This window comes from Balaenoptera ricei, chromosome 19 (genome assembly GCF_028023285.1).
Source record: "Balaenoptera ricei isolate mBalRic1 chromosome 19, mBalRic1.hap2, whole genome shotgun sequence".
Classification (NCBI taxonomy): Eukaryota; Metazoa; Chordata; class Mammalia; order Artiodactyla; family Balaenopteridae; genus Balaenoptera; species Balaenoptera ricei.
The window spans coordinates 51,185,348-51,307,243 of NC_082657.1; the positions used below are offsets into that span (position 1 = coordinate 51,185,348).

The 121,896-nt window shown below is 42.6% G+C and overlaps 1 protein-coding gene and 1 non-coding gene across 5 annotated transcripts; one reads left to right on the forward strand and one right to left on the reverse strand.

Annotated features, from left to right (window-relative positions):
• Positions 1-32,497: 32,497 nt before the first annotated feature.
• WDR59 (WD repeat domain 59) lies at positions 32,498-121,434 on the reverse strand. Of its 4 annotated transcripts, none has more exons than XM_059904816.1 (26): positions 121,295-121,434; positions 109,867-109,916; positions 104,829-104,964; positions 100,827-100,912; positions 99,624-99,704; positions 97,398-97,435; positions 93,510-93,598; positions 89,918-90,034; positions 85,523-85,600; positions 83,187-83,343; positions 78,805-78,884; positions 77,649-77,781; positions 77,391-77,515; positions 68,334-68,498; positions 65,733-65,828; positions 65,421-65,577; positions 64,848-64,917; positions 60,981-61,134; positions 51,712-51,845; positions 50,396-50,477; positions 47,056-47,168; positions 45,309-45,459; positions 45,142-45,214; positions 43,473-43,599; positions 43,171-43,313; positions 32,498-33,267 (listed from the first exon to the last, which is right to left on the reverse strand). In XM_059904816.1, exons 1-26 carry the CDS (start codon positions 121,346-121,348, stop codon positions 33,032-33,034), a joined length of 2,925 nt encoding a protein of 974 aa, XP_059760799.1. In that variant the 5' UTR covers positions 121,349-121,434; the 3' UTR covers positions 32,498-33,031. The 4 variants fall into 4 exon arrangements, with proteins under 4 accessions (XP_059760799.1, XP_059760801.1, XP_059760802.1 ...); XM_059904819.1 differs by lacking the exon at positions 32,498-33,267 and adding an exon at positions 33,275-33,596; XM_059904818.1 differs by lacking the exons at positions 104,829-104,964; positions 109,867-109,916.
• Positions 47,858-47,930, forward strand: TRNAR-CCU (transfer RNA arginine (anticodon CCU)). The gene has a single exon. It is a non-coding gene; the product is annotated as a tRNA-Arg (tRNA).
• Positions 121,435-121,896: the final 462 nt, after the last annotated feature.

Here is a 121,896-nt window from a genome sequence, read left to right on the forward strand (position 1 = left end):
TTTCTATTTGACATTTCATTTAGCATAATACCTTCTAGGTCCATCCGTGTTGTCACAAATGGCAAGATTTCATTCTTTTTATGACTGAGTAATAGTCCATTGTATATATATACAACATCTTCTTTATCTGTTCATCTATTGATGGGCACTTAGTTTGTTTCTAAACCTTGGCTATTGTAAATAACATAAACAATGCTGCAATGAACATAAGGACGCATATATCTTTTTGAATTAGTGTTCTTGTTTTCTTTGGAAAAATCCCCAGAAGTGGAATTGGTGCATCACATGGTTGTTCTATTTTTAATTTTTTGAGGAACCCCATACTGTTCTCCATAGTGGCTGCACCAATTTACATTCCCACCAACAGTGCACAAAGGTTCCCTTTTCTCCACATCCTTACCAACACTTGTTATTTGTTGTCTTTTTTAATAATAGCCTTTCAAACAGGTGTGAGGGGGGTATCTCGTTGTGGTTTTGATTTGCATCTCCCTGATGGTTTGTGATGTTAAGCATCTTTTCCTGTGCCTGTTGGCCATCTGTATATCTTCTTTGGAAAAATGCTCATTTTAAAATCAGATTGTTTATTTAGTTGATATTGAGTTGTACGAGTTCTTTGTATATTTTGGCTATTTAAATCCTTACCAGATATATTGTTTGCAGATGTCTTTTCCCATTCAGTAGGCGGCCTTTTCATTGTGTTGATAGTTTTCTTTGCTATGCAAAGGCTTTTTAGTTTGATGTGGTCCCGTTTGCTTATTTTTGCTTTTGTTTCCCTTGCCTGAGGAGACAGATCCAAAAAAAACTATTGCTAAGACCCATGTCAAAGAGTGTATTGCCGGGCTTCCCTGGTGGCGCAGTGGTTGGGAGTCTGCCTGCCAGTGCAGGGGACACGGGTTCGAGCCCTGGTCTGGGAGGATCCCACATGCCACAAAGCAACTAAGCCCGTGTGCCACAACTACTGAGCCTGCGCGTCTGGAGCCTGTTCTCCGCAACGAGAGGCCCGTGCACCGCGATGAAGAGTGGCCCCCGCTTGCCGCAACTAGAGAAAGCCCTCGCACAGAAACGAAGACCCAACACAGCCATAATAAATAAATAAATAAATAAAGAGAAAAAGATGGTTCAATTAAAAAAAAAAAAGTGTACTGCCTATGTTTTCTTCTAGGAATTTTATGGTTTCAGGTCTTAAAAGCTTTTTAAGTCAGTAGCCCCTTCTAGATTGCCTTATTTCTGTCCACGATACTACAGCTCACCTAGCCCTGACATGCAAAATCTTAGAATCACCCAAGACCTTTACCGCAGGCTTCTCCTTTAAAATTAATCTTCTGTAACTTGTATTTTCTTTTCATCGTAGAAAGGATAGAATTAAAAGTGACCCAAGAGAAGGAATATGGTTCAATTTCATCATTTGATAGATGAGGAAGATTAGATCTGAGATCACAGAACTAGTGAGGAATACAGCTGGGAGCCAAGTTTAACTTCAAATTTAATGCTAATTTTTCTATTGCCACTAGACGTGAGCAACTCAAGGGCAGGGGCCATTTTGCCTCCATCATTGCTGTTTTGCTCCTCACAGAGCTTCAGACACGTAGTAGGTGCTTAATAAATATGTGTTGAAATTGAACTCCACACTCTAATTCAGATGCTCCCCTGATGCTTAGACTAGTGCAATAGCCTAACAGTCTCTTTTCCTTCAAGTTCTGCTTCTTCCGATTCATCTTCAACACCACTGAAGAAGTGCAAATTAACTAAGTACATGTCATTACCCTGCTCAGAAACTGTCGGACGTTCCCTCTTGCAAAAATGATGCGATCCAGATTCAAGCTGGGATGCGAGCCCTAATCACTTCCTCAGGCTCACCTCACCCTCCTTCAAATGGAAAGATCCTCTATCTCTCTGCCTGGCAGGCCTGACCCCTAGATTCAAGCACCACCTCTCCAAAGGATCTTCTCTGATTCCTTTACTGTCTGTCCCACTCATATTGCCCTTGCCATACAATGTCCTGTACTGTTACCTTCACTCCCTAATTAGACTGGAAGTGCTCAAGGGCAGGGAATGATTCCCATGTTAGTTTGAATCTCCAACACTTAGCACACAGTAGAAAACCAATAAATATTTACTTATAATTATGCCAGTAAGTATAAACACAAATTTGTTACAAGCAAACATGCACACATTTCAAGCACTCTTTTGTTTTAAATTAATTAATTAATTATTTTATTTTGGGCTGCATTGGGTCTTCGTTGCAGTGCGTGGGCTTCTCAGTGCGGTAGCTTCTCTTGTTGTGGAGCACAGGCTCTAGGCACGCAGGCTTCAGTAGTTATGGCACTTGGCCTCGGTAGTTGTGGTTTGTGGGCTCTAGAGCGCAGGCTCAGTAGTTGTGGCGCACAGGCTTAGTTGCTCCGCGGCATGTGGGATCGTCCCAGACCAGGGATCGAACCCATGTCCCCTGCATTGGCAGGCGGATTCTTAAATCACTGTGCCACCAGGGAAGTCCCTCAAGCACTCTTTTGAACACTAAGCATTTTGTTTATACTAGGAAAATCTGAAGGTAATATCTTTTTCTTCCACATGTTATTGACTACGTACCTCATTCATTGCAGGACAAACCCTAGGGTTTTTGTTTATTTATTTTTGGTGGGCTTTTTGTTTATTGGCTGGTTGGCTAGCTGGTTGGTTGGTTTGCTAAAAGACTGCATAGTGTCTGTTGAAGCATTGGGTTTGGGGGGTTAGTTTTTTCCATTTTATTGAGATATAATTGACATACAGCTCTATGTGAGTTTAAGAGGTGTCTGATGATCTCACTTCTATGTGGAATCTAAAACAAAACAAAACAAAAATCAAAGAAAATAGATAATAGATCATATTTGTGGTTACCAGTGGTGAAGCACTGGTTTTTGAGTCTGAAGCCCTGAATCTACTGGAGGTCCTAACATTGACCCTGGTGACTTTAGCCAGCTTCTTATGCTAGTGAACACTGGTTTCTTTTTTCTTTTTTAAAAATTCTCACACAGATGAGAGCCATTCGTCCTGACTGCATAGTCTTGCAACTGCAAGGTGAAACTTCCCCTTCACCTGATAAGGTATCTCTGTCTTAGAGATGATGACAGTCCAGAACAGGAATGGCCAGGCGAGTAATAGCAGGTGCTCCAAAGACTAGCCTGATCCTCGTGCAGCCGCAGGAGACACCATAGGCAGGACTGAGGCTCGCCATGGTTTTTCCCAAAGTGTGACTGTGACAGAACTGTTGGTGTCCCGTCCAGATGCCCTAACTGGGGCATGCACCTGTCCTCCAGCTCCAGGGTGTTGGCTGCTAACTGCTCACCCCTACATCCTCCTCCTGTCCTTGGCTGGCCACCACGGCTTTGTCTGGAGACGCCTGGAAGGTTCTGCACCATCCTTGGAGGGAAGCCTGCGGCCAATGACTAATCTACGTGGGAGTACAACAGCCCTGTTCCCTTGCCTCTGGCTGCGTGTGGAAGGACAACCTCAGTGATATAGGTCACATCCTAGAGCTCCCCTGGGATCAGGCTGAAGCTACACTTAATCCAAACCCATGTCTTTCCTTGGCTCACCCCCTGCCCTATCCTGCTTCCCTCTCCGCCTTACACGTTTCTTTGGAGCCCCTTCTCTCAGTAAATCTCTTGCACAACAACCACCCTTTCAGATCCTGCTTCTGGAAAACCCATCTAATAATAATGCCCTGCCCACACCAGTCTTATAAAAAGATCTGTAAGAAATAAGTTTCATGGCCAAATAAGTGGGAGCAGCTCTGCAAATTCTGTTCCCCTCCTAAAGGACCAAAATGCATATTAAAGGTTCTGAGAGATCTTCCCATAAAGAAACCTGCTGAATCCTGTTAGTACTTGCTTTAGCACATCTAAGCCAGTCAGGTTCAGAATAAGTAGGTTGGGGGTGGGAAAGGGATATCGGGAAGAATCACTGATGGAGAATATTTTAAGACTAAGTCTATTCTGAGGCTGGCTTTGGGGTATGGATTCAGTTTGGTTGGAGATTACAGAGAGGATTTGCTCCGTGTAACTGCGGGGAAGTTCCCAGACCAGTAGTCACCCAAGTCCAAGCTTGGACACAAATGACAAGGCTAGAACCAGCTCAAACCCCAGGGTCTGGGTGCGGAAGCATCATCCCTCTTGCCCTTCTGGCTGGACTGCTGACCCCAAGTCACAGCTCCTCTGTTGCTCGCTCTAAACAAGGACCACGCGGGATGACCACCTCTTTCCCGCTTTCACTGCCAACTGGGAAGAATATTGTTTGACTACAGAAAACGTCTGGCTTTTTTCCTAACTGAAGACGTTCCAAAGTCAAATTCCGTCTAGGAGATCAGTTTGCCATAGTCCATCTTCTCTTTTCTTTCTCCAAGAGGGTGTGAGGAAAATTATTCTCTATTAACAACGTGGGTTGGCAGGTCCACAGTGATGGGGAAAACATATCAACATGACCTTGGCAGAGCTGGAAGATGAGAGTGTGAGAAAAGGAGCAGGGCAGGGGCAAGACGGAACCAGTCTCCTCTCGTTGACTTGCCCTATCCCTGCCTCAGGGCGACGCTGAAACGTGCTGCAGCCAGTGCCCGATCCGTGAGAGTCTTCATAATCCTCGTTCTAGGGGTTTGGTGTCCGCTCCTTTCCTGCCACTTCCATCTGGCTGGAGGAAGTGTGCTGCCTGGAGAGTGTTGGGTCCAACTGGATGAGTGGTGACCCCAAGGCCCTACTTTTGGGGAGCTCAAGGCTTTCCAGAGCATCTGAGCGAGGCAGCTGGCTTTCCCACCCAACCTCTAAGGCCACCTGAAAACTTCTAACCATTGAACCTCCAAACTGCAAATAAGAAGCCAAGGCACACTCAGGACTTCCCTGGCGATCCAGTGGTTAGGACTCCGTGTTCCCAATGCAGGGGGCGCGGGTTCAGTCCCTGATCAGGGAACTAAGATCCCACAGGCAGCGAGGCCAAAAAAAAAAAATTAATTAATTTAAAAAAAAAAAAAAAGCCAAGGCACACTGAAAAGAGGAGTTTGAAATGACCGATTATATGATTATACGATTCCACTTAAGATGATAATATCACATATGAAACCTGCTTGAACAAGCCAGTTTAAACTTAACCAATAGCTGAATTGTCTCCAGACATGAAAAAGCCACAGAAGCCAGTAGTTTAGATGTAGGTCTAGAAAGAAATAAAATAAAAATAAACTTGAGCAGAATACCAGCCTGTGGCGACTGGGGTACTAGCACAATGAACTTGAGTCATCCTGAGTTTTGTAGATATTATGTGATTAATTGACTAAGGCAGTCCTTGCAAAAGCCTGAGACCAAGAAGCTGGGAGCATGGGAGGAAATTTGTGGTGTGTTCGTGGAAGGTTGTGTGCTTCCAAGGGGACTCATGGTGTGGACACTGGTGTATCCAAGATGTGGGTGTGAGCGGAAGCTGGGTGCGCGTGAGCAGCCCTGTGGTGCGGAGGCAAACGGCTGTGTCTGAGAAGGCCTGTGTGGGGGAAAAGGGCTGTGGGTGGGGAGGGGAGCTGTGATGTGGATGGACACACTTGAGAGAGCTTACTGTGTGGACATGAAAGGCTTTGCGTTCTTGAGGGGACTTGTGGTATGGACGTGTGTACCTGCCCAAGGGGATCAGTAGTATGGACACAGAAGGCTGTGTGTTCCTGAGGAAACCTGTGGTGTGTTTCCAGAAGGCTGTATAGACACGAGGAGATGTGTGGTGTGGATATAGATGTGTACCCAGAGAGCTGGTAGTGTGGACACAGAAGGCTTGTGTACCCAGGGGAACAGTGGTGTAGACATTGATGGTGAAAGGACCTGAGGGCCCCTGTGTTGTAGACAGAGATGGCTGTGTGTGCCAGATGTGGCTTGGGTCTGGGCACAGAAAACAGTGTGTGTTCTGAGAGGACTTAGCGTGTGGACAGGGAGGTCTGTGTGTCTCTGAGGGAAGTCTGTGGAGGGGGGGAGAGGAAGGCTGTGTATATGTGATGCAACTTGTGGGGTGGACACAGAAAACGGTGTGTCCCTGAGGGGACCTGTGGTATGGATAGAGGACACAGAAGGCTGCGTAAACCCAAGGGCACAGAGACTCAGTAGTTTAAAAAAAGGCTGTGTGAACTCGAAGGGACGTCTGCTGCGGACCCCTGAGTCTGTGTAGGTGTCAGAGGAAACGTGTGATGTGGATAAAGAAGGCTGTGTGTCCCTGAGAGGATGCATGCTGTGCATACGAGGGTGTGTGTGCTCAAGACAACATGCGGAGTGGAAGCAGAAAGCGTTTGTTCGGGGACTTCCCCGGCGGTCCAGTGGTTAAGACTCCGTGCTTCCACTGCACGGGGCACGGGTTTGATCCCTGGTTGGGGAACTAAGATCCCACATGCTGTGTGATACGGCAAAAGAAAAAGAAAGAAAGCTGTTTGTTCCCAAGATGACATGTGGTGGTGTGGAGGTAGACATGTCGACACGTGCCCCCGTGTGATGTGGGCATAAAAGGCGGTGTGTCCCCGAGGAGACTTTCTGTGTGGATAGAAGGCTGTGAGCACCTCAGGGACCTGTGGTGTGTGTCCCTGAGGAAAATCGTGGTATAGACGAAAAAAGACTGTGTGTACCTGAGGGGACTTGTGATGCGGACATAGGTGGCTCTTTGTACGCCGGGGGACACAGAAGGTGGTTGTACCCAGTTGGAATTGTGGTGTAGATACAGGAGGCTCTGAGTACCTGAGGAGACCTGTGGTGTGGTCACAGAAAACTGTCTGTAACCAGGAGACCTCCAGTTTGGGCAAAGAAGGCTGTGTGTAACCCAGGGGACATGTGATGGAGACACAGAAGACTTGTGTACCTGAGTAGAATTGCGTGAACACAGCTAGCTGTGTGTACCTGAAGCAACTTCTGTGTTGGACAAGAAGGCTCTGTGTTCGGAAGGCGAGTTGTAGCAGGGAGGTAGAGATGCTAGTACCTGCGGTGACCTGCGAGGTCAACGTAGAAGGCTCTGGATACCTGAGACTGTGGTCTCCATGCTGTGGACACAGTAAACTGTGTTAGCCCAGGGGACTTACATGGACGTGGAAGGCCATGTGTGCCCAAAGGGACACGTGGTGAGGAAGCCGAAGCCGTGAGGGGGCTTGTGGTGTCGACATAGAAGGCTGTGTATGGCCAAGGGGACTTGTGGTGTGGATACAGGTCTAATGAAAAAAATACAGATAGGGCTTCCCTGGTGGCACAGTGGCTAAGAATCCACCTGCCAATGCAAGGGACATGAGTTCGATCCCTGGTCCGGGAAGATCCCACCTGCCACGGAGCAACGAAGCCTGTGTGCCACAACTACTGAGCCTGCGCTCTAGAGCCCGCGAGCCACAACTACTGAGCCCACGTGCCACAACTACTGAAGCCTGCGTGCCTAGAGCCTGTGCTCCGCAACAAGAGAAGCCACCGCAATGAGAAGCCCACGCACCGCAATGAAGAGTAGCCTCCCCTCGCTGCAACTAAAGAAAGCCTGTGTGCAACAACGAAGACCCAGTGCAGCCAAATATAAAATAAATAAAATAAATTTATTAAAAAAAAAAAAGACAAAGATGCCTGCTTTTAAAAAAAAATACAGATAATAACAAATGTTGGTGAGAAGGTGGAGAAGTTGGAATTGCTGGTGGGAAAGTAAAATTGTGTATTTGCTTTGGAAAACAGTCTGACAGTCCAGTCCTCCCAACGTTAAACACAGAGTCACTATATGACTCATATACTCAGGAGAAACGAAAACATAGGTCCACAGAAAAACTTCCACATAAATGTTCACAGCAGCAGCATTCATAATAAACAAAAAGCAGAAACAACCCAAATTTCCATCAACTGATGAATGGATGAACAAAATGTGGTGTATCCATAAAATGGAATATTATTCAGCCATAAAAAGAAATGGGATTCCGATACATCTTACAACATGGATAAACCTTGAAAACGTCATGTTAAATGAAAGAAGCCAATCACAAAAGACTACATGACATGTATATGAAATGTCCATAATAGGCTAATCTCTAAAGACAGAAAATAAACTGGTGGTTACCAGAAGCCAGGGGAAGAGGGGGAGGTTGAAGTCTATTCGTTTCCCAGGGCTGCCATAATTATTGCCACAAACCTGGCAGCTTAAAACAACAGAAATGTATTCTCTCCCAGTTCAGGAGGCCAGAAGTCCAAAACCAAGGTGTCGGCAGGGTTGGTTCCCTCTGGAGGCTCTGAGGGAGAATCCCTTCCGTGTCTCTCTCCTGGCTTCTGGTGGTTGCTGGTGACCCACTGATGCTCCTGGCTTGGGCTTTGTAACTCCAACCTCTGCCTGCATCTTCACACTGCCTTCTCTCTGTGTCTCTGCATGTTCTCCTTTTTCTGTCTCTTATAAAGACACTCATCATTGGTTTTAAAAACCCTAATCCAGAACGATCTCATCTCATGATCCTTACTTTAATTACATCTGCAAAGACCCTTGTTCCAAAAAACATCACATTTTGAGATTCCAAATGGACATATCTTTGGGGGCCACAATTCAACCCACTTGGGGGGTGCCGGCAATGGGGTACAGGGTTCCATTTTGGGGATGATAAAAATGTTCTAAAATTGATTGTGGTGATGGTTGCATGACTTTATGGATATACTGTAAGGCACTGAACGGTGTACTTTAAAACAAATTTTTATTTTATTTTTATTTATTTTTGGCTGCACTGGGCCTTCCTTGCTGCATGCGGGCTTTCTCTAGTTGTGTCGAGCGGGGGCTACTCTTTGTTGCGGTGCGCGGGCTTCTCATTGCAGTGGCTTCTCTTGTTGCGGAGCACGGGCGCTAGGTGCGCGGGCTTCAGTAGTTGTGGCTCGTGGGCTCTACAGCGCAGGCTCAGTAGTTGTGGCGCACGGGCTTAGTTGCTCTGCGGCATGTGGGATCTTCCCGGACCAGGGATCAAACCCGTGTCCCCTGCATTGGCAGGCGGATTCTTAAATCACTGTGCCACCAGGGAAGTCCCTCAACCACTCTTTTGAACACTAAGCATTTTGCTTATACTAGGAAAATCTGAAGGTAATATCTTTTTCTTCCACATGTTATTGACTATGTACCTCATTCATTGCAGGACAAACCCTAGGGTTTTTGTTTATTTATTTTTGGTGGGCTTTTTGTTTATTGGCTGGTTGGTTAGCTGGTTGGTTGGTTTGCTAAAAGACTGCATAGTGTCTGTTGAAGCATTGGGTTTGGGGGGTTAGTTTTTTCCATTTTATTGAGATATAATTGACATACAGCTCTATGTGAGTTTAAGAGGTGTCTGATGATCTCACTTCTATGTGGAATCTAAAACAAAACAAAACAAAAATCAAAGAAAATAGATAATAGATCATATTTGTGGTTACCAGTGGTGAAGCACTGGTTTTTGAGTCTGAAGCCCTGAGTCTACTGGAGGTCCTAACATTGACCCTGGTGACTTTAGCCAGCTTCTTATGCTAGTGAACACTGGTTTCTTTTTTAAAAAATTCTCACACAGATGAGAGCCATTCATCCTGACTGCATAGTCTTGCAACTGCAAGATGAAATTTCCCCTTCACCTGATAAGGTATCTCTGTCTTAGAGATGATGACAGTCCAGGACAGGAATGGCCAGGCGAGTAATAGCAGGTGCTCCAAAGACTAGCCTGATCCTCGTGCAGCCGCAGGTGACACCATAGGCAGGACTGAGGCTCGCCATGGTTTTTCCCAAAGTGTGACTGTGACAGAACTGTTGGTGTCCCGTCCAGATGCCCTAACTGGGGCATGCACCTGTCCTCCAGCTCCAGGGTGTTGGCTGCTAACTGCTCACCCCTACACCCTCCTCCTGTCCTTGGCTGGCCACCACGGCTTTGTCTGGAGACGGCTGGAAGGTTCTGCACCATCCTTGGAGGGAAGCCTGTGGCCAATGACTAATCTACGTGGGAGTACAACAGCCTTGCTCCCTTGCCTCTGGCTGCGTGTGGAAGGACAACCTCAGTGATATAGGTCACATCCTAGAGCTCCCCTGGGATCAGGCTGAAGCTACACTTAATCCAAAGAGCAAATTGGCTGGTTAGCAAAGTCATTTCAAAGTCCCCTAGAACTCAAAGATTATCACAGTAGCAGCTGGGGATCACTTTCCAAACCCAACTGAATATTAAATCAGTAGTAAATTTGTAAACAAACAGAAAAAACCAGTATGCTTTACTTGGCACAATATTTTAGAAATCATTATTTAGATGTCCTTGAAAGGCAAACAACTTTTCCAGCAATGTTTGTCTACTGCTCACTTCATGATATAAATACTAAGCACATGAGGCCAGATACTGAGATTAAGGTTCAGATATCAGAATATCCCTTACCTTGATTCGACCCTTTGCTGGAAAGCCAGGACTCGTGTGGCTGTCAGGTTTTCATAGGGTAGAGGTGTATGGTGCTGTCTTCCATGCTTTTAAAATGCCGAAGGGGCAAAGCCCACAACGAGACCACACCCTTGAAACTCTTGCTGATTTCTGAAGAGAGTGAGTACCAGGGCAGACGCCACCTCCTCCTTGAAGGCCTCCCTAATGCCGTGGGCACGGCTCTCCTCCCTGCGTACTCCAGCGGCACTTGACACATTCCTCTCTGCATGGCCTGGTTCAGGGTAGATATTCAATAAGTTGGTTAAGTGTAAACCTAATAAAGTGTGTTTTACGGGAAATTATGTGGAAGCCACCAATGGAAACTGAAATTGCCTAGTAGCCACATTAAAAAGATAAGAAGAACCAGATGAAATTAATTTCAATAATATATTTTATTTAACCCAATATACCCAAAATATTATCAAGACAATATGCCATCACTATAGAAAACTTTAATGAGTTGTTTTGTTTTTTTTTTTTGTCCATGCTGCGAGGCACGCGGGATCTTAATTCCCCCACCAGGGATGGAACCTCCGCCGTCTGCAGTGGAAGCGCAGAGTCTTAACCACTGGACCGCCGGGGATTTAACACAAACAAAGGCAGTAACAGAGGTGTGTTTGAAGAAGAGTTCGCAGACCAGGAGTTTGGGAAAGAGAGCTGTGTAGTGTGAAAAGGTAAAATCGGAGACGCGAGTGAGATCCTAATGGTCATGCAAAGCCTTGGAAGCCATGGCAGGAAGTTTGCAGTCTGTTCAAAGGGCAGAAGTACAGTGGACTTTGGTGACTCTGTCTCTCCCTTTGGCTCTCTCTCTGTCTCTCTCTAATAGATAAAATGAATAGCAGGCAGAATCTTGAGTGTGCCTCCTGTCTCTTGGGGACCCTGGACTGACACAAGTGTAAACAGTGTGTAAAACCAAACTAAGAAAGTCCAGCTAGGTTTAGGCCATCGGATAATTATTCAAGGAAAGAACAACTTCTCTGAATGCATAAGAGTAATGTATAAGTAACCGTTTTGATGTACTCCTATAGAGGTGAACATTTTTCTATACAAAGTTTCAACAGTTTTCCTGCATTCTAGCTTACGCAGCTCATTTATTCAGTTGCATTTCCTGTGAAGTCAATGTCTATTTGGATGCCTTCTGGAGTATCATAGCGCTGATTAATGAGACTTAATTTTATAAAGTACTTCTTGATGACTGCCTGAGCCAAATCCTTTCAAGTCCTTTCCTAATGTCTTGGTGCGACTTGTGAAAGGTGAAGCCACACTAATCCTTGCTCTCCATCAAAGTTGCAGGAAACAGGAACAGGACAATTTCCTGCAAGCATGTCACCATGTGAGCTGAGTAACCGGAGACCTGGAGGAGCTCAGGGTTACTGTGTTTGAAAAGCAGTTGTTGAAGAGACTCACAGTGGAATTTATGGGACGCTTCAGAGGAGGCTGAAGACCCGCACCTCAGATTTAAGCAGAGGGATTTTCTTTTCTAACTGTATTTTTAAGAATTTTTAAAAGAATTTTTAAATTAAAAAATTTTAATTTTCTTAAAAAATTTTTGGAATGACAATTTTTTTTTTAATTTTCAAAAAATTTAATTTTCAAGAATGACAGCTGTCCCACGCCTTGTCTTTGTCAGAGCTTCCACACTACAGCAAGCACATCTGGCAAGTTAAAAGGAGAAGAATTTAAACAGAAAACTATTCCTCCCTACCTCACTTTCTTATAACATACTTATATTCTTATAATACTCATTCTTAGCCTACTTCCCCCTTTTAGTCCACCCTTCTACAAGACATATTGACAGCTTACGAGATTTCATTCATTCACTCAACAAACAGTTACTAAAGCATTACCCTCATCCTTTGGTTATACAAAGCTGACCGTGTTAGTCATGATTCTTGGTTGCAAGCAGCAGAAGCCAACTCTACACACACAAAAAGAATATTCGGAAGAAACAGATGGGAGGGAGGAGAACTGGGTTTGGAAAGTGGATAGGACATAAGGCAGCGGTGGAGGGTCAGCAAGCAGAAAGACAGACACCATTTTTTAGCAGAAACCATTTGGTCGGGATGCTACCACCATCACCGTGAACAAGGCCTAACCGTATCATCCTCTTTGTGTCGCTAGTTCAAGATTCTGTGTCCCAGGTGGGAGAAGTGATCGGCCAAGCCAGGTCCTGTGTCCATACCCTAATGGCCTGCGACAGGGAAAGAGTACTTCTTGTCCTTTGATGCTTTCACAGGGGAGGTAAACTCTACAAAGCCAGTGGTGGGGGTGGGGAGAGCTCAAAAATAGGAATGGCTGTGGCCGCCAAAATCAACTACACACTTGAGTAAGTAAGGCACTGACTTTGTCCTTAAGAAGCTCTCGGTCTTGGGCTTCCCTGGTGGCGCAGTGGTTAAGAATCCGCCTGCCAATGCAGGGTACACGGGTTCAAGCCCTGGTCCGGGAAGATCCCACATGCCGCGGAGCAACAAAGCCTGTGCGCCACAACTACTGAGCCTGCGCTCTAGAGCCCGCGAGCCATAACTACTGAACCCGTGAGCCACAACTACTGAACCTGTGTGCCACAACTACTGAAGCCCGCATGCCTAGAGCCCATGCTCCACAACAGGAGAAGCCACTGCAATGAGAAGCCCGCGCACCACAATGAAGAGCAGCCCCCGCTCGCCACAACTAGAGAAAGCCCGTGCGCAGCAACGAAGACCCAACGCAGCCAAAAATAAATTAATTAATAAATTAAAAAAAAAAAAGAAGCTCTCAGTCTTGAAGGAGAGACACACAATAGATAGATGAAACCCAACACAGAATAATAAACACAATACCAGGGACATGATCAAGAAAAAGTACAGTGCCAGGCTCTGAGCACAAACTCTGCAGGCAGATGGTTAAATCTTGGTTCTGCTAGGTGTAAGCTGCATGACCTTGAAAAGGTGTTTAACCTCTTGTTGCCTCCTCACTTGCAAAGAAAAGTTAATATTACTAATCTCTTCAGAGGACTGCTATTAAATAAAGTATGCAAAGCAATTAGCATAGTGCCTGGTACACAGTAACACTTCAATAAATGTTAGCAATGATTATTACTATAAAGGGCCATAGGAGCTCTACCAGAATTGGCAAAAAGCCCATCGTTCACTCACACAAAACTCCAACCTATGGGCTCTATCTACTCACATCTTCCCAGAAAATAGATTCGTTTTCATTTTGTCTTTGGAAGCAGATAAGTGACTCTGCCTAAAACAGGAACATAAATTACAAACATATCTTCCAATCTTTTCCCCAGTCCCTCATTTAATATACAGAAAAATGGGCTGGGTTGGGTGGAGACAGGGAATAATATTTGCATCAGATTCTCAGAAGGTTTAGCAACTTCAGAGACAAAGTTGGGGCCTCCACCCTAGAAGAAAGCTGTGCAGAAGGAGATTTTAATAATCATTGTGTTGGCAGAGGAATTGGAATTGCGTATACATACCCGAATATGGATGTCCGAGGAGGCTGGCTGAAGTTTCAAAAACATTACCACTCTTCCCTGACCCTCCATCCATCATCCTGCCATTATCTAATACTCTGGGATTGTGTAAGAGAAGACTGTTTCTCTTGATGGTTCCACAGACTTATCTTTGATCTCTGTCAAGTCAGAGAATTTTTTCACATCTTGGTTTCATTCTCCAAAGCAGTGCTGTCCACTAGAGCTTTCTGTAAGGACGGAAATGTTCTATATCTGTCCAATATGTGGCCACTAGTTGGTGATCACTTGAACTATGGCTAGTGTGACTGAGACACTGAATTTTTAATTTTAATTAATTTAAGTGGAAATAGTCACATGTGGCTAATAGTTACCATGTGTGATGGTTAATTCCATGTGTCAACTTGACTTGGCTAAGCGATGCCCAGAGAACTGGTAAAATATTATTTCTGGGTGTGTCTTGTAAGAGTGTTTCTGGAAGAGATTAGCATTCGAAACAGCACATTACTCAATCAAAAGATTAATCAGGGTAATCAAAAGATCACCCTTACCAGTGTGACTAGCAAACAGAACAAAAAGGCAGAGAAAGGGTGAATCACAGCACTGCCTTTAGGGCTTTAGAGCAAGACTCTGCCATCATCCACAGATAACTACTCTCCTTTAGAAAAACAGCTCTTAGCTGCTGCTGGGCCTTAGTAGAGACTGAACACTTGACCGTGGGCCACCAAGTTACCACGTGACCTGAGCTGCCCATCATGAACTGGGTGTTATCTGACCCACCAAGCCATAATGTTGGGTGTGCATCATCAAATGGAAGTGGTATATACATGATCTGGCCCAAGCAGGCCCTGAAGGCACAAGTAAGTTACATGATGCAGTGGCCCAAATGCCTGTGGTCCCCACCCCTGCTACTCTGTCTTGTCTCTCCCAGGCTGTGCTTATGGCTTCATGGGCAGTTCCCTATCATCAACTGACAGAGGAAGTAATGACTCAGATCTGGCTTACAGACAGTTCTGTAGATATGTAGGTACCACCCACAAGTGGACAGCTGCTGTGTAGTTTAAAAGAAGAAAGCATTTTCCTACACAGCAAAGACTCTTTTTTTTAAAAATTTATTCTTTTTGGAAGGATTTCTAGCTAGAACTAGCAGAATCTAACAGGATTGACCCATATTACTCCTTACAGGAGTGTTTTGCTTCCATGTGGAGAAGTAATAGTTCAGGATTTGTCCTTAACTGCATTCAATGATTATCATTTCATTTATTTTATGGCTTCTCATGATAGATTTATTTAAACCTTCTTGCATTTAGGTAAAGTATTGACTTTAAAAGTACTGGAAAGTTAAAAAGAGTTATAAAGACTTAGAGAAAGAATTATGAAGGCTTATTCTATCCAAGAAAGTAAACCTTGAATAACTGTCATCATTTTCCGAAGGTGGCAAGAGTCACTTTCACCGTATCAATACCAACTGCTTATCTGCACAACCAGCGATCTTGGCTACAGTTCTAGCTTTTGAAAGCTTTTCCTTGTTTCACACGTCCTCGGTCATTAATTTCTCCTTCTAAGAGCTGGTCAGGCTACAGTCAAACAGGTCATTCACCTTCTGTGGAGTTCAGGGCTGTTTTGCTCTTTTGTCCCTGCTTCAGTGACCTCACCCTGTATTTTCTGGGTCAGGGGAAAAACTTGCAACAATGCTTGTAATTTTACTTATTTTTTAAAAAATATATTTGCCTTAATGTAATACAAATTAATTATCTTACAGTTCTGGAGGTCAGAAGTCCAAGAATGGGTCTTGGGGGCTAAAAATCAATGTTTAGGCAGAGCCGTATTTATTCTGCAGACTCTAGGGGAGAATCTGTTTCCTTGCCTTCTCCATCTTCTAGATTCTGCCCACGTTTCTTGGCTTGTGGCCCCTTCCTCCATCTGCAAAGCACATCACTTCAGCATCTGATTCCCTCTTCACATCTCTTCTCTGTTCTGACCTCCCTAAGGACTCTTATGATTACATTGGGCTCAACTGGTTAATCCAGGATAATCTCTCTATCTCAAGATCCTTGATTTAATAACATCTGCAAAGTTTCTTTTACCATGTACTGTAGACTGAATGTCCATGTCCCCCCCAAATTCATAGGCTGAAACCTAATCCCCAGTGGGATGGTACTAGGAGGTGGGAGTTTGCAAGGTGATTAGGTGATAAAGGTGGAGCCCTCATGAATGGGATTAGTGCCCTTATAAAAGAGACTCCAGAGAGCTCCCTAACCCCTTCCCGTCTGTGAGGACACAGCAAGAAGACTGTTACCTGTGAATCAGGAAGTGAGTTCTCACCAGACACTGAATCTGCCAGTGAGAAATAAATGTCTGTTGTTTATTGGCTACTCAAGTCTATGGAATTTTGTTATAGTGGCCCAAACAGACTAAGATACCATGTAAGATAACAAATTCACAAGTTCCTGGGATTAGGATGTGTATATCTTTGGGGAGGGGGCCATAATTCAGCCTAACACAGTGAGATTTTATACTGTAAGCTGCCTACAATAATACTTCTACAAACGAATAGAAAACAGAATTTTAGTTCTGGTCTAGATTTTATTAGTTTGCTCTTGTTGCCCAACTTGGCATTCAAGTAGCCAGAGCTAACCAGCCATGGGGACCTCTGAGAGTTTTCAAAATCCCTCCAGTGTTGAGATGCATAACTATCACTTGACAAGGCTAAGAGACATGGGGTGTTTATGACCTCTCCACTCTATGAGCTAGCCAAGACATGGCTGCTTTAATCCTTTGGGATATTTCCAACTATACTCTCAACATCACACAATGCTCCTAGTGACAAAGTCTTAAAAAAAGAACAGAGTCCATGAGGAAAAGGAAGCTATTACAATCAGCAAGATAAACAAAAGCACTGGAGTTCCTTGGTGGCTCAGTGGTTAAGAATCTACCTGCCAATGCAGGGGACATGGGTACAAGCCCTGGTCTGGGAAGATCCCACATGCCGTGGAGGAACTAAGCCCATGCACCACAACTACTGAGCCTGAGCTCTAGAGCCTGCGAGCCACAACTACTGAGCCCGCATACCACAACAACTGAAGCCCGTTCGCCTAGAGCCCATGCTCTGCAACAAGAGAAGCCCACACACCGCAGGGAAAAGTAGCCCCTGCTTGCCGCAACTAGAGAAAGCCCGTGCTCAGCAATGAAGACCCAACGTAGCCAAAAATAAATAAATAAATAAAAATTTTAAAGCCCTTTTTTATAGTCACCCCATGAAAATAATAAATGCCCCAAGCTAGAATGTCATAATGTAGATTCTATCTTCCATTCTGCTTTTAAAGAAGTATATCAAATTTTTTAAGCTAATATAGAATTAGGCAAGTACATAAAAATTTTTTTTACACTTAGGAGTTTCCAGAGTAGATTGTTATTTCAAATGCAATAGAAACTGCAAATGACTCTGTAAAACAAGGACAAACCAACAACAGAAATGGGCTAGGTGAGCTGAGAGACAGTAGTAATCTCCATCTTTAGATTGGAAATTTGTTGCTTAATAGTAAAAGGAATAATACAGTTTACTTTAAACAATATCTTTACCTGAAAGCCTCAAAGCCCACTCCAACAAGTCAGTGGATATCAGCATTTTATATAACTGAGTGAATAATGACTAAAAAGAGATTTTTGTGTTCAAGATATGCAGATGTCACAATCAATTTGTTGCACCATGGTATCTTTGCAAACGAGCTCATTTGTTTTCACTGATCTCTTACCCTTAGATATGAAGAAATGGAAGAATAAAAGGTCAGATGGGAGGTAGATAGGACACCTACCTGAGACAATTAAGACGAACACCCAACAACAGCATCCAGGTCACATAGTGCCTACCTCTGACCTAGTAATGATGGGAAAGTAGTCCTGAATTATAGTCCTGGCTTCTTAGCTGAAAACTTGTCATGAGGAACACCTGCTTAATTTCTCAGTGGCTATTTCTTTACCTGAAAAATATCAATAAGAATAAGAAACTTGACAGGGACAGTTCCACATTTCATCTGGAGTTCTAAGGTTGATTTGTCAACAAACAACTGTGCAATGGGGGCTGATGGGTAGGTACAGAAGCAAAACAGAGAGAGTGCAGAATCCAGTGAGCTCTTAACAGGCAGCAGGAAGATTGGCTACAACTCATGCTGGGAGGACGAGAAGAGGTGCCGAATTTCATCTACCTACATCAGAAAGTAAAGATAGGTAAGGATGAAGTTTGAAAGACAACCAGAATGTATGATGCTCTGAATTGAGAAATTTATAATTAACTCCAGTTCAAAGATGTGGACTCGAGAGCCAGATACGGAAAGGCCTGGGCTTGTCTATATGGGGTTTGGTGGATCCAAGTTCCCACGTTCTGCCTGCCCTTTCTGGCGTGTTGCCTTGAAACACTCTCAGGTGCGGTACGACGCTAGCGATGCTTACTCAGCTCCCCTTAAGTGGATGAGTTTGCAATCCTAAAAAGGCATAAATAATAAACATATAGATGGTGAGGAAATAAAGTTTTGATATATACTGTGTAAAACCAGGTGTGAAAAGCTGTATAATCATTGTGCCTCTTTTTATAGGCTTTATTCAGTTTTCAGTGGTTTGAAACATTTCAGATAATCTGATATACTAGAGAATTTAACATCTAATTTTAATTGTAATCCTTAGGAAGATTTAACTAATTCAGTGTGCTGTCAACATTTCAATGCTGAAGAATTCTGATTTTCGAAATGTATATGTTTGATTTTTAACATATAGAAATGTTTTAGAAATTTAACCTTACTTTACTGAATGTATATTTTGATTTGCTGGATTTGTAAGCGTTATCTAAATCCTTAGCAAGATTTCACTGTTAGATTTGTAAGGCTCTCTCTTAGGTGCTTGCAAAATTCTGACTTAAGGAAAGAGCTTAACTTTCCTATCAATACATAAACTGTACAGAAGAGTAAGTTCTTTATAGAAGAATACTAGCTAATGAACGCAGAAGGAATGATAGACCTGGAATAGCATCATTCTGCAAGCCCTAATAAAGTAATGATTCTGGGCAATGATCATCACCTGCCAAAGTCATCAGGTAAGAAGCTGAAGGGTTGTATTAACAATGGATGCATCCAGCTGACAAAACGTGAACCCTTGCATCATTTTTCACATCACAAAAAGAGAAACAACCAGACCATATGTGTCTCCTGATAGAAGTACACGACACTAAATTGAATGTATTCTTGCCCAAAACCCAAGCCTGAATGTGATAACTCTCTAGATTACGGTTGTCAAATTTAGCAAATAAAAATACAAGATGACCAAATATTGCACTACTGAGCACTCTTACACTAAAAAATATTCATTGTTAGTTAAAATTCAAATTTAATTGGGTGTCCTGTATTTTATCTGGAAACCCTACTCTAAATCTAACTACCAGTTCACAGGAAATAGAATGAATACAATCAACAAAATCTAGAATGTAGAAAACTCTCCAGGACACATGTCCTTCTACAAATAATTTGCAAAGAAACAATAGTTTATTTGCTAACTGGAAGAAAAAAACAGTTTATTCTTTGACAGAAAAATTGCAAGGATGAAAAAGGGAGGAAACCTACAGATCCTTTGGATTAAAAGAGACTTGATAGACATGGCAATAAATTTAAAGTGTGGACTTTGGATCCTGATTGGAATAAACATTTGTGACACAATTTAGGAAATATGAAAACTAACTGAATATTTAGGAATCAGTGTTAAAAGTTTTAAGTAGCATGGTTGGATTTCACAAGAGAATTTTTATCTTTTAAAGATACATATTGAAGTGTTATTGATGAAATGATATGATGTCTGAGACTGGCTACAAAACAATCCCGTGGCAAGTTGGGAGGGGGTAGGGTGTCAGGAATAGAGATAAAAATGGGATAGGCAGGTATTGACAATTGTGAAAGCTGGTGAGACGTATGTGAGAGTTCATTATACTATTTTACCTTTGTAAATATTTGAAAATTTTTTAAAGTTTTTTTAAAAAATTAATTTACTTATTAATTAATTTATTTTTGGCTGCATTGTGTCTTCATTGCTGTGCATGGGCTTTCTCTAGTTGTGGTGCACGGGCTTCTCACTGAGGTGGCTTCTCTTTGTTGTGGAGCACAGGCTCCAGGCACGCGGGCTTCAGTAGTTGTGCCTCGTGGGCTCTAGAGCTCAGGCTCAGTAGTTGTGGCACATGGGCTTAGTTGCTCTGCGGCATGTGGGATCTTCCTGGACCAGGGCTTGAACCCGTGTCCCCTGCATTGGCAGGCGGACTCCCAACCACTGCACCATCAGGGAAGTCCCTAAAAACTTTTTTTAAAGGGAGGTGTTTAAGAAAAACTGAGGGGTAAACATGTAACTTAAATAGAACATTAATTATGACCCAAAACAAATTTGCATGCCTTCATAATAATTGAAAGGAATGATAAATTTAAGTTATGTTTTAGTAAAAATAAATATGCTATTTTTTTTCCCCTTGGGGGCTCCCAGGAATGGAACTGAAATGTACACAGAAAGGACCAGTTTAAAGATGGGGAACTACATAAAAAGGAACGAAATTGGGTCATTTGTAGAGATGTGGATGGACCTAGAGACTGTCATACAGAGTGAAGTAAGTCAGAAAAAGAAAACAAATATCGTATATTAACGCATGTATGCGGAATCTAGAAAAATGGTACAGATGAACTGGCTTGCAAGGCAGAAATAGAGACACAGATGCAGAGAACAAACGTATGGACACCAAGGGGGAAAAATGGGGTTGGGGGTGGTGGGATGAATTGGGAGATTGGGATTGACATATATACACTAATATGTATAAAATAGATAACTAATAAGAAGCTGCTATTTAAAAAAATAAAATAAAATTCAAAAAAATATATGAACTGGAAAAAAAATAAAGATGGGGAACTAAGTGGAAGAAGCATTATGGAAACAGAAAAATGTATGTCCCACATTCTTTCATTTCACAATGGCTAGAAAATACGACTGAAGTCAGAAGCCTCCACATAAAATTAGAACTTAGTGAGAAACCTTGAAAATAATAAGAGCACTATTGGTGCAGCATCGTACCTGGTTAAAGACCATTAAAAAAAAAGACCAATTTAGCAAATATTTACAAACCATTTCCCACAATATTTAAGTTATGACACCGTAACTTATGTATGATACCATAATAACAGATACCAGTTATTACACATTTGTCCAAACCCACAGAATGTACAGCACCAAGAGTGAACCCTAAGGTAAACCATGGACTTTGGGTGATGATGATGTGTCAGTGTAGGTTCATCATTTGTAATAAATGTATCACTCTGCAGGGGGGGGGATGTTGGTAACATAGGAGACTACATATGTGTGGGGAAGGGGGTAGATGGGAACTTTCTGTACTTCCCACTCAACTTTGCTGTGAACCTAAAACTAAAATAACAGTCTCTTTTTTAAAAACGTTAGGTTCCCTTTGATCATCACTGCCAATCTTGGTCTCCCTGCTGCTCCAAGGTAACCATAGCTATCGGTTTAATGTGTATTCTTCCAGAATGCTCTCCATGAATTTATAGGTATATACATGTACCATAGAAAATGCATAGCTTCATAGTGTGTTTTTGTTTGTGTTGAGTTCCTTTCTTGCTGTCATCTGACTGATAAAAGACCCTTGATTAAAGGTTAAGGGATCATTAAGATACTGACGGATAACACTTTGACCTGTGGCCCTTTTATACACCATTTGTTAAAAAAAAAAAAGACTCGAGAATAAGAAAAGCTACCAAGTTGCTAAGGATTTGGTTGAGTAGATAAAACTTGGTTTGTTACTTTGAAAGTGGTATTAGTCTGACAAAATTTATTGTAATTGTGGGTGCGCCAGAGGAAAGCTGTTCCTTACGGCCAAAGGTTGGTCTGAATCCCTGAGAGAGGTCTTGCTGTTCTCCTGGTGAACAATGTCATATCAACATTGGACAGGGCCACTCTGAGACCATGTGAAGCAAGACGAGAACAAGACCACCTGGGAATCGTGTCTAAACACAAATAAAAGCTGAACACTATCCAAGCCCTAAAATACCAGCCATCCCCCTCTCCCAGCCAATATGAGTGATGGCTGCTTCTTTACCAAATACAGCTGTAGCCTCACTCTGGTCTCCCCTCTCTCTCATTACATTTTATTAATGTATCTAATCATAGAATTATCCTTGCTTCCGACAGGAACATAACATCCAACCCAGAGCAAACCTCTACTTCCATGAACTCACATCAAAATCACCTAACACAAGTGCAAACCCTGTAAGAAGGTCCTTAGAGCAGCCTCTCACCAAGATGCCCCAGGTTCCAGGGCGAGTGGTCTCCCTCTCTGCAACAGGCAAAATCTCACCTTGTTCACCTACAAGTGTGATTCTGATGATCTTCAGCTGGATGGTATTGACAGAGGTTTGCTTTAAAACTTTAAACCAGTTATAAGGACTTCCCTGGTGATCCAGTGGGTACGACTCCGTGCTCCCAATGCAGGGGGCCCAGGCTCCATCCCTGGTCAGGGAACCAGATCCACATGCATACCACAACTAAGAAGTCCACATGCCATAACTAAAGATCCCATGTGCTACAACTAAGACCTGGCACAGCCTAAATAAATAAATATTTAAAAAAATATTATTAAAAAATAAAATAAAACCAGTTATAAGATAAATAAGTACCAGGGATGTAATATACAATGATAAATATAATTAACACTGCTGTATGTTATATATGAAAGTTAAGAAAGTAAATCCTAAGAGTTCTCATCACAAGAAAAAATATTTTTTCCATCTTTGATTTTTGTATCCAAATGAGATGATCTTCACTAAACTTACTGTGATAATAACTTCATGATGTATGTAAGTCAAATCCTTATGCTGAACACCTTAAACATATACAGTGCTATATGTCAATCATATCTCAATAAAACTAGAAAAAAAACCTTTAAAAACAATGGATCCTGCCCCCAAATTCGTACTCATAGGTCAACCCTCCTTAATGATTGCTTCCCACAGTGAGTGGATTTAGTGGTCGCCTTTCCAACCTCTATTTCCCATTGCTCTCGGTAACCACCGCTAATCTCATTTTTTCAGGTAACTGCCCCCACTCGGCTTACCTGTTCAACTCCTTGGCTTCCGGGGGCCCCAGGGACGCAGGTCCTCTCTATGAGGCCAGTGTAGACCTCCCTCCTCTCACGGGGTCCAGGGAGTCTCCAGGGCCACCCGCAGGGTGCTCCGAGTTTACTGCCAAGCACTTTCCCCAAGGCTGGGGGCGCTCAAGTCCTCACTACACCGGGAAGCCCAGAGGCAGAAGGACTGGAAATGGAAATTTGATTATTATTCCACAATTTTAAATGTGCATACGTGCATTTTTTGATTTGTTTTACACAATTAGAATACTAACATAAATATAAGTTCTTTATCATGTCTTTTTCACTTAATATATTACCATTATTGGCTCCACATTGCTCCAAACATTTTTTTTAATTTTTAAAAAAATTTTATTTATTTATTTTTTGGCTGTGTTGGATCTTTGTTGCTGCACGCGGGCTTTCTCTAGTTGTGGCGAGCGGGGGCTACTCTTTGTTTCGGTGCGCGGGCTTCTCATTGCGGTGGCTTCTCTTGTTGCGGAGCACGGGCTCTAGGAGCGCAGGCTTCAGTAGTTGTGCCTCGCCGGCTCAATAGTTGTGGCCCACAGGCTTAGTTGCTCCGCAGCATGTGGGATCTTCCCGGACCAGGGATCAAACCCATGTCCCCTGCGTTGGGAGGCGGATTCTTAACCACTGCGCCACCAGGGAAGCCCCACTCTAAACTTTCTGAATTCAAATTTCTTGGAACAGACTTCAGCTAGCCTGTTTGAGATAGAATCCCTCTTTCCTTTTACTCTTTATAATTGTCTTTTGAGACTATTTTGGAAGAAGAGTCAACTTTTCTTGGGCAGCATAATCATTCCAAGGATTGTAATATACATCATGCCAAAACTCTTTAGGGAAGGACTTTTAAAATCTGATTTTAGTTGTCATCACCTATTAACTAAGCTATCAATATTAACCTTCAAGTTTATTACTTCAGGCCAATACCTCAGACCAAACTGGTATCACATCTGAAATGTGAAACACACCCATAAAATTTACCTAGTAATAAATCTGCTCAACAGAAGTCTCACAATATAAGCACCTATTCTTTGGGCGTGTGCCTTTCTGACCCATGTAAACATTTTGCCCCAGATACAGCTATCCAGTTTAAAACAGAATTGAGGAACTGGAGTGGTTTGCTCCCAGCTGTCTCGAATACACAAAATTCTTCTCAGTCAAGCACTGAGCTGCCTATAAAACTTTTTTATATTTAAAAAAGTTGCTCGTTTGTTTTTGACACGGAAACCTTAAAATACTTAACTCGTTTTTTGTTACATTAAAAAGTCAAAGTAACATATTAAAAAAACAAATAATACAAAAAAATTAAAAATAAAAAGTAAAATTATTTTCCATCCCAAACCCCTCCAGGCCTATTCTCCGGAGAACATTCCTTTTAATAGTGTATCTTTTGAGAAATTTTCTCTGTCTTTATAAATGTATATGTATATATCACTTAAAAAAACAGAAACAGGACCATACTGGATACAGTTTGTATGTTCTTTCACTTAACAATATATACAGCAGCACAAACACCCTGCATCCATGTTTTTCCAATGGTGGCATAATATTCCATTGTATGAACACATCACAATTTATTTAATCAGTCCCCGATTGACGAGCATTTAGGTTGTCTCATTTTTTCCCACTATAACAAACAATGTGAAAATAAACATGCTCATACAAGCGTTTTCGTGCATTTGTGTAACTGCCTCTGTGGAATAAATTCCTAAAAAGGAAATTGAGTCTAAGGGTTGGGTAGTGAACAGTTTGAGAGCTATTGACAAATTGTTTTCTAAGAAGGCTGCACCAATTACCACTCTCACCTGCAGTATATAATGCTGCATGCTTCCCCACACACTAGCCAACATTTGTGCTTCTTCAACTTTTTTATCTTCGCCAGTCTGATAGGTGGAAAAATGACATTTCCTGTGTGTGCTTTTGTGTGTGTGCCAGTCCGCCATGAGTGCAAGGTTACTGCCATTTCTGAACATGGTGACTCAATTTAATAAATCAAGGTAGTAACAGGGATGGTTGGTATTTCAAAAGTTTATCCTTATGTCTAAGAGTGATTAATCGGCTTTGCAGCCTAAACTGGAAAGATTAATTATATACTGAGCAGTGCTTGGGAGTCACTTTCTGATTACTCTTTTTTTCAAAATCTGTCTATTTTTTATTTTATTTTTTGGCCACACCACATGGTTTGCAGGACCTTAGTTCCCCGATCAGGGACTGAACTCACGCCCTCAGCAGTGAAAGCACAGAGTCCTAACCACTGGACAGCCAGGGAATTCCCTTCTGATTACTCTTTGATCTTAAAATGTCAAGCTAAGAATTGAGGGAACTAACAAGATGACATAAGGAATGATTACAATTTTGATTCAGTTATTTATAAATATCAGCACATGTCATTTGAAATCATGATAATAATGACAATGAATATTGTATGTGCATGTGAAACAGGCAGTCCTAAGAATAGCCTAAGAGAAAAGGGAGTACAGTACATCTTCAAACTTTGCCTTACCTCTTATAAATAGCTTTGGAAGAAAGTTATTACTGTCACTAAGAGAAATATAAAATTCCTTACTGAAATTCATTTAAAGTACCTTTTTATTTTAGAAGAGATTTAGACTTACAGAAAAATTGCAAAGATATTACAGACAGTTCCCAGACACCCCACACCCAGTTTCCCTATTTATTAACTCCGTATATTAATATGGTACATTTGTCACAATGAATAAACCAATACTGATTGGTACATTATTATTAACTAAAGTTCATACTTTACTCAGATCTCCTTAGTTTTTCCCTAATATCCTTTTTCTGTTCCAGGGTCCCATCCAGAATGCCACGTTACATTTAGTTGTCACGTCTCCTTTGGCTCCTCTGGGCTGTGACAGTTTTTCAGTTTTTCAGTTTCCTTGTGTTTGATGACCTTGACAGTTTTGAGGAGTCCTGGCCAGGTATTTTGTAGAATGTCCCTCAGTTGGGATTTGTCTGATGTTTTTCTCATGATTAGACTGAGCTTATGGATTTGGGAGAGGATGACCATAGAGGTAAAATGCCCTGTTTGTCACATTATCGTATCACACTGTCAACATGACTAATCACTGTCACTGTTGACCTTGATCATCTGGTCGAGTGACATACATTTATTAACTTTCTCTGTTGACATAAGCAAGGTTACAGGACATGACGAGTTGAGTCCTGAGGGTTTCCAAAGTAAATTGTGGTGGCGAGGCTGATTATTAGGCAGTTAGGAGACCACTCATTCTCTAGGAGACCCTGCCAAGGGAGGAGAAAGAACTCTATGCCAGAGCATAATGAACTTGGAAGCAATCTTGGAAATTCAGAAATATATTGTTCAAAATGACCCCACTGGGGTAAGTACTGTTACTCATACTTTACAGAAGAGGAAAGTGAGGCACAGTGCCAAGGATACAGGCAAGCTGAGATGCAATCCATGCATTCTGGCCACAGGGTCCAGGCTCTTACCACTGTGTGTACTGCCTCACCAATGCTATCTTTTGTCTTAACTTGCATTTCCCAGATTACCAGTGAGATGGGGCATCTTTCCTTTGGTGTATTGTCTATTGGACTTCTTTTCAAGACCTAATTTTGGACAGGTGATACAAAGAAGGAACCATGAGGAACAGATTCAGGGTGAGACCCCAGAGTCAGAGCTGGCAGAGACCTGGAGGGGTGGCATCCCATGCCCAGAGTGGGGGCCCTGCTGGAGCCAGCAGCTGGGATCATCTCAGGGTATAATTTAAGCACGACCCTTGGTGAGGATCGCCAGATTTAGCAAATAAAAAAAAGAGATCTGGGACTTCCCCGGTGGCGCAGTGGTTAAGAATCCACCTGCCAATGCAGGGAACATGGGTTCAAGCCCTGGTCCGGGAAGATCCCACATGTCGTGGAGCAACTAAGCCCATGCGCCACATGCGCCCAATACTGACCCTGCGCTCTAGAGCCCGCGAGCCACAACTACTGAGCCCGTGTGCCACAGCTACTGAAGCCTGCGTGCCCAAGAGCCTGTGCTCCGCAACAAGAGAAGCCACTGCAACGAGAAGCTCGCGCACCGCAACGAAGAGTAGCCCCTGCTCGCTGCAACTAGAGAAAGCCCACGCGCAGCAACGAAGACCCAACGCAGCCAAACAACAACAAAAAATACAAGATCTCCATTTAATTTGAACCTCAGATGAACAACTTATATGTTCCAAGTGAAATTCAAATTGACCGGGGCATCCTGTATTTTAACACTCCCCTTGGCTGCATGACCCCCAAGCCTGATTTCCAGCCCTCCTAGATTCTGTGAGCTACTTCTCTTTCACTGATTATTCCCAGCTGTGGTAGAGTCGGCCGTGGCTGAACTAAAACGCTTTACACTGTGACTCTACCAACATGGGAAGACAAATGGAAGATCTAGAAGGCTGAGGGTTTCAAGGAAAAAAATGGGAGAGAAGACAAATTCTTTGTGTAAGAGAAAACAGTCCAATGTGCTTCATATGCAAAACATCTTTCTAGAGAATTCCACTTAAAGTGTCTATATAAAACAAATCATAACATCCACTTGCTTCCTGTATGTCTGGTACATGCCTGATCCCCATAAGCTTTGGAATTTGCAACACCTGAAATAGCTCCGCCCCTTTTCCTAATAGGTGAGAAATTAGAGATTTACAGAAGCCCTGTGCCTGCACTACAGTCACACAGCAAAGCTGGGGTGGGAACACAGGTCTTGAGATTCACAGCCGCTATTCCCACCACTCCAAATTTCTAACCCAGAAGACCCTCGTTATAAGCATAGTGCACACTAAAATGCAAGATCATGAAACAGAAGGAATCACGTCTAATGAACAAGCATGTTTCTACAAAGGGTAGCACACAGTGCCTGAAACTGAACGGATACTTGTTAAGTGGATGCGTGGAAAAGTAGAATCTGTCCTTTAAAAAAAAAATTCGTTATTTAAGTATTAATGTATTGAGATGTATTAAATGTTTGCCGACCCAAAGTTGATCTTTGAATGAAAGGACACAATGAGGTAGGTAGAGGGAAAGCCATGTGTGAGAAGTTTTCATACTAGAGGAGGTGATGGGCAGGACTTCAACTAGCTTTCCTTTTCCAATGGCATATATCTGTTCAATCACCGGATCGATGAATATAGATGAATTGAGCAGATCTTTCCTTTCACGACTGGAGAACCAGGTAGAGACTAGCCTGGTTTAATCTTTATCGGCAACCTCACTTCAGTCTTAGGAATCTATCAGATTCACCAAGTCTAGATCTCTGCTGCCACCTAGTGTTAACAGTTTCTCAGGTTTAAAAAGGTAGAAAGTCAGGAAGCTCTGTGCTCTGAAAAAATTTCACCTGGAGTTCCTTCGACCATTTCTATTTCAGGATTTCCAACTCTATCAAAGCTTTTTGTGGGTAAAACAAGAAACAGTATATCTTCTATTTGTACTGCACAACTATTTTACCTCTGTTGCGTCTGATGTGTCCAAAATGTTTACGAAGGAAAAAAGTTTGATTAAGAAACCAGGTTGGCCCAAGCCTCTTAAAGCCAGCAAGTTTTGCTGGGAAAAGTGGGACATTTTCCTGATAGGAAAGAAAATCCACCTATTTTGGATACCAATGTTGATCTTCTCTCCCTTCCTTCCATTTCTGATCTCCATTAGAAAAAGAAGAAAAAACACAGATGGTTTTGGAGGTGCTCTTCATTGATTCTCTCTAAATCAAGTTATGGCAGAAGACAGTAATGTCTGGCCTGGCCCCAGGCCTTTAAACCAGAGTTACTCCCAGTTTGGACACAGAGGCATCTAGCACGGAGGGCCAGGTTATGGAGGCCAAACTTTCAATCTTCTGAAAGCACAGAGAGTGAGAGAGAGTGCTTTCCTGCGTGGCAATCCAGAGCCGTGACAGCACAGCTGAGCTCAATGAGAAAAGGGACGTCATTTCTATCTAATCGTTCGCACCCTTTATACTGTATCTTGGCTGAACGTAGCCAAATAAAGACAGTACTAAGAGATTGTTATGAGAGTTATGTTACTGTAAGAGAAATATTTTTATGATAGAAGGAGAAGCTGGATACTCCTGTCTGTGCTTTTCTTACCTTTTTTTCTGTTAGTCCAAACTAAACGAAATTATCCATGGGCCTTCCCATACAGGACTTCCCAAACACTAACAGGCATCCCCCTTGGTGGCAAAGCTGGGGATTTCTGCTACTTGGTTCGGGAGGTAATAACCAGTCTCCCAGGATTAGTTGTATATTTTCAAAGTGATGGCCGAGTTCACATCCGTTATCTATTCCTGAAAGTTCTGACTGCTTTTCAATCACAAGTCTTACTGGAAAATAATGATAACGGCCATAAGGGAACAGAGTCAAAGGACTAAAATTGGAGCGAGAAACTAGATTTTGACATGAGCTCAAGCACTGGGGGAACAGGAAAAGATTGTTCTCTGCAAATGGTGTGACTTCATTGAGGAACATGACAGATCCTCAGTACAGTAAGTCCCCTACATACAAACGTTCAAGGTGCAAACTTTCAAAGATGAGAACGTGGCTGTCCAATCACGTAAGTTAGTTCACGTGTCTGGCATACATTGTCATGTACGTGCATCCTCCACAAGTGATTGTGCTTTTGTGTACTTTATTGTACAGTACTGTTGCTGGGCAACACGAGGAGCTTACTAATGAAGACCTGATGGAATTGGAGGCCCAGAGAAAGGACGAAGAGAGACAAGAGGAAGAAGTAACTGAAGATCCGAAGAGATTCACAACGGAGGAAATGGCAGGGGGATTTTCTTTTCTTTTTTTTTTTAATTATTAGCACCTTTAATTATTATTTATTTATTTATTTATTTTTTGGCTGTGTTGGGTCTTCGTTTCTGTGCGAGGGCTTCCTCTAGTTACGGCAAGCGGGGGCCACTCTTCATCGCGGTGCGCAGGCCTCTCACTATCGCGGCCTCTCTTGTTGCGGAGCACAGGCTCCAGACACGCAGGCTCAGTAGTTGTGGCTCACGGGTCTAGTTGCTCCGCAGCATGTGGGATCTTCCCAGACCAGGGCTCGAACCCATGTCCCCTGCATTAGCAGGCAGATTCTCAACCACTGCGCCACCAGGGAAGCCCGGGATTTTCTTTATTTGAGGAGGCACTGTTAGTTTTTGAGGCACAGGACCCGAACATAGAACGGTACAAGAAGGTTGCAGCAGCCATTCAGAATGCAATCCAGTGCTACCATGTCATCTATGACGAGAAAAAAGAGCTACTACCCGTTTTTTCAAGAGGGTAGATAGAATTCATTCCAGCAAGGAACCAGAACCTTTGCCATCAACGTCAGGCATGAGTGAAATTGCAGCTTGCCCTCTGTCTCCTATTGATGACGATCCTTCAGCTCTATCATCTCCCACCTCCTCTCCCTCCTCCAGTCAGTAACTCTTCTTGCCTGTTCCCTTGATGCCAGCCCCTGTATGCCAGCTGTTGTACTGTACTACTGTACTTTTCAAGGTACTGTACTGTAAGATTAAAAATGTTGTCTTTATTTTTTGTTTTTTATGTATTATTTGTGTGAAAAGTATTATAAACCTATTACAGTACAGTACTATATAGCCGATTGTGTTAGTTGGGTACCTAGGCTAACTTTGTCGGACTTACAAATTGGACTTACGAACGCGCTCTCGGAATGGAACTTGTTCGTACATAGGGGACTTACTGTAAAAACTTGTCGACTTATCCCGTGGTGCCATTACAGCAGTGTCAATATAAACAGGTGAACAAGAGAGAGTGAACAAATTCGGATTTCTTTGGCCGCCTCCTTTATCCACCCCCCATGTACCTACTACACCTAGTTATTCAGCCCACTCTGCAAAGACGCTGGCATCTTACCTCGGATCATAGGCCAAGGTTAAACCTCTGCTCTCACTGCACAGGATCCAGGCCTTTCTTATGTCATGGTGTTTTGTGCCCAGTAACACTGGGATGATGTTCATATAAGCATCACCCAAAACAGTGCTTTGAAAACGTTTTGACCACAACCTTCAGGAAGGAAGGAATTTACATAGTGATCTGTTATACACATGTGCAGGTGTGTGCATATACACTGGTAAACAAGTTACAGAAAACAATGTTTACCCTATGTCTGGTAAGTTCTGATATGTCTCTTCTACTCTGTTTCATTTTTTAAAATTCTGGTTTTTATCCACTACATTGATTTCACAATCTATTAATGGGTCCTGACCTGTAGTTTAAAACACAGCGATGCAGACTTCCCCAGTGGCGCAGCAGTTAAGAATCTGCCTGCCAATGCAGGGGACGCAGGTTCGGGCCCTGGTCCGGGAAGATCCCACATGCTGCGGAGCAACTAATTCCGTGCACCACAACTACTGAGCCTGTGCTCTAGAGCCCGTGAACCACAACTACTGAGCCCACATGCCACAACTACTGAAGCCCGCACACCTAGAGCCCGTGCTCCACAAGAGAAGCCACCGCAATGAGAAGCCCGCACACCACAATGAAGAGTAGCCCCCGCTCGCCACAACTAGAGAAAGCCCTTGCGCAGCAACAAAGACCCAATGCAGCCAAAAAATAAATAAATGAATGAATGAAAATTAAAAAACAAAACAAGACAAAAAAACCCACAGTGATGTACAACACTTTCACATTTTGAGACATGGAGTTATATTTCTTAAGCTAATCAATTTGGAATTGTAAAATTCTAAGAAATAAATATAGGGACTTCCCTGGTGGTCCAGTGGTAAAGAATCTGCCTTCTAATGCAAGGAACATGGGTTCGATCCCTGGTCAGGGAGCTGAGATCCCACATGCTGCGGGGCAACTAAGCCTGCACGCCACAACTACTGAGGCCGTGCGCCTCGACTAGAGAGCCCACCCGCCACAACTACAGAGCCCACATGCTCTGGAGCCCGCGCGCCACAACTAGAGACAGAAAGCCCGCATGCCACAACTAGAGAGAAGCCTGCGCTGCAACAAAAGATCCCTTCGTGCCGCAACTAAGACCCGATGCAGCCAAAAAAAAAAAAATTAAAAATAAATAAATAAATATAAATTTCAGTAGCAATATTGAAAAGAAGATGTCTCTTTCCTGGCACATACAAAATGCGAAGCATTGAGAATCATTCTGGAGAATTGGTGGATGCAGATAAACATGGGTCAAAGCCTATGAAGGGGCCCAAGGGAAGAGTGAAGGCATTTACGGGAACCCAGCCAACCTACACAGTGGCAACGGGAGACTCTCACAGCAATGCTGCCATGTAATTTCATTTTCCTTTGTTAAAAGAAATGATTAAAAAAAAACTCTTGTGGTTGGGAAGAACCTTAAATGTCAAATTCTATTTTCTCCTGTTGGATGACAAAAGCAAATCAGCATTTCCTTTGAAAATATGAGCACTGACTTTGGTCCTATCCCAAAGAGTTAATTTCAATTAGAAGTAGAATAAAAAAAGATTCACTAAAATATTGTTCAACTTCATCTCTTTGTTTTTCAAACGATTACTAGAATTTTATTAGCCAAGGGAGAATAGCTGGAAGAGAAATAACAAACAAAAAAATACATCTTAAGGATCCTTAAGTACATTACGTATTTACAATTTAAGTATATTTTAAAAGGCCACAGTCCATCAGTTCATAAATGCATCAACTTATGTCACAGGCCCATTTGTCCACTGTCCTTTGGCTCAGGAGACTGTCCTTTGCAACCAACCTTGATCTCTCTGATGGCATCAGAAAGGATGCTGTCATCTTAAAGGTAAACACGGCTCTGGAGGCAGGTGCTTTTCTCCAAGAAAACTTCCACCTGCCCGCGTCCTCCTCCACCGACATCCATGCCACCAACAGCCAACAAAAGAGAAGCAAAGGCCCATGAACAGCTGGTACCGTGTCAGACTTTGAGGAGAACACATCCCTGTCTAGTTAGGGGTGGGTTCTGGAGCCTCTCTCCTGGCAGAGAGCTTGTCAACCGGCATTGATGGGTTCTCTGGGATTTCCCACAACTCCCACGGGCTGTCAGTTCAGAAAGTGCTTTCAAGCAGGCAGTGGCACCCACACCCGGTGGGACACACCTCCTGGGTCCGAAACCACTCCATCATGTGGCTGGTGTGTCCCCCATGCCCGCAGGTCAGGCAGAAGTTGGACGACCCTCGCACGGCCACGTGGCAGATGGCGCACTGGAACGTGAAGCCTTTGCAGATGGCGCACTGCGTGCCCCTGACCTCGCTCCGGCAGTGGCTGCAGTACACGCCGAACTCTGGAGAAGGGTGGAGATGGCCAAAAAGAGACATGGTGAGTTCAGTTCTGCAAAGGGGAACCAGGCATTGTGAGTAAGAGCGAGGTACTCATTTGGGGGATTCTGTAGGATCCTATTAGACCCCTGCTGTTCAATTTCCTTTTTTTGAATGGCAGAACCCCTTCTTCCACAACCTCACTAAGTCTTTTAAAGAGGAGCTGCTGTCATCACCACAGTGGAAGGGTGCGGGCAGGGGGTGCAGCAGGCGCCTGGCTCTCAGAGGCCCTGGGTGGAAACCCCTGTGTCTGCAGCGGTCGAGGCTCCATCTCATTCCTCTTCCACCCCAACAGCTACAGATGCAGAGAAGGCAGTTAACAAATGTTTGTCTGAAAGCACTGAAGGATCAGTCGACACTCAGGCAAGAGCTGATTGGTCTCACAATCTCTTCCCTACCTGCCTGCCAATGACCCAGCAGCCTAAGATGGACGGAGTCAGGCCACCACAGGGCCGCCCCAGCGCGGGGGAGAGCGGTTAGGACCGCCCTGCTCCACTGGTCCCCGCCTGCCCCGAAGTCCCTGTCCCCTTCGGCCACGGCCCTGGGGCCAGGCGGCCCGTGTTAACCGCCCAGCTCCCTTGCTCACCCCTGCTACCTGGAGATCCTTCCTCCTCCCAGACCGCCTTCCACCGCGCTGCATCGAGTGCAGACCTTCCCACGTGCTCTACAGGCTCTTTTGGGAATGGTCCCCTCACCACCTGGCCCTAACCAAACCCCGCTGCGTCTCGGCCTCCTCCGAAGGAAAGGCCGGCTCTGTCTTACATCCTAAGGATGGAGGGGTGGGAGGGGAGGGTGGCGCATGGGTCCTCTCACCTCTAATCCACCACCGTCTTTCATTCTATCCAAAGTCCACTTGCACTTCCATGCGATCAGCCCCTCTCTGGCTGTAGTTTCCCCTCTGACCAGCCTGAGTTACACGGTTCCACTTCATAGTCACTTTTTTGCAACTGGCCCCTCTCTCCCTCACAGTCCCACCCGGCAAAACCTTCACCTGGATGAGCCCCGTCCCTGGCCTCCTCCGCGTCAGCCCGGGAGCGTTCCCACGGGAAGGCGCACGGTCAGGATGCTCGTCTCGCTGACCGCACCTGCAGGTAGACTCCTGGCTGTGTCCAGCGGTCGGGCTCTTCCTCCCCAACTCCCAGGTGCCCACCTCACACCTCTGCCACGTTCTTAAACCCCTCCCACATGCCTCTCTCTCTCACCCGATGGCCTCTTCTCTCCCTTCCCTAAGAAAATAGAAGCCTTCCAATGGGGGACACTTCATCTCAACACCCCCAAATCGTCACATCTCCCTCTTCTTTCACCTCCTACTGTAGAGGAAGGGTCCTGGTTTCTTTCTTCTATCAAAGCCAGCTCCTCTGCTTCACCACAATAGGTAGTCATAAAAACAGACAAATAGAGACTCTAAATACATGGTAACTAAGGAAAAAATTTTATGGTAGTTCCTAGTTAAGGTAAACCCTGAGATAAACTGGTTTGAAAATTTGGGTTAAAAATAGCTATGTCTTGGGACTTCCCTGGCAGCACAGTGGTTAAGACTCCACCTGCCAATGCAGGGGTCACGGATTCAAGCCCTGGTCCGGGAAGATCCCACATGCCGTGGAGCAACTAAGCCCGTGCACCACAACTACTAAAGCCCGCGTGCTGCAACTACTGAAGCCTGTGCACCTAGAGCCTGTGCTCTGCAACAAGAGAAGCCACCACAATGAGAAGCCAGCGCACCGCAATGAAGAGCAGCCCCCGCTCGCTGCAACTAGAGAAAGCCTGCACACAGCAAGGAAGACCCAACGCAGCCCCCCCGCCCCCCCAGAAAAAAGCTGTCTTCTTTCTCTAAGCATAACTTTTTAAAAAAATTTTATTGGAGTATAGTTGATTTACAATGTTGTGTTGGTTTCAAGTGTACAGCAAAGTGATTCAGTTATACATATATATATATTCATTCATTTTCAGATTCTTTTCTCATATAGGTTATCACAGAATATTGAGTAGAGTTCCCTATGCTATATACAGTAGGTCCTTGTTGGTTATCTATCACATATAGTAATGTGTGTATGTTAACCCCAAGTTCCTGATTTATCCTTTCCCCGTCACGTTTCCCCTTTGGTAACCGTAAGTTTGTTTTCAGCATCTGTAAGTCTGTTTCTGTTTTGTAAATAAGTTCGTTTGTATCATTTAAAAAAAATTAGATTCCACATATGAGTGATATCATATGATATTTCTCTTTCTCTTTCTGGCTTACTTCACTTAGTATGATAATCTCTAGGTTCATCCATGATGCTGCAAATAGCATTATTTTGTTATTTTATGGCTGAATAATATTCCATTGTATATATGTATCACATCTTCTTTATCCATTCATCTGTCAGTGGACATTTAAGTTGCTTCCATGTCTTGGCTATTGTGAATAGTGCTGCTATGAACATAGAGGTGAATGTGTCTTTTCAAAGTATGGTTTTCTCTGGATATATGTCCAGGAGTGGGACTGCTGGATCATATAGTAGTTCGATTTTTAGTTTGTTAAGGAACCTCTACAGTGGTTACGCCAATTTACATTCCCACCAACAGTGTAGGAGGGTTCCCTTTTCTCCACACCCCCTCCAGCATTTATTGTTTGTAGACTTTTTGATGATGGCCATTCTGACTGGTGTGAGGTGATACCTCATTGTAGTTTTAATTTGCATTTCTTTGATAATTAGTGATGTTGAGCACCTTTTCATGTGCTTTTTGGCCATCTGTATGTTTTCTTTGGAGAAATGTCTATTTAGGTCTTCTGCCCATTCTTTGATTGGGTTGTTTGGGATTTTTTTTGATACAGAGCTGCATAAGCTGTTTGCATATTTTGGAGATTAAGCCCTTATTGGTCGCTTCATTTGCAAACATTTTCTCCCATTCTGTGGGTTGTCTTTTTGTTTTGTTTATGGTTTCCTTTGCTGTGCAGAAGCTTTTAAGTTTAATTAGGTCCCACTTATTTATTTTTGTTTTTATTTAATTACTCTAGGAGACAGATCAAAAAAGATATTGCTGTGATTTATGTCAAAGAGTGTTCTGCCTATGTTTTCCTCTAAGAGTTTTATAGTGTCTGGCCTTATATTTAGGTCTTTGATCCATTTTGAGTTTATTTTTGAGTATGATGTTAGAGAGTGTTCTAATTTCATTCTTTTACATGTAGTTGTCCAGTTTTCCCAGCACCACTTATTGAAGAGACTGTCTTTTCTCCATTGTATATTCTTGCCTCCTCTGTCACAGATTAATTGACCATAGGTGTATGGGTTTATTTCTGGGTTTTCTATCCTGTTCCATTGATCTATAGTTCTGTATTTGCACCAGTACCACACTGTTTTGATTACTGTAGCTTTGTAGTACAGTCTGAAGTTAGGGAGCCTGATTCCTCCAGCTCCATTTTTCTTTCTCAGGATTGCTTTGGCTATGTGGGGTCTTTTGTGTTTCCATACAAATTAAAAAATTTTTTGTTCTAGTTCTGTAAAGCATAACTGTATATATTATGTAAGACTTTGCTTTGTGTTCTCATTAAAAACTGATTAGTTTATATTTCTTAAGTTTCCTTTACTGGTTTTATTGGTTTGAAAAGATTCAACATTTAAAATTATGAAAATGTAAAAACCATGTGTTCACGTAAACTGAATGATAATAACATGTCTTTTTAAAAGGGTTGTTCTTTGGCACTTGAGATAACTGTATATGTAAACTATTCTCCATTTCTATCTGGGTAAAATGATTAAAATGTCATCTTGTTGAAAAATTCAATACATCATTAGTAATCACGTTTCTTTTTAGTGTGTCACTTAAACATAATTTCTAACATCCTTATCAACTTTAAGACCTTGAACTTATATTTCATTTAACTAACGAATAATCTTTAGGGGTGTGGACAATTTCTAAATGGATTTAAATTCCCAAAGAGAAAAAATACAAAAACTCTAAGTCACTGAGCATAATCTTAATATTCTCTCTTGCCGCTCATTGTTGCACATAATGGCATGACCACTAGTTAACAGTTGGTAAGAGTATGCATCCACTTTGGGTGATGCTGGTAAACATGCTAACTTTTGCCACTTTAGGAGGTACAAAGGGATGTGGAATGTGTTCAAAATCGCTTAGAAATGTACAATCTCCCAAGACTGAACCAGGAAGAAAAAGAAAATATGAACAGACCAATTACCAGTAATGAAATTCAGTCAGTAATTTAAAAACTCCCAACAAACAAGAGTCCAGGACCAGAAGGCTTTACGGGTGAATTCTACCAAACATTTACAGAAGGGTTAACACCTATCCTTCTCAAACTATTCCAAAAAATCACAGAGGAAGGAACACTCGTAATTTACAAGGTCAGCATCACCCTGATACCAGAACCAGACAAAGATACCACAAAAAAAAGAAAATTACAGGCCAATATCACTGATGAACATAGATGCAAAAATTCTCAACAAAATTTTAACAAACTGAATCCAACAGTACACTAAAAGGATCATACACTTTGATCAAGTGGATTCATCCCATGGATGCAAGGATTTTTCAGCAAATCAATCAGTGTGATACACCACATTAACAAATTGAAGAACAAAAACCATATGATCATCTCAATAGATGCAGAAAAAGCTTTTGACAAAATTAAACATCCATTTATGATAAAAACTCTCCATAAAGTGGGCATAGAGGGAACATACCTCAACATAATAAAGGTCTTATATGACAAACCCAAAGCTAACATCATACTCAACAGTGAAAAGCTGAAAGCATTTCCTCTAAGATCAGGAAGAAGACAAGGATGCCCACTCTTGCCACTTTTATTCAACATAATACTGGAAGTCCTAGCCACAGCAAACAGACAAGAAAAATAAATAAATAAAAGAAATCCAAATTGGAAAGGAAGAAGCAAAAATGTCACTGTTTGCAGATGACATGATACCATACACAGAAAATCCTAAAGACACCACCAGAAAACTACTAGAGCTTATCAACGAATTCAGTAAAGTTGCAGGATACAAAATTAATATACAGAAATCTGTTGCATTTCTATACACTAACAATGAACTATCAGGAAGATAAATTAAGGAAACAATCCCATTTACCATCACATCAAAAAGAATAAAATACCTAGGAATAAACCTACCTAAGGAGGTAGAAGACCTTTACTCGGAAAACTATAAGACATTAATGAAAACCACAAAGCTGTCAACTGTCTTTCACTGGAACACTGATAAACTTGGGGGATCTCAGGGAAGAAGGCACAGAATCACAGGCATAGGCTTCGCAGGTGAAACCTGGTAGAGGCGAAATGGATCATTCTTGGTTCCTAACAGACAAACTAATAAGGACAATAAAAATACTGCTGGTACATGGAACGATCAAATTATGATTCCCAAGGCTTTACGGAACCTCCAGGTGGAAGCTAACCCCAAAGGTTTAGTGTCATACAATTCTAGTTTGTTAATCACATAGAAGAGTTATGTGTGTTAATTAACACCACATTACACAAATGTAAGTAAAACCAGCCAAGTAAATAAGACATTAAATTAATAAACTGAAACAGAAAACTGCTGAATAAAATTCAGGTGGGCAGATAGGAACTGGGGGTGGGCTGCACCTTCTCTACCACCATTCTGACCTAGCGCCTCATACCTCAATAGAAAAAACAAAGACAAAAATCACCTTGCATATGGAGGTTTTTTTTTTCCTTTTTTCTTTTCTTTTTTTTAAAGAATACTCTGTCTAGCATTATCCCCTCAAAATAAATGAAGCCTGGAGTCCTTTCTATAAATATCTAATCCCCTAAATTAAAACAACTTCATCCCTCAAATCTTGCTGCTGATACGGAGTGACCCTTGCAGATGTGTTAAGTGTGGGAGGAAACTGCTGGTTTTCCACCAGGAGGAGACCAACTTGGCAACCTTGTCATATTCAATACCTGCTATTTCCTGTATTTGGGTAGTCTGACTCTTCCAAAGGAAAAACTTTAAGGATGAAATACTTAATGTTTTTGTCTGTGACTCTTCCACAATCCACGCTCCCCCCTTCTTTCTGAAATTTTGTAGCATTGTTTGTAATGGTATTAGGACATACTATTCATTCTCGAACATCATTTAAGTCTTCATGAGCTTCTGTTTCATCTCTCTGATTGGATTATAGACTTCTTGAATGACCCCCTCCCCAAACCACACCTTACAGTTCTTTGTCCAGCCCACAGAACCCAGCACGACCTTTATAATAGGAGATGACAATAGTCTAGCTGATTGATGGATTGACACATCAGTTACATATCTCTGTGATTCATTTATTTTCCTAGAAACTAATTTTAAAAGACAAATTGCTCCAGGCCATCATTAATCTCTCCCTGATATACTTTCATGCATGTAGATGCTCTGAAAAATATGTACCCACATAGCATTTTCTGTCTGCGTTTCTTTACGTACATGCACCAAGATAATCCATATTTGGGGCTTCCTAGGTGGCGCAGTGGTTAAGAATCCGCCTGCCAATGCAGGGGACATGGGTTCCAGCCCTGGCCCGGGAAGATCCCACATGCCGCAGAGCAACTAAGCCCGTGCGCCACAACTACTGAGCCTGTGCTCTAGAGCCCGTAAGCCATAACTACTGAGCCCATGTGCCACAACTACTGAAGCCCACGCGCCTAGAGCCCATGCTCTGCAACAAGAGAAGACACGACAATGAGATGCCTGCACACCGCAACGAAGAGTAGCCCCCGCTCGCCAAAACTAGAGAAAGCCTGCGCGCAGCAACGAAGACCCAACACAGCCAAAAATTTAAAGAAACAAATAAATAAACAAATTTAAAAAAAAGATAATCCATATTAAAATAATCCTTGTTCTTCAATGTATGTATTAGTATGTATGTATGTATATATTAGTTTGGTTTTTCTTTTTAATTGAAACTATACTCGCACAACTTAAAGGGTCAAATTATTGTATGTATCGTGTTATGAAAAGCAGCATTCCCTTCCACCTCCACACCCATCACCCCCTAGAGGAAATTCTTAACTATTTCTTCTGTTTCTACCTCCCTATCTCTACACAACATGTTCATAAAGCTATTTCTTAATTGTTGTATTTAAGCACTGTCTCTTGACCTTCCCCAGTGGAAACGCTTTCATTCCCCAATCTCCCCAACCAGACTCATGTACCACCTGTTCCTCATCTTCCCCATGCGGTTCTATTATCAGCTGGTTGGATCAGTACTGTCTTCACATTATTTCTCTAGGTAAATATTACTCAAGCCAAGCCACGTACCATGATGACTTCCTTTCTTTCTTGCACATTTTGTTCCTCCTAGAGTTAGTCTTGTTTTGCCTGTTTGCTTAGTTACATACTTATTGATAATTCATCTCCAAACATCTGAATCTTCTGTAAATACACTGAATACTGAAATACACTATATACACTGAAATACACAGATTTTTTTTTTCTCTTCTTGGAGACAATGCTCTGAAGCTCCAACCTGGACTGGTCTGTCTTCAGGTCTATCACGTACATCTCCCTTCACCATCATCCCAACACCCTGGTTTCCTGGCTTGAATCTATTTCTCCTCCTTGGATAGGCTGAAGGCCTACTTTTATACTTGATGGATAACTTGGGTACAGAATTCTAGGTCAGAATTCTAAGAGATTCTAAGAGGATCATTTTCTTGAGAACAGGGAAGGCACTGCTGCACTGTTGTCATCTAGTTCCAGTATCTAGTTCACTGCTCCCGAGAAGTGTGATGCTATTCATATTCCTATCCTTTGTATGTGACCTGTTTTCTCTCTCTGGAAGCTTCTAGGATCTTCTCTATAACCCTGGGTCTTTCCTCATTCGTATGCTAGCTACGTGGCGGCCCCTTTATTGGGAAATGTGTCCACCTTCTTTGGAGAATGAACTTCCGTTTTCTGCTGGGGGAGAGGAAGGGTGATAACTGCTCTGCAAACTAGGAGTGGGGATCTGGGGACCCTAGAAAGGCCATGACACAATACTCCTGTTTTTGACCTCACCTTCGTGCCACTTGCAGAGGTACGGGGTACCACTAATTCCTGAGCCACCTGGGGGTTCTGCCATGTGTGTTGCTGTTTTTCTGCCTGCCAGTTCAGGGCTCAGCTTTCTCCCTGTGAGATCAGGTATCACTAACCTACCTGCCCCCCAGGTCCCAAATTTTACTGCCAACATTACTTCTCCTTGCATGGTTGTGTCTTTACAGAAAAGCTCTATGTAGACACTTCGGCAGGGTCTAGGGGAGAAAGGAAATCAGTGTGTGTTTAGTCCACTCTTGTATCTGTCTTTCATGTCACTCTTTAGAAAACATCTCTTCTCTTAGCTTCTTTCATAGTACAGTCTTGCTTTTCCTCAAAACTCACTGGTATCTCATTCTAAGTCTCTGTTTCTGGTTCTTCCTCCAAGACTCAATCTCCAAGTACTGGTTTCTCTCAAGGCCCAGAGTAAGTGGGCTCTCTTATTTGCTCCTCCCATCCTCTTCCTCCCCACCCCCAGGTAAAGGCACTCAACTCTCACAGCTTGAACACCACCGACATGGTGCAGATTCCCACATTCCTAGTTTTAGCCCTGAACTGTCCTTTAAGCTCCAGACTTATATCCAACTGCCTGCATGATTTCTACAGTCTGAACCTCACCAACATTTCCAACTGTCCCAAACTGAGTTTTCAATTTTCTTCCAATCTTTTCTATCGTAGAATATGGCACCACCATCTACCCAGTTGCTTGAGCTGGAAACTTGGGAATCATCTAAGCTTTGCCTCTTCTCCTCAAGCCCATACCCAACTTGTTAGTAAGTCATATTGAGTCTACCTCTAAAATACATCTTTACTCCACTCATCTCTCTCCACCTCCACTGATGTCACCCCGAGACTAGGCCGTCCAACTCTCTCTGACTACTCTAAGAATCTTCAAATGGCCTTCCTACCTCTGCTTCTCTCCTCCTCCAACCCTTTCTTCTTATAACAGCCAAAGGGCTCCTCTTACAATGGAAACCAGAGTACATCACTTACTTTTTTGTTTTTTTTTTTTGGCCTCGTCACGCGGCTTGCGGGATCTTAGTTCCCTGACCAGGGATCGAAACCGGGCCCATGGCAGTGAAAGCACAGAGTCCTAAGCACTGGACCGCCAGGGAAGTCATATAACTTACCTATTAATGTCCTGTGAAGCTCACCATTGGACTTAGAATATAATCCAAATTCTTTACTATGACTCTCAAGTCTGACTAGCCTACAGTCTAATTTTACAGCACTCTTCTCACTCATTATGTTCTAGCCACACTGGCCTTCCTTCATTTGTTTAGAATAACAAGTTATTTCCCCCATGGACCCGCTCCCTCTGCATGGGACGCCCTTCGTGCTGCTCTCTCCCTGCATGTGTGGCTCCGCCCCATACTGCAAACCTCAGCTCCTGCGAGAGCCTCCCCGATACAGCTCGACATGTCTTCTAAGATTCTCCCCCCACTGCTTCCCTGCCCCAACACCCCTTTTGTTTGCTCATAAATACTGATCACAATTTGTAATTATATTTTTCTCCCCCACTGGTCTGTGAGTTCCACCACGGGAAGGAGTGAGTGTGCTAGCGCTGTGACTCAGAGGAGTCTGATAAACATTAGTTGAATCACCGAATAAATATCCCTACTTCCAATCAACGTCTGAGGATTGTATAGAAAATTTCTTCCGTTACAGTAAAAATGTAATCACCTCATGAAATGCCAAGGTTTTCGGAAGCTTGAAACAGACCCAAAATGCTTCAGAAATTTCTGCTTATAAAGGAGAAACTGGAACTTCATTCCAAGTATTATGTTATGGGCACATTAAATTATAGGACTTTTCAGAGAGTGATGGGAACAGAAAGAAATTCTTATTCACCGATTCCTTTGTGAGGATCAGGAGGACAGGAAACAAACTTCAGCACTTCAGCTCGTTTCTCCCTCAGACCCCAGCGGTAGAGGATTTCTCCGTAGCATTTCTTAAAGTCATCAAATTGCTGGGTATTGGCGGGGTCCAGAAGCCTGGATCAAATTCAAAATTCCAGTCAGTTCCTTTCAGAGAAACAAGCTCAAGGCCAAACAGCCCTTAATATAACAAATGACACATAATATGCTAAGAGTCCTGATTTTGGAGAATCTAAGCGTCATGAAATTGCAGCTCCCACCTGCAAAGGTCATTACCTTTTATTTTTATCGTGCTGGTCACGCTCTCGCTCACGAGGATCACTGTAGGTCAGACTCCCAAATCGGATTTCTTCTGGTGAGGACTCTCCCCAGGGTGAAGATATGTGCTCTGTCTCTCTTCCCACTGAAAAAAATCAAATGGGAAGAGAAGATGAAAATCAGAGAAGGCATGGGAAATACCTGAAAACTCTCATAATGTACATGTGTCCAATTTACTCCCTGGAAGAAAGATAAGCTAAGTTGAAGATCCTGAGAAATGGAACTAAACAGAACACTCTCCTAGCCTTACCTTTTTGTCTAGGTATTATATACTATTAAGGTAACTTGATAATTAAGTACACACATAATGATTAAGCAAATTATGGTAGAGATGATGTAGAATATTAGGCAGGCATTACTTATAAAAACTCTTTAAATGACATGAGAAAATGCTCATGACAAAATCAAAAATGCAACACAAAAACCACAAATATAGAATGACCCCCACACACACACAAAGATTGGAAGAAAATGTTCTGGAATGTTAACAGATGTTATTTCTAGGTGGGGGAATCGATGATCACTATTTTCTCCACTAATGCTTTTTGTTTTGTTTTTCTTCACTGGGCAAATAGTACTTTTGTAATCAACAAAACTAAGATCATTTTTAAAAAGAAATTTTAAAAATCCAGAAAACACAAATACACTTCCTCGTTAAATAGACCTTTATGGCCAGCTGGAACCAGGCTCAGCTTTATTCCTCTAGCCTGAAGGAGGTACGTGGGGAGAGGGAGGTGACAGGAAGTGGCAGATGATCGGGAAAGGGGCTTGTGCAGGAGAAAGGATAAGGGTTAGCGTTTGGGGGTGGACACTGGGAAGTCCCACTGTCAGTTTCTTAAGGTTACAAGATGGAAAGCAACCCAGCAAGGCAGAGAGACCAGAAACCAGCCTGTTCAAACACGAAAAGCCCAGACCTTGCTGACTACAGTATCCCCATCCTACTCAATTTAAAGGGCAATGAGGGGAGGCTTCCCTGGTGGTGCAGTGGTTAAGAATCTGCCTGCCAAAGCAGGCCACACGGGTTCGAACCCTGGTCCGGGAAGATCCCACATGCCGTGGAGCAACTGAGCCTGCGTGCCACAACTACTGAAGCCCGTGCACCTAGAGCCTGTGCTCTGCAACAAGAGAAGCCACCGCAATGAGAAGCCTGTGCACTGCAACAGAGTAGATCCCGCTCGCCACAACTAGAGAAAGCCTGCATGCAGCAACAAAGACCCAACGCAGCCAGAAATAAATAAATAAATTAATTAATTATTTAAAAAAAGGGGCAAAGAGGGGGACTTCCCTGGCGGTCCAGTGGTTACGACTCCAAGCTTCCACTGCAGCGGGCCCAGGTTCGATCCCTGGTCAGGGAATTAAGATGAACTAAGATCCCGCAAGCTTTGCGGCATTGTGTGTGTGTGTGTGTGTGTGTGTGTGTGTGTGTGTGTGTGTGAAGGAGAAACAAGTAAAAATATGGAGAGTATTCATCAAGTAAAAATTACGTATTAAATCACACACCACATTTAGAGTATAAAAACCCAGCGTGGAAACTAACACACCATTGTAAAGCAATTATACTCCAATAAAGATGTTTTAAAAAAAAAAACAAAAAACCCAGCGTGGGCTAAGGCAGTTCCATACCAACCTATGTTCCAGCCACCAGTGTTGAATCCTGGGTCAGACATACTCGAGCAGGAACCAGAGGATGTAAAGCTGGGCTGCAGAGCAAACAGGAGCAGTATGAGAGTGCCATTCCCGGTGACAGCGACCTCTGGGAAAAGTCAAACTCACACCAGGAAATCCCCAACTTACGTATCGACTGTGGGACACCACAAGGTTAGATGAGCGGCTGGGAAAAGGCCCGAAGGGGTTTGGTATCCCCTGCGGCCGAGACTGGGCTTCAAACACGCTGCAGAGCATAGCCAACGTCTGCACGTCCCGGAGCCGGCAGTAATGAGCCAGCCTGGAGAGAAAGGGGACAGGAGAGAAGAAGGTATGAGAAGGGCAGGGGGAAGGATGACTGTCACGACAGCGGCGGGTTGCCGCCATCAGGGTAGGAAGGCAGAATTTTTTTTTAAATTTATATTATTGAAGTATAGTTGATTTACAATGTTGTGTTAATTTCTACTGTACAGCAAAGTTCTTCAGTTATACATATATATATATATATATACACATTCTTTTTCATACTCTTTTCCATTATCATTTATATAGAATGGATAAACCACAAGGTCTTACTGTATAGCACAGGGAACTATATCCTGTGATAAACCATAAAGGAAGGGAGAATTCTTGATTCTGCCTCAAAAGCCCCCTTCAGGAACGAGGGCTTTCTACAGATCCAGGGGCTTGATCGACTTTGAGTCTGGCTAAATTTGTTTTGGAATAACATGTATCTGAGTATTACACATGACCTAGATATAACCAATCTGAAAGCTCCTAGCTGGCATCCAGGCCTGGGTTCAGACTCGAATGGAGCTTCTTCAAGAATGAAGGAGACTCAACTCACATCTGAGTGAGGCCACACATGCTCTCTCGGCCTCCCCAACTCCAAGGAGGCATCACACCGCTTCCTGGGGGGTTTCTATGTCCTCCATTCATATGACGTAAGGCTACATGGAGGTGCTCAGAGAGCACGGTGCCACCACAGTATGGGGAGCAGGTCACAGACTCGGGAGGTGGCATTATGAGTCTGAGCTATTAAGTAAGAACAACAGGAGATAGTTTTACCTTTTAGGTCCTCACATCCCCTTTGCTCCTTTCAGTACAACTGTGCTAGATAGAATGTGAGGTAGAGATCCCAGGGACTTGGCCTTGGTGATGGAATAATATTGATACTTTCCTACCAAGCAATGTCTGATAGGTTTAAGGTGTTTTCACACTATCTCATGAGCCTCGTATGAAGTGGGTAGAACAAGCACCATGAGCAACCTGAAGCAGGAGCATGTGTCCCAGGTCTGGCCTCAACAAGTAGGTAAAGCAAACCTCCACCTGAAGGAAGGAGAGCTTTTCCATCTCTCTGTCAGGACCTGGGCCTCCCTGTCTTGGAGCCTCAAGTGGTTTTTCCTGGTTGTGAATCATTTTGCACACTGTATTTCCAGTTTGCCATATTTCAGTGCAATAAATCAAACACAAACTCAAGGTTTTCATAAACTGTCTAACAGGGTGAATGCATCGTGGCCTTTGGAAAACACGAAGGCCAACGTGCAATTCTCTAACCTGCTCTCAGGGGCAAGATTCTATAGCACCCAAGAAACTTTCTACCTCAAGAACTCAAACTCCTGTGTTCAGACTGATGTACTTCTGGGCCAAAGCATAACTCTCTCAAGGACACATGAGTCCTAAATCCTTGTTATAAATGACAAATACTGTATAATTCCTTCTGCTCTAAGAAGTAAGTTCTGCACAGAAATTATAGCAGCCCTAAAAGGAAAGGTCTCACTTCCTCTTCTCATGCCTCAGGCCTTTGCACTTTTCTCTTAGACAAAAACACTGAAAGTGTTTATAGACCTAAAATTCACATCACTCATGTTCCTCACTTTTAGCTCTCAAAACCTACAGGGATTCCAGTAGCTGTCGCCCAAATGGATGTCGAGCCCAGGGTGTTTCCAAATCTGGGTCAGACTTCGGACCAAGGCAAAGATCCGTAGCTACTGTAGCCAGCGACCAAACCTGGACAGATCAAAGAGAAATACCCACACTCAGACTGGTGAGCACAGGACCGGGAACCATGAAAGAACCCCACCTCCTCCTCCTCCACACACAGCCTAAAGCCTTGCTACTCTGGGGGCGGCCAAAGCTGGGAGCTTACTGAAATGCAGAGTTTGACACACCACTCCAGACCTACTGAAGCAGAATTTGCATTTTAGCAAGATTCTCGGGGGACTTGTATGCACACTTGAGAAACACTAGCCTTAAAAACTTCTATGAAGCAGACGTCAGAGAAATGACACCACGCAACAACTTCCCTGGATGGTCTATTTAACCACTGACTCATGTGACTTTTTCTGCTGCTTCACTAGTGAACTGGCAGGGAGAAAAAAATGCATTCGGTATCACACTTAAGATTGTCCTTTGCCCAAATAATGAAAAACCTTCCATTACAAAAGTTTCAGTATACTCTCTGAAGTTACAGAAAAATAGGCCAAGAAAAAATAGACTCGGCTTTCTTTTTGTTGACATCAAATCTGAGGAATATCCCCAAACTTGAAACCTCACGGGGCTTGGAGTCCTCAAGCAGAAACTAATGTCCATGAAGTGTCTATTAAATCCAAGATTTAGCACACGCTAAATACAAATACATCACACCATCAACAGAGTCCCCTCCCCTCTATACCTTTAAAAATGGAATACTGGGGACCTCCCTGGTGGTCCAGCGGTTAAGACTCTGCATTCCTAATGCAGGGGGCCCAGGTTCGATCCCTGGTCAGGGAACTAGATTCCACATGCGTACCACAACTAAGAGCCCACATGCTGCAACTAAGAAGCCCGCATGCTGCTACTAAAAGATCCCACACGCCGCAACTAAGACCCGGCACAGCCAAATAAATAAGTAAATAAATAAATAAATAAATAAATGTGTTTTTTTTTAATGGAATACTATTTTTGGGAAATCTTTCTTACTAGCAATACATCACTGTATGCCCACCAACTGGAAAACACTACTAGACTCTGAGAAAAACCCACAAGGAAGAAGCTACAGACTTTGAATCAAGGAGTTTAAAATAGAAGAAAAAAAGAATAAGCAAATAAAAATACTGAAAAACAGGTATAGAAACACATCAGATATGTAAAAAAAAAAATCAATTAAATCGTGTGGCTCCAGTATACTTAAATAATGCCCATGAGTATTGGTTCCAATGAAAAACATTCATTTCTATGATCAATGGACCACCTGGATGGTTGCTGGAAGAAGTTCATAGGTTTCTGGGATAGGAAAGGCTGTTTACTACCCTGGCTGACAAGTTGGGCCCATTATTTCCTCACTTGTAATACACGTTTCCTAAGTGCCTTCAACAGAAATAGTTGACAGGTTTACTCCTGTAACTCTCTGCAAAACAGTAGACACATCATCTTCAGTATGTGCAAAAAGAACAACAACAAAAAATTCTCCAAGCATCTGCACTGATGTCATTTCCAGCCCGTTAAGGAAGACCACACCACAATGATGACTGCAATTGCAAGAACAGCAGCAATAATTTGCCACATACTGGGTATTTACATCTACCAGATACAGGTATGGAAATTGTATGCATATTACCTTATTTAGTTCTCATAAGGACCTTAGAAGTATTGTTCCTATTTTATAGTTGAGGAAACTGAAGTTCAGAATGATTAGGTAGCTGCCTAGGATCACACAACATGAAAGGGACGGAGCCCAGATGTAAACCCAGGTATGTCTGAACCCCAGGGAAGGGTCTTTCCACTTCACTCGGACTAGCCTGACCTTCCAAATCAACCCTGCCATAAAAGTCCTAAAAACTTAAAAGAAAAAGAAAAAAAAACCAAAACACTTTAGGAAGTAATTTTTCCTCAGAGAATGTTTTTTCAGAACGTGAACCAATCTTCTCATCAACTCTATGAGGCAATTATTCTTGTGGGTCTCATTTGACAAATATACAGACGCTGAGAGAGTCGGAAATACTTGGCCCAGTGTTACACCACTAGGGAGCGGAGTCGGGCTGACGCCACCTGTTAGAAATTCCCCACTATTTCCACTACTTTGTTTTGCCTTCTTAGTGTTTGCAGAATTTTAGGTGGCTGGGTCCTTAAAGAAACAGATTAAATCCATGACTCTAAGTTTTACTTAAAAGGGTTTGCAGCAGAGACTTGACGGTGTTTACTAGGAGACAAAAGGAAATCTTAGGGATTTTTCAATCAGATAAAAATCAAGGAGAGGCCTTAGCTCTGGGTCACTTGGAGGGTTACAAGGAAAAAACTGAGCAGATAGGACAGTAGCTCATAGTTTCCATTGCTCAATCTAATCCTCATGCTAAAGAATAAAAGATGCAATAGAGACAGAACATAGGTTAGTGGTTGGCGAGGGCTGGATGGGGGAAGAGGGGCTTGAGCAGTGACAAGTAAGGGGTGTGGGGTGCCTTTACAGGGTAAAGGAAATGTTCCAAAATTGCTTATGGTGATGATAGCAAAATGCTATGACTACACTAAAAGCCACTGAATGGTACATCTTAAATGTGTAAATTGCATGGTCTATGGACTACAATCTCAATAAAACAGTTAAAAAAAAAAAAAACACTGGGAATTCCCTGGTGGTCCAGTGGTTGGGACTCCACGCTTTCACTGCCGAGGGCCCAGGTTCGATCCCTGGTCAGGGAACTACGATCCCGCAAGTCGCGTGGCACAGCCAAACAAATAAAGATAAATAAATAAATAAAAAACAAAAAACCTCATCAATATAGGAGCAACTTGCCTAAGCACTGATGTGTTTCTGCAAAGACGAAGGAAATTTTAATTCTTGTAATATTACACCTTGTTTTAAAACTGAACATGTCTCTATCTTAAGGAATGCCTTGGTAAACCTTTTATGAAATGAAGCATTTTTAAAAGTAAAAAACAAACAAAACAGAACTGAGGGTGTAAATGGCAAAGATAAAGACATCCAAATTTACGTATTAACAATCACCCTGCCCTAGAATAGAAAAGAGATGTTATAAAAACACTTAGTAAATGCTTTAGGACCTCCTCAACTGAGCACTAATAAGAAAAACATCCAAGGGATTTAAAAAGCTGCTCTAGCCCTACAGTTTGGCAAAGAAAATGGGAAAGAAATTACAAAATAGGAGGTACACCTTGAAATGTCACTAAACCACAACTATAAAGTGAAAAGAACCTGCTCCAAGAGAAAAATCCAGATCTCCAACAAAAGGAATGGAAAATACCTGGACGAGATCCTTCCTTCCAACAAGCAAGGCAGAAGTGGCGTTCTTCTGACATGTTTCTTGAATATCATTCACATTCAATCTGAAATTTAAGAAGAATTAAAAAGTTTATTTCCAGTTGACTTCTAAATCAATTACTCCTGGTTTAACAAATAAACTAAAAACTGCCTCTTTGGTTGTCACTCAAAATGTTTTATTCGTATTGGCCTTAAGCTCCCTTTCTACGTAACATGGAGAAAAAGCTTACCTACAGTTGATGTTACACTGTGAGTTCAGGCCTGGGGAAGGTGAAATTGCTTACCTCTTTGAAGTCAGGAAAGGAGGCCAGATTCAAAGAACAATTTGCCAGCTAGCTTTTCTGGGGAGTTCCCCAGGCTTAAGGGTTGAATAAAAATTGATTTAGATATGTATAATGCTGACTGTAGTTTCTAACAAGGAGTAATGTGCTGTACATAAACAACAAAATAAATATTTTTTATTATGTGTTCAAGTTCAGGAAGAAGGGGAACCACAGGTCAGCAGCTTCTGTGCGCCTGTCACCCACCTCCCAGCTCCCTTCAACCAAAGTAGCTCTGCTTTTAAACTGTTTTACATATTAAGTACAGGAGGCAGAATTCTGAGACTGTGCCCAAGATTGCTGGCCCCTGCTGTACATGCCTTGTATAAACCCTCCCTTTAAATGGGGTTAAGACCAGTGAATATTGATGACATATCACTCCCGTAATCGTCAAAAGGGAGATTCTCCTGGGTGGGCCTGACCTAATCAGATGAGACCTTAGAAAGACAGTGAAGCATCAGTGAGACACTCCTGCTGGTCTTGGAGAAGATGAAATTCCCTGAGTTCTCCGGCTGCAAGGAACTGAATTCTGCTAACAACCTGAATGAGTTTGGAAGAGGACCCTGAGCATTAGTTAAGACCGCCACCCGGCTGACTTCGTAATTTCAGCCTGGGGAGACCAGAGCAAGGACCCAGGTAAGCCATGCCCAGACTCCTGACTCAGAGAAACTTTGAGATAATAAATGTGTGTTGTTTAAACGCTAGGTCTGTGGTAATTCGCTATGCAGCAGAAGAAAGCTAATGCACTGGGCCTCTCCTAAAAAGGATTCCAGTATCTCAAAAAATAAAATTAACAGGGAGTTCCCGGTGGCCTAGTGATTAGGATTCCAGGCTTTCAACTGCCTGGGTTCAATCTCTCGTCAGGGAACTGAGATCCCGCAAGGCACGGCCAAAAAATAAAATAAAATAAGATAAAATAAACAACTTTGATATTCATGTCTAAGTGGGAAGCACGGCGTAGTTGAAATTCTGAACTTACATGTATAGTTCTCCCAATGACTTGTGAACAGGAAGAAGGCAGGCAATATCCTGAATGATCACTTTCCCAGCAGCCTTGATTGGCCGATTCCCAGAGTCCGATCCCTCACGCTTACTTTTCCATCTCCTTGATTTCTGGGGGAAATGACAAGATATAACTAATGGGGACTTTGATGAACGGAAACCTACATTTGCAGAGCACACCATAGTTGGATCACTGGTAATTTGCAGAGACCTTGCATTACATCATGCCCACAATTATTATGAATCAGCATCTGTAGAAAATAAAAGGATGACAAAGGGCATTGAGCTCACGGCCCAGAATCCTAAGAGGAAAATAAGCACCTACTGCAGTGCTATATACATTCTGCAGGTGCTCAAAAACACCTTGAAGCCAGAATTTAAAAAAGAAAGAACAGCAAGTAAATAAGTTAGTAAAGACCACAAAAATGTGGGAGAAGAGCAACTTTTAAGGTTGGGTTCAGCCCTAGGTTCAAAATCCTTGCTTGAAACTAATCAAAGTTGTTTTTTTTTTTCTTTCCTTTTCAGACAATTTAAATTGGATTTGTTGAAATTTAATTCAGACACAGCAGTGTGGGATCTGCAAACTTTCATCTATGGGAGGCAGACACAGAAACTAAGCAGCTCAAGAAAAATTACCCTGTCTTCCCTAGCAGATTTGAATTATTTCTAAAAGTGATCATTTAGAATGTCAAAAATACCTGAGCAGAGGGACCTGGGTAATGGATGTGGAAGATCATAAGCAATTATCCTATTTCCCCAGAGCCTTCCCTACAAATGGCTACAGAGGAGCCTGTATGTGGGAAATGAGAGATGTCCTGGAAAATAAGAATTATGAGAGTGTAGCCCCATCTGGTATCTTCAAAATGACGACCAGCCAAGGGAGCAATATTCTATTTTATTTTATTGCCAGAAGTTAGAAAGAGGGTCACCAAAGTGATTCAACTCAGGAGGGAAGTGACATATTTATTAACAAAGGAGGCAAAAGGAGCCAGTGAAAGGGCCCTGTAATGTGGAGTCAGGAAACCAAGGCTTACTGGTCTTATTAACACATGCCCTGGCTCAATGAGACCCCAGGCACGTTCCTTTTTTGCGGTGAATTCAGGCTTGTGTCACTCTCTCTTTGCTCACTGGTAAGTCTGGGCTCATGATAAGCTCTGTGGTTCCAATCTCACAAGGTTAATCAGGGGACAATGAAAAGGTGAGACTGCAAAGTGTCAACTGAAAAAGTGCAATTTCAAAATCTGTAATTATTATAAATGTCCATAAACTCTCGGGCATGCAGAGTATATTATTATTTAGATGGTTCATAGATAAATTCATTTTCCACCCGTGATTCTGATACAATCACTCTTCCATAAATCAGTCATGGTCTATATCCAGGCATTTCTGACCGGTCACGTCCCATCTAACCCCCAAAGTTGTCCAACGCACGTAACTTCCTATCGGATTAGTAAGCAGCATGGAACCTGCTAAAGCCAGGACACCCGGACTCAGTGCATGGCGGGTAAATGTAGATGTTTAGCGAACGTATTTGAATTGTTCATCATCGTTTGTAAATACATATGCTATCCATTTGGAACCTTAACCTATTTGGTCTTAGAAGCAGTTCAGTTACTACGTATCCATACACAAGTCATTATTCTGCAACACAAGAGGAAACTGCATCTATTCTTGGGGGCTAGTAGCCCTTCAATTCTCTACCGGCCTTGGTTATTTTCTAAAGAACTGTGATGTGGGTGCAAGTAAGGGGCAAGTGTGCTAAGGAGAAAAACGGCCTGTCAGGGTGGGCTGGAACCAGGCAGCGTTTATCGACATTAGACTGTGCTGTCACACGTGCCCTGAGCACTAGGACCGGTTTTACAGAGAGTAACTCAGCATACACCGACCCTGCAGTGATGGGACAGCACAACGTGGTTAACTAGAACACGGAGGGCGTTAAGTCCATAAACTCACTTCACTGTGACTTTCATCCAGACTTCCGGGAGTTTAAAAATCCCGGGAAATGACATACCCACAAGGCCCCACGTAATTCGTCATCTCCAATGAGATTTAGGGTACTGGATTTTTTTTTTTTAAAGGCAGAAAGAAAAGATCTACATTCAAAAGATTCCATCTGGAATCTAAGAGGATCCACCTAATTGGGTCTTCCGGGTTGGTTGAAAGGCTTCTAAAACAGTTCCAGGCACTGACTCTGGCTCCTTATTACAAAGAGAAAATAAGAAGCCCTTAACAATTGAGCAATTCACGACAGATCCGTTTAACTGAATGCTGGAAACCAATGGAGGCCTCGTGAGGGATGGGGTCTACAGCTTTCAGACCACACTGGAAACATCCACAATCGCCTGACTTTTTAAGCAAACCCAATGAAAGCATAATATTAAGGCCCATGTGCCCTAAGTGGTTCATTTGCAAATAGACTAGCTCATGTCAGAACGTTTTTCCTAGCAGACTTGCAATATTTCTAAAAAGGATCATTTTCAGAATGTCAAAAATACTTGAGCAGAGGGACCTGGGTAATGGATGTGGAAGAAGATCACGAGCAATTATCCTATTTCCCCAGAGCCTTCTCTACAATGGCCAGAGAGGAGCCAGTATTTGGGAAATGAGAGACGCCCTGGACTTCACCAGTGAGGATGTGAGCTTACTCAAGGCCACACTCCTAAGAGCTGAGCTTTGAACACAAGTTCTCAGGCTGCTAAGCCCATACTTGTTAACCTGCTTTTAAGAGTATGATTTTAGATTAAAAAGGGGGGGAAATTAAGTCCTGGCTAAGCTACCTGTTAATATGTAAATAGTTTGATCCATATAAAAACAGATCCATTTCTGCATGTATGGAGATCAACATCTGATTCCAGTGAGGGCTGTCCAACACACCACTGTCTACAATTACTCACTTCTAAAGTCACTTCTCTGCCAAGCACTGCTGAGCCAGAGCAACGCGCTGGTGACAGGCAGAGGCAAGCAGCTCCTGCGGCTACAGGGCTTAACACGCCAGGCTCAGGCCAAGGTGCTGTGTTTCAGGCCGGGCTCATGAGCCTGAACCTCGCGCCGTTTAATTTCCTTTTTGGATTTGTTAGGATTCGATACATGCAGAGAAAAGAAAACTCAGGGTCCAAAGAGACGTCTCAGGGCTCTTCTCCCATCTGCAGTCTTGGGTGATGGAGATTGGCAGAAACGGGCCCATGTGAGTCATCAATAAGTCCTTGATGAAAATGTAAAGATAGTGGTCTGGGCAGCTTTCTGCAACTACCCTTCACAGAAATACAGAAATCACTGTCTGTATTTCCTGGGACTTCCTTGTCAGCTTCTTGAGACACCAGGCTTCCAAGTGCTTCTCTGTTTGATCTGTACTGATGTACAGGTGGTGCTTTATGGACCTCCATCAGCTGCCTTTGAGCCTACAATAGAAGGAGATTCCCTAACACAGGATCACCCTAATGACAGCTGCCACCAAGAATCAAAGTGTGAAAGCAATTAAGGGACAGCTGTTTTTGTTCATTTAATCCAGCAAGGAATAACTATAAAACATTATAAAAAATCTTTAAGTGGGGGGGGGGGTCACAAAATATTTTTTTTTCAAACTTGGAGGTTGATGGTTTTTAAATATGAGCTATCTCCCCTTCAGGCTATGGAGGTCACTCAGTAAACCTGTCTCGTGGCTAATTATTCTGGGGATTCAAATCCAACAAGGCTGCCTAAACAAAGATGTGGTAGATCTCAAATCAGGCCTAGGACCCACTTGCTCCCTAAGAAGCATGGAGTGTTTCCTCTAGTGTTTTGGCAACAAAAATGGTTCATACCTCATCCACACCTTCCCAAGATTTCTTTGCCATAGTATGTTGCTGGAGATTTTAGAATAACCTCTCTAGTCTGAGCACCTGTCAGGTGACGACAACAATGATACACCGAGATGAGGTGTGGCTGACCTTTCCGGGTGAGGAAAGGGCACAGGGGCCCCAAAGCCCCCTAAAACCTCCTGCATTGCTCCAGTCCCACTCTGACGGGCTTAAATGTGGATACGTTTCTGTGCAGTAAAATCGGTACCTCTGGGAGGTGAAGGACTCTGCACTTCTCTTAGGTCATCTCAATGCCCCATCGATAGAAAACACCCCTTCCCCACAGATTCCATGAGCAGGGATCGAGGGAGGAGAGACAAAGCAAGACAGACAAGTTATCACACGATGAGACTGGGATGGTCCTCTGAACAGACCGAGAAGGTGTTCATGGAATTACGGGCAACAGGACAGGGAGGATGGGGGTGGGGAGGGAGGGGCGGGGGGAGGGGGGAGGCACTGGTGCAGAGAGCACTGAATGACAACCAATAGCCAGCTTGCGACTGAACCACCAGTGTTACTGCTACAATCGGAGGCAACATCGATGCCAATAAATGGGTTAAATGTAAAAACAGCCCAAGAATAAGCCACCAACTGCTTCGCAGCAACCCCGTCGACAATGCATAATCATCAGCAGAGTGGGCAGTGAGTCAAAACGAGTTCCTATTTAAATAGCAGCAGGAGCAGGGACTTCTGGAAAAATCAGTGGAAACGCAGCAGTTGGGTTGGTAGGACAGGCTTTCTGAGGAAAGATGGCCGTGGAGGCAGCTCCACCTCCAGGTTGTTGGGCAGCAGTGGAATTTGCTAATCAAGGCTCCTGATTTCAACCGGTTTTTATATGAAAAGGCTATAGGACTATGCCCCTAAATTTTTTTTTTTTTTTTTTTTTTTTTTTTTACACCAAATGAAACTTACACAAAAGCCTCAAAGCTGTCTTGCACAGCCTGAGGTCACCGTGGCACGACTGAAACACAAAGGGGGTGGGAGAGGAAGACAGAAGAGGAGAGAGTAAGCAAGAGAAAAGGAAGAGAAGATGTCCATTGCAGAGGTTTTATTGTCAATGCAAAATATTGATGGCAAGGAAAAAAATTTGTTCCAGGAAATTCCCAAAGGATTAAAATCTAGCTTCGGTGTCATGCCAATGAAGCAGGTGGGCACTTCCCTCTTTGAACTCGAGCAAGACGATAAAAACGGAGACAAAATGGTAGAAGCCTCTTATATCTTCCTCTGCTGCCCCGCCATGCCAAAGGTAGGCTTTTGAAAGCTCTATGAAATTATACAAATACTCCAAGTGAAATCAGGTGAGCTAAAGGTTTATCACTGGGGTTCTTTCCAAGAAATCCAGCATTCAGCTTCATTTTCAAAGAAGTCCATTCACAATCCTTAACAATATCAGTATTCACCCATTTGAAACTGATAGAACCAGGAGGCAGTCCTTGGCGCCTGATTCCCAAGAGTGAGAAATTGATTATGCTGGTCCTGAAAACCAGCCAGCCTGTCATTTCAGGTTCCTCAAAGCCAGGCAGGTGGCATTTTATTCTTGGGCCTTTGGGCAGAGACAGGATTAGTTAAGGAGAGCATTTGCACAGCGCACAGTACCGGGAAGTCGTTAATTGCTTGTATGGACCAACGTCGCCGGGCAGAGCGAGGAGACATCTGTGCGTGAAAACGTTACACCCACGAGGAGGGAAGAAAAACACCAAGAAAATTAAAAGGGAAAAAATATAGAATAAAATGAAAGCTTCCCACACATCTGATGGATTCAAAGGTACCATAATATACTGCAAAATTGGGATGGGAATGACTGAAAAATCTGAAACTCAGCACAGCAGTATTTAGATTCCCTCACCCCCCCTCCCAACCCATCACACTCCATACACAGCGTGGACAATGTCGTTGTCCTTTAGTCCGAAACACATTTCAAGGTATCAGGAGGCTGACATCCACACAGCTCTGACAGAGGAACTACGACGGAGATTTGTGGTTCTCTTACAAGAATTAAGATCGTAAGAAACAGGTGGAGGGACTTCCCTGGCGGTCCAGAGGTTAAGACTCCATGCTTCCAATGCAGGGGATGCGGGTTCCATCCCCGGTCGGGAACTAGGATCCCACATGCTGCGCTAAGACCCACACAGGCCAGCGTGGCCAAAAAAAAGGAAACAGGTGGAGAACTCTGCTTCCCCTTCAAAAGCATATGTATGTGCGAGAAGCTTCTCATTCCTAAGAAGGAAGAAGTTCCTCAAGAGATTCAACACCGAATTGTTTTTGGTGTGTGGCTGTAGGGGGCGCCAGGGAAACTGAAGTCTTGACCTTGGGGCTGCAGGACCATCCTCAGAGCGGTGCCACGAGGAAGTGAGAGCCTGAGAGAACTGAAGCGTGATGGTCCCCAGGGCTCTCGCTAACCGCTAACCGCGGGAGCATCAGTGTGAAACTGGGAGCATACAACACTGTTTCGGGAAATCAGAAATTACTCTATTTACTTCAAGACCTCCCCAGTTATTTACATTAAAGCTATTTTAGTGATGTCCACTGAAGTGAATGTGGGAGGCTGCAAAATTTTTTGAATGTTTACAGGGCGATGCCTGATGTTGATCTTAAGTCCTGGGCCTTCTGATTTACCCTAAGAATAAACAATATTTCATCAACTATTAATAGATGGTCCAGTTACCAAATGAATGTTAGCATCTCTCTGTGCTTTCTAACTTCTTATGAAATTTAATGGTTTTATTTGTTTATTTTTACATCTCTCACATTTAAAAAAATTTTAAGAGCAAACATTGGAATTCCATCTGGAGAACCTTTGGTGATATAACAAGATGACCTAAGTAGGGCAGGTTAAAAACACAAAAACAAGAGAAATGAGTATTAGTCCCCAATGGCTCTAGGAAGATATTTCTGCAATCTCCAAAATACTCTATAATTCTTTCATTGTTATACTTTAATGCAGTTATATTCTTTTCCTTTCTTCTTACTCATTTAAAGCTCTCAGGGGTAGAGATCTAAACAAGAATAAAAGTATGCAGGAGATAAAATTTGGGCTGAAAATGAAGACTTAAGCACAGAGAAATTTAGTACACTGGAATCGTTTCCAGGACAAAAGTAATAAAAGTGATATTATTTGACATTTGAAACTAGACACCCAAGAATCAGAAAATACTTCTCGAGGGATAAAACCGTTATCGTCCTCTGTGAGGAAGATAAGATGGCCATATTTCATTCCTGTAATTCCTTTCCCATGCCGTATGTAAATGGGATGGGCATGAACAAGCTTCAAGGAGAGTTTACAAGTTTATTTTAGATTTATCACAAAATAACTGACTGACCAGTTATTAATAACTGATTTTAACTTCTTACTAGGTTGAACCACGTGAAACTTTTTCTTAAGGTCAAAAATGCTCAAATATCAGCAGTTTCATATGATTTAACCTAATAATTACTATGTGTCATACATTAAAATGTGCCTCCCTCCCCCAGGGCTTCTAGGGTTCTTGGAATAGTCTATTTCTTGGAACAGTCTATTTCCTGTGATTGCTAATTGACTGAATTATATACCTATGATTTGTGAACTTTTCTGTACATATGCTATACATCAATACAAAAGTTTCATATGAAAATTATAATAAAACTACCTCCCCCCATTTTATTCGCTCACTGTCTGAAATACAATTCACTTACTATGTCATCCTAGGGGACTATAATGGCCCGTTTTCTGGGGAGAAGCAGCACACTGGGAATCACCCCAAAGTGAAACATCACAATCCTTCCTCCACGCCCCAGCAGATCCTGTCTGATAAGAGCTAATTATCTATGTGCCTTTGTTCCCTCTTCATGATTACAGTGTGTTTGTCGTAAAAGAGAGTCCAGACCATCAAAAATATAAATGTAGGCCTTACAAATGCTTCTGCATTAGGAGAGGCTCCTTCTTGGAACTGGAGTTATTTTGATGAAACACGACCTTTACACACTATCACAGGGTCAAAAGTGCAAGTCCCAGCTATGCTGCCCAATCTGAACCCAAGCACGAGAAGCACGGGGCATGACGCAAAGGGGAATTCAGAACTGCCTCTTTGACTAAAAGGTCTCCTCAACCTGGCCCTGGTGCTAAAGAAAATTCCCACATTTATTCAACCTTGAGTTTGTTTAGCTACTACATCAATAATAAAATGCCTTAGTTCCAACCAGTTTATCAAAGCTTCTCACCAGTTACCCGCTAGCTTGCAGAAAAATAAAAAAAAATTTTTTTTGAATGTAAAGGACTTGGGAATATAAAAGTGTTCTAAGAAGTTCTGTGACAGGTGCAGGACAGGGCGGGGTGGAGGGAGGCGGCGGTGGGATGGAGAACTCCGTCAGAGATGCAAAGAAAGGGACTATGGAGCTGGCCAGAAAGGCAACAAAAAAATCATTTTCCCTAATTGACTGAAGGTTTTGCCCAAGACTGGTCGTGTCTCAAGCATCAGTTCCTGCCACTCATTTGTCACATACAACCCTAAGACTTGACAAAGTCAGTGACAGCCAACATCATGCAAACCAGGAAGGTTAGACACTACATTGCAATCAAAGTGAACACACCTCTAACACTTGCTGGAAATTGGGGTTTTATTTTAAATAATTCAATTTTTAACAAAAAAACAAATTTTAATTATAGTCAATCCATCATTTCTCAATTAGTGGGAGAGAGCAACAAAGAATTCCTAAGGACTGAGTTTGTGAGTAGCTCAGTGGTAACCAGTTAATACATCATGTCAGTTAAAAGACAGTTTAAGCCAGACTCAACCTGATAACACAGAAAGTTCTCAGAATCATTCCCACGCTCTGCCAATATTCTCTACACTGTCGTCACCAAAGGTTTCTGATAGCTTAATAGCTACTGTAGGGATGATGAGTTCCTTAAGAACCCAGGAACAGAAGGACAGTTTCAGGCGATTTTTCTATAAACCGGTCCATTCAAATGGGTACTTCAGTGCAGACTGAGTAAAAGTATAAAACCTCTTAGAGGTCAACTTGAAAACTTCCCACAACTATGAAGTTCCAAATATATCAGGATCCCAAGCCTTCTGAAGCATCCCTTAATTTGCTGACAAACATCAGAATACCCAGGAAGACCTGAAGCTGCGTGATTCTATCTGAGAGGATGGGAATCGACTTCATGTATGGGGATCACAGGACAGGGTTAAAGGGGAGGGAAGAGTACGGATTATAACAACCAACCACCCCTCCCCCTCCTATACAATTTACAGTAGTTAAAAACCAACCGAAAGGAACAAAGCAATGGTCTTTCTCGAACACACTAACTATGAAAGGGAAAGACAACAGGGGGATCACTAAGTTAGCTGCTGTGCATGGCAGGTAGGGAGGCCAAGGACAAGAATCTGGGGAAGGGATAAGAACCAAAGGCCGTGGATCGGCCACTTACCCGCTCCTTGTAGTAGAAGGAGCTGATGGAGACCTGCTCCTTCTCACTGCGCGTGGGGCTCCCGCTGTACAAACGGAGGTTCCCGGGGGCCTCTGTGCGGATCTTCATGGGTGCAATCAAGCCAGTATGATAGGCAGACAAAGCTGACAGAGATCTGTGGTTGAAAAGGCACGATTAACCATACTGGCTTGGATCTTTCCATAGTTCTAAGTGATGCCATTCTTAGCGCTTGATGAAATCAGGAGAAAAAGATGGATAAAACGGGGAAAAAATGGAAACTCCAAAAAGGAATCAAAGAGCACTTTTAGAACTGAAAAATACTTTATCTGCAGAAGCGGAGAATGTTTCTATGACTATATACATAGAAAATTCAAAGGAGTCTATAAACTACTTAAACTAATAAGTGAATTTAGATACAAGGTCAATCTACAATAATCTACTGTATTTCTATATATTAAAAACAAACATTTGGAAAATAATAAAACTGCATTTACGATAGCATCAAAACACATTCAATACCTAGGAACACATTTAAAGAAAAAATGTGCACTGAAAATACAAAATATTGCTGAGAGAAATTAAAGACTCAAAACAATAGAGAAATACACCGTGTTAATAGACTAGAAGATTCCAGATTGTTAAGGTGTCAATTTTCTCCAAGTTGATCTATAGAATCAACACAATTCCAATCAAAATATGAGCAGGCTTTTTTCTGTAGGAACCAGTAAGCTGATTTCTATTTTTACAGAAATGCAAAAGATCTAGAGTAGCCAACACAATCCTGAATGAGAATAATAAAGTTAGAGGACTTAACATTACCAGATTTGAAGACTTACTATATAAACCTACATTAACAGTATAGTGCTGGCATAAGGAGAGACCAATAAACAAAAGAAAAAAATAGAGTCCAGAAATAGATCCAAAACATACGGTCAACTGATTTTCAACAAAGGTATCAATGCAAATTCAACAAGAGCAAAATCTTTTCCATAAATGGTGCTATATATATAACAACTATATATCTCTACTGAAAAAAAAAACTTTGACCCCTACCTCACATCACACACAAAAATTACTTTGAGATTAATTACAGACCTTAGATAAGGAATTTACACCTATAAATTTTTAAGAGAAAACACAGAATATTTTCATGACCTTGGGATAGGCAGAGATTTTTTTTAGACAGGACACAGAAGCACTAACCCTAACACTTAAAAAGTGATAAACTGAACTGCATCAAAATTAATAACTGCTGAAAATTGAAAATCATTAAAGAGGGAGAAAGATAAGCCATAGATTAGGAGCAAATGAATACATACACACAGCAAAGGATTTGCAATAAGAATTGATAAAGAACTACTACAAATAGATAATAAGAAACACAGTCTAAAAAAAACTGGACAAAATACTAGAACAGGCAAATCACAAAAGAAGATATCCAAGTGGTCAATTAGCACACAAAAGCTGTTCAACATCACTAGTCATCACCATGGAAGTACAAATTAAAGCACAATGAGATAATACTACACACCCACCACAATGGCTAAAGCTGAAAAGACTAAAAACACCAAGTTTTGGAGAGGATGTGGAGCAGCCAGAACTCTGAAACATTGCTGGAAGAGTATAACACGGCATAACCACTGGGGACAGACTTTTTGGCAATTCTAATAAAATTAAACATGCACGTATCCTATGACCCAGGGATTCTACTCCTTGGGTAGAGAAATTAATACACATGTCCATAAAGAGACTTGTATGAAATTAAAAAAAAAAAAAAAAGACTTGTATGTGTAGGTCTACATATAATAAAATAAAAACTGGAAATAATCCAAATGTCCATCAACAGGAGTATGAATAAGCAAATTATATTATTTTCATACCATGGAACTACTGATACACGCAACAACGTGGATCAATTTCAAAAACGTTAAGTTGAGCAAAATAAGCCGGACATAAAATAGTACATGCTGGATGATTCTATTTAGATGAAGTTCAAGCACAGGCAAACTAAACTTCAATGATGGAAGCAGAAGAATCATTTCCTCTGGGTAAAGCGACCAGGGAACTTTTGGGAGTGAGGACAAGGCTCTGTATCCTGATCTGGGTGCTGGTCATCAAGGTACAGACTTCACATTTGTGTACCCTAAATTATACCCCAATAAAATACTGTTAGTATGAAAAATGTTCTAATAGGAACATTTTCCCGCTGACCCAAAGTCCAGATACAGATATCTGTTGTTTCCTTTTAAGAGTAGGTGATTGGGGGCTTTCCTGGTGGCACAGTGGTTAAGAATCTGCCTGCCAATGCAGGGGACACAGGTTTGAGCCCTGCTCTGGTAAGATCCCACATGCCGCAGAGCAACTAAACCCGTGTCTTCCAACTACTGAGCCTGCGCTCTAGAGCCCGTGAGCCACAACTACTGAAGCCCACGTGCCTAGAGCCCGTGCTCCACAACAAGAGAAGCCACTGCGATGAAAAGTCTGCACACCACAACAAAGAGTAGCCCCCGCTTGCTGCAACTAGAGAAAGCCTGCATGCAGCAACAAAGACCCAACTCAGCCAAAAACATAAAATAAATTAAAAAAAAAAAAAGAGTAGGTGATTGTTTTCTAGTCCAACCTTTCGAATAAGGAATCTGGTGTAATGTAGGGCGTTCTCTGGCATTTAACTCCCACTTCTTGTAGCGCCAAGTTCTCATCTGCCTGGGTTACTGCAGAAACTGGCAAACTCCCAGGACAGCCGTAGCACCTGCTCATGAACTTGGTGCAATGTCCTTTCTTTCTTGTTAGCTTAGCTATTCATCATTAAGTATGCTAATTATATCATATACAATATAACCAGGTGTTTGTAGCAGGAGGGTTTCCAAGTTATCCTGGTCATCACACTGTAGAACCAGAAGTCTACAGCATAATATTTAAGTTTAAAAAACCACTAATATGGGGAAGGTTGTAAAGGTGTGGGGACAGGGGTATATGTACTCTGCACTCAATTTTGCTATGAACATAAAATTGCTCTAAAAGATAAAGTGTATTAATTAAGAAAAAAAGTTACAATATGATCCAGTCATTCAGTTCCTAGGTATATATCCAAGAAAAATGAAAAAATATATATCCACACAAACTTTGCACAGAATATTCATAGCAGCATTATTCATAATGGCCAAAGAGTGGAAATAGTCCCAATGTCCAATGACTGATGTATGAATAAATAAAACATGGTATATACATGTGATGGAATATTATTTGGCAATAAAAGAAATGAAGTACTGATACATGCTACAACATGTATGATCCTTGAAAATATACTAAGTGAAAGATGTCAGTTACAAAAGAACACACATATAATTCCATTTATACGAACTGTCCAGAATAGACAAATTTATAGACAGAAAGTAGATCAGTGTTTGCCCAGGGCTGGAGGAATGGGGGACTTAGGGACTGGGGTGACCCTTAAGGGATTCAAAGTTTCTTTTTGGGATAATGAAAAGGTTCTAGAATTTACTCCAGTGATGGCTGCACATACACTACATGTGTGTGGTAATGTCAGAAGTGGCCTATTAGTGTTACGGGACTACAGATTATCTCTTGCTATTTTTCTAGTTTTATTTAATGTTCAGATAATACTTTAGCAATAGGGGAAAAGCACATTAAAAAAGAATTTGCCTTGTTTTGACAACAGTTTTTATTAAGCAACTCCTTCTAGTAGTAACTTTACAGTAGAAATCTCAGCTTGGGTGAAATTCAATGAACTATGATCTTTTGGGAGTAAATCTTATAACTAACACAAATTGTCCAAAGACAAATTCCCAGATGTCTGCCTATTTCTGGCCCATGAATGTAGCTTACACCTGCATCTCCCAGACTCACCTCGGAGTAGGCTCAGTCGGAGACACTGCTCGGTGCATCGTCATGGGCCTTGTGAAATACACCAGGTACCCTGTCAAAGGAGACATCACATGTGCACATCAAGGTCAATGAGCTGGTCGTGGGAAATCCTAAGAAAGCACTGGTCAATCTTTTGTCTACCTCAATATACCTGAAGGATAAGACATAGTATCCTAAGCTACACAGGCTCACAATGGCAGCCGTACTTAATAAAAACAAAGATAAGAATCTCCAGGATTCAGGAGAGATGGGATGTATGTGGTTTGGAAAAAGTCTTCACAGGTACTTTATATTTCCTATGTGTATTTTCAATAGGCTGAGTCAAGACTCAAATTCACACTCATCAGAATCAAACAAATTAAGTCTGTAAATCTGGTGAACATTCTTAGGGTATGTCCCCAGATGCCAATTCGGCATCAGATAACACTATGACAGAAATCTTTTGAGTTCTCAGGAAATAAAAACAAAGAAACATTTTCTGATGGAAATTTTTATACAGACATTCTTAGCTTCTCTCTCTCGAAATCTAGAATCAGAGAACAGAAAGAGACCAACCTGCCCCGCAGAATCTGGCCCCCGAGGTCCTGGGAAAGGGAATATTGGCATCCTGGTAGGACCCATAGGCGGTGGTCACCCGGGCAAATGTCGGTAGGGGCGGCGTGACAGAGTTCGGGAGCGCAAAGGGATTGCTGGAAGCGCTGTCTTCTTGGTTCTGAAATTTTAAAATCAAGAGACTAAAACCCACAGTCTGTCTTCAAGCCAAATTACAAAACAGGACACATTATTACAAGATCAGGGAGCCCAGGATTTTAGGGAGGAGGAAAGGAAAGGAAACCCCAAAGCATAGGTTGGTAACAAGGATCCCACCACAAAAGACTCAAGGCAGGAGACAAGCTGGCGCAGGCAGGGCTCCAAACAGCTCTGGTTGCGTTTCACTTTTTGCAGGGAAGTGTCTTTCAGGATCTAGAAAAGGCACAAAACGCAGTCAAGAAGAGCAACATTCTTTCTCCTGATTCTTTTTTATTGTGTGAAGCATCGGAAGCAGCAACAATGCTGGGGTACCAGAGCGTGGCCGTGTCTGAGGCCGCCAACGCAACACACCACCTTCCCCCTCCCCGAGAGGCTCAGGGAGAAGATTCATTTGTGAATCCTCTTCCAGGAGCCCTTTCCTTTGCCACGGCAGGCGCATGCACTGGCTCTGAGAGAACACAATTAGAACCACCATTCTTCCTTTATAGTGAATTCTACTCCTTTGCTCTCTCCCGACCCCACCCTCCTCCATGAGAAATCTCAGCATCACTTAGAGTAATATCCTCCAGTCTGGACTGAAAACTGTTCCATGTGATACATACACGCCAGGGGGAACAGATTTCACTTTAGTGAAAATTAAAATGTACCTTTTTTGGGGGGGTCCTTTAAAAATATAAAGCCTAATATACCTGGACAAAACTATAATTCAAAAAGATACATGTACCCCTATGTTCATAGCAGCACTATTCACAATACCTAAAACATGGAAACAACCTAAATGTCCACTGACAAATAAATTGATAAAGAAGATGTGGTACATACATACAATGGAATACTACTCAGCCATAAAAAGAACAAAATAATGCCATTTGCAGCAACATGGATGCAACTAGAAATTATCATACTAATTGAAGTAAGTCAGAAAGAGAAAGACAAATACCATATGATATCACTTATATGTGGAATCTAAAATATGGTACAAATGAACCTATCTACAAAACAGAAACAGACTCACAGACATAGAGAACAGACTTGGGGTTGCCAAGGGTGAGGGGAAGGGAGACAGATGGCCTGGGAATTTGGGGTTGGTAGATGTAAACTATTACATTTAGAACGGATAAACAACAAGGTCCTACTGTATAGCACAGGGAACTATATCCAATCTCCTGGGATAAACCATAATGGAAAAGAATATTAAAAAAAGAATGTATATATGTGTATAACTGAGTCACTTGGCTGTACAGCAGAGATTGGGGCACAACACTGTAAATCAACTATACTTTAATAACATATATATATTTTATATACATATATATATGGAGCTTAACATTTTAAAGCACATGCTATCGATATAAACTGACATACACATACTGAAGATAGGCATGTAAATTGGACCTGGGCTGTCTAACATGGAAGTCATTACCAGACTATAAAACACATGAAGTGTGGCTAGTCTGGATTGAGATGTGCTGTAAGCATAAAATTCACACCAAAAGTTGAAGACTTAGTACCAAAAAGAAAAAAAAAAAAGAATGTAAGCTATCGCAATAATTTTTATACTGCTTACATGTTGATATGATAATACTTTGGATATACTGGATTAAATTAAAATATTGAAATTAATTTACCTTTTTTTTTTTATTAGCATGGCTACAAGAAAATTGAAAATTACATGTAGTCTGCATCACATTTCTATTGGACAGCACTGAATTAGACCTTTAAAACACTTGCTTACCCTATCATTTTTATACCAATAGAAAAATCTATCTTTTTTGTATGTCCAAACAAGGCAACGAAATGTTCAGACTCCAAGGACAAAATGTCAAGTACCACAAAATCTGAGTAATTAGCATTTCACAGACCCTTACAAAGCTTGAACAATTTCTTGGTTACCTATCATACCCCAAGAAGATAGAACAATCAAGTGTATATAACACAAACTAGGCAAAAAATGAACAGCATTTAGGTCAACTTGGTGCTGTCAGGATATTTCTGCTATTTCACATGTGATGCTGCTCAGACCGAAAAAGACGTATCTCAGGTCATGGGGCTTTTCTATGAGGATTCCACCTGATCAGCTCTGTGTGAACTGACAAATCAAGTTTCTGAACCTGTAAGGGTAAAGACGAGATTCCAGGCTGTACCCCTCCATTCAGGCACCGCTGTCCTATCACACACCTCACGTGTCCAGTCAGCCAGCCTCACTCTAAGTAACAACATCTCCTTTTATGGAGCAGATTTTTTTTAATGACCTTACATACTTTTTTTCTGATTAAAAAGTATCTTTTAGCTTCAGAATACATTTTGCCTATAGTTTCCAAATAAATGAGATTGTATTGTATTAACCTGGGATTAACGCATAGCTTTAAAGAGATCTGTGAGATTATATGCAATTACATAATTGCCTATGATTTATATGCAATATTTCTGAAGTTATATGCAATATCTGTGCAAATTTTTCTGTGGAAGGGTGTGTGGTTTTCATTAGACTTTAGAAGGGGGCGGTCCATGACCCAAAGAGATTAAGAACCAGCGCCCAATGTTTCCTACACAAAAAGAATACAGTTGTTAACCCTGCCAGACGGAAGGACACATGAGGTCCAAATCTTATCGATTGGTTTTTTCACTCAACTTCACTGCTCGACTCAGACACTGATGCACATGAGCAGTGCTCTCCACTTCTGACATCAAGGAGAACTTGTGAACACAGATGCCCACCTTGAGCAGCTTCGCTTTCATAGTGGATGTGATGGTGGTGGGGTTAATGAACTGGAAGGAAGGGGCCGCGTGGTTCGGGTACTGCGCAGGGAACTTCACCAGCATCTTGACGCGGTGGTTGCTGCAGTGCACAGACACTGTGCAGCTCCTGTCTGCTGCGTCCATCTGCAGGGGACAAATCAATAGCTGCTTTGGAGAGGAACTGCAAAGGGTCTTCAGATGCAAACAGGTTTAAATAAGGTAACTGAATGCTCTAGGTTCCTGGTAACAGAGTGAGAGAGAGTCTCCAAAGATGAATTTGGAAGATGTGGACAACTCATTTTCAAAATGGATTTTTAATTTTAGCACCGATTTAATAAGTTCAAAGTGTTTTTACTTAAAAAAGCTTCATCCCAAAGCTGTGAGATAGGCTGAAACTTGTTATATTTATTTTGAGATGGGAAAATAAAGCAGGAAGATGTTAAAAACCTGACTCAAGTTAAAAGTACTCCTGGGACCTAGGAATAAACCTACCTAAGGAGAAAAAAGACCCGTATGCAGAAAACTATAAGACACTGATGAAAGAAATTAAAGATGATACAAACAGATGGAGAGATATACCATGTTCTTGGACTGGAAGAATCAACATTGTGAAAATGACTCTACCACCCAAAGCAATCTACAGATTCAATGCAATCCCTATCAAACCACCAATGGCATTTTTCACAGAACTAGAACAAAAAATTGCACAATTTGTATGGACACATAAAAGACCCCGAATAGCCAAAGCAATCTTCAGAAAGAAAAACAGAGCTGGAGGAATCAGGCTCCCTGACTTCAGACTATACTACAAAGCTACAGTAATCAAGACAGTATGGTACTGACACAAAAACAGAAATATAGATCAATGGAACAGGATAGAAAGCCTAGAGATAAACCCACACACATATGGTTACCTTATCTTTGATAAAGGAGGCAAGAATATACAGTGGAGAAAAGACAGCCTCTTCAATAAATGGTGCTGGGAAAACTGGACAGCTACATGTAAAAGAATGAAATTAGAACACTTCCTAACACCATACACAAAAATAAACTCAAAATGGATTAAAGACCTAAATGTAAGGCCAGACACTATAAAATTCTTAGAGGAAAACATAGGCAGAACACTCTATGACATAAATCACAGCAAGATCCTTTTTGACCCACCTCCTAGAGAAATGGAAATAAAAACAAAAATAAACAAATGGACAGTTACAGAAAGATAGAGAAGATGAAAAGGCAGAGGGCTATGTACCAGATGAAGGAACAAGAAAAAACCCCAGAAAAACAACTAAATGAAGTGGAGATAGGCAACCTTCCAGAAAAAGAATTCAGAATAATGATAGTGAAGATGATCCAGGACCTTGGAATAAGAATGGAGGCAAAGATTGAGAAGATGCAAGAAATGATTAACAAAGACCTAGAAGAATTAAAGAACAAACAAACAGAGATGACCAATACAATAACTGAAATGAAAACTACACTAGAAGGAATCAATAGCAGAATAACTGAGGCAGAAGAACGGATAAGTGACCTGGAAGACAGAATGATGGAATTCACTGCTGCGGAACAGACTAAAGAAAAAAGAATGAAAAGAAATGAAGACAGCCTAAGAGACCTCTGGGACAACATTAAACGCAACAACATTCGCATTATAGGGGTCCCAGAAGGAGAAGAGAGAGAGAAAGGACCAGAGAAAATATTTGAAGAGATTATAGTCGAAAACTTCCCTAACATGGGAAAGGAAATAGCCACCCAAGTCCAGGAAGCGCAGAGAGTCCCATACAGGATAAACCCAAGGAGAAACACACCGAGACACATAGTAATCAAAGTGGCAAAAATTAAAGACAAAGAAAAATTATTGAAAGCAGCAAGGGAAAAACGACAAATAACATACAAGGGAACTCCCATAAGGTTAACAGCTGATTTCTCAGCAGAAACTCTGCAAGCCAGAAGGGAGTGGCATGATATACTTAAAGTGATGAAAGGGAAGAACCTACAACCAAGATTACTCTACCCGGCAAGGATCTCATTTAGATTTGATGGAGAAATCAAAAGCTTTACAGACAAGCAAAAGCTAAGAGAATTCAGCACCACCAAACCAGCTCTACAACAAATGCTAAAGGAACTTCTCTAAGTGGGAAACACAAGAGAAGAAAAGGACCTACAAAAACAAACCCAAAACAATTAACAAAATGGTCATAGGAACATACATATCGATAATTACCTTAAACGTGAATGGATTAAATGCCCCAACCAAAAGACATAGACTGGCTGAATGGATACAAAAACAAGACCCATATATATGCTGTCTACAAGAGACCCACTTTAGACCTAGGGACACATACAGACTGAAAGTGATGGGATGGAAAAAGATATTCCATGCAAATGGAAATCAAAAGAAAGCTGGAGTAGCTATACTCATATCAGATAAAATAGACTTTAAATTAAAGAATGTTACAAGAGACAAGGAAGGACACTACATAATGATCCAGGGATCAATCCAAGAAGAAGATATAACAATTATAAATATATATGCACCCAACATAGGAGCACCTCAATACATAAGGCAACTGCTAACAGCTATAAAAGAGGAAATCGACAGTAACACAATAATAGTGGGGGACTTTAACACCTCACTTACACCAATGGACAGATCATCCAAAATGAAAATAAATAAGGAAACAGAAGCTTTAAATGACACAATAGACCAGATAGATTTAATTGATATATATCGGACATTCCATCCAAAAACAGCAGATTACACGTTCTTCTCAAGTGCGCACGGAACATTCTCCAAGATAGATCACATCTTGGGTCACAAATCAAGCCTCAGTAAATTTAAGAAAATTGAAATCATATCAAGCATCTTTTCTGACCACAACGCTATGAGATTAGAAATGAATTACAGGGAAAAAAACGTAAAAAGGACAAACACATGGAGGCTAAACAATACGTTACTAAATAACCAAGAGATCACTGAAGAAATCAAAGAGGAAATCAAAAAATACCTAGAGACAAATGACAATGAAAACACGACGACCCAAAACCTATGGGATGCAGCAAAAGCAGTTCTAAGAGGGAAGTTTATAGCTATACAAGCCTACCTAAAGAAACAAGAAAAAGCTCAAGTAAACAATCTAACCTTACACTTAAAGAAACTAGAGAAAGAAGAACAAACAAAACCCAAAGTTAGCAGAAGGAAAGAAATCATAAAGATCAGAGCAGAAATAAATGAAATAGAAACAAAGAAAACAATAGCAAAGATCAATAAAACTAAAAGTTGGTTCTTTGAGAAGATAAACAAAATTGATAAGCCATTAGCCAGACTCATCAAGAAAAAGAGGGAGAGGACTCAAATCAATAAAATCAGAAATGAAAAAGGAGAAGTTACAACAGACACTGCAGAAATACAAAGCATCCTAAGAGACTACTACAAGCAACTTTATGCCAATAAAATGGACAACCTGGAAGAAATGGACAAATTCTTAGAAAGGTATAACCTTCCAAGACTGAACCAGGAAGAAATAGAAAATATGAACAGACCAATCACAAGTAATGAAATTGAAACTGTGATTAAAAATCTTCCAACAAACAAAAGTCCAGGACCAGATGGCTTCACAGGTGAATTCTATCAAACATTTAGAGAAGAGCTAACACCCATCCTTCTCAAACTCTTCCAAAAAATTGCAGAGGAAGGAACACTCCCAAACTCATTCTATGAGGCCACCATCACCCTGATACCAAAACCAGACAAAGACACTACAAAAAAAGAAAATTACAGACCAATATCACTGATGAATATAGATGCAAAAATCCTCAACAAAATACTAGCAAACAGAATCCAACAACACATTAAAAGGATCATACACCACGATCAAGTGGGATTTATCCCAGGGATGCAAGGATTCTTCAATATACGCAAATCAATCAATGTGATACACCATATTAACAAATTGAGGAATAAAAACCATATGATCATCTCAATAGATGCAGAAAAAGCTTTTGACAAAATTCAACACCCATTTCTGATAAAAACTCTCCAGAAAGTGGGCATAGAGGGAACCTACCTCAACATAATAAAGGCCATATATGACAAACCCACAGCAAACATCATTCTCAATGGTGAAAAACTGAAAGCATTTCCTCTAAGATCAGGAACGAGACAAGGATGTCCACTCTCACCACTATTATTCAACATAGTTTTGGAAGTCCTAGCCACGGCAATCAGAGAAGAAAAAGAAATAAAAGGAATACAAATTGGAAAAGAAGAAGTAAAACTGTCACTGTTTGCGGATGACATGATACTATACATAGAGAATCCTAAAACTGCCACCAGAAAACTGCTAGAGCTAATTAATGAATATGGTAAAGTTGCAGGATACAAAATTAATGCACAGAAATCTCTTGCATTCCTATACACTAATGATGAAAAATCTGAAAGAGAAATTATGGAAACACTCCCATTTACCATTGCAACAAAAAGAATAAAATACCTAGGAATAAACCTACCTAGGGAGACAAAAGACCTGTATGCAGAAAACTATAAGACACTGATGAAAGAAATTAAAGATGATACCAACAGATGGAGAGATATACCATGTTCTTGGATTGGAAGAATCAACATTGTGAAAATGAGTATACTACCCAAAGCAATCTACAGATTCAATGCAATCCCTATCAAATTACCAATGGCATTTTTTACGGAGCTAGAACAAATCATCTTAAAATTTGTATGGAGACACAAAAGACCCCGAATAGCCAAAGCAGTCTTGAGGCAAAAAAATGGAGCTGGAGGAATCAGACTCCCTGACTTCAGACTATACTACAAAGCTACAGTAATCAAGACAATATGGTACTGGCACAAAAACAGAAACATAGATCAATGGAACAAGATAGAAAGCCCAGAGATTAACCCACGCACCTATGGTCAACTAATCTATGACAAAGGAGGCAAAGATATACAATGGAGAAAAGACAGTCTCTTCAATAAGTGGTGCTGGGAAAACTGGACAGCTACATGTAAAAGAATGAAATTAGAATACTCCCTAACACCATACACAAAAATAAACTCAAAATGGATTAGAGACCTAAATATAAGACTGGACACTATAAAACTCTTAGAGGAAAACATAGGAAGAACACTCTTTGACATAAATCACAGCAAGATCTTTTTTGATCCACCTCCTAGAGTAATGGAAATAAAAACAAAAATAAACAAATGGGACCTAATGAAACTTCAAAGCTTTTGCACAGCAAAGGAAACCATAAACAAGACGAAAAGACAACCCTCAGAATGGGAGAAAATATTTGCAAATGAATCAACGGACAAAGGATTAATCTCCAAAATATATAAACAGCTCATTCAGCTCAATATCAAAGAAACAAACACCCCAATCCAAAAATGGGCAGAAGACCTAAATAGACATTTCTCCAAAGAAGACATACAGATGGCCACGAAGCACATGAAAAGATGCTCAACATCACTAATTATTAGAGAAATGCAAATCAAAACTACAATGAGGTATCACCTCACTCCTGTTAGAATGGGCATCATCAGAAAATCTACAAACAACAAATGCTGGAGAGGGTGTGGTGAAAAGGGAACCCTCTTGCACTGTTGGTGGGAATGTAAATTGATACAGCCACTATGGAGAACAATATGGAGGTTCCTTAAAAAACTAAAAATAGAATTACCATATGACCCAGCAATCCCACTACTGGGCATATACCCAGAGAAAACCGTAATTCAAAAAGACACATGCACCCGAATGTTCATTGCAGCACTATTTACAATAGCCAGGTCATGGAAGCAACCTAAATGCCCATCAACAGACGAATGGATAAAGAAGATGTGGTACATATATACAATGGAATATTACTCAGCCATAAAAAGGAACGAAATTGAGTCATTTGTTGAGACGTGGATGGATCTAGAGACTGTCATACAGAGTGAAGTAAGTCAGAAAGAGAAAAACAAATATCGTCTATTAATGCATGTATGCGGAACCTAGAAAAATGGTACAGATGAGCCAGTTTGCAGGGCAGAAGTTGAGACACAGATGTAGAGAATGGACATATGGACACCAAGGGGGGAAAACTGCGGTGAGGTGGGGATGGTGGTGTGCTGAATTGGGCGATTGGGATTGACATGTATACACTGATGTGTATAAAACTGATGCCTAATAAGAACCTGCAGTATAAAAAAACAAACAACTAATACTAAAAAAAAAAAAAAAAAAAAAAAAAAAAAAAAAAATAAACAAATGGGACCTAATGAAACTTAAAAGCTTTTGCACAGCAAAGGAAACCAATAACAAGACGAAAAGACAAACTGCAGAATGGGAGAAAATATTTGCAAACGAAGCAACGGACAAAGGATTAATCTCTGAAATATACAAGCAACTCATGCAGCTCAATATCAAAAAAACGAACAACCCAATCCAAAAATGGGCAGAAGACCTAAATAGACATTTCTCCAAAGAAGATATACAGACTGCCAACAAACATGTGAAAGGATGCTCAACATCACTAATCATTAGAGAAATGCAAATCAAAACTATAATGAGGCATCACCTCACACCGGTCAGAATGGCCATCATCAAAAAATCTACAAACAATAAATGCTGGCGAGGGTGTGGAGAGAAGGGAACCCTCTTGCACTGTTGGTGGGAATGTAAATTGATACAGCCACTATGGAGAACAGTATGAAGGTTCCTTAAAAAACTAAAAATAGAACTACCATATGACCCAGCAATCTCACTACTGGGCATGTAACCTGAGAAAACCATAATTCAAAAAGTGACATGTACCCCAATGTTCATTGCAGCACTATTTACAATAGCCAGGACATGGAAGCAACCTAAGTGTCCATCGACAGATGAATGGATAAAGAAGATATGGAACATATATACAATGGAATATTACTGAGCCATAAAAAGAAACGAAACTGAGTTATTTGTATTGAGGTGGATGGACCTAGAGTCTGTCATACAGAGTGAAGTAAGTTAGAAAGAGAAATGTATGCTAACATGTGTTAGCTACTGTATGCTAACACATATATACAGAATCTAAAAAAAAAAAAAAAAAATGGTTCTGAAGAACCTAGGGGCAGGACAGGATTAAAGACACAGACATACAGAATGGACTTGAGGACATGGGGAGGGGGAAGGGTAAGCTGGGATGAAGTGAGAGAGTGGCTTGGACATATATACACTACCAAATGTAAAATAGCTAACTAGTGGGAAGCAGCCACATGGCACAGGGAGATCAGCTCGGTGCTTTGTGACCACCTAGAGGGGTGGGATAGGGAGGGTGGGAGGGAGACGCAAGAGGGAGGTGATATGGGGGTATATGTATACGTATAGCTGATTCACTTTGTTATACAGCAGCAACTAACACAACAATGTAAAGCAGTTATACTCCAATAAAGATGTCAAAAAAAAAAAAAGGACTCCTGGGAAAATCCTCCTCTCTAAAGGAGATGAGGGGCTGCCAGGGGCTGGGGATACAGGAAATGGGGAGAGGCTGCTAGGGGATGTAGGGTTTCTTTGGGGATGATGAAAACGCTCTGGAAGTAGCACTGGTGATGGCTGCATGGCTTTGTGAATGTACTAAGAACCACTAAATTGTACACTTTATTTTTTTTTTAAGATTTTTTTTTTTTGATGTGGACCATTTTTAAAGTCTTTATTGAATTTGTTACAATATTGCTTCTGTTTTATGTTTTGGTTTTTTGGTCTCAAGACATGTGGGATCTTAGCTCCCCAATCAAGGATCGAACCCATACCCCCTGCATTGGAAGGTGAAGTCTCAACCACTGGACCACCAGGGAAGTCCCTGTAAACTTTAAAAGGGTGAATTTTGTGGTATGTGAATTATAGCTCAGTAATTTTTATTTTATTTTATTTTATTTTTTTATTTGGCCATGCCATGCAGCATGTGGGATCTTAGTTCTCTGACCAGGGATCGAACCCGCGCCCCCTGCAGTGGAAGTGTGGAGTCTTAACCACTGGATCACCAGGGAAGTCCCTCTCAGTAATTTTTAAAAAGCAGTCCTGGGAAAGGAATCAAGATCTCCTTCTTAGACTAGATCACTAGATATCCAAACTGTTCTCAACTGGGACAAAGGGAATATAAACTGAGTTGATATAGATAACCAATTAATCAAGGAATCCTTTATCTCTTTTGATTTCTTGTGCTGCCAACTAGAGACGGCAGCTGGACGATGGCAAAAAGAGCCACACATATGGGAAATCTGGAGACTCAGATTCAAACAGTTGTTGACCTCGGACAAGTTATTTCATTTCGTAGTGTCTCTGTTTCCTCATCTGTAGAGTGGGGATAAAACCACTTATTGCAGAGCTGTTTTAAAGGCCAAATGAGACAATTATGTAAGTGCACAGATCCAGGCCTACTGTTAATTGAATCTGGGCTAAAGAAAAACTAATCAAGTGTTAAAACTCCTTCACAGAAAGACTCAATTCCCTGAAGCACAGAATTTCAGTACCTGCCCAAAAGGAAAAGAGTAAACCTCTCCGTGTGTTAAATGAACAAAGAGGCTTGGTCACCTTCTTAACATGCATCTAAATCTCTGAGGAAATGATCAGCTTACAAGGCAAGATCGTACAGCAAAGTACTAAGAGCCTTGGAGAGTCAAGAGGCTGGCTTCCAAACTCAGCCCTGCCATTAACTTTGCCAGTAACCCCCGCCAAAACACTAAACTTTCCAGGAGCTGAGCATCTTCACATAGAGTAAAATGAGGCGTTAGAGCATCTAAGGAGATTTTAAGACATTTGAGCATCAGTTTATCCCTTGGTTCATCTTATGAGAAAATAATAGGGTAAGGGAAAATAATCTGCATTTGTAAAATATCTATGTCCTTAGATAACCTAGAAAACAAAAAAGCAAGCACAGAGACTTCCCTGTTAGAGCAGCAAAGCTATGTTACTAGCCTAAATCATGGCTGAAATAGTCCCCTCACCCACCAACCACCAACCGCCAACCGCAAGCGAGAGACAGTTCGCTAAGCCTGAGCACCTCCACGTTCACGTTGCGGATCTGCACGTTGATCAGGGAGAACTCCTGCTGCAGAGTCTGAGGCAGGCCCAGCTGCTCTGATTTCTTCTCTTCCAGGAGGCTGCTTGGGGGGTCTTCCTTTAAGACTAGCAGGAGAGAGAGGGTAACTTGTTGGAAAAGATTTCTGAAATGGATTCAGAGAGCAGTTCTGGGGTATCTGCCTCAACTCGGAGATGCAGAGAGGGGCACCGCACCTAAAACATCAGTGTGACCAATTACCTTCTTCCTCCCCGTGGCTGGAGTTGTGCTGGTGATCCGTCTCCTGAGTGTGAAGGGTCTTCTCTGGTTCCGGCAGAAGAGCAATGCTCTCAATGAACTCATCAACACCATCTAAGATGTCATTTGCACAAAGCTGCAACAGAGGGGAGGAGATCTCGGTCTAGAGAAGTCAGTGGAAAGGACTGTCGTGTTTGGTTGAGTTCTGACTTAAAAATGGGAATCACAAAGGAGAGCGATGTCAGCCCCAAACTGATACAATCAAAATAAGTTTTGCACATCACCAATTCTCCCTGGTTAAATACACAGGGTAACAGACTCTATCAGCCTACCCTGGAAAATGTTTTATCCTGTTCGTAGTTTACGCAAATCTCAGAAAACCTTTTAAACTCCAGCCTTGATGGAGTTATTCAGCCAACGCAAGAGCAAAAATATCATAACCTCAAAGCATTTGGAGCAAATGGTACTTTTTGGAGAAAACAGATTTAAAAGGCAATAAGGTGATGATATTTGACCAAAATTGCTCATGAATGACTTGGTACTAAGCAGTGTAGCAAATCTGACCCAGAATTTTCTATCCACTCTGTACAGAGTGCTGTATGGGATGCAATACAAGTGAGACAGCGATCCCACCTTCAAGGAATTTAGCCACCGGATGAGAAGACAGAACCCCGTGATGGGGCAGAGCAAAGCAAGGGCCACGAAAGCAGTTCACACAGGGACCACTGTGCTTCATATAAGAACAGATACAACTTATGGGGCAAAAACTGGAAAGGGCTTCACTTAACAGGTGTTGTTGATGAACGTGGAGGACTCTGAACACTGCCTAGTGCCAGGGCAGATTTTCTAGCCCATTTATAAGAGAAAGAAATGAAGCCCCCAGGCCACTTGCTCAGTATGCTAACCCACACTACCTTAGACCAGGACAAGAGGAAAAAAAGACATTCAGAGGCTTTGCAGCCTTCAAGTGCTGAATACTGAAGTGGGCTCCTGAACACCTCAAAGCCTCAGTGTAGCATACACAAGCCACTCGGCCAACCAGCAAGTACGTATTAAATGTCCATCACGTATCCTCTAACTTCTTCAACTACCAAATCTTCTATCCTACGTTTCTGGTGTATCCAGTTAACATTCCTCCACAGTATCATTGAATACATACCCTCTGCATCTGGGAATCCACCCGCCACATTCTCAAGGTCTGATCCCGTGACCACGTAACCAGTTGGTAGTCCTTGGACCCTGGAAATCATCAGATAAGAATCGTGCAGGTTTTTCTGGATTCAACATCAAGTTTCTTACAGGTTGCGATGGGGTGAGATTCATTCATCCATTCATCCATTTAACAAATATTTATGGAACATCTCCTATATGCCAGGTACTGTTCTAGGCACTAGGGCTATAACATGAATACAAGAATCTCTGTCTTTACAGATCTCACATTCCAATGGTGGAAATAGACAAACATACAATAACGTGTCCAGTAGTGACAATGTTATGAAAAAAATAACATGGGATAAGAGGATAGAGACTGACAGGGGAACTATTTTTAGATAGGACTTCCCTGAGGAAGTCACCTTTGAGCAGAACCTTATTTTTATTTCTTTTTTTATAAATTTATTTATTTATCTTTGGCTGCGTTGGGTCTTCGTGGCTACGCACGGTCTTCTAATCACAGTGGCTTCTCTTGTTGTGGAGCACGGGCTCCAGGCATGTGGGCTTCAGTAGTTGTGGCACGCGGGCTCAGTAGTTGTGGTGCACGGGCTTAGTTGCTCCACGGCATGTGGGATCTTCCCGGACCAGGACTCGAACCCATGTCCCCTGCACTGGCAGGCGGATTCTTAACCACTGTGCCACCAGGGAAGTCCTGAGCAGAAACTTAAAGGAAGTGAAATAATAGCTCACAAATTAGCAAGTGAAGAGTGATGCCGGGATTTAATGTCTCAGTGAACTTTCACCTCCACAAATGTTCTTCCTTTTATGTGCTCCAGAGGAGCTGGGGATGAATAGGTTGCTTGTAAAATGAATTGTTTTAAATGTATCGTGACATCTTACTGTTTAAAATAATTTTTTGGTAAAGAAATGCATCTCTTTATAAAAGGAATAATCAATCTTTAATGTTCTTAACTGACTGAATTGTATTTTCACACGATAGGTCTGGTCAAAGGGAAATTATCCTATCAATAAAAAGGTCCAAGGTACTTTCTGAAAGAGCTTTATGAAAGATCAGAACATTTCAGGGTAATTCTGCAGTATCTAGAATCTTCTTTATGGCCATCTTCAGAGAGCAAAGAATCTAGAAATAATTTCATTCAATTCCCTCATATTATGGATGGGGAAACTGAAGCAACAGAGAACAGAGCGAGTGAGGGCCAAAGTTCCTTCTCTTTGTCACTGCCTTCAACCAGGCCTTCATTCCTCCATGTTTTAATACATCCCTGTGCACAACTATCAAGACAGCAACTATTCTGAGCTACTACCTGTCATGAGAACCACCATCTAGCCCAAGTTCATAACAACAATTTTCTTTTCTTTTTTTTTTTTGGCATCATTGCATGGCTTGCAGGATCTTAGTTTCCCGACCAGGGATTGAACCCGGGCCCTCGGCAGTGAAAGCGTGGAGTCCTAACCACTGGACCACCAGGGAAGTCCCAGCAACAATTTTCTGACTCCACATCCAGACTCTTTTCATGTCCCTGACTTTGAAGAAAAGTTATGCTTAATTCCTTTCTAAACCCAACTCCTCTACTTGGGTCTTTGGCCCTATTCTCTCCTATTTTCAAAGGGCCTTTGCTTTCACACCTACTCCCTTTCTTGCCTCTTCTCCTTGCCTTCAAACAGAGAGGGCAGCAGCCTCCTCCAAAGAATTTAGTCTACTCCTTGCCTCTGAAGGCAACCTCATTCACAAAACCAGTTCGTGCTGCCTCTGTTTCTGCTGTCTCACAATCAGGCTTCCCTCCTCAATCTGCTTTTGGAACTGGTCTCTCAATGATTGTATGGCTTCCTATTTATACCTATTTATACAATTAAGTGCTTCTTTCTTACTTTGCATGGAGATCCTTCAGCAAAACCCAAAACCAATGACCTCCAATTCCTTCATGAAGCATCCTTTTCCTTGGACCACAACATCCTGATTCTCTTCCTACCTCTGAGAGCTCCTTCACCACAGTGAAAAACCAACATCAAAGCCTGAGGTGGTCCAATAAAAACTGACTAAGAAGACACAGCAGTAAAAAGAAAATGGAACACCATTAGGTTGAGAAAGAAGTAAAATATAAGAATACATGCAGGATGGGGACTTCCCTGGTGGTCCAGTGGATAAGACTTTGGGCTCCCAATGCAGGGGGCCCAGGTTCGATCCCCAGTCGGGGAACTAGGTCCTGCGTGCATGCCGCAACTAAGAGTCTGCATGCCGCAACTAAATAAATAATTTTTATTTAAAGGAATACATGCAGGATGATTACATTTATAAAAGGTTCAAAAACAAACAAACCTAAATTATTTTTAGGGATGCAGAAATGGGTGGTAAACTGTAAAAATAAAAACAGAAATCACTACCGTAAATGTTAGGATAGTGTTTACCTCTAGGAAAGGGAAAGGATTGTGATCAGGAAGCTTCTGGGTTCTAGCAATGTTTTCTTTCTTGACCTTGGTGGTAGTCACACAGATTTTCATGTTATAAACTCTACATGTTTTATGCAATTTTGTAGATGATATATCTCACCATAAAAAGGAATTTTAAAAAAACACCTATAACTTGTACTCAAAATTTCACTACTGGCTAGACAGCCCCAATTTATACAATTCACCCTGCCAGCTTACAGATGACACAGACAACTGAAAACGGGTTGCTAAAAACTTTTTATTTCAGTCCAAAACTACAGGCCAACCTCTCGCTGCCAGACCATGGGGAAACTCTATCATCTCTTTTCAATGGCAAAATGCAGGACAGAGTTGAAAGATGAAGTCAAGCATGGAAATTGATGGGATAGAGACCAAGCAGCCTCGTGTTTCTAGAAGCAAGTGAGATTATGGAAATGAAGATGGGAAAATTAAGAGCATGATCAAAAGATTCCTATCAAAAACAATCCTAGGGACTTCCGTGGTGGTCCAGTGGTAAAGAATTCGCCTTTCAATGCAGGGGACGTGGGTTCAATCCCTGGTCGGGGAACTAAGATCCCACATGCCGCGGGGCAACTAAGCCCGTGCGCTCTAGAGCCCCTGAACCACAGCTAGAGAGAAGACCGTGCGCTGCCATGAAGACCCCATGCGCCACAGTGAAAGATCCTGCATGCCTCAACAAACATCCCATGTGCCGAAACTAAGACCCAATGCAGCCAAATAAATGAATAAATATTTTTAAATAAATAAAAATTAAAACAAAAACAAAAACAAAAAAACAATCCTAGAAGAGGCTTGTGAAGGTCACAAACAAGCTGGGATAAGATGACTGCTCTAATCCCAGGTACACCAGTGACCTCTCCCGGACTCTGGACAAGTCACACCATTCCACTGCCCGGTTTTCCTTTTGTGATATGGAAAGACCATGAAATATACTTCTGGTCTGGAAAACATTTAGAGTGTGGCAATAAGATCTCAAGACAAGGGAGGTTGCAACTAAGTTTGCATGGTGAGTTGGTGGAGAAACTGAGGCCGAGGGCTTCCTGACCCCCATTATACTTATGATGCATGAATGAGGGCTAGCTAGATTAAGCTGCAATAACAAACAGCCCCAAATCTCAGTGGCTTAATGCAAGGCTCTCCTGCTGTCTCTATATCTTCACCTCACCCCCACCCTAGTGGGAGCAGCGCCACATGGAGTTTCTCCAGGTACCTCGGCATTAGCAGGGAGAGTAAATAATTGCACACTGGCTGTTACCACTTCAACCCAAAAGAGACTGCATCACTTTCGTTCATGTTTCAAGATCCAAGCAGGTCACGTGGCCAAACCTATCTTCAAGGGGTTGGGAGGTGAAATACCACTGTGTGTTTGTGAAGAGAACTGGGAATACGTGGTAGGTGGTACTGACGATGACCTTGCATCTCCCTCATCAATAGACGGGGGAGGGAGAATTCCTTGGCAGTCCAGTGGTTAGGACTCCACGCTCTCACTGCCAAGGGCCCGGGTTTGATCCCTGATGGGGGAACTAAAATACCACAAGCCACACGTTGCAGCCAAAACAAAACAAACAAACAAACAAAAACAGGGGGGGGAGGAGCAAGTGCCAGGGATTTCTGAGCGTGTGATGACCCCAGAGTTTTTCAGCTCTAGAAGTGATCCAACAGCAAGGCTACCAACCTCTCCAGATCCCTTCCACACAGGAGAGAGACTGCACAGAACACAAGGGGATGGACTTGGGGGGAAGAAGCACAGCCACACACCCTATCACCCACCTACGATTAAAGGGGGAGGTTCCCTGACTCCCACTCCTAAGCCAGCCCTGTTCCTGGATCCTCCCCTCCGATCACGTGGCCCACCCGGACGGGAGCTGCTGGTGAGCAGGGCTCAGGAGGAAATCAGTTGGCGGTCTCCCTCCCACCCACCTTCCTTTTGTTTCCTCCACTGGAATTCCAGCACCACATCATCATGGCCTACGAAGGTATGGACCGGCGTGTTCAAGTCAAAGACATTCCACAAGAGCAGGCTGTTCTCCCTTCGCAGCTGGGGAACCATCACGGTCACCAATCCATTGCTGAAAGGCTGTGGCAAAAGAGGGAAAAGCAGGCATTGCTCCAGGGAGAATCCGCTGAGTCTTGAGTTACCCACGTTGGAATTCTCGCCTAATTAAAATAAACTGGATGATGGGAGGCCCCAACCCATCTGGGGAACATTTTTCCAAATACCGTCAGTTGACCATCACATCTACTTTTCATTTGCTTTCCTTTTTTTTTTTCTTTGCTGATGGAAGGGACCACAGCAAGTAAAAAATAAAGCTAAGCCAAATACTTGGAGAAGAACGTTTTTTTAATGTAAAATAAGCAAATGGCTCTAGGGGTTGCACACGGGAACACACCGTTTCACACCCCGGCTCCTCTCCACGAGTTCCCTCTGAGAGTTATCGAGTGCATTCCCAGAATGAGCGTGCAAGGCACACTGAGGGTAACCCCAGACAGCAAACAAACCCTGCCATGTGGAAATGCACCAGAAGCACACCATCCACGCGAAGCAGCACCTTCCCACTGCCCCCAAGACCACAGCTTTGCAAAGGAAAACCTTCCAATTTCAGGACTGACACTTTCCACTTATAAACACCCAATCTGCGAAGTAGCTAAGGGGCTCATTTGGTTGATAGGCAGACTCTGTTCTTTAAGGAATTAAGCCAAAGCCACCTAAGAGCACACTTATTTTCTCCTGCCCTCTTGGCAGCACTCCTGAGCTTTCCTGTTTATTTTTTAAAGCAAACATATTAATCCAGAGAAGTATTTCAATTCACAAGAGCAATGCCTGACTTCCTCCCAAGTGCTCCCAGATGCGAAGGCCAAGTGATACCCCAATTCTCTTCCTCACTCCATGATGCAGCAGGTGGCAGCCTAATGCATAAAGATACCTTCATTCATCCCTGTGCTCTCTTTCAAGTTGACACTGAAGGAAATATATTATCTCTGATCAATTATCAATCTGGCAACAAAGTTGGAGGGTCGATAACAGCCTATCCACTATACTTGTAGCATTTTGTGGTTTATACAGCATTTTCATACATATTTTTTTTTCCAAAGGGAAAACATATTGTACAGGTACTAAATGCCACCGAATTGGACACTTAAAAATAGGGAATTTTATCACAATTTTAAAAAAAGAGCAAGGCATATTAAACACTATTATTCATGTTTGACACAGGAGGAAACTATTACTCAAAAAACACATGTGGCTTGTCCAAGGCCACACAAATATTAAATGGCTCATTACAGCATTATTCACAATAGCCAAGATATAGAAACAACCTACATGTCCGTTAATGGGTGAACGAATAAAGAAGATGTGGTACATATACAATGGAATATTATTCAGCGACAAGAAACAAGGAAACCCTGCCATTTGTCACAATATGGATGGACCTTGAGGGCGTTATGGTACGTGAAATAAGTCAGCAAAGACAAATACTGTATGATATCATTTATACGTGGAATCTAAAAAGCTGAACTCTTAGAAACAGAGAGTAGAACGGTGGTTACCAGGGGTTGGGGGTGGGAGAAACAGGGAGATGCTGGTCAGAGGGTACAAACTTCTGGTTATAAGATGAATAAGCTCTGGAGATCTAATGTACAGCATGTGATTATGGTTAATAGCACCATATGATATACTTGAGTGTTAAAAGAGAGTAGATCTTAAATGTTCTCATTGCAGAAAAGAGATGGTAATTATGTGACGATGGAAGTGTTAACAAATGCTACAGTGGTAACTGTTTGGCAATATGTAAGTGTAACATATCAGCATGTTGTATACCTTGAACTTATGCCATGTTATATGTCAATTATAGCTCAGTAAAGCTGGGGAAAAAAATTAAATGGCATTGCCAAGCCCTAAACCAAGGTCTTCTGAATCTAAAGCCAGAGTTCTTTCCACCACGATCCACTGACCTCCAGCCTCTCAACCCTCCAGCTTACCCTCTTCCCCTCCCTTACTGACCACCTTCACACTGCCCAGCTCCCCAGCCCAGCTAGTCTAGCACTTCTAGTATAGAGTCTCACCCAATGACCCAAGGGCAAATTTTTAAATAGATAACAGCTTTTATGCCGTCATTACCACCTTTGTCCCACTTCTAAACCAAGACAGAAGGAGAAAATTGCCTCACAAATAAATAAGAGGAAATGTCCCTGGCCCCTTCTGTCCAAAACACCTAGATAATGTTTCCGAGCAAGAGGTAGGGCATCTCACTCACAGTGTATCTGGCCTTCCAGACAGGCACCTGGCAAGGGAGAATATTGAGGTATTTCCGAGGCTGGCGGTAATCCCAGAACTGGAAGAAAGAAAGCAGGATAATTTGTGAAATAAATGCCATTAAAAAAAAAAAAACAAAAAACTCAACTATCAAAATAAGCATAGCCGGGACTTCCCTGATGGTCCAGTGGTTAAGAATCCTCCTTCCAATGCAGTGGATGTGGGTTCGATCCCTGGTCAGGGAACTAAGATCCCACGTGCCGTGGGGCAACTAAGCCTGTGTGCCACAACTAGAGAGCCCGCGCACCACAACTATTGAGCCCACGTGCCACAACTAGACAGAAGCCCGTGCACCGCAACGAAAGATCCCCCATGCCTCAACAAAGATGCCGCGTGCCACAACTAAGACCCAATGCAGCCAAATAAATAAATAAATATTAAAAAAAAAAACAAAACAGAAAAGAAATAAGCATAGCCTTCAAACTCCATGCTTTCTGTCCTCTAAGTGCATTGGAGTCAGCCCCCATGGCCATGCTCCTGTGACAGACACACAGGAAACGCCCCTTTCACACTTAGAAACATTATAGGAGAAACAAAGACTTCTGTGAACACATGAGGATCACTCCTTGAGGCAGATCACTGCCAGCCTGCCTATTAAACCACCTTCAGAGTTGAAAGGTAGAAGTGACAACTTTTCATCCTGTATCACTTCACACCACATAGAGTAATTTAACTACTAAATTAACTTACCGCTATTGCTAGTAGTTAAAAATGTACTGACCGCTGACTGCATTTCAGACAGATGTTTAGAGCTTTAAGAGTTTCATCCCATCTAATCCTTACAACAATCATACAGTGGGTGTTATGAATCTCTTTTTCAAAGGTGGAAGCTAAATTACTAAACGATGTAACTTGTCAAGGTCACGCAGCAAAAAGGTGACTGTGCGACTATTTGGGGCCCAACCACTCACGTCCACTCTTCCACCCACTCCAACACGGAAGGTGCAGGGAACACACAGGTGAGCCAGACAAAAACTGAGCCTTAGAGATGTCTATGCTTTTAACAGAAAAACAAACACACTTAGAGCTCAAGCATTTGCCATGAAAGCAGGAAATGGCAGAGCACCAAAGGTAGGAGGGCCAAGACTGAAACTGAACTATCAGGTGTTAAGGAACTATTGTCAAAAACAGGTGACAGGAGGGGACTCCCCTGGCGGTCCACTGAAGGGGGCACGGGTTCAATTCCTGGTTGGGGAACTAAGATCCCGCATGCCACGCCACGCAGCACGGACAAAAAAAAAAAAAAAAAAGGTGAGAGGAGCCACTCGAGAACAGTTTGGCAGTTTCTTAAAAAGTTAAACACACACCCACCATGTGACCCAGCAATCCCATTCTTATATGTTGGTCCTAGAAAACTGAAAAGTTCTGTACACAGAAAAAAATCAATACACGAATGTTTACAGCAGCTCTATTCACAATTACCAAAAACTGGAAACAGCCCAAATGTCCTTCCACAGGTCAAGAGATAATAAATTGTAGTATATCCATATAGCGGGTTACTACTCAGCAATAAAAAGTATATGAACTACTGATTCTTAAAACGACTTGGGGGAATCTTAAAGGCATTATGCTGAATGAAAGAAGCCAACCTCAAAAAGTTACGTTCTGCATGATTCCATTTAAATGACATTCTCATAAAGACAAAACTATGGTGATGGAGAACAGATCAGTGGTTGCCAGAAGTTAGGGGCTGGGGAGGGTGGAACTATATAGGTATAGCATGAGGCAATTCTTGTTTCTTCTGACAACTCTTTTTTGCCGAATTCAAGTCCCATATTCAACATAATAAAATTGTTAAGATGTCATTTCCATCTAAACTGCTTTTGGGTTTCCCAGACGGCCACGGGGTAAACTATGACTTGCTCCCTCAACTTATAAAAGAAGGAAAACTAGAAATAATTAGGTATGCTTGGCATTCTCCTTATTTTCAATTAGCCCAACACTTTGTGAATGCTTTCCTGTTACCAGGTCCACCCTGTGTGAAAAACTAGCAAATAAAAGAGAAGTTCAACCTCCCTGGGTTGATTATATACAAGTAAAATATTATTACTCTGAATGCACTTCAGCAATAGTTTACTTTTCAGGTTGGACAAAAGTATATTCACATTCATTTACAAAGACCAGCATGATAACTACTAATAAAATTAATCCTCTAAAAAAAGGATTTTGTTTCTGGATTTAAATATGCTCATCAATTGGTGACAGTTATGTCAGATAATTTATGGGATAAATAGAGGACACTGGAAAAAGTCCTTACTGTTCATAAAAAGCTCTTATTCTCAAGGCCATCAGTGATGGGGTCTTATGAAATGATTACGTTATAGTTGAACAGAGGACTCCGGTCTATTTCAATGTGATAAAGTTGGTTATTACAATAAGTTAACCGGAGCCGTGCTGCCTCCTATCCGTAGGTAACTTCTGCTTTCCTCTCACCGTTGCCAAAGGCCTCTGCGCCAAGCTAGGGATCAAAAAGAAATTTTTCTGAAGAAATGTCACAAGAGCCTCGGTCAAGAACCAGGTTCCTGACTGTTGACATCACAGGGAACAGCCTCTGGGTACAGGTTTCTCAATATGGCTCACCTAATACTATGAACATGTCAGAATGGACAAAGGGACGGGGTCTGGATTTCCAGGACTCAGTCTGGAAGACGGCAATTTTGTAAAATAGCCTGCTTACCCCAAGATAAGGAAAAAAACAATCGGTTATCCAAACTGACATGAACTAATTTCATTATGGTTCATGTTCTATTTTTAATGGCCATAGAAGAAAAATCCTTTTCTTTCTTCTTGATCTAGCTCTAACCCTCAATTCAACAGTTTTACAGTTTACAATCTACAAAGTGAAGTGAAACTCATTCAATGGTATCTTGTTCCAGCAGACCCCTTAGAATCCACAAAAGACAAATAGAATAAAAATTATTGTTATAAATTATAAGCTAATAAATTGTCAGATAAACTAAAGAAAATGATTATGTAGGAAAAAATGGCATGCATTGAGCCTTATCAACCAATTACTAAAAACAATGGTTGACTATTATAAGCGCCTCTAAATTGCGTCACTTTTTACAATTATGTTATTTGTATATGTTCAATAAAAACTGTCTTCCTACCAGGATATAGTGGAATAAATCAAATACCATGGCAAAAATCTCATTTAATTCATAAGCTAAGCCCACTAGTAAGGAATAAGGACTGTGTTTCACATGTGGAAACTGGCCTGTAATCTGCTTTACTACCTATGGAATCCCAGCCTCAAGGGTAGTAAAGTTGTCAGTGAATATTGACAAACTTGGGGACCTCAAAGAAAGAGAAGGAGGTGAATCGGATGATTTCTGGTTCCTGAAGTTGGGAAACAAGCTGATGGGATATGGGGACAAACACTTAAATCCAAAACAAACAAACAAACAGAAAAACCACTGTTGGCACATAAGAATAAATTACAACCCCAGGGGATTTACAAACCTCCAGACAGAAGTTAGATTTTAAGCCTGAGTGTACGATTCTAGCTTTGCTAACCATACCAAAAAGACGTACATGCCTGTGTAAATAAAACAAAGCATTAAATTGCTGAAGCTGAATCCTAAAGTTGCTAAGCAAATTTCTGTGGTCAAATCTCTGTGCTTCCAGGCAGAGACCTGACCATATGCAGGAACTGTGGGGCACGGCTAACTCTGTGCCCTGCATCCTTTTGAACAAGGGTGCATATCACATCCCACAGTCAGAGAGGATAAACAAACAAGAAACACTGAGAGAAACCAAAAATAATAGGGTCACCGACATACATAAATCCTTGAGCATTTCCTGTAAGTTAGAGAATCTCTAATAGAACAACTCCATCTCTACTTGTGAAATGCTGATGATCGAAGACGTCCTAACTTTTGCAGATGTGATAATCACGTGAGAAAATTGCTCTTTTTCCACCCCAGACTAATGATAAACTTGGTAACTTTAATGACCATGTGGGCTTTTCTCCTTTACTTGTTTATCTGTTGTGTTTTTATTTTGATGAGCCAGTCCTGAAATGGGACTTCCTGACAACTTCTTGGCAAGTAAACTTCTTTTCCTTTCTAGATGTTTTTGTCTCTGACTTCCTTTCACAAAGGGAAAGAAGAAAAGCCTCTGAACAAATGCCAGGAGCCATATCAGATACGTGCTAGTACATCACTCCCGCTGGACCACATAACCAGGTGTACTTGCCCAGCTCCCCAAAAAGCACATGCACCCCTGAAACACGTGCCATGCTAACCTACTGCAAATTTCCTTCTGAAGGAAGTGCTCACACACCCCTGATGCCTCCCAAGCACGCTCCCCCAACTGCCCTGGGGGCGCCGCTCACCTTGACAGAGTTGTCTTGACTGGAGGTAGCAAGAACGTGCTCGCTGTCTGGGTGCCAGTCCAGGCCGTGGATCTTGGAGAGGTGGGCTGCGAGATACTCCACTGCTGTGCTGGGTTTCTGCAACAGGATCAGCAACGAGAGCTGTCACTTCAGAAGGAACTCAGAGTGTCCACCATATAACAGTCTGCTGGGTGCCGAGTGGGAATACAAAAGTACTCCCAGAGAAATTCCCTGGCGGTCCAGTGGTTAGGGCTCCGCGCGTCCACTGGAGGGGGGCACAGGTTTGACCCCTGGTCGGGACACTAAGATCCTGCATGCCGCACAGCGCAGCCAAAACAACAACAAAAAAACTCGCAGAGACCGCCTCTATTCTTAAGAAACTCCGCTTTGTTTTGTTTAAAACAAACGACAGAAGACTTCTCCAGCTCTCCTTCACGCGTGCTCTGAATACGGGCCTGTGAGCCTAATCTACTTCCGCTCCGGCTCCAGGTACGGCCTTAATGAAGGACACAAGCTGGTGGATGCTTTTCTCCTTTGGTACCGTGGTCTGCAATTCCTGCTCCCCTTCCTCACAATCACCCACAAAGAGGGGCTGTGACATCTAAACAGACCCAACCTCAATCCTGGGGGTAAAACTACTAATCTTTTTTTTTCTAATTGAAGTATAGCTGATGTACAATATTATATGTTACAGGTGTACAATATAGTGATTCACAATTTTTAAAGGTTATACTCCATTTATAGTTATTATAAAATATTGGCTTTACTTCCCGTGTTGTACAATATAACACAACATTGTTGCTTATTTTGTACATAATAGTTTGTCCCACATAATCCCCTACCCCTATAGTGCCCCTCCCCCTTTCCCTCTCCCACTGGTAACCACTAGTTTGTTCTCTATATCGGAAAACCACCAAGCTTAAAATGATCAAGCCCTAAGACCTCAAAAAGAGAATGAACACACATCACAAAAGAAAACAATACATGATTAATAAGCATATATAAAACAAATTCAGAAGGAAACCTCAAAAATATATTCATACATTAAAACATTAAAAGATTGTTTTAAGGAATGAAGTTAGAAGATACTTGTAAATAATATTCAATGCAGTGAGGCTGCATTTGTCACTGCTGGTGTACATATAAAATAGTATAACCTGTTCCGGAAAAAAACTGGACAATTTTTATCAACAGACTTAAAATTCTTCCTTTCTTAAGAGAATATCCTAAATTCACAAAAAGCTTTAGGTACCAAAGATGTTCATCTTGGTGTTATTTGGAACACCTAGAAAACCAGAAACAACATGAATAATAAGTGGGGAATAATTAAATGTTAGAATCAATTATTGTACAGCTATCTGATACAATATGATGTAACCACTAAAAGTTATACTTAGAAAGAACTTATAACACAGGGGATATGCATTTGTTGTAATGTTAAATGAAAAAAGTATGCATAACTATGCATATGATATGATAAACCATGTTTAAAAAAAAAGAAAACACCAAAATATTAGCATTTGTCTCTGGGGCAGGACTATGAATGATTTTTATTTTCTCTTTTATATTTTCAACAAAGAGCATATATTACTTTCTGTAATCAGCACTGGTCTATGAGGTTAAGAGTGCAATCTCCAGAACCAGCCTCCCTGAATTTAAATCCTGGCAACAAACTGTGCCTCAGTTTACTCAGCTGTAGAATGGGGTAATAATATTACCTACTTTAAAGGTTAGTTATAAAGAGAAATGAATCAACACACATAAAGTTCTTAGAACAATGCCTGTGCATAATAAACACTTAGAAATATTAGTATTACTAGTCATTGACGAATTTGAGTGAAAATCCAACATTACCACTGATACTGCACTTTTTTAAGCCTGTGATGCTTGCTGCCAATAGTCCTGCTTTGATACTAGAAAGTGCCAGAGAAGTGAAATTACAACCAACAAGTTTTACAATCCATATGAACAAAAGTCCTAAGTATTAATAGCCAAGAAAAAGTTAAAGCTCTTTAAACAAAATAGATAAAAGGCTCGCTAAGGGAAGTCAGCGTTATGAGTAGACCAATCAGAAGGCTAGAAAGAAACAGTTCAGCAGTATGTTTCTACAAGATAAGGAACACAGCTACTGTTTTGGAAAACAGGTCCTGACCGAGTTCATGGCTAAATACCCAACTGTTTATTTTGCCTATGGCTCTGAAAACAGTCTAAAGCAAATACACAAGCACTACAAATTAACCAAACATTTTAGTTAAACCATTTACTATATTTAAATGCTATACCAGTGACAAATATGAATAAAACCAATTGCCAATTGAAGAAATAAAGAGGGATGAAGAATGACTATTACCAGACTGGACTAAAGGGACAGAGATAAAACTAACATATAGAAGATGCACCATCCATCCTTTCCTTATAAAATCACCTTGTCACCTAAGAGCCACCTAAAGTGAGGGCTTCAGCCGGCACACCCCTTTCCCAGCAGGTCTTGGCACCCAATCCAGCAGCCTCCCAATCTCTGCTTCACTTCCCTCTCCTCTCCAACTGTATGACTTTATTCCCTGCTGGAAGGGGAAGGGAGCAGGGCAGCCGGAAGCAAGGCTGAGACTTTACAGGCAGCATCCCAGGTGGGACAGTTCCTGAACAAGTTCCAGGAAAACTAACAGTAGGTCCTCCCCACAAAGGCAGGTTTCACAGAGCAGGAAGCAGAATTTACACCCCAGATCTACAGAAGTCGACTACTCTCTGCATTCTTACCCAGTCGTCCGGCAGTTAGTTATGGAAGAGGCCCTTTCCCTGCACCACTGTTCTCACTGATGCCAACATATCAAACTTCCAGACTTGCCATTACAGTAGCAGCCCAGAACCCTGCAACTCTTTCATGCCTCTCAGGTCCATGGGCTAATGCAGGGAGAACGTACGCTCTGCAGGCTCATTTGAGGCTGACGGCACAGCTAGACTTCCAAGGGAAGGTCTGAGCATACCGAGTATCCTGCCTCAGTGACTTAATTCTAGATGGTATATGTCCTAGAACAATCAGTTTTCACTTTGCAATCTGGGGCAGGAATAAGAAGCCTGCTGACCATTCTAGAATAGTGTCTGGTCCCCCAGGCTTGACCCCCTCAGTGACACACTCACTATTATCATCTTTATTCTGAAGAAAAGGAAACTGAGGCTTGGAAGAGTTTGTGGCTCACCTGATGTCATAATCAGGAAGCAGCAAAACGGGATGCTAGCTTAGGTCAGGCCAAGTTCATTTTCTTTTTTTTTTGGCCGCGGCACGCAGCTTGCGGGATCTTAGTTCCCTGACCGGGGTTTAAACCTGTGTCCCCTGTAGTGCAAGCTCAGAGTCCTGACTGCTGGACCGCCAGGGAAGTCCCCAAGTTCATTTTCTTAACCACTGACCATAATGTCTCACTCCCCTATCTTCCATCAACACCAGTTTGATCGGGAAGCAAATGTCATCTGGTACCAGGATCGTAACATGGCAATTAACTATGCTGCACAGGGTACCCCGGTCTCTCAAGACAAGTCCTGCTATTCACAACATCCTCTTCATATCCTCTCAGAGGGGAAAAAGAAGATTACTTACCCGCTTGTCCCATATCCGTACATCCCCGTCATGACTGGTGGCAAGGCAATTAGCGTTTTTTTTATTCCATTTGACCTGTGAGGCACCCGCTGCAAAGAAAAATCAGGGGAGGAAAGCTGTTGCCCTCAACGCCTTCAGTACCAGAGAGGAGCTTATCCAGGGGAGCTGGATAATGAGTTCCGGATGAGTAAGAACAGAACTCTTCAAGCTTCTATGACTGCATCAGCTCCACCATTAAGGAGAAAATGAAGCCAAAGAATAAATGAATTAACACATGGGAACAGGATCAGAGTCACCTAATTGAGGAAATAATCTCACTAAGGAGAAAAAAAAAAAAAAACTTCAGGTTACCTCCGAGCAGAATCAGCAGGGAAATACAGTTTCTTACAGAGCAGCGGTTCAGCCCGGCTCTGCGGGCTGGTAACTGACACATCACACAACCTGGCCCTTCAGCCTCTCCGACACCAAGCTTGCGCTCCCAATCAGAAGAGCCTCAGCTCAAAGCCTGCTCCTTCCCACACTGGTTTTTTTGGTTTCGTTTCTGGGGGAGGGACAGTCTTGGAAAAACACAGCCTCCAGCTGAGGCTGAGCTGAAGAATGAGCCCCAGTGTGGCCCAATTCTGCCCTCAGGAAGTTATGTGCACCCCAGCCCCACTCTCATCTCCCCATCAGCGCCCGGTTAGACGTGGCCCTGCGTGGAGACAGGGAAAGGGAGCAATCCTGGCACCGTGTGGACTCAGTCCTCTGCCAGAACACAGAGGTAACAACAATGGCGACCAAAGAGCTACTTAAGAGAGGAGGCATACTGGAAGATGCCAGAAGGGGCTGAGACAGGTGGAAAATTGGGACATAGCAGCACTTCCAGCTGACTCTTAAAATAATCACGTTGATGATGTTAAACCAGAATCACATGATGACTCTCCTTCCACCTCTTCTTGTTCTCTGCTCAGACAACACATGACATTTCTGCTTTGACACCCTCTCCCTTTGGGTGGGTGTTTATTACTTGGGGACACCGCAGTGGATCCAGGACTTTGGAGAGCAACCTGACCCAAGAATCCGGAGAGTATGAGAAAGAAAGCAAGGACTTAGAACCTAACAGGAAATAGAGTAAGGCCCAGACTTTATCCTTGCTTGGTTTTGGTGAGGGTATTTGTTTACTTATTTGTTTGTTTGTTGTGTTATTTTTTCCTTGAGACACAGGGCACCTTAAGTCACCTAAGAACGAATGATGGAGACCCCTGAAGTTGGAGGACGGCAGTGTATTACTTAGGAGACCCAGTTTCTTTGCAAGAAATGGTATCAGCTAGAGGAGAAAGTGTGTAAGAAAAGACTGCTCCAGGGACTTCCCTGGTGGTGCAGTGGTTAAGAATCCGCCTGCCAATGCAGGGGACACGGGTTCAAGGCCCAGTCCGGGAAGATCCCACGTGCCATGAAGCAACGGGGCCCGTGTGCCACAACTACTGAGCCTGCACTCTAGAGCCCGCGAGCTACGACTACTGAAGCCCGCACGCCTGGAGCCCGTGCTCCGAAACAAAGAAAAGCCACCGCAATGAGAAGCCTGCACACCGCAACGAAGAGTAGCCCCCACTCACCACAACTAGAGAAAGCCTGCGCGCAGCAACAAAGACCCAACGCAGCCAAAAATAAATAAATAAATAAATAAATTCATTAAAAAAAAAAAAAAACTGCTCCATCTCCACGTGACAGTTACCAAAGAATTCAACAACACAGGAAAAAAATTTTTCTGTCTTTAATGTTGTGTCTAAATGAGATGATGGATGTTCACTCAATTTACTGTGGTCATCATCTCACCATGTACGTAAGTCAAATCCTTATGCTGTACACAAACTTGTACAGTGCTGTGTGTCAATTATACCTCAATAAAACTGGAAGAAAAGGAAAAAGAAAAGAAAAACGAGTTCCAAGAAAATATGCCTTTCCCAGTAGGTGGTCCATCAGAACATGAAGCCTCCCAAAGGATTCTGGGAACCCCCTAATTCAACGTGCTTTACTAGGATCGTGACACCAGGGTCACATGGAGACCTCCCAGACCGTAAGAGTTCTCAGAAACAGAGAACGCTCTGGAGCACACGCGGACATGCTCTTACTGACTCCTTACCCCGAGGTATAAACAATGTGCTCACAGAGAGAGGAGGACCACTGGCTCTGGGGAGCCGCAGCGTCTGGGCTGCACCTCTCAGGGAAGGAGAGCTCTGCCACCACTGAGACCTCACTGAGGTGCAAAAAAGAAAGAAGTCCCCTACCTCTGTTTTTTCAGAAAGACTCCCAAAAGAAAGCAATTAGAAGAATCTTTCTTTTTAGAGGTCCTCTATAAGCCATCTAACTTAGAAACCTGCAAGTAGAAATAACAAAGTCAGGGATGGATGACTGAGGCATTCACAGACCATTAGTACTTTCTTTCAGCTCAGGGTCCTCCGCAACCACGTCTGTGGGCCATTCTAATGCCTCAGATCACAAGTGCCTACAAGTGTGTGTGTGCACAGGTTGTGAGGGAGGCACCAGCACAACTGTTAAGCACTCAGCACAAGAGACACAGGTGCCTGAGTTCCACATCCATGGAACAAACACTCCCAGAGCATCTCCACAGGACAGGCGCTTAGGCTGATCCTGGTCTGCAGCCCTGAACAAGGCAGACGTGGTCCCTAACCTCACAGAACAAACCAACCAACTGCTTAATACAGTCGTGATGTTTAATGCCTTCAAATGATGACGTGTCGGGGTACAGGGGGATAAAAAGAAGAATCATGTGATCATTTTGGAGCAAACACCAAATGTGAATTCAAATGACACAAGAAGATACAAAAAAGCAGGATTTAAGAGACAGATAATATGATCTGTTTTGACCAAGGATGCCAGAATAGAATACTGATGATTGGGCTTCATCATGGTGGGCAAGGTATACCGGTTCTATGCCCAAGTTCACCTCTCAGGAAGTGGTGAGAATACTCCGTAACAGCCCCAATGCAGAATTGCAAAAATAGTCAATTCCAACAGAATGATGAAAACAGGTAGCTCAGAAAGTAATTTCAAAGTTTCAGTATGCCCATATTAAATGATACCACTGGGACACAATCAGTATAATCTAGACTGTGAGGAAACCGCAGTTTCTTCAGTAAAGAAACTGCAGGGAAGGAAAAACAAACAAACCAAAAAAGGGGAGGGAGGAGAAACCTACCAACTGAAAGAGATGAGAAATATATCAACCACTTATAAATACGGGCTTTATTTGGATTCTGATTCAAATAATTTGTAGAAAGAGAACAAAAAAGCAAACAACTACTGAGACTACTGGGGAAATCTGAATACTGCTTAAATATTTGACGACATTAAACTACTGTTAATATTTTTAGGTATGCTAATAGTATTGTGGTTATTTTTTTTTAAAAGGATTTTTCTCTTATTAAAAATACTTACTGAAATATTTGTTGATGAAATGATATGACACCTGGGATTTGCTTCAAAATAATCCCAAAGGGGATAGGGGTACGGGTGGGTGGGCTAGTGGGTGAAAGCGGAAGGAAGATTGTCTGTTCGTTGACAACGTTCAAGCTGGATGACGAACACAGGGCAATTCATCCTCTTCTAGTTTTATACACTTTTGAAAGTTTCCACAAGAAAAAGTTTAGAAACAAACCAATGTGGCTCCTGCCCTTGAATTCTGAAATAAGTTCCTGACCACATTCTACAGTCCTGACTCTAACTTCTGAGAGGAGCGGGAGCAGGGCCCTTGTGATGCGGACCTTACAGGTCCACGCGACCGTGGACAGAGCCCGGGGCATGGGGGATGGGGGGGGGGTCAGTGGGAGTGAAGCAGTGGAAGAAAGGGAATGCAGGCCGCCGGGGCGGGGGGGGGCGTCCACTCACCTACAGCAGACAGCGCAACGGTCGGCTTCCGTGTATCTCTGAAACATAAGAGTCAGAAATCAAATGCCCGTTCACCTGCCCCCATCCAGCTGGTGCCTTTCTCCCGCTGCTCGCATTTCTTCACTTTCCTTTCAGTGGGTTCTTGGACTTCAGTGGGAATGTGAGGGCCTTGAAAAGTAGTGTAAAGAGAAGCCTGTCTCCCTCCAGGGAGGTGAACTTTCTCAGCCTCTTCAGCTGAGGCTAAGTCTGAATTTCCAATTATACAGCTGTATCCACAGAGAACAAATTACGCGATCTGGCGTGGCCTGGGTGACTCTGATGCGGGGCTGGAGGGAGCCAAAAGAACCCCTTCCTGGTGTCATTCCTCCTGTGGAACAACGGGACAGTCGTGGAGGCGTAATTCTGCAAGAACCAACAGCACTGCCAAGGTGGAGTGGAAAACTACTCTGGATGTTCCCAACAGCCAAGAGGTAGAAGCAACCCAAGTGTCCACGACTGATGAATGGATAAATACACTATTGTCTCTACATACAATGGATTGTTATCAGACCTTAAAAAGGAAAGCAATACTGTCACGTGCTACAACATGGATGCACCCTGAGGACATTATACTAAGTGACGTAAGTCAGTCACAAAAGGACAAACACTGTATGATTCCCCTTACACGTGGTACCTAGAGTCGTCAAATTCATAGAGACAGAAAGTAGAGTGGTGGCTGCCAGGGACTGAAAGGAGGGGGACACGGGGAGTTGGTTAATGGGTATAGATTTTCAGTTCTGCAGGATGAAAAAGTTCTGGAGCTTTGTCGCACAACAATGTGAGTATACTTAACACTACTGAACCGCACACTTAAAAATGATTAAGATGGTAAATTTTGCTTGGTGGCTTTTACCACAATTTTATTTTTTTTAAAACTACTCCTGGATACAATGGGAGACTCAACCGTTCACCACGAATAGTCAAAATGACAGAACTGGGCAGCCCCCTAGGGCTAGGAGGGCCAGACAAGGCAAATCTGCAGCCCTGGCTTACTGTTCAGAAGACCTGAGAAGACAAGTCAGTTCAAGTGTCTTTCAGTCTTTAAATTATGAAAACAACTGTTTCATGTAAATGAGGGACCCTTGCCCCAGAGCTCCCAGGGGGTTGTTTGCTTGTTAAGAGCCCCTCTCTTCCACTTCCCCTGGATTTTTTGCTCCTCCTCCCTCCTCTGGCGCTGCCCTTAGACCTATCACCTCGGAAGCGCTAACCTGCATGGGATGCAGGTGAAGTCAGCTGTGCGCATCCTTACTCCCTTGGGATCCCTTTCCCTGGTCTGTCTGGTCAGTCAAACCTCAATACCTGGCTTGTCCTCTGCCTGCAGTTTACCTTTCAGTGTAAAGCATCACAAAGTCACTGCCATTTGGGAGCAGAGTGGCCTGGTTGGGGAGAGGGTGTCCTGTCCTGGGGACTCCACAGGCCACAGGCCCTCTAGTTAACGGTTATGGGGAAAGGAATCTGCTTTACAAAGAGAAACAGGAATAGATGTTTATTAAGAACTTAGGACGCGCCAGGCCCTGGGCTGGGCGCTCCTCCACTCTTTGCTCCATGGAGAGTTGCTCTACGAGGTGGCTCTCAGCCCCCTTTCCAGAGGGGAAGTGAAGCGTCACCAAGAGCAAAGCAGCTGTCCTGGAGCACTGCTCGCTGCAGCACGTGTGTGTCTGTACCCATCAGAATGCCCCCACCATCACCTGCCACTTCAGGAAACTCCAGCCTGACTTCCAAATGCCAGAACCTGTGGTTCTCTGACAACGGGATTTCCCTGGCTGCTGAAGCCCGTTTTGCAAACCTCTGTGACAGGCCTGAAGTGCCAGGGAGCTGAGGCCCCCGGGGACAGCCTTCAGCCAGTGACTGACAGTGGATGGCACGCCCGCCGCCTCAGCCCTCGGAGGGGAACACCTCTGAGGAGGGAGTGGTACACCAGCCCCTAGTGTTCCCAGTAAGACCAAGCTCCACCTGTTCATGGTGGTACCCAAGTAGATGATGCGCCCTCTCTGTGTGGCCTTCCCGATCCTGTCTCTCTTCCCCACCCCCACCAGCAGTTCTGTCCCCTCCTAAACAACGTATCTGCAACGTCTCCTCGTCTCAGGGTCTGCATCTAGGGAAAACCAAATTAAGATACCCGATCTCTAAAACAAAGGTCCCAGATCATCCCACAGCCAAGTGGTTATGCCTCTTAACGGTTCTTACTTGATATCCCAAATGTAGATGTAGGTGTCCACAGAGCTGGTGACCAGGAGATCTGGCTCAAACACTGCCCAGTCCAAGTCACTGGAAACACAAGGAATAAACAGGACAACAACGAAGAGAAAAAATTCAGAGTCCATTTCCAAAGCATTCGCAGATTTCATTTCTAGTGGCTTCAGAAAGTCACTGTTAATGGGCCCCTGAACATGGTTTAGGCTGGGAATCTCCGAAGTTCTTTGGGAAAGAAGACTTAACCAAGCTCCAAAGGAAACTTTCAGGTCCTTCCCTGGTTACCACCTGCCCCCCCCAAACCAAAAGAAACGGAGCGTTTCAACTTAAAACACATACACACACAAAAGCGCACATACATGCATCTGCGCAAACTAAGACAAAACAAAGAAAAAAACCCCACATAATTGTTGACATCGTTTTTTAAATCAGACTCAACCACAGATACCTTGAGTAAACCCAACATCTTTAAAGCACTGGCAAACTGCCGTGTTGCCACACAGCTTTCAAGGAGGGCAAGCAGGGCTCTGGTCCTCCCCACCCACGTCCTCAGTCCTTGAAAGGCACTTGCTACACAAACAGTTAACACAGGCCGGTGGGGGGGTTCTGGCCTTTCCCATCACCTCCCACGTCAGCTTCACCACTCCCACACTTCCTGCTGCTACTTCTCACAAGAAGTTTTCCCCACCCAGAAACAGTGACCCAAGGAAAGGATGGATCCAGGAACATTCCAGAAGCCAGCTGGAAGGCCACGAGTGGGAAGCAACTGGGCATCTGGGTAACGGACTATGATGCAGGAGCTCCACGTGATGTCCCACCGCGGCTGGACAGAGAGCAAAGGGCTGGCCCCCAAGGTCTCTGTGCTCCGGGGCACCGCCGACCGTGAGCTGCGGGATTCTGTGGCCGTAAGTTCATCTCCCTCCTGCAGCAAACAGCTCTAACCCTTTATTCTGGACCGGGCTGTACCTAAGTGTCTCCTGGGATCGGGGTGAACAGCTACAGGGACGCTGGCTCCTAAACACCGGCTGTTCCTCGCCGCAAAGACCATCACTTCAGGACTACTAAGGATGCAGCAGCCACCTGGGGCCAATGCAACACAGAGGGTCAAGCCTGGAGGGGGATGGTGTCTTTGTTTCACTTCCCGAGAGACTGTGACAAAGTGAGACAGGCCAGGGAGCAGTGGAGGGCTGTGCCTACCTGATGACACGAGTGTGGCCTTGTAAGGTCGTGCCAACTTCCCCACTGCCGTCTTTCCACTTATAAAGGTCGACCCGTTGGTTGCTCTGAAAAGAGACAAGGGGAAACCCATCTTGAACAGTTACGGCTGAACTAAGGCTACAGACACACTCGTGAGCACGTGACCTATGGGTTATGGAGCCGCCCCCAACCATCAGAGGAACGACCTCCCTGCCCTGAGGGTCACACACCCATCTCCCCAGCTGCTGTCACACTCCATGGTCTCAGCTCACCCTCCCCACCATCAAATGCCCGGAGTCCACCTACCACACTTTGAAAAAACACATGCATGAGAAAGAAAACAGAATCACCACTAAAAGGGTGTCTTAGAAGACAAAATTATAGAAGACTCCTTGAAATATGAACTTCTTTAAGGGTTAAGCAGAAAGACACAGGGAAAATGGGCCAGAAGAAACCACAATTACAATAAGGAAAAGGAAGAAAAACAAAGCTTCAATCAAACTACATTTCTCTTAAAGAAACAACAAGCCAGCAAATGCTCCCTAAATATCATGAGTTCATAAAACACACTGAAAATGGATAAAGATTACTAATAGACTAATTACTATTAGTAGGCTATTTAATAATTTCTGAACTGATATATATATATATATATATATATATATATATATATATATATATATATATATATATATATATATATATATGAGATGGATTTTCATTTTAGCTCAGAGACAGATAGTTGTATACAGCTCTGAGATTTTTATCCAGAAATGCCAGTTTCCAATTCTAAATAGGTAAGGTTCCTGTCAAAAGGTAAGGATTCAAAGTAGCTTCCAATGGGAATAGGAGTGTAAAGAAAAGCCCCCCTCATCTCATAATAACATTCCCAGCCATTTCCAGGGTCTGCTAGTGCCAGTTTATGGATTAGGAACCTTAAGAAATCTGCCCTCTGCTCTTTCCCATCACACTGCACACTGGGTGTCATCACCCACATCATAGGTGAGGCAACTGAGGCTCCAAAAGTTGGATGGGCACTCAAGATAAAACAGTGAGTGTTAAAACTGGGACTTGACCTCAGATGTGCCTAACTCCAAAGCTCTTTCTCCTGAAAATGCTTGCCTTCCAACCAAGAGCAATGAAGGGGAAAAAAAAAAAATCAGTAAACTGAACTTCATCAAAATTAAAACTTTTATGTATCAAAAGACATTATCAAGAAAGTAAAAAGATAACCTACAGAATTGGAGAAAATATTTGCAAATCATGTCCCTGATAAGGGTCTAGTATCAGAAATATATAAAGAACTCATAACTCAACAGCAAAAAGACAAACAACCCAATTCAAAAATTGGCAAAGGACTTGAATAAACATATCTCCAAAAAATGATATACAAATGGCCAGCCAGCACATGAAGAGATGTTCAACATCATTAGTCACTAGGGAAATGCAAATCAAAACCACAGTGAGATACCACTTTATACCCACTAAGATGGCTAGAATTTTTAAATTACAAAAACAAAAACAGGAAATAAATTTTGGTGCGGCTGGATTGTGCATTGCTATGCAATGCTGATGCATTGCTGATGGGACTGCAAAACGGTCTTGTGCATTGTAGAAAACGGTCTGATGGTTCCTCAAAAAGTAAAACACAGACTTACCACATGGCCTTTCAATCACTCCTAGGAATATACCCAAAAGAAGTGAAAATGAGTACCCAAAAAAGTACATGTACATGTACTTCCCTGGTGGCACAGTGGTTAAGAATCCGCGTGCCAATGCAGGGGACACAGGTTCGGGCCCTGGTCTGGGAAGGTCCCACATGCCGCAGAGCAACTAAGCCCGTGTGCCACAACTACTGAGCCTGTGCTCTAGAGCCCGCGAGCCACAACTACTGAAGCCTGCGCGCCTAGAGCCCGTGCTCCGCAACAAGAGAAGCCACCACAATGAGAAGCCTGCACACTGCAACAAAGAGTGGCCCCCGCTCGCTGCAACTAGAGAAAGCCCACGCGCAGCAACAAAGACCCAATGCAGCCAAAATAAATTAAATAAATAAATAAATTTATATATATAAAAAAAGTATACATGCATGTACATGTTCTTAGCAGCACTATTTATAATAGCCAGACCAAATGTCCATCGTTGGATGAACAGACAAAATGTGGTGTATCCCTATGATGGACTATTATTCAGCCATAAAAAGGAGTAAAGTACTGATACATGTTCTGACGTGGATAAAGAAGCCAGCCACAAAAGGTCATGTATGGTTATGACCGCATTTATATGAAATATCCAGAATAGCTAAATCCAGAGATGGAACACAGACTGGAGGTGGCCAGGGGCTGGGGGTGGGGGAATTACTGCTTAATGGTAAGGGGGTTTCCTTTGGAGTGATGGAAATGTTTGGGAACTAGATAGAGGTGGCAGTTACATAACACTGTGAATGTAGTAAATGATACTGAACTGTTCCCTTTAAAAGACTGTCTGAAAAAAATAAATATATAAGGCTCTTTCTTGCCACTCGCAAACACATGCAGTGTTAATCCACTTGGGCCGAGTGCTGAAGGGTCAGCCTAAATCTGTGGTTCCCAATCCGGGGAGATTTTGCTTCCCAGGGGACACCTGACACTGCCTAGAGATGTTTTTGGCTGTCACGATGGGGGTGAGGGAGGAGGCTACTGGCATCTAGTGGGGGAGGGGCCAGGGATGCTGCTAGTTTCCTACAAAGCACAGGACAGCCCCCACCACGAAGAATGATCTGGCCCGACCTGTCAACAGTCCCAGGAATCAGTTCCACTTTAGTCATTGTCCCTGGTTAAAGGCAGACTGTCAGATTCTATTTTGGAAATGACGGGGAAGAGCAGCTTTTTGTTCCTTCTAAAGCTGACAGCACTGCTCTTCTTTCTTTTGTGAGATGCTTTCCTCTCACAGACTGTCATTCCCAATAAGAACAGACCCAGACAGCACTGCGAATGGTCATATTCCCTGGAGGATGAGAAGGGCTCCTTCAAATACTGCCCTCCCGGCCCAGTGCAAAAGGAGCCAGAGGTTTAGGTCTCTAGTTGTCCTAGGAGAACAGAACACTGATAAAGAATCGGGCAAGGGATACCAGAGATGATCTAAGCCCAGATATTTTTTCAGTTGTGAACCCCTTGGAAAACCTAATGAAACATATGCATCTTTTCCCTGGAAGAATTCACATATAAACAGGATTCAATCAAAAAAGAATCCCTTCCTTTGAGTGGAAGGGTGTATGGAATCTTCTGATCCCTCTGAAAGCAATGACAGTCGCCCCCAGACCAGCTCACCAGGTCCTTCCTTAGAGCCTCTTTCAGTCACTGGCTAGTTACATTCATGCAGAAAACGGGTTCTTATCACACACAGACATAAAGGTATCTACCAGTTTCCCTTTCCAAATCTGGATTCAATTCTTACAATTATCGATGGTACCCTCAATTCTTTTCATATACATTTAAATCTGTAATTGCCTCCATCTTCCTTTTAGAACCATGCAACCCCTCTGTGCCGCCTGAGAAATGACGATTATGTTCTCTTCTCTATGTAGAACACAGACCTACCAGCCTAGATCTCACATTTAAAAGAGTTTTCCGGGCTTCCCTGGTGGCGCAGTTGTTAAGAATCCACCTGCTAATGCAGGGGACACAGGTTCGAGCCCTGGTCCGGGAAGATCCCACATGCCACGGAGCAACTAAGCCCGTGCACCACAACTACTGAGCCTGCGCTCTAGAGCTCGTAAGCCACAACTGCTGATCCCATGCACCACAACTACTGAAGCCCACGCGCCTAGAGCCCATGCTCTGCAACAAGAGAAGCCACCGCAATGAGAAGCCCGCGCACCACAACAAAGAGTGGCTCCTGCTCGCCACAACTAGAGAAAGCCCGCACGCAGCAACGGAGACCCAACACAACCATAAGTAAATAAATAAATAAATTTATAAAAATAAAAAATAAAAGCCTTTTCCTGTACTCCTCGAATGAGCTCACCGAGGCTGCAAAATAGTGCGCGAAGCTGTCATGAGGATTCCACTGCACGGCTCCAATGTCCCACTTGCTCTGGCGTGAGATCTTTCGATGACCTTCGAAGGGGGCATCTAGATTGACGATGTATAGGAATCGGCGGCTAGGAAAACATCAGCATTATGAAAACAGAACAGCATTAGCACTAAGATAGAAAAGCACATTTGGAATGACATACGGTTCGCAAGCAGTGCTCAAAAAATCCCCAGATGTACATGACGTTTATCGACTCTGAAAGGCATACAAGTGACAAGAGTAACTCGTGGCTGCTGGGCAAGCGGGAGCCGTACCCCCTGTGAGATCTGTCTCTAGAGATGGTCCTCCCTCCCATATCCATGGAAGTCTGACCTCCTCCACCAGATTCAGCTCCAGCCCAGCCCTCTCCCAGGCTTTTCCAATCCCCCAGTTAGGATCATAGCTGCTTCCACACGACTCCCATGACACAGTCTGCATTTGGACTACAGCACAGCGCTTATCTCTGTAGCAGAACTGCTAACGTAAAGGTTCCTGTCCCAAACCAACTGAGTGTTTGGGGTATGGACCGTGTCTTGAGTATCTTTGTATGTCCCTCATCACTAGGCACAGTGCTTTGCATGCAATAAACGTGTGTAAAATTAAACACCTCGCTTATCACTTAGCCAAATAATTTGAGAAAATCTCAAATTCCCGTGCAAGTTGACTACTTGGTGATGGGAACTAAATTAACACTATCAGAAGGGGAAACAATAACCAAAAAATAATAATAATGAAAATAATAATAAGTGCCAATAATGTTCAAGGTGCCAATCAATATAAAGGATCTGAAAACAGTGATGTTCTCTGTTCACCTATTTTCCTTCTGTTTTAAGAAAAAAATCCTTGGTATGTGTATCAACCTCTTCAGCAGCCATCAGTGATTCTTTGTTGGGGAGCGCTCCAAGCCCCCAGGAGTCGGCAAGGACAGGTGGGCTTGATAATGAAGAAAAAGATTCATTGTCCCTGCTCAGAACAGACAGGAAGTAGAAAGTAAAAATGGCATGTAGAACTCTAGCAGAAACCCTAGGAGGGATGGATTAAGAGAGAAGGGAAGCACAGGTAAGACACAAATTAAGAGAATTTCTGGGGCTTCTGAGAAAGTTGGTATAGTACAAAGACCTAGAAACTCTGACCTCTTCCTAAGGAATCATCTGATCCTATGGCAGGCAGGCCGGCATTTCCCATTAGAATGAAAACAGGGCAAAGGCCAAGCACTATATATATGGCGTGTTTTTCAACAGGGGAAATCAGAGACAGTACAGGGCAAATGCAGAACAGCAGAAGGTGGGCACTTCAGGATAAACATGCCAGATTGGACATACATGTTTGTCTTCATCCCCCACTGAAGACCCACTAGAATAAGAGTGAAAACATAAAAGACAGAAACCCACAAAGAAAATGAGAGAGGAAATGGAAAGCCGACAGAAAAATGGTAACTGATCTAGAGGAAAGACAACCAGCACCCAAGTGCCTGCAGAGCGAGCTGGTTCACACTGTGGAATCCAGGCCCGCAGGAGCTGGAGAGGAAGAGAAACTACCTCAGAGGAGCCCTGGGCCTGGGACAAGAGGCACAGCAGGGGGTGAGCGAGAGCTGCTGTGCTCAAAACAGGGCAGGAAGTGGAGGGTGAGACCCTCAGGCCTCCTCCCCTGCTCAGAACTCACAACACATGGCTTTTAGTCTTCAGGTGGTGACTAATGACAAGCGGATTCTTCTCAGGAGGAAGTGAGCAGCCCGAGAAAGAACGAAAGCGAACAAAACAACAACAACAACAACAAAGCCCTGGAGATGGTGACGTCTGGGCACCCTCCAACAAAAGGGCCTAGTTCCCACCTGATCTCCCTCCAGTGGATCCCACCACTGCACACGTAAACAGAGATGCCACTCACTCTTTAATATTAACAGAGAGCCCATGAGCATCAGTCACAGCAGGAAACTTGAAAGACAGAGACCAACACAGCCAAAAGGAAAAAAAGGAAATGGGCGGCACAGAGGAAAGAAGAAAACCTAGAATTAATATTCTCAGAGACATAGAAGAAGACAATTTAAAGAACAGAGAACAAGAGCTCTTGGAAATTAAAGTTATAGTTGATATTTTAAAACCTGACAGAAGGGTTGGAAGTTAAAGTTGAAGAAAACTCCCAGAATGCAAAACAGAAAGACAAAAAGACCAAAAAGTTCAGAAGAGAATCCATACCGGATATCCAACATGCACTAAGAGGAGCTCCACAAAGAATGAGGAAAATTATCAAAGATATAATGCAGGAAAATTTCTCCAAACTAAAAGACACAGATTTCCAGACTGAAAGCGCCCTCCAAGGTGCTAAAAATTATTCGTTATTTTAATCTGAATGGTGACCATATTTGTAAATTTATTTGAGCTGTTCACTTAAGCATACACCTTACTACACATATTTTAAAGTTCAATATAAGAAAATGAAATGGTGAACTTCAAGATCATGTTGAAAAATAATATGGATGTATGCATGTCTAAGAACACATCAGAACAAGAACACTTGCATGATTTCCAGTTACATAATCCCGTTCTCTCCTAGAATGCTACAAATGACAATATCCACATCAGTCAATACTGAGAAATCTAACGTTTGAGATACAGTTATTCCAGGGCACCTGAAAGTATTTTATGGGTTGTTAATATGGCTACATAATTCCAAGTATATGTTATTTTTCTATTTGTTTAGATAAAACAGGTAATAATGTCAAAAAGGGGAGGAGGGTCCCTCTAAGTGCCCAGCACAATGAATGAAAAAAGACACATACCAAAGCGGTCACAGTGAAAATTTCACACGCACAAGAGGTAAAGATAACACTAGGGATAAAGATAGGATTTCTCCAAAGAGAAAAAACAGGTCACATACAGAGTCCAGAATCAGAATGGCATAGGACCTCTTGACAATAACTCTGAGAAAAAGAACCCCAAATACTGATTCAACCCAACAATTGTTATATGACTACATTGGAAGGAGGGGGAAGGCCAGGTATATATACATAAGGGACTCACAACTGAAGTAAAAGTGCTAAATATTCATCATCTACTGTAAGAAGTCAATTTGAATATCTATGATGGATAAATCAAGTTATAGCAGTGTATGTAGTATACCACTTGGAAAAATAGAGGCAATTCAAAATAAATAGCTAAAAGAGTCTTAACTGGTTGCCTCTGGTGAGTGAGATCAGGGTGCGGAAAAAGGTGAGGTGGGGGGCTTCCCTGGTGGTGCAGTGGTTAAGAATCCACCTGCCAGTGCAGGGGACACGGGTACAATCGCTGGCCCGGTAAGACCCATATGCTCCGGAGCAACTAAGCCCGTGAGCCACAACTACTGAGCCTGCGCACTAGAGCTCATGCCGTGCAACAAGTGAAGTCACGACAATGAGAAGCCCGCGCACCCCAATGAAGAGTAGCCCCTGGTTGCCTCAACTAGGGAAAGCCCATGCACAGCAACGAAGACCCAACACAGCCAAAAATAAAAAAACAAATAATTAATTAAAAAAAAAAAAAGGTGAGGTGGGATTCTGCTGACTGACAATATAAGCCTTGTAATGTTACTTGACTTTTCAAACTATGTACAGGCATTTCCTTGATTTAAAAAAAAAAAAAGAGGTTTAAAAACTGACTAGGAAATTAATAACATATACCAAAAAACCACTGACTTGTACATTTAAATGGGTGAATTGGGGCTTCCCTGGTGGCACAGTGGTTAAGAATCTGCCTGCCAATGCAGGGGACACGGGTTTGAGCCCTGGTCCGGGAAGATCCCACATGCCGCGGAGCAACGAAGCCCATGCGCCACAACTAATAAGCCTGCGCTCTAGAGCCTGTGAGCCACAACTACTGAGCCCACTTGCCGCAACTACTGAAGCCCGCGCGCCTAGAGCCCATGCTCCACAACAAGAGAAGCCACCTCAATGAGAAGCCCGCGCACCGCAACGAAGACTAGCCCCTGCTCGCCGCAACTAGACAAACCCCACGCACAGCAACGAAGACCCAATGCAGCCAAAAATAAATAAAATAAATAAATTTTTTTTTAAAAAGGGTGAATTGCATGGTATGTGAATTATATCTCGATAAAGCTATTTTTTAAAAAAGTGAGGTTGGCAGGGGCAGAAAAGAGACATACCAATTTTTCCTATCTATGCATTCAGGGTGACACAAGAAAATGGTATCAATAACTGTCTCTGGGGAGTGGAGTCAGAGGTAGGCGGGAAACTTACTTTCCATGGTATATCCTTTTGAATTAATGTTTGCTATGGTTTTATCTAAAAGTAATTTAAAACATGATTTCAAAATAAAATAATGAAGTTAATAAAAAACACTTCATTTTATAAATGGGTTCATAAACAACTAAGTTAATGAACATATAGCTAAATCTGAGAGGTAGTAATCTAGAGCAACATGAAAGGAAAGGGACTCTGACCATTAAATGTTATCATACTGGTACAATGTTAGGATGATTAGCAAATGCAGGGACCTTAATTGCCAGAATCTTAATTTTGAACCAGAAGACACTACAGAAATTATGTAGTTCAACTTCTTCATGATGAAATCGAATTGCTTCATGAGAAAACCGAAGTCCAGGGAGGCCAACTGAATAAATGTCCAGGGGCTCATAATCAATGGCACTGCCAAACTGTAACCCAGATCCTCTCAATCCTAGGAACTAACTACCTGTTAGACTGTACCAGACAGCATCCTTCTGAAGAGTCCATGCACTAAACAGAAAATGGCAATTTCAAGACCAAACTACCAGTCACTAACATTTCAAAGGAATTTTATTGCTCACCTGTTAGGGCAGAGAAAAAAATAAACTGCAAATAATCCCCACAACTACCGCTGAGGTCACTAGGACAGCAGAACTAAACCCTATGACCGTAATCCTTAAATAAAAAAGTATTTTCCAATTTCCCAGAAACCTCTTGATTTGCAATTTGTTCCCAGAAATCGTGGCAGACGAACTCTGTAAGCTCACTTACCCGGAAAGCACTGCATGCTGCCCGAGACAGTCCACAGACATTGCAGTTGCCTGTGAGAGAGAACACAGATTCAGTTCTGCCAGCAAAGCCGGCTCAGGTTAGAGAAGACAGGCAGGTAGACACCTGTGGGTCTTCCTCTTCCCATGGCCCAGGCAGTCCCCAGCTGGCAGTTCTCTACAGTGGATACTTTAACCCCCTTCTAATTCTCATTCAAATCTCACATTCACCTTCCACAATAGGGCAGCAGTTGTCTGTTCCCCCTGAGACCAGGGCTACACACAATATAACCTGGGACATCTTCCTCTCTCTCTCTCTCTCTCTCTCTCTCTCTCTCTTCCTCCCTCTCTCTCTCTCTCTCTCACACACACACACACACACACACACACACACACACACATACACACACACATATACACACATACACACACCATCCATGCCTTCCCAAAGGGCATGGACTCCTCCTCCAAGCCAAATGGCAACTGGTAATATTCAAACACCACCTCTGCTGAATCCACGGTCACATTCTTGTCATTGAGATGCCCAGTTCTCATTTAATCTGGGTTTTCCAGCACATTTTACTGGCTTCCATTTCCCAGGTCTCCCAGTTCCTAGGGAGTACTATCTTTTCAGGATCTTATGTCCAATTTCCAAAAGACCACACTGAATCAAACAAATCTGCATTCAGGCTGGAGCACGAGGCTAATTTTAATCATGGTAGTTATAGCCCTAAATTCGCTTATTTGGACAAGTTCAAGTCCTGCTGCATTCTCAGGGCATTATCTGAAACAGCTTGTGCCGTTGTTTGGTTATTAAATGCTCTAAGTTCTTTCCAAGAGTCTATCAAGAGAGAATGCATTTTGTACATTCTGCTACACTCACAAATCACAAATGGTAAACAGAAATTCCCTTCCTCACTCTCGCTGGTCTTATTAATGGGTTTCTCACTTGTACACCCTCAAGAAACATGTCACAGATAATATTAGGGACAAGAAGCCAGAGTGCTTTCACTGGAGGCTGAAAAGGGATTATTATGCATCCTTCATTCCACTAGAGTCGTGAGCAGAGAATAGCCCAGCTGGAAAGGCAGGCAGTGAAATGAGATGCCATTTCCAGAACTCTTCTGTGCAATGTATACATTAAGGGTATGAAAGAGGGCAAGATGGTACCTCCAACCAGGGGCGGTACCATCTTTCTAGAGGGTGTGTGGTAGCAAGAATCCTAAGGTGTTCCCAAGATTCTGGGCCCTTGGGGTACATACACATTCTCCCCATTATTTAAACACTAATTTAGGTACTGCTGTAAACGGATTTTGAGATGTAATTAAAGTCCCAAATCAGTTAACCCTAAGATAGAGAGACCCGAAACAACCCAAATGCCCATCAGGTGATGAATGAACAAACAAAACGTGGTATATACACACAATGGCATACATGCTACAGCATGAATGAACCTTGAAAACATTACGCTAAGTGAAATGTCAGACAAAAAAGGATAAATACTGCATGATTCCACTTATATGAGGTGTCTAGACTAGGTAAATTCATAGAAACAGCAAGTACAGTAGAGGTTGCCAGGGGTTGGGGGTGTGGGGTGTGGTGTGTTATTGTTTACTGAGTACGGAGTTTCCATTTGAGATGATGAAATATTTCTTGGGGGAGGGAGGAAGGGGAGATAGAGAGACCTAATCACATCAGCCCTTTAAAGCTAAGTCTAGAGGTCAGACACAGAGGAAGTCAGAGATTTGAAGGATGAGGGATTGATTTAACATGGAGAAGACTCTTTGCTGCCAGCTGTGAAGATGGACAGACCACATGGCAGAAGCTGAGAGCGACCTCTAAATAACAATCAGCAAAAAACCAGCGACCTCTGTCCTATAACCCTCAGGAACCGAATTCTTCCAACAACCTGAATGAGTTTGTTAGCAGATTCTTCCCTAGTCAGCTGAGCCTCCGGACGAGAACACAGCCAACTGATGCCTGGATTTCAGCCTATGAGACTGAAGAGAGAAAGCAGACATGCAGAGCCTGGATTTCTGACCTACAGTACTGTGAGCTAATAAGTGGGTGGTGCTTCAAGCTGCTAAGTTTGTGGTACAGTGAGTGACAATAAAGGATGATCTGGTAATAATACCCAAAAAAAAAAGTCACGTTGTCATTTTGTCTTTTTTTTTTTTTTTTTGGCCATGCTGCACGGCATAAAGGATCTTAGTTCCCTGACCAGGGATCAGACCCATGTCCCCTGCAGTGGAAGCATGAAGTTCCAACCACTGGACCACTACGAACTCCCCTAAAGTCATGTCCTTTGACTCAGTAATTCCACCTCCAGAATCTATCCAAAATACAGCAAAACTTTCATACACAGAGTTGTTGAATTCATGTTATCTATAAGTAAATTATAGATATCTATACAATGAAATGTTCTAGAAGCATTAAAGAATGACATAGAAAAATGCAGGAGCCTGCAATTAGAGTATCATAACTCACCATATCACCTTATCAGAGCAGGTTATTTTTTAAGAAGTAAAAGAAAAAAACCCACACCTAACTGACATTTCCCTACTCCTATCCCAGAAAGAAAGAGGTTATGTTTGCAGGAGCACATGAAGGAGGGTTTGCTAGGCTGTCCCAAAGGGGGAAATGGAGAGAGGGAACTGTTTTAAGCAAAGGACGTAAAAATAAACTGACCAGAGTAAAAGGTGGTGCTTTGTCAGGGACAAGAATCCCCCTGGAAAGGCCTCAGCACCCTCAGTGCACCTGATGGGGAACGGCTGAGAGATGCTAAGTCTGGGCATCAGGGGTGAAGAACCATAGGGTTCTTGTATGATCCCACTGCAAAGAGAGGAAGGGAGCCCCATAGTGACTGAGAGAGAACCTCCCACCAGCAGGCAGAGCCCTGCTGCAGATTAAAGACAACTTAGAGGAGTACAGGAAAGTGGTATTTCATTCCCTACTATGAACTAAAATTTAAATCGGCTACTTAGCCTGAAAAAAGTATCCCAAAATGTTTAGATGGTAGTTGTTCCTATGGGATTTTAATTTTATTCCTCTAAATGAGCCTACCTTTTTGTATTATTTCTATATTTGCATTATTTTATAATAAAAAGCACTTTCTTTCCAAGGCTCCTTGCTTTCCCTTGCTAACTTATCACCCATGAATTTATCTATACTTCTCCAGTTCCCTCACTTTTTTAATACCTCCTAGGATAATGAACTTTGATAGTTCATTGCCTGCTGTGGGAAACCTTCTATTGGAATAGAGAGAACTGACGAGCAAAGTTTGTGTACCTTATCCCCACATTTTATGACGTAAAATTCCAATCATACCTTTTCTGAACCTTTGTTTTTAGAAATTGAAAATTCCTCTCCCGCCTGCCGGAAACAAACTTATGTTCAGAAATTCTCCCTGTCAAGGTGACATCTTTAGACAAAAGAGAATAAAGTTCTTAACAGCCCTGTCCTTTCTGCAGGATGGTGGCCTTTGCGGCACACTTTAGGAGTCATATGACCTCTACGAAATAAGACTGCCATAGCACTGACAGTGATGGTTGATTCTTACTGGCCTAGAGAAAATGTAATTCATAATGTGGAAAAGACAAGCTAACTGATGGCTGATAAAAGATACCATTTCATGAGACTCTGCGAGCCTCTGTACACAAATTGCTGCTGCCCTTGTTCAAAAAAATAATTTTTTCATGAAGGCAGCTGTGTTCTTAAGCATTCGGTTTCACCAATCCAAAGAAACTGACTGCTCTGCATCAAAAGGAAGAAAGTTTCTACACGGCATTTCTGCAGACATAAAACACAGTTCATCTGGTGCAGCAGAAAGGATGTGCATGGGCTTTGTGTCAGACTGGATTCAGAGCCCTCTCTACCACCTCTCTGGTGGGCAACAATAAAAAATGGTCCAGCACAGGTTGTCACTGGCCTCCTGCACTGTTGGCTGTTTATTGGCTGTTTTACTTGATCCTGTGGCAGCATCAGAACTCATGATCACTCCCTCCTTAAAACCACTGGCTTCGTGACATGACTGCCTCCTGGACTCTTCCTAGCTTTGGACACTTGAAGGAACAGCTAGGAAAGTCTGTTCCTAATCCATCCATTTCTTCCTGTCTCTGCCTCAGCTCAGGCCTTTGTCGGTCCTCCCCTGGACAGGGACACCCGCTTGTCACCAGCCTTGCTCCCTCCACCCTCAGGGCTGTTGCAGGACCTACCTCTGGCTACGCTGCTTGCTTGCTCACACTCCCTTAGTGGCTCCCCATAGCCTGAGCATGACATTAAAGATCACTTCAGACCTCTCTTCCTGGGCTTCCTTGGTGGCTCAGTGGTTAAGAATCTGCCTGCCAGTGCAGGGGACACGGGTTTGAGCCCTCGTCCGGGAAAATCCCACGTGCCGCGGAGCAATTAAGCCCGTGCACCACAACTACTGAGCCTGAGCTCTAGAGCCCACAAGCCATAACTACTAAGCCCACGTGCCACAACTACTGAAACCCGCACGCCTAGAGCCTGTGCTCTGCAACAAGAGAAGCCACAGAAATGAGAAGCCCGTGCACGGCAATGAAGAGTAGCCCCCGCTCGCCGCAACTAGAGAAAGCCTGTGCACAGCAATGAAGACCCAACGCAGCCATAAATAAATAAAATTTTTTTTTTAAAAAAAAGAAGGAAAGTGTAGTGGTTTAAAAAAAAAAAAAATCTGGGACTTCCCTGGCGGTCCAGTGGTTAGACTCCATGCTCTCAATGCAAGGGGCACAGGAGACATCTGTCTGAGGAGACATGACAACTAAATATAATGTGGTATCCTGGATGGAATCCCAGAACAGAAAAAAGACATTAGGTAAAAAATAAGGAAATCTGAGTTAAATATGCATTTGGGTTAATATATCAATATTGATTCATTAACTGTGGAAAATGTACCATACTAGTGTAAAATGTTATTAACAGGGGAAACCTATCAATAATTACTTCAAATGTAAAAGGACTAAATTCTCCAATCAAAAGACAAAGAGTGACTGAATGGATAAAAAAACAGGACCCATCTATATGCTGCCAACAGGATACTCGCTTTAGATGGAAGGACATACAGACTGAAAGTGAAGGAATGGAAAAAGATATTCTACGCAAACGGAAACCAGAAGAAAGCTGGAGTAGCTATACTTCTATCAGACAAAATAGACTTTAAAACAAAGACTGTTAGCAGAGACAAAGATAGGTGTTACACTACCAAATGTAAAATAGATGGCTAGTGGGAAGCAGCTGCATGGCACAGGGAGATCAGCTCAGTGCTTTGTGATCACCTAGAGGGGTGGGTTAGGGAGGGTGGGAGGAAGATGCAAGAGGGAGGGGATATGGGGATACATGTATACATATAGCTGATTCACTTGGTTATACAGCAGAAACTAAGACAACATTGTAAAGCAATTATACTCCAATAAAGATGTTAAAATAAATAAACAAATAAATAAATAAATACCAAAAAAAAAAAAGACAAGTGTTACATAATGATAAAGGGGTCAATCCAACAAGAGGATATAATATTTATAAACATTTATGCACTAAATATAGGAGCCCCTAAATATATAAAGCACATATTAGCAGACCTAAGGGAAGAAACAGACAACAATATAATAATATTAGAGGATTTTAATGCCCAACTTGCCTCAATGGATGGATCATCCAGATAGAAAGTCAATAAGGAAACATCGGCCTTAAACAACACATTAGGTTAGATAGACATAACAGTTATATCTAAAATATTCCATCCAAAAGCAACAGAACAGGGACTTCCCTGGTGATCCAGTGGTTAAGAATCCGCCTTCCAATGCAGGAGACGCAGGTTTGATCCCTAGTCGGGGAACTAAGATCCCACAGGCCATGGGGCAACTAAGCCTGTGCACCACAACTAGAGAGAAGCCCATGCGCTGCAATTAGAGAAGCAGCCCATGCACCACAACAAAAGATCCTGCATGCTGCAACTAAGACCAGACACAGTCAAATATAAAATTAAAAAAAAAAAAAGCAACAGAATACACATTCTTCTGAAGTGTGCATGAAAAATTTTCCAGGATAGATCATATGTTAGGCCACAAAACAAGTCTTAATAAATTTAAGAGGACTGACATCATATCAAGCGTCTTTTCTAACCACAATGGTATAAAATGAGAAATTAATTACTCAAACAAAACTGGCGGAAAATTCACAAATATGTGGAGATTAAACAACATGCTACTGAACAACAAATGGGTCAAAGACGAAATAAAAAGAAATTTTAAAAATACCTTGAGACAAAGGAAAATGGAAATATAACATACAAAAATTTGTGGGATGCGGCAAAAGCAGTTCTAAGAGGGAAGTTCATAGCAATAAATGTCTATCTCAATAAACAAGAAAAGTCTCAAATAAACAATCTAACTTTACACCTCAAGGAACTAGAAAAAGAAAAAAAGAAGCCCAAAGTTAGTAGAATAAAGAAAATAACAGGGACTTCCCTGGCAGTCCAGTGGTTAAGACTCCACGCTCCCAATGCAGGGGGCACGGGTTCGATCTCTGGTCAGGGAAGTTCCGCATGCCACATGGAGCAGCCAAAAAAAAAAAAAAGACAACAGAGAAGATCAATGAAACTAAGAGCTGGTTCTTTGAAAAGATAAACAAAATTGACAAGCTTATGGCTAGCCTCACCAAGAAAAAATGGGAGAGGGCTGAAATAAAATCAGCAATGAAAGAGGACATATTACAACTGATACCACAGAAATACAAAGCATCATAAGAGACTACTATGAACAATTATACACCAACAAATTGGACAACCTAAAAGCAATGGGTAAATTCCTAGAAACATACAATCTACTAAAACTGAATCATGATGAAACAGAAAATCTGAACAGACTGATTACTACTAAAAAGACTGAATCTGGGACTTCCCTGGTGGCTTAGTGGTTAAGAATCCGCCTGCCAATGCAGGGGACATGGGTTCGAGCCCTGGTCCGGGAAGATCCCACATGCTGCGGAGCAACTAAGCCCGTGCACCACAACTACTGAGCCTGCGCTCTAGATCCTGCAAGCCACAACTACTGAGCCCATGTGCCACAACTACTGAAGCCCGTGTGCCTAGAGCCTGTGCTCTGCAACAAAGAGAAGCCACTGCAATGAGAAGCCCGTGCACCACAACAAAAAGTAGCCCCCGCTCACCGCAACTAGAGAAAGCCCACACGCAGCAACGAAGACCCAACACAGCCAAAAAATAAATAAATCTATAAAAAAAAAAAAAAAAGACTGAATCAGTAATCAAAAACCTGCTAACAAACTAAAGTCCAGGACCAGAGAGCTTCACTGGTGAATTCTACAAAACATTCAAAGAAGATTTAATACCAAACCTTCTCAAACTCTTCCAAAAACCGTAAGAGGAGGGAACTCATCCAAACTCATTTTATGAAGCCAGCATTACCCTGATACCAAAACCAGATAAGGACATCACAAGGAAAGAAAATTACAGGCCAATATCCCTGATGAACACAGATGCAAAAATCCTCAACAAAATATTAGCAAACTGAATTCAACAATACATTAAAAGGATCATACACCATGATCAAGTGTGACTTATTCCTTGGATGCAAGGATGATTCAATATCCACAAATCTGTCAATGTGATACACCATGTTAACAAAATGAAGAATAAAAATCATATGAACATCTCAATAGATGCAGAAAAAGCATTTGACAAAATTCAACGTCCATTTATGATAAAAACTCTCAACAAAGTAAATATAGAGGGAACATACCTCAACATAATAAAGTCCATATATGACAAGCCCACAGCTAATGTCATACTCAACAGTGAAAAGCTGAAAGCCTTTCTTCTAAGATCAGGAACAAGACAAGGATGCCCACCCTTGTCACATCTATTCAACACAGTATTGGAAGTCCTAGCCAGAGCAAATTAGGCAAGAAAAAGAAATAAAAGGTATCAAAATGTGAATGGAAGAAGTAAAACTGTCACCATTTGCAGAAGACATGATATTAAATACAGAAAACTCTAAAGACTCCATCAAAAACCTGTTAGAACTAATAAACTAATTAAATAAAGTTGTGGGATACAAAATTAATACACAAAAATCTGTAGCATTTCTATACACTAATATACACTAATATGTCATCAGAACAAGAAGTAAAGAAAACAATCCCATTTACAATTGCATCAAACAATCCCATTTACAACCTAGAAATAAATTTAACCAAGGAGGTGAAAGACCTGTATACTGAAAACTATAAAACATTAATGAAAGAAATTGAAAAGGACACATACAAATGTTAAGATATGTTGTGCTGGGACTTCCCTGGTGGTCCAGTGCTAAAGAATCTGCCTTCCAACACAGGGGACGTGCGTTCGATCCCTGGTCAGGGAGCGAAGATCCCACATGCCGCGGGGCAACTAAGCCTGCGTGCCACAACTACTGAGCCTGGGAGCCTCAACTAGAGAGCCCACGTGCTGCAAACTACAGAGCCCATGCGCTCTGGAGCCCGCGCACCACAACTAAAGAGAAAACACACACACCACAACTAGAGAGGAGCCCGCACATCACAACGAAGAGCCCGCACACGGCAACAAAAGATCCCGCCTGCCTCAGTGAAGATCCCACGTGCTGCAACTAAGACCCAACACAGCCAAAAAAATAAAATAAATAAAATTAAAAAAAAAGGACTTCCCTGGTGGCGCAGTGGTTAAGAATTCGCCTAACAATGCAGGGGACACGGGTTCCAGCCCTGGTCCGGGAAGATCTCACATGCCGCGGAGCAACTAAGCCCGTGCGCCACAACTACTGAGCCTTCACTCTAGAGCCAGTGAGCCACAACTACTGAGCCCGCATGCCACAACTACTGAAGCCTGCACACCTAGAGCCCGTGCTCCGCAACAAAGAGAAGCCACCGCAATGAGAAGCCCGTGCATCGCAATGAAGAGTAGCCCCCGCTTGCCACTAGAGAAAGCCCGCGTGCAGCAAAGAAGACCCAATGCAGCCAAAAATAAATAAATAAAATAAATTTATTTTAAAATAAATTAATTAATTAAAATACACTATCTCAGTCACACTAGCCCCATTTCAAGTGTTGAAGAGCCACATTTCCATCATCTCAGAAAGTTCTAGTGGATGGTGTTGCTCTAAAAAACTATCGCTAAGCTTTCTTAGCATTCACACTCATCGATTCCAGGGACCACTTCAGAGTAGATGCCAAGCAGCACAGCTTCCTCACTATTAATCGGTGAAAGTAACATCTGTTTTATAAAGTAAATGACACATATAAAATGTAAAAAAGTTTCACCTTTCAGACTGGGGTTTTTCTCTGAAAAACCTAAAAGCTTTAAATTTTTTAAATGATTTTTAAAAGTGGTGGGGTCACACCAACGAAGACCCAATGCAGCCAAAAATAAATTAAAAATTTTAAAAAAAAGTGGTGGGGTGTTTGGAAAAGTTTATTGTTCTGTCTTTTCAGAAAGGCAGTGTGAAGAGTTTTAACTTTTTCTTTCTACGTTAATGAAATAGTTAATAAAATGAGTCCCTACCCCTCCCAGTGATCACCAAAATCAATCACAAAACCATGCTAATTCACACTAAGACTCACCCTTCCAAATGAATAGAAAAACCAGAAAGAAAAACAGAAACTCCTGCAAGCCAGTTAAATTACCCAATTTAGTTTGTTCTCTTACTATGACAACCGCTGTTTAGGTTTAATTATTTGATACGACTTCATAGCATCCTAATATATGTGTCAACACCCTCCCTGCAGGTCTTTTCAATTACATCTGTGTAGAGAAGTAGGGGTGAGACTACCTGGGTTTCTGTGAAAATTAAAGGGTCTGCAGATTACTAGCTTCCAAATTAGCAAGCTCAGAGGTAGGACACATGATTCTGTTCTTAGTCCCCAGTGAAAGCAATTAACAAAAAGGGTAACAGGAATATGGTTCTTTTTCCCTGGGAGTCTGGCATCTTTCTTCCTCCCAGAGACACCATGCTGACAGTGCAAAGTGTTTTAGGATCATTTCACCCAAATGCGGTTGCTCAAATTCTCCATGGGCACTATGTATCAAGGGCACCCATAGAGCAAATTGGTGGGAGGTTCTCCCCTCATGCATCTTTACGGCAAAAGAAGGGATAGGTTTTAGAAAGAAGAAACCACATCACCCCCTTATCGTAAATCCAGATTCCCCTTCAGTATAAATCACCTGAGCACCAACACAGTGCCTGGTACAGTGTGCACCTGTCAAAAGCTCAATAAACCCTTACTGAAAAAATGACTGAATGAAAGTCTGGCACACTGAAGGTATTCAATAAATTATGTGTTCGATACATGAAGACAATCACCAACACACTGTCCGGGTGCTGGGGAAAGGGGGCATGATATTTATTGTAAAACGACTGTATGACAGGCTCATACAGTATGAAGCAGAGCAGTGTAATGAGCCCAACAAGGCCCTGGGGCCAGACGCCTGCGTTCAAATCCCAATGCGACAACATAATGGGAGGCCTTGGCCAAGTCACTTGGGATCAGCCAAATGGGGATCAGCTTCCCCGTTGGGGGGGAAAAAAAAAATCTACTTATCTTGCATGGTTCTTTCATGAATTAGAAAAAGGAAATGTAGACCACTTAGCACAAAGCCCAGCATATGGAAGGAATGAAATAGAAAAATGATAAAATTTCCTAGTAAATACTAGTGTTCCTTTGGGCTTACCATGTGTCCAGCACTGTGCCACACATTCTAAATGTATGACTTCATAAAACTCTCACACCAACCGTATGAGGTAGGTACGATTCGCACCTCTTACAGGTGAGAAAACATGCACAGAGGGTGATGACAGGCTAAGAGCTGAGGCGGGATTCGAACCCGGGCAATACATGCAGTGCATACTCCTATTCACCTACGGTGTTCTCCACTATCCTAACATCAGTAACCGCTTAAAAACTTAGGCGCGAAACAGGCACTTTGCATGCATTTTTTTTTTTTTAATCGAATCCACTCCAAAGACCTGTGAGGCAGGGTTAAGTCCATGCATCTGAGGCTCAAATAAGTTCTGCGACTTGCCCAAAGTCACCAGGCGAGGGGGTACCTAAACCCCCCTCGCTCACCACCCTGGTCATGGGAAGCCTCCCCTCAGCGCTTACTAGCGCGCAATCTCTGCAATTCGATGTCCCCAGGCAGACCCCACTCCCGGTATCCACGAGGGGAACCCCGAAACCCCGCCCATGCCAGCCCCAAACACCCGCAACAGTCATCAAGGACCCCCTCACCCGCTCGGGTCTGACAGGTCCGGGTCACTCCCTTGCCCATCTCTCCAGCCCGGACTGGGGGTCGCCCCGCCACCCCCAAGAATGACCCGGCAGCGTGGGGGAGGGGAACCAGGAAGGGCGCATGCTTAAAAGGCTCCATTAGGCCCCGAGCTCACCTGGGAGTCGCGGAACTCCACCACCACGTTCTCGCTGCTCCATCGCGCCGCCATCTCCCGCGCCCAGACTCGGCGGTCCCAGGACCACGCGTTCCCACCCACGACACCCGCGTTCGGTGAGCTCCACGCAGCCCGGACTCAGTCCAGCCACGCCCCGTCCCCCCTTCCGTCTGACCGCAAACCATTGGCTGACCCAAACACTGGCTCCGCCCCCTCTTCCCGGATCATCCAATTGTGGCACCGCGCCTGCCCCAAACAGACACGCCCCCTTCACTCCGTCACTCTGCTTGAGTCACCCACGCTTCTCGCGCCTGTGGATACACGCCCCCTGCCGCGAGCTCTGCCGGGAGTTGTAGGCCAAGGTTTAGCCACTTGTGGGCAATCCGCGAAGAGCTTGCAGGTTAAGGTTTGGACAAGGGGAGGTACCTCTCTGTCTCCTCGCTGGTGTCCTTCGCAAGGCCCAGGCCGTATAACCAAAGCCCGACATTAGTGCAAACCAATGGTTACCTCTTCCCCTGAGGCCTGCCACAAAGACATTGAAAAGAGTGAATGTGCGATTCATTGTTTTATACAGTACAGCGGCGCCTGCCAAACTATCCAAG

Bases quoted from the DNA above. Each gene is read 5' to 3' on its own strand.
- WDR59 (XM_059904816.1), bottom strand. From the start codon at position 121,348: ATGGCGGCGCGATGGAGCAGCGAGAACGTGGTGGTGGAGTTCCGCGAC. The intron at 90,035-93,509 runs GTAAGTAATCTT...ATCCTGTTGCAG, and splicing joins TACGGATATGGGACAAGCGG to AAACCCAGCACAGCAGTGGA. The intron at 85,601-89,917 runs GTGAGCGGCGCC...TCTTTCTTCCAG, and splicing joins GTCAAGACAACTCTGTCAAG to TTCTGGGATTACCGCCAGCC.